This window comes from Arachis hypogaea, chromosome 13, assembly GCF_003086295.3.
Source record: "Arachis hypogaea cultivar Tifrunner chromosome 13, arahy.Tifrunner.gnm2.J5K5, whole genome shotgun sequence".
NCBI lineage: Eukaryota > Viridiplantae > Streptophyta > Magnoliopsida > Fabales > Fabaceae > Arachis > Arachis hypogaea.
In genome coordinates, this window is record NC_092048.1 from 100686719 (window position 1) to 100830897 (window position 144179).

Sequence of the window (144179 nt, forward strand, 5' to 3'; positions counted from 1 at the left end):
TCAAGTACTACACAGGATCCTCAAGGAGGAGCACTGGCCACCAGCATTCAGGTGAATTTGTTCTCTTTTACTCCTTTCCTGTTATTTTTCTATTTTCTGTCTGTTTATTTGTTCTCTTGTTCTAAGTTGCATGATCATTTGCATTTGATGTCTTTAAGATGTAAAATGTGCCATATATCTCTCACCTTGCTTAAATAAAAACTTTTACCTGAAAAGAACTGAGAGATGCATGAATTTCAAGTTTAAAATAAGATTAGTTTAATTAGTTTGATGTGGTGTCATTTGATTTTGTTTTCTGAATGTATGAAATAAATAGTGCATGTTTGAAGTTGAAATCTATGAATGTTGGCTCTTGAAAGAATAAGGAAAAAGGAAATTATTATTGATAATATGAAAAATCTGAAAATTGATTATTGAAGCAAGAAAAAGCAGCAAAAGGCAAAAGAAAAAGCATGTTGCAAAAGAAAAAAAATTATTATATGCATGCAAGAAAGAAAATAGTGAAAAAGAAAAAGAAAAAAATAAAAAGAAAAATCTATTACTGCCCAAAAATGCAGAAAAATGAGGGCAGATTGAAAAAGCCAATAAACCTTTAAACCAAAAGGCAAGGGTAAAAGGGCCCAAGGCTTTGAGCATCAGTGGTTAGGAGGGCCCAAATAAATAAAATCCTAGCCTAAGTGGCGATTACAAAAATTGTTGTCGGTAAGGAATTTCACAAAATATTTACGTTGCAAGTATAGCCCCAAACCAACAAACAATTCTCACATCAAACTAAATTTGTGGTTCTGTCATGAATAACAAACCCCAATGAAAATTAGTCAAAGTATTTGGACTCCGGGTTGTCTCCCTAGGATACAATGGATTGCTCAATTATTGGCTATAAAGGGGTAAGGGGGGGTTTGGTTCATAAGAGGGAAAGAAAAGTAAATTAAGCAAGTAAGTAAAGAAAGCAAGATAAAGAACTCTTGGCTAAGACTTAGGTAACTAAGATCACCATCCTTGTCAACAAACCAAATATTGATAATCATGAGAGGCCAACCTATTAAGTCTACTTCCCAAAAGCCTTGAGTACGTAACATCTACTCCTAAACTTGAAGTACATCAAATAGATTTGATCACATCAACCCTTAAATCCTAACCTACCTACCAATTAACTTAGTAGTGGGTTAGCGTCAATGGGTATCAAATTGATCACCAAGGGTTCTCAAATCGCCAAATCCATTATATCCAATGACTCAAGTTCACCCAATTCCCTTAGCTTAGACCAAGAGTTGATAAAACTACTCAAAAACTAAGGAGAACATTTCATCAAACATGTAGAGTGCAATAAAAGTAAACATCATAACTTACAAGAATAATAAAATCTACCAACTACTAATTGCAAGGAAAGTAAATTCACAACTCAATTCATCAATAAAGAAACATCAACATCAAATTGCATTAAATGTAAACCAAATCCAACATGAGTTCATTATCACAAAAGAGACATAAAAGAGAAATTAACATTACAACTAAGAGAATCAAGGTGTAGAAATGAGAAATTATAAAGGAAACAAGATAAGATCAAGAAATTAAACATAAATCTATGACAATTTAACCTAATCCTAACATAATTCTAGAGAGAAGAGGGAGCTTCTCTCTCTAGAAAACTAACTAAAGGCTCATGTTGGCTAAACTAATTGCTCCCCCTTTGCTTGGACATCAATTCTGCATGAAATACACTCAAAAACAAGTTGGATTTAGGCCTGGGAAGCTCAGAAATTGCCCCTAGCATTTTGCCTTTAAGTGGGCCATGTGAGAGTATCGGCACGTGCGCACCATGTGCGCGTGCGCGTCGATTGGCAAATTCTTCATCCGCGCGGACACATCATGTACGCGTGCGCGTCTCTATGCGAAACCACTTCTGCGCATGCGCGCCTTGTGCGCGTGCGCGCCCATTGATACATTCCCAATCTTTGTTTCTTCATGCATTCTCCTCTTTGTATGCTTTTCTCCTCATTCCTTCCATCCAATACTTGCCTTATGGACATGAAATCACTCAACAAATACATCAAGGCATCGAATGGAATTTAAGTGAATCAAAACCACCAATTTAAAGGCCTAAAAAGCATGTTTTTACACTTGAGCACAATTCAAGGGAGAATTACAAAATTATGCTATTTCATTGAATAAATGTGGGAAAAGGTGGTAAAATCCCCTAAAACAAGCACAAGATAAATCATGAAATCGTGGTTTATCAAATCTCCCTGCACTTAAACTAAGCATGTCCTCATGCTAAAATCAAGAAAGAAGCAAAGGGTATTAACATTTATTCAATGCAACTAACTAAATGCAATCTATCTACATGCAACCTATTTACATGATGCAATGGCTTAGTCAAAATAAATTAATCTCCAAGAATACACATGCAAGCACAAGGGCTAAGGCATTAGCAATCAAAGCAAACCACAATTGGATTGAATCATTGAAAAAGTTCACAAACTTGCATGCAAAGATGATCATGGGTGGAAACATGTAATTCAGCGATCGAACCATCGCCGGATGTAGATCCACTCTAGGCACTCAAGTGTATGGGGTTGATTCACTCAATTCTCCCCTAATCATGCTTTCCAGGATTTGTTTTTCATCTAACAATCAACAATTACTTCATGCATACATACAAATATCATGAGGACTTTTCCATAGGTTGTAATGGGGCTAGGGTCAAGTAGAATTCATATGGTCAAGTGAGCTTGAAATTCAAATCCTTGATTAACTTAAACTTTCCACCTAACCTATGACAACCTAAACAATTCTAAACAAACCTAGCTATCCATTCTTCACTTTTTCACATATTCATGCATTTCCTTTTGATTACCACACATATGCATTGAATTTATGGAACTTTTAAACTTTGGGACATTTTGTTCCCTTTTTGTTGCATTTTTTTTAGCTAAAATATATACAAGAACATCAATGCATATGGTTTACACATGATTAATACATGAGTATGTACCCAATTTCTAAAAATTTTCAACTAAAACACAAATACACTTTTATCTGTACCCAATGTACCCAACTTCCCAAAATCAAATGATAAACACTCTCACTAGCCTAAGCTAATCAAAGATCCAAATAAGGGACATTTATTGTTTTTCACTTAAGCTTGTAATGTGCTACAATTATGAAAAAATGGGTTAAGCATAGGCTCAAGATTGGTTAACAATGGAAGATAAAAAGTTAGCTATTTAGGTAAGTGAGCTATTTGAACAATGGCCTCAATCATATAAATGCATGTATACACAAAATAATGGACATAAAGAATCAAACAAATCAAAGATTACAATCTTAGGAAAAGAATAATGCACACAAGAATGAAAGTAAGTGGTTATATGATGTAACCACACAATAAAGCTCAATTCTCACATGCTTGTGTTCTTTGCTCAAAATATGATCCACAAAGTATATAATTCAAGCAAGTTCTGAAAAAATTTTTCAACCAATTGGGTGGTACCCTAAAAATGAATTTCTTGGAAAATTTCATCATATTGACTAAGCTTATTCTAATGCAATGTTGTGATTTAGAAAATTTTAAAAATTTTCCCTAGTTTACCCCTTTTTCAATCAAAGCACAATTCTTATAGAAAAAGGGTCAACTAGATTTTATCAATCCAAAACACTTTCCTAATCACAATCAAAGCCAAGATGCAAAACATATATATAGACATAATAAAAGTGTGTAACTACCAAAATAAGGGTATCCACAGTAGTAAATATGTACAATAATCCCAAAATGATCTAAAAGATAAAGTGCAAAATAAAATAAAATAGCAGAAAATAGAAATAGATGTCCGAAAGTTCACCACACAAATGCAAACAACGATCACGAACGGTGACCTCCCACACTTTAGAATCAAGCATCGTCCTCGATGCTACTGCTGAAGCTTGGGATGGGGGTCAACAATCGCGCTGGACTGTGGCTCAGGCTCAGGCTGTGGAACTGGGATCGGCTGTGGCTCTGGCTGTGGTACTGGCTCAGGCTGTGGTTGTGGAGTGTCCTGCTGAACCTCAGGAGGATGCTGAACCTCAATGGTGACCTGTGTCTCTGGAGGTGCATCCTGATGAGTCGGCTCCTTGTCATGATCCTTACCATGCTCCTCCTCCTGATCCTGCTCGTCGGAAGCGGGGGAGTCTGGGAGCGGAGGTAGCTCGATGCCCTGTGATATAAACACCTGGTCGATGCGGTCGAGACGTCACATGACACGACACTCGAGGTGCTCCATGAAGTGAAGTAGGTGCTGCACCAACAGGTAAGTAGGCTCAGGTGCTGGTGGTGGTGGTAAGGATGTTGCGGCTGCTGAAGTAGAGGGGGGTCCTGCTGCTGCTGCTGATGACGAGGGCTGAGCTGCCTCCTCCACTGCTCTGGCTCGGGAACGACGTTTGGGTGGGGGCTTCTCGTGCACCCACCCACCCCATGGAATGGTAACCTCCTTGTCGTCATCATCTGGGGGTGGTGGTGTCACATCATCATCCTCCCACGGAATATCAGCCATCTCGATCATGCTGTGACTAGTGTAGGAAAGGGTAGCAGGCTACAGATATGCGCGCGCCACATACTCTGCCTGATCAGCCGGGGTAAGTTTACCTCCTTCCCCTCCATCACACACCCAATCAGAACTAGCATGTCCATCGGAATCTCTGAGAAGTGAGTGGTGGGGAAGACATAGTGGGCAAAGATATGCTGCCAAGTCCTAGCCTCCTTCGACAGATATGTGAAACGCATCCCCTTGGGCTTCTTGTTCCCAGAGTCCATCACCGAGGGGCGTCAGGTGTGGCAATCACGCGCTTAAGCGCCTCATAGTCAAATGTCATGCAGTGGATAGCTACCTTTGCCTGCTTATAGGCGCATGTGTCATCAGGACGATGGTGGCAAAGCAGTGCATCCCCAATAGTAGCCTTAGTGATCATAATCTCTCTACCCCGCAGCTGAACTGAATCAAGAGTGGCCCGAAAGAAGTTACAATAAAACTCCCTCACCCATGAAGTGTTAATCCTCCCCAAATCTCTATCAACAAAGTCCAATCTCAACTCCAGAATGCGGGTGTTTATGGCACGTCTCACATCATTGGGAATGAACAGTTTCTTCTCAATGTTTAGATTCTTCTTCTGGAAATCAGAGAAGCGAAGCTCACAGTAGAGGTTTGGGAATTTGATAGGGTCAGTGGGTGGCAGCAGCTGATTTTCCTTATACTCTTCATTCAGGGGATTCTTAGCATAGTTTGCATAAGGTGAAGGGGTAGAGGTTTTAGAGCACTTTCTCTTTTTAGAAGTAGTAGCTATAGCTTTTCTTTTGTCTGACATCCTAAAAAACAGAGATGATACAATATAAGCAGATAGCCAAGCAGATAATAGGCACTCAAAGCAAAGCATATTCATGAAATGAATAAAGAAAAGAGATTTTTTGGAATGCAAGAAACAGAATTCAGAATTCAAATCAAGTTTCAAACCAAGAATTCAAACCACATTTGCACAATTCTCGTTTATTAAGCCTAGGAAACACCATATCCAAAAGAATGATCAAAAGAGTTAAGTTGGAAACCAAAAGAAGTTAGTTGGTTGAACAAGTTAGAGTTATAAATCAGTTGAAAATCAGTGATATGGTGGTTATCGGCTCAATTCAAAAGAGAATGTACAAAGTAGGGATGTAAGCACACTCACAATCATGAAATGCATCAAGTCATTGATGATGAAATATGACATTGCTAGGAACCAACTAATATGAAAACAAGTCATCCATCAATGTGACGATCACTAATGGTGTTGGTGATATCAAAACCTTGAGAATCAAATAAATCAAACAACAATTAACACCAATTCTAACAATGCATACAAGCCACAAGTACGAATAAGAATGGAAAACCTCATGATCCATGTAACTTAATGAGATTAGGTATTGATATAATGAATCAATAAGTCACATAGATTAAAAACTTTCAAACTTGTGTGTTTATGCAAAAGAGGCGGAAAATTTCAAGAGAGTTTCAAGTTATGGTCAATTTGCAAACTTACTCAACCATGCAATGCATATAAGAAAATTAGCATTGCAAGCAAGCAAAGAGTGTTAAAAGCATGACCAAAAACCTGTAAACATGCCCTTGAGGGTTTCCAAAACCATTTAGGCAACAAAATTCTATTTGACACAAAAATTATCAAATAGAAGTTTGTTACACCCATCAGAATAATGTCATTTCATGAAACATGGTTAGGAAAAATCCGGCAGCATTTCAGCAGCAAATTGGCTATTTTCCAAATTCAAACAGTCAAATCAATTTTATATGAAATCATTAAGAATTAAAAGCACAAAATTATATATGAGTTCATATGAATTGAACAAATAGCCAATAGTTCAACAGCAGACATCAGAAAACAAATTAAACCAAACTAGCATGCTACAAACAGGCAGCAGCATCAACAATTCAAATGAGCACAGAGCAATTCAGTGAAACAAAACAATTCCAAACAGCAGCAAAAAATTCAAACAAGCCTAAATCCACTACTCAGCCCAGATTTGCTAACCACCTAATTACATTAAACTAACTAAACTAATCTAACTATATAAGCTAAACAGAATAATCTAAACAAAATTAATCAAATGAAATTAAAATGAATGTGAAAAAGGGGAACCTGGAAGCAGGGGAGTTGGAACAGAGGGAGGAGGCAAAGTGGCCAGGGCAGGAACGGTGGCCTGGGAAGGTGACCTGGGGTGTTCGCCGGCGACAATGGAGTCGCGGCTGTTGAAGGCGGTGACAGAGTAGAGGCGAAGTGAGAGAGAACAGAGAGGATTGAGTGAGAGAGAGAGGGAGAAGAAGAGAGGTGAGGCGATGGCGGCAGTGACGGTTGCGGATGCTCACCGGCGGTGGTCGGATGCAGGGTGATTGAAGGTTGAAGGTTGGAAATCGAGGGAAAAGGAGGAAAGACGTTGGGGAAGAGAAAGGAGTTGGGATCGCGACTGCGCTAGGGCTTTCGTGTCCCTGGTTAAATGCAATTTTTGAATCCACGCGGGCGTGCACCATGCGCGTCCGCGTGGGTAGGAGAATCAGGGATTGGCGCGAAAGCGCCATATGTGCTTGCACGTAGATGGGAGAATTGGCAATGGGCGCGGACGCGTACGGTGCACATCCGCGCGGTTGAGCTGGGCCAGAGGCACATAGGGGGCCCAGAGTTGGCACAACTCTCGGGTCCTTTGGCCTGGGTGATGCTAAAACGCATCGACGCACGCGCGCAGTGTGCACGTTCGCGTGGATGGCTTGAGCTTATGAAAGAGATGCGGAGGCGCCAGGTGCGCCAACGCGTGGGTAAGGGAACATGAAGGGGTGCGGACGCGTACAGCGTACGTCCGCGTGGGTTGAGGCACAGAGTTGGCCCAAAAGTGGCACAACTATTTGGTCCTTGGCCCAGAAATCTTAAATGCGCAGCCGACGCGCGCGCGCACTATGCGCTTGCGCGTGGCTGGGGGGTTTTTTTTCTCGTGAGCATCAAAAAGAGCTCATAATCCTCCTAATCTCCTCTAAGACTCTAAAACCAGCTAAGATGTGAAATTAAACATATTTTGAAATATTGGGGATTTTTCAAACAAATTGAGGAAACTTGCAATCCAAGAAAAAACTCAAATTCAAAGAATCATCCCTTATTAAGGCATAAAATGTATAAATACCTTAGCAAGCAAAGAAAAACATACTAAGAAGTAAAGAATTATATACAATGGAACCCAATTCATTCATTCATTATATCTACAAGAGAATGGAAAGAGTTTACCATGGTGGGGTGTCTCCCACCAAGCACTTTTAGTTTAAGTCCTTAAGTTGGACATTTGGGAGGATTCTTGTCAAGGTGGCTTATGCTTGTATCCATCCTTGAACCTCCAAGAGTGCTTGTCCTTCAATTGGTTGTCAGAAGTTCCAACCAACTTTACCAAGCTTTGGTTAGGTTCTCTCCAAGATATGAGCTCCCAAAATTGACTTCCGAAGTGTGATCCAGGATCCCATATCTTATCTTCGCACCCATCTTCTAGTTGATTGCCTTGACTCTGTCCGGGTGACAAGAAAGCAGAATTCTCATGAAGTACCAAACTATTCTTCTGGACCCATTTAATTGAGCATTACACCAATCCATGCTCTTCAATTTCGAGCTTCCAACCATAATGAGTCTAGATTTAGAACGCCAACCACTAAACATCCTCCTCTTTTGCTTAATTCCACAAAGCGCCCTAAGTTGGCCATCCGTCTCAAGCAAACTATACACAAGTGGGACAATAAAGCTGAGAGTTAGAAGTTTTACCCACTCAAGCAAAGGATTAGATGGTGAACTAGGTGGAGGAATTCCCAAAGATCTTGATAAAGCACGCTCCACTCCCGTCCATCCTCTTCTAGAGGCTTCCACCACTTGGCAAGGTTTTTCAAGTTTCTCCTCTTGCCAAGCTTCCTCAAGTTCACATTCTTCTTCACTAATTTCTTCTATCTCTTCCCCGTCACTCTCATCATAGATAGGAGGTCTAGTGAAGTCTACCTCATCATCAAGTCTAAGCATTTTGGGGAAGGACTCTTCAAACTCGAAAGGATCATATGTTGATGTGGAATCATCATAGATAGGAAGACTTGTTGCTTGGAGCACTTCTTCCAGTTCTTCACTCACAATAGGTCTTGGAGGTTTCATGTCCTCCTCAACCTTGCATTCTAGTCCACTGGGAGAAGGTTCAACAAGGTCGTCAAGGGGATTGATCAATGTGGGCAAAAAACCACTAGTGATGGAGTCCACTTCTTGATCAATTTCCTTCAACTCTCTGTTTACTTTCGCAACGTTACTCTCCTCTTTAACATATCTTCCATAATCCATGGAGGACAGTTCTTCAGCTTGAGATTCCTTTATGTGCTCAACATATCCCAAACATCCACCCACTACTTCCTTTTGTTCGCTAATTTCTACCTTCTCCTCTTGTTGCACTTCTTGCTTCAACTCTTCTTCCTCATCATGGAACTTCAAGTTCACTCCCTCACTAGGCTCCTTGATTATTTCTCCACATTCAACAATGGGGGTACTTAGGGTACATGAGCTTAGGTGGGATGTTAGGTGACTCACGGCTTTTACTATGCCAGCCATCCTTGCTCTTAGCTCCTTAAACTTAGTTTCATCCTCTTCTTGTAGCCTTAAGATACAAGATTCAAGGTTTCTCAGTTCTAGCATGAATGTTTCATCGGGAGGTGGTGGTAGAAAATAGGGTTCATTGTTTGAGGGGAGATTGTTGATGTTGGAAGGTGGTTCATATTGGTAGAATTCTTGAGGTAGTGTGTGTGGAATTTGTGGTTCTTGGAAGTATTGGTATTGGGATGGTAGTTGTTCTAGATATGGTTCATATGGTGGTTGGTATGATGATAAACCCCATTTGTAGGGTTTATCTTATGCCTCATTTAAGGGATTTTATCACCTTTTACCCATATTTATTCAATGAAATAGCATGGTTTTGTAAATTCTCCTTTAATTGTGCTTAAGAGTGAACACATGCTTTTTAAGACTTAGAATAGCTAAATTTAATTCACCTTGATTCCATTAGATGCCTTGATATGTTTGTTAAGTGATTTCAGGTTTAGGAGGCAAAGATTGGATCAAGGGAATGAAGAAAAAGCATGTATAAATGGAGAACTCATGAAGAAATGAAGGAATCACAAAAGCTCTCAAGCCGACCTCTTCGCACTTAATCGACCATAACTTGAGCTATAGAGATCCAAATGATGCGGTTCTAGTTGCGTTAGAAAGCTAACATCCGGGGCTTTGAAACAATATAAGATTTGCCATAGTTGCTATACGTATGGTGATGCGTACGCATACTATACGCGAACACGTCGTTGCTGCCATATGATCCACTAAAAGCAATACGTGGCCAGCAAATTCTAAAGCCTTGTGGGCCCAATCCAACTCATTTCTGATGTTATTTGACCCAAGGATTGAAGGGGGATGAGACATCTAGTCATTAGTTTAGTTTTATTTGAGTTTTATCATGCTTTAGTAAGTTCTCTAGAGAGAGAAGCTCTCCCTTCTCTCTAGAATTAGGAGTAGGTTAGATCTAGATTAGGAATTCTTAGATCTAGGTTAATTTCATGCTTTGATTTACTTTTCCTTTTGCAATTCTTCTTCTTCTACCTTTTCTCTCTCTAGTTTAGCATTTAATTCATGTAATTCTCTACTTTTATGTTGATGCACTTTTATTCTTCTATTTCTCTTTCAATGCAATTTATGATTCATGTTCCTTTATTGTTGATTTGATTTGTTGTTGTTTAATTCCTTGCAATTGAGTAGTGTAGATTTACTTTCCTAGCTATTTTACTATGTTTTCCTTTTATTCCTTCCAAGTGTTTGATGAAATGCTTGGTTGGATTTTAGTGTAGATTTACATTCCTTGCAACTTTACTATGCTTTTCTTTTATGCCTTCTAAGTGTTTGATAAAATACTTAGTTGGATTTTAGAGTAGATTTTAGTGCTCTTGGCTTGGGAAGGTAACTTAGGAACTCTTGAGTTGCTAATGTTCAAGTGATTGACGATTGGGAGCCATTAAATCTAGATCTCACTAATTGATTTTCTGGAGATCTAGGACTTATGGACTTGGATTGATATAGCTCATTTTACTTTCCTCTACTATTAGTTAGGGGTTGACTTAGTGGGATTGATCCTTGCCAATTCTCATGTTATGGTTAGTGATTAGGATAGAGATCCTTGACCTCCAACCCTTGCCAAGACCTTTTTAGCTATTAGTTTACTTCCTTATCATTTATATTTCATGTCTCTTATCCCAAAAACCCCAAAACACACCTCATAACCAATAACAAGATACTTTGTTACAATTCCTAGGGAGAACGACCCGAGGTTTCAATACTTCGATTTATAAATTTAGGGGTTTGTACTTGTGACAAACAAATTTTTGTAGGAAAAGATTATTGTTGGTTTAGAAATTATACTTTACAACGAGACATCATTAGTGAAATCCTAAACCGTCAAGAATCCAATCATCAAAATGGCGCCGTTGCCAGGGATTTGCAATGGTGTTATGTTATTGGTTATTGCATATATGTAAATAGTGTGAATATGTTTGCTTTTGTTAGTTCTTGCTAGTTTTAGGATTTGGTTTTCTTTATTTCTTATTTGATTTTATTTTCATTTTCTCTTGCTATCATGAATTTTCACTTTGGCTATGAGTTTGGTTCTCACTATGTTGTAAGAAATGAGGACTATAATGAGAATGTGTATCAAGGATGGGATAACCAAAGGTGGGAGGAGCCATATGCATATGATTAATCTTCATGGCAACAACCTCCACCAATGCACTATGAAGAAGAGCCATTCTATGATTCATACCAACCCAATAGCTATGGTGAATCTCCTTGTGACTTTCAAGAACCACCACCATATGCCTATGAGTCATATCCTTAACATGAACCTCAACCACACTCACAAGCCTATTTTCACCAAACACCTCCATATGACTCTAATCCATATCCATCCTACCAACCACCTTTTGAACCATATGAGCCATACATGGAATCACCATTCCAAGATTACTACTCCCAAGAACCACCTCACTATACACCACCACCTTGCCAAGAAGAACCACCTTCCTATTATGAACCTATTCTCCAAGACATTGAACCCTCCTATCCACCCCAATCCTCAATGGATGAAATCCTTGGCCTTATACTTCAAGGGCAAGGAGAAATGCAAATGGAGACACTAGAATTTGTGGCTACCTTGACCAAAGTGGTAAGCATTTTAGCCTCCCAACGCTTGAGCACTCAAAGCATTCCCATGGTTACATGTGGAGAATCAATTGAAAAGCATAGCATGAAGGAGAGATTGGAAACTCCGGTGGAGAATGAGGGATGTTATTTTGTATTAGAGCAATTGGAGGAACCTATGATCATTGAAGAAAAGGAAGAAGTGGTTGAAGATTTAGGAGATGCGAAACCGCCTTGGGAACCTAGAGTTGAAGAGAACCCCTCCAAGAAGATTGAATTTGATGTTGAGGAGGAGAGTGCACAACCTCCAAAAAAATTTTTGAATGAAGACTTGGAAGGAATGAAGCAAAAATTGAGTCCCCTTGGAGATGAAGATCATGCATCCAACCTTCTTGGTGGTGATTCCTTTGAATTTGAAGAACCTTCTCCCAATGAGATGGAAAGCAATGTGGAAGTAAATTTTTCTCAACCTCCCATTTATGATTTGAGTGATGGAGAAGAGTTAGATGAAATTGATGAACAAAGGATTGAAGTTGAAGAAGTTTGTGAAGAGGTGGAGGCAATCAAGGAAGAACAGAAGGGAGTAAAGCTTGCAAAGACATTGGAGATACCTCTCCCCAAGCCATCACCATCCATTCTTTCATTCAAGTGGGTAAATTCCTTATACTTAAGCTTTATTATTCCCCTTGAATATGGTTTGTTTGAGACGGATGGTCAACTTAGACATATTTGTGGCTTTAAGAGCAAAAGGGAGATGGCTAGTGGTTAGAAATATCATTCTAGGTGCATGATGGCTACACGTTCAAAGCTTAATTGCAACGGTTGGGGTAGAACTAGATTGCTTGGGTCTAGGATGTTGTTTGGTTCCAAAACTATGGCACCCACATGGATCAATGGGAATCAACTTCAAGACGGTGTGAAAATAAAGTGTGGGATCCCGGATTACAAGAAGAGGATCAACTTTGGGAGCCCCAAGCTTGTAAAGAACTCCATCAACACTTGATGCAACAAATAACAAATCTTGGGGCACAATGGAGAACCAAGCATTGGTGGGAGTTTCAAGATGAATTCAAGCACAAGCCACCTTGAGAGGAGCTCCCCATAAGTCCAACTTAAGGACAATAAAGAAAAGTGCTAGGTGGGAGACACCCCACCATGGTAAAATCTTTTCTTTTTCTCTTTTGTATATATTGGTAAAAGTAGTTTAATTTCATGTTTTGTTTTGTTTGTTGAGTATAATTGGTAGTTTAGTATGTTAAATAAGGTTTTATGGTGTTTTGGTAGCTGTTTGGAGGTTTGGAATGCTTGGATTGGTGCAAAAACATAGGAAAATTTTTTTTGAAAAACAGAGCACCATCCACGCGAACGCGCACTGCACGTGTACGCGTGTATCAAGCATTTTTGACCATCCACGCACACGCGCCATGTGCGCGAACGCGTGGATTGCAAAATATCATTCCTCCATACATTGACCCGAGAGTTGTGCGAACGTTAAGCGCATTGTGCCTTTCGCACAAACCAACTCACGCGTGCGCGCACATGACGCATATGCGTCACTCTCGAAATAAGCCATCGACGCGTACGCGCTATGTACGCGTACGCGTCGTGTCCATTGCACCACCATCCACGCGCGCGCCATCTGAGCGTAAGCGTGGATGTCCTTCCTTCAACACATCTCTTTTTTTCTCATCTTTCCATTTCTTTCCTTCTCCTTTCTTCTTCCCTTCTTCTACCCCTCATCCAACACTCCCAAACACCATTGATGACCATTTATTTTGGTTAACTAATTAGTTAGTTAGTTAGTTGATTAGTTAGTTTTAGTTAGTTTTCATTTCATTTTCTCTTTTTCATTGTAAATGTTGGATTGTTATTCTTATTTACCATTAATTGCTGCTGAGTATTAAAAATGGATGTTATCTCAACATCATTATGTTTATCAACTTTGTTGGATTCTATTGTTGAGGTTATATTTTTCTACTTGGTTTTGAGTTTTTCATGCTTACCTTTTAAGAATACCAAGTGATGAGAATTGCCTTTGAGCTTGTAACTCTTCTTGAATTGCATGATTTGGCCACCATGTGATTTGAACCTTATTCTTTGATTAGGCAAACTCTTGATATTGGATGTTTAGCATTTACTTCAATGCATTGTGTTCCATGATCATATGCATCCATATGCTTTTAGCTTGAATGCTTTCATGCTTCTTTAATGCTTGTTTTACCTTACAAGTTTACTTAAAGCATCTCAAGCACACTAGGATGAGTGGTGTGCATGCTTCTTTTGTGACATAAGTTTTTTATGCTAATGTGTGTTCTAAAAGGGTGCAATTTAGAATTCACACACTTATTTGTAATTAATGTCACATTTATTCACTCACTCAATTCTAGTGAATTACCTCGCTCCAACAATGTATGCTTCCTTGCTTTTGTGTTTTCTTATCTTATGGTGTTCTTTTCTATTTTTCATGATTGATGCACCACACGTAAAAATGGAAGCAGAAGAAAGAACACGCAACAACCAGTTGATCTACCAGCTGAAGGTAGCAATCCGGAAAGTCGCCATACCCCCTTACTCATCTTTGAGTACACCGAGGACAGTGCAAACTTTTAAGTGTGGGGAGGTCATCCGACCGATCGGCGATTTTGGGTGAAAAGTTTCTAATTTCAACACTTTTGCATTTCATTTTAGGTTTTTAGGAATTTTACTTGCATTTTCTTATTTTTCATATATATACATAATAAGCTTAGTCAAAATAATGAGATTTTTCAACATTTCTATCTATAGGACATCTTAATTTGAGTAAAAAATTTTTATAGAACTTGCTTGAATTATATATATTGTGGATCATGTTTTGAGCTAAGAACACAATCAAGTGAGATTTGAGCCTAATGGTGTGGTTACATTATATAGCCACTTATTTTTCCTTCTTGTGTGCATTATTCTCTTTCTATGATTGTAATCTTTGATTTGTTTGATTCTCTATGTCCATTATTTTGTGTATTCATGCATTTATATGATTGAGGCCATCATTTCATTTAGCTCACTTACCCAAATAGCCTTACCTTTTATCTTCCATTGTTAGCCACTTTGAACCTATGATTAATCCATTTGTTCTTAATTTTAGCACATTACAAGCCTTAAAGAGGAAAACAATAAATGTCCTTTATTTGGATCTTTGATCAGCTTAGGCTAGTGAGTGTGTGTAACATTCAAGTGTGGGAAAACTTGGGACATTGGGTGAATAAAAGGGTAGTTTTGTATTTTTTTTATAAATATTAGAAATTGGGTATATGCTCATGTGTTAATTAAAATGTAAAACCTTATGCATTGATGTTTTTGTATATATTGCAAAGCAAAAAGAAAAAAATGAGAAAGACAAAAGAAAAAGAAAAAAAATGAGAAGAGTATGGAAAAGAAAAGAAAAGAAAAAAAATAGAAAAAATAGAAAAAGAAAGAAATAAAAAGGGGAAAAAATGCCCCAAAGCAAAGTAAAGCTCAATAAGAATCAATGCATAAGTGTGGTGAAATGAAAAGAAAATGCATCAGTATGTTAAAAAGTGAAAAATGGGTAGTTAGATTAGTTTTGAATCGTATAGGATGTCATAGGCTAAGTGGAAAGTCTAAGCTTATCAAAGATTCAAATTTCAAGTCCACTTGACCAAATATGCATCCTTACCTTGACTCTAGCCCCATTACAACCTAAAGAAAAGACCTCATGATATTTGTATGCATGCATTGAATAAATGTAGATTATTAGAAGAAAACCAAATCTTGGAAAGCATGATTAGGGGAGAATTGAGTGAATCAACCCTAAACACTTGAGCGTATAGAGTGCAAACACATTCGGTGAGGGTTTGATGCTCAATTATATGTTTCCACCTATGATCAATTCTACATGCAAGTTTGTAAAAATATTTAATAACTCAATTGAATTGTGGTTTGGCTTGGTTGATTGGTACTGTTGGCCCTTGTGCTTATATATATATATTCTTGAAAATTGATTTATTTTGACCAAGCAATTGCATTCATGTAGATAGTTGCATATAGTTTAGGTTGCATTTAGATTAGTTCACATTGAATAAATGTTGATACCCTTTGTCCTTTCTTGGTTTAAGCATGAGGACATGCTTGGTTTAAGTGTGGGAAGGTTTATAAACCTCATTTGTAGGTCTTATCTTATGCCTCATTTAAGAGATTTTATCACCTTTTACCCACATTTATTCAATAAAATAGCAAGGTTTTGTAAATTCTCCTTTTAATTGTGCTTAAGAGTGAACACATGCTTTTTGGGACTTAGAATAGCTAAATTTAATTCATCTTGATTCCATTAGATGCCTTGATATGTTTGTTAAGTGATTTCAGATTTAAGAGGCAAAGATTAGATCAAGGGAATGAAGAAAAAGCGTGTATAAATGGAGAACTCATGAAGAAATGAAGGAATCGCAAAAGCTGTCAAGCCAACCTCTACGCACTTAATCGACCTTAACTTGAGCTACAGAGGTCCAAATGATGCGGTTCCAGCTGCGTTAGAAAGATAACATCCGGGGCTTCAAAACGATATAAGATTTGCTATAGTTACTATACGTATGGTGACGCATACGTGCACTGTATGAACATATGTTGCTGCCATATGATCCACTTAAAGCAATACGTGGCCAGCAAATTCTGAAGCCTTGTGGGCCCAATCCAGCTCATTTCTAATGCTATTTGACCCAAGGATTGAAGGGGGATGAGACATCTAGTCATTAGTTTAGTTTTATTTGAGTTTTATCATGCTATTTGAGTTTTATTTGAGTTTTATCATGCTTTAGAATTAGGAGTAGGTTAGATCTAGATTACGAATTCTTAGATCTAGGTTAATTTCATGCTTTGATTTACTTTTTCTTTTGCAATTCTTCTTCTTCTACCTTTCCTCTCTCTAGTTTAGCATTTAATTCATGTAATTCTCTACTTTTATGTTGATGCACTTTTATTCTTCTATTTCTCTTTCAATGCAATTTATGATTCATGTTTCTTTATTGTTGATTTGATTTGTTGTTGTTTAATTCCTTGCAACTGAGTAGTGTAGATTTACTTTCCTAGCTATTTTACTATGTTTTCCTTTTATTCCTTCCAAGTGTTTGATGAAATGCTTGGTTGGATTTTAGTGTAGATTTACATTCCTTGCAACTTTACTATGCTTTTCTTTTATGCCTTCTAAGTGTTTGATAAAATACTTAGTTGGATTTTAGAGTAGATTTTAGTGCTCTTGGCTTGGGAAGGTAACTTAGGAACTCTTGAGTTGCTAATGTCCAAGTGATTGACGATTGGGAGCCATTAAATCTAGATCTCACTAATTGATTTTCTGGAGAACTAGGACTTATGGACTTGGATTGATATAGCTCATTTTACTTTCCTCTACTATTAGTTAGGGGTTGACTTAGTGGGATTGATCCTTGCCAATTCTCATGTTATGGTTAGTGATTAGGATAGAGATCCTTGACCTCCAACCCTTGCCAAGACCTTTTTAGCTATTAGTTTACTTCCTTGTCATTTATATTTCATGTCTCTTATCCCAAAAACCCCAAAACACACCTCATAACCAATAACAAGATACTTTGTTACAATTCCTAGGGAGAACGACCCGAGGTTTCAATACTTCGGTTTATAAATTTAGGGGTTTGTACTTGTGACAAACAAATTTTTGTAGGAAAAGATTATTGTTGGTTTAGAAATTATACTTTACAACGAGACATCATTAGTGAAATCCTAAACCGTCAAGAATCCAATCATCAAAATGGCGCCGTTGCCAGGGATTTGCAATGGTGTTATGTTTTTGGTTATTGCATATATGTAAATAGTGTGAATATGTTTGCTTTTGTTAGTTCTTGCTAGTTTTAGGATTTGGTTTTCTTTATTTCTTATTTGATTTTATTTTCATTTTCTCTTGCTATCATGAATTTTCACTTTGGCTATGAGTTTGGTTCTCACTATGTTGTAAGAAATGAGGACTATAATGAGAATGTGTATCAAGGATGGGATAACCAAAGGTGGGAGGAGCCATATGCATATGATTAATCTTCATGGCAATAACCTCCACCAATGCACTCTGAAGAAGAGCCATTCTATGATTCATACCAACCCAATGGCTTTGGTGAATCTCCTTGTAACTTTCAAGAACCACCACCATATGCCTATGAGTCATATCCTTAACATGAACCTCAACTACACTCACAAGCCTATTTTCACCAAACACCTCCATATGACCCTAATCCATATCCATCCTACCAACCACCTTTTGAACCATATGAGCCATACATGGAATCACCATTCCAAGATTACTACTCCCAAGAACCACCTCACTATACACCACCACCTTGCCAAGAAGAACCACCTTCCTATTATGAACCTATTCTCTAAGACATTGAACCCTCCTATCCACCCCAATCCTCAATGGATGAAATCCTTGGCCTTATACTTCAAGGGCAAGGAGAAATGCAAATGGAGACACTAGAATTTGTGGCTACCTTGACCAAAGTGGTAAGCATTTTAGCCTCCCAACGCTTGAGCACTCAAAGCATTCCCATGGTTACATGTGGAGAATCAATTGAAAAACATAGCATGAAGGAGAGATTGGAAACTCCGGTGGAGAATGAGGGATGTTATTTTGTATTAGAGCAATTGGAGGAACCTATGATCATTGAAGAAAAGGAAGAAGTGGTTGAAGATTTAGGAGATGCGAAACCGCCTTGGGAACCTAGAGTTGAAGAGAACCCCTCCAAGAAGATTGAATTTGATGTTGAGAAGGAGAGTGCACAACCTCCAAAAAAATTTTTGAATAAAGACTTGGAAGGAATGAAGCAAAAATTGAGTCCCCTTGGAGATGAAGATCATGCATCCAACCTTTTTGGTGGTGAATCCTTTGAATTTGAAGAACCTTCTCCCAATGAGATGGAAAGCAATGTGGAAGTAGATTTTTCTCAACCTCCCATTTATGATTTGAGTGATGGAGAAGAGTTAGATGAAATTGATGAACAAAGGATTGAAGTTGAAGAAGTTTGTGAAGAGGTGGAGGCAATCAAGGAAGAACATAAGGGAGTAAAGCTTGCAAAGACATTGGAGATACCTCTCCCCAAGCCATCACCATCCATTCTTTCATTCAAGTGGGTAAATTCCTTATACTTAAGCTTTATTATTCCCCTTGAATATGGTTTGTTTGAGACGGATGGTCAATGATGAGATATTTTGTTGAGAAACGAATCTCTCACAAAACATCACAAAAACTAACCGGCAAGTGTACCGGGTCGTATCAAGTAATAAAAACTCACGGGAGTGAGGTCGATCCCACAGGGATTGAAGGATTGAGCAATTTTAGTTTAGTGGTTGATTTAGTCAAGCGAATCAAGATTTGGTTGATGATTGTGTGAATTGCAGAATATAATTTGCATTGAAGTAAAGAGAACAAGAAATAAATTGCTGAAACTTAAAGAACAAGAAATTAAATGGCAGAAACTTAAAGTGCAAGAAATGTAAATTGCGGAATCTTAAAGTGCAAGGAATATAAATTGCTTGAAATGTAAAGGGAATTGGGGAATGGATTTGCAGAATTTAAACAAGGAAAAACTAAATTGCATCAAACAGAAGAGGGAAAGAGAATTGGGATTGAACCGGATCTTGAAGCAGTAAAGTAAATGAACAGAAAAAGCGATAAACATGGAATTGAAATGAGAAATTCAGATCTCAGGACCCAGAGACTAGAAAACCAAGTCTAGATCTCAATGCCTTCCTAGATCCAACAAGAACAATAGCAAGGAAATTGTAAATTGCAAAGAAAAGAGATGATGAACAATGAACCGAAAATGAAATTCAATTAACAATAAAGAAACAGAGAGATCCAAGATTGAGATTGAAATAGAATTTCTTCAATTCTCCAATCCAAGATCCAAGACAAAAGTAAAATGAAATTGAAAGCAATGAAAACAAGAAATTAAAGTTCACTCAAGTTCAAAAGCTCTCCGAAAACTATTATGAAAATTCTAAAAGGAAAAACTCTCTTAATAACTTGAATTCTATCCTATTTATACACTTTCCAAAATGATCTTCAAGCCTTGAGTTGGGCCTTTGTTCTTGGTGGAATTGGGTTGAAAGAGGCCTTGGTTGATTGCTCTTGAAGATTGAAGAAGAACCGAAGTGAACCAATTGAACCGGTTTTGAAGTTAGCCAAAGCTGGACTTAACGTTAGGGCCAAAGTTAGGGGTCTAACTTTGACCCCAACTTTTCATAGCAGCAAGCCACATCCTTCTGGTTTGGACGTTGGTGCCAACGTTAGGGGTCTAACTTTGACCCTAACGTTGGCAATGCTTAGTGCTAGTGGCGCCAACGTTAGCCTCCAAGTTAGGGGGCTAACGTTGGCGCAAACGTTGGCCTTCCTCCTTTGTAATTTAAGTGCCAACGTTAGCCTCCAAGTTAGGGGGCTAACGTTGGCGCAAACGTTGGTGCCCAGGGGAGAAACTTCTCAAGTTCCAACGTTAGCCTCCAAGTTAGGGGGCTAACGTTGGAGCCAACGTTGGCCACTTCCTTTCAATGTCATGTGCCAACGTTAGCCTCCAAGTTAGGGGGCTAACGTTGGCTCAAACGTGGGGAGCCCAGGGAGTGATTTTCATGCCCAACGTTAGCCTCCAAGTTAGGGGGCTAACGTTGGGGCTAACTTCATGCATCCCGGTTCAATTTCACTTATTCCATTGTCCTCTCTTCACTCCTAGCCATTCCTCTTTGCTTCAACCTTTCTCCAAGCTTTCTTCACCTATCATTGATCAACCAAACTAATCAAAGCTATGCTCAAAATCATGAGATATTCAATCTTTCATAATATGCAACAAATATAGCACAAAACCTCATGAAATGGCATGAATTCATATATGGTTGGTTCAATCAAGGGAAACATGAAAATCTACTCAATTGGCTTGCTTGTAGCTCAAGAAAGTGCATAATTCTAATGAAAACTAAAGAAAAAGACTAGCTAAGATAGGCTAGGATGACTTGTCATCACAACACCAAACTTAAAGCTTGCTTGTCCCCAAGCAAGAAATGAATTATTAAGAAGAAAGAATGAAATGGAAGAGGAAGTTCATGCTAGCAGAGTGTTATTGATAGTTCATGGGGTTTTATGTGGATATGCAAATACTCACTTCTTATTGACTCCTAGGCCTAGAAAGTCTCCTTCAAGCTTCAAGTGACATACTGCTATAACCTCTCATTATTCCTTTATCCTTGGCTATTACTTTATTCAAAAGCTTTATTTGAGTGTCATGTGTAGCAAGTTCATTTTCTTTTCTTTATACTTGACACATTATTCACCATAGACACTTGGCTCACATTCCTTCTTAAAACATTGATGCCCAGCACCTCTTTGGGCTACTAAATGCCTTGTAGTTAGGTTGCTCTTGATAGTGGACTTTCAGCTGATGATCCCGGGTTAGTTAACCCAAGTCACCAAGTGTTGATGCACTCCAAAGAGCTTAATAATCCAAGCAGATCCTAGTACAAAGACATCACAGGCATGTATTTTAAGGTTCAAGCTATTGGTGTCCAGCTTTGTTTCTTTTTGTTTTTCTTTTGTTTTGCCACTTTTTGGCTCTCTTTGTTCTTTCCTTCTTTTTGTTTTTCTTTCTAACCAAGGAATTTAATTCAATTGAGATTCCTAGACAGTAGGCCACTCTTTACTTAGAAGGAGATATCCTAGCTCTTTATTCACTAAAAGTGAGCTATTATACAATCACACACATACCACCACTTACTTTTATTCCACTTCTATCTAACAGAGACCATTTCACTTCACATTCAAACTGTTCCTTTATTGAATTTAAAGATGCAGGGGACAATACATACTTCTTGTTAAGTGAAAATGAACACACAAGCCAACATAAAAACCAGCCTACTTATTAAAAAAACAAAAACATAATTGATGCATACTACACTAACAGTTTCTGTTAAAATGGGCATATTCACACTTCCAATTTAGAGCAATTCAATACTGATGGAGTTAAGTGACAATACAACCTCTTGGTGGCTTCTTCTTCTTTCATCTCAGCTAATGGTGAGTAGTCCTCCCAGAAGAGTGATTGAATTTCTGCAGTGTTAATGGAAGTTGCTTGTTTCTCAAGCCCTTAGATGATTTGTTAGTGTGCAAGACTTTCTTGTAGGCGTTTGAACTTACTTTGGTGTGTGAACACCAAACTTAGTGTTCGGCTATATGCTCTATCAAAACATTTTAAGCATGTGAAACAAAATCCTTTATGATATTGGTTAAGTGTGCTTGAAGACACACCAAACTTAGCATATGTTTCAAAATAGTGCATGCAATAAATGGACACGTTTATGAAAAGAGAAAAGAATTCATGCATCAAGTGATCATAATTTATTGAATGTAAAATGACAAGAATCTTAAAGCATGGGTTGCCTCCCATGGAGCGCTCTTTTATTGTCACTAGCTTGACATTGAAGCTTTCTTTTATGGTGGTTGGTGCTTGTAAGGCCTCAATTTGTCTCCCCTGACCGTGATCCTCTTCTTTGTTCTCTGGTGTTCAATTTCAGCATGTTCTACTGATAGTATGTTGCTGACAGTGTAGTAATCCTCGGTTTGTTGATTTGTCTCCAGCTGTTGATATACCAGTTGCACTTTGTCACCTTTAGAAAGCCCCTCTGTTGGAATCTTTCTATTCTTCCAACCCCTTTTTGTTTTGTTTCTGCGCTTCATCTTTCCTTTTGTTGATCTTTCTTTTCTGGTTGTAGGCTTTCCTTGGGAACCTCCCTTCTCAGTGGCCAGTATTCTAACATCTTTTTGGGCTTTTTCATCAGTTTGCACATTCCTTAGCATTGGGATGTTGCTGTGACTTTCCTGGGCACTCTTTATATAGTCTTTCTTCTCCTTGCTGAATTGTGCCTCTGGTAATACCTTCAGAGTGATGCTCTGGTCGTGCATCCTGAGAGTTAATTCCCCTTCCTCTACGTCTATGATAGCTCTAGCAGTGGCCAAAAATGGCCTTCCCAGTATAACAGAGTCACCATCATCATCGTTTGATTCTAGAACCACAAAGTCAGCAGGGTATATAAAACTGTCCACCTTGACCAAGAGATTTTCAATTACACCCCTGGGGTATACCATTGACTTGTCTACCAACTCCAGAGACATTTGCACTGGTTTGACCTCTTCTATATGCAGCTTTTTCATCAAGGAGGATGATATTAAGTTAATACTTGCTCCGAGATCACACATTGCTTTAGTGATTGTCAATTTCCCAATGGTGCAAGGCAACAAGAAGCTCCCTGGGTCCTCAAGCTTGGGAGGAAGCCCCTTTTGAATCAAGGCTCTGCATTCCTCAGTGAGTAATATGGTTTCCCTTTCAAGCCAACTTCTTTTCTTGTTGATAAGATCCTTCAGAAACTTGGAATATAGAGGCATTTGCTCAAGTGCTTCAGCCAAGGGAATGTTGATTTCCAGCTTCTTAAAAATCTCAAGGAATTTGTGGAACTGCTTGTCTTTCATCTCTTTGTTGAACCTCTGAGGGTAAGGCATTGGAGGTGTGATGCTTTTTCCTACTTGCTGCTGCCCCTGAGCTACCTCCCTTGAGCTATGTGGCTGGTTGTTCTTCTCTTTGAGTTTCTCAGTGTCTTTGTTTGGCATCACATCTTGCTCCTTAGCCTCATCTGCCTTTGTTTGATTCTCATCCTCTGTTGGTTCTTTGATGTTCTCTGCTTGCTTCCTTGTAGTGTCATTGTTGCTTATCAATGTTCTCCCACTCCTCAATTGTATTGCCTTGCATTCTTCCTTGGGATTTGGAATTGTGTCACTGGACAGTGAGTTTGAAGATCTCTCAACAGATACTTGCTTGGAGATTTGCCCCATCTGTCTCTCTAGGCTCTTTATAGAGGCTTCCTGATTCTTGGCTACCATTTCTTGGTGTTTCAACATTTTGTCTATCATGGCTTCCAAGTGGGTGATTCTTTGTGCTTCAGGTGATACTTGAGGTGGGTTATGCGATGTGGGTGGTGGATGGTAGGCATTTTGGTTGGTAGATTGGTTATTAGATTGGTATTGGTTGATGTTGGGGTAGTTGTTTTGAGGTTTTCTGAAGGGGTTTTGGTTAGTCTGCTGCTGGTTGTGATTTTGGTTGTTTCTTGGATTGTGTTGGTTTGAGTTCCTCTGCCATGGTTGTTGGTTTTGGGTATGGTTATCTCCCCATCTGAGGTTTGGGTGGTTCTTCCAGGATGGATTGTATGTATCACCATACACTTCATTTGGTCCTTGGTTGTGCATATACTGAACTTGCTCTTGTTGTTGTTCTTCTTGAGTTTCTTCACTCTGTCCCCATGTGGTTGATGGTTGGCTAGTGTTGACTGCTGCAACTTGGAGACTATCAATCCTCTTGGCCATTTACTCAAATTGTTGTTGAATTTGCTGATGCATCATCTTGTTTTGAGCTAGGATTGAATCCACTCCTTCTAGTTCCATTACTCCTCTTCTTTGTGATGGTTGGCGGCTTCTTTGATGAGCAAAGAAATATTGGTTGTTGGCCACCATATCCACAAGATTCTGAGCCTCTTCAGCAGTTTTCATTAGTTGTAGTGAACCTCCAGCAGAATGATCTAATGCCTCCTGAGATTTTAATGTCAGGCCTTCATAGAAATTTTGCAACACGTCCCATTCATTGAACATCTCTAGAGGACACTTTCTGATTAAGGCTTTGTACCTCTTCCATGCTTCATACAAGGATTCGGCATCTAATTGTGTGAATGTCTGCACCTCGGTTTTCAGCCTGATGACTCTTTGGGGTGGATAGAATTTGGCTAGAAATTTAGTCACCAAGTCATCCCAACTAGTGATACTTCCTTGGGGAAAAGTTTCAAGCCATTGTGCAGCCTTATCCCTTAATTAGAATGGGAACAATAGAAGCTTGTAAGTTTCAGGATTCACGCCATTGGATTTGACAGTGTCACAGATCCTTAAGAAGGTAGATAGATGTTGATTTGGATCCTCCAATGGTCCTCCCCCAAATGAGCAATTGTTCTGGACCAATGTGATGAGTTGTGGCTTCAGTTCAAAGTTATTTGCATTGACATTAGGGGTGAGAATGCTACTTCCACAATGTCTAGCATTTGCAAAGGTATAGGAAGCCAATACTCTCCTCTGTTGTGGTTGATTATTGACTCCTCCTTCTGGATTAGATGTATCTCCTTCCATCTCGTGGAATTCTTCGTCTGATTCCTCTTCTCCAACAATACTTTTCCCTCTTTCAGCTCTTCTTAACCTCTTGAGAGTTCTTTCGTCTTGTTCATGAAAATTGGGTATGGCTCTTCTTGTACCTGACATACAAGCAGAACATAAGAGCACACAAACCAGTTACACTTCAATCTTCTGCTAGAATGAAGTTTTAGTTAGCTTAAGCAAAAATTCAAAGAGTTAGTGGGTTAGTCAAAAATAAAGAAAAAGTGCTTGATCTAGACCACCACCTCACTTAATCATTGTCAATCTAATCAATCCCCGGCAACGGCGCCAAAAACTTGATGAGATATTTTGTTGAGAAACGAATCTCTCACAAAACATAACAAAACTAACCGGCAAGTGTACCGGGTCGTATCAAGTAATAAAAACTCACGGGAGTGAGGTCGATCCCACAGGGATTGAAGGATTGAGAAATTTTAGTTTAGTGGTTGATTTAGTCAAGCGAATCAAGATTTGGTTGATGATTGTGTGACTTACAGAATATAATTTGCATTGAAGTAAAGAGAACAAGAAATAAATTGCTGAAACTTAAAGAACAAGAAATTAAATGGCAGAAACTTAAAGTGCAAGAAATGTAAATTGCGGAATCTTAAAGTGCAAGGAATATAAATTGCTTGAAATGTAAAGGGAATTGGGGAATGGATTTGCAGAATTTAAACAAGGAAAAACTAAATTGCATCAAACAGAAGAGGGAAAGGGAATTGGGATTGAACCGGATCTTGAAGCAGTAAAGTAAATGAACAGAAAAAGCGATAAACATGGAATTGAAATGAGAAATTCAGATCTCAGGACCCAGAGACTAGAAAACCAAGTCTAGATCTCAATGCCTTCCTAGATCCAACAAGAACAATAGCAAGGAAATTGTAAATTGCAAAGAAAAGAGATGATGAACAATGAACCGAAAATGAAATTCAATTAACAGTAAAGAAACAGAGAGATCCAAGATTGAGATTGAAACAGAATTTCTTCAATTCTCCAATCCAAGATCCAAGACAAAAGTAAAATGAAATTGAAAGCAATGAAAACAAGAAATTAAAGTTCACTCAAGTTCAAAAGCTCTCCGAAAACTATTATGAAAATTCTAAAAGGAAAAACTCTCTTAATAACTTGAATTCTATCCTATTTATACACTTTCCAAAATGATCTTCAAGCCTTGAGTTGGGCCTTTGTTCTTGGTGGAATTGGGTTGAAAGAGGCCTTGGTTGATTGCTCTTGAAGATTGAAGAAGAACCGAAGTGAACCAATTGAACCGGTTTTGAAGTTAGCCAAAGCTGGACTTAACGTTAGGGCCAAAGTTAGGGGTCTAACTTTGACCCCAACTTTTCATAGCAGCAAGCCACATCCTTCTGGTTTGGACGTTGGTGCCAACGTTAGGGGTCTAACTTTGACCCTAACGTTGGCAATGCTTAGTGCTAGTGGCGCCAACGTTAGCCTCCAAGTTAGGGGGCTAATGTTGGCGCAAACGTTGGCCTTCCTCCTTTGTAATTTAAGTGCCAACGTTAGCCTCCAAGTTAGGGGGCTAACGTTGGCGCAAACGTTGGTGCCCAGGGGAGAAACTTCTCAAGTTCCAACGTTAGCCTCCAAGTTAGGGGGCTAACGTTGGAGCCAACGTTGGCCACTTCCTTTCAATGTCATGTGCCAATGTTAGCCTCCAAGTTAGGGGGCTAACGTTGGCTCAAACGTGGGGAGCCCAGGGAGTGATTTTCATGCCCAACGTTAGCCTCCAAGTTAGGGGGCTAACGTTGGGGCTAACTTCATGCATCCCGGTTCAATTTCACTTATTCCATTGTCCTCTCTTCACTCCTAGCCATTCCTCTTTGCTTCAACCTTTCTCCAAGCTTTCTTCACCTATCATTGATCAACCAAACTAATCAAAGCTATGCTCAAAATCATGAGATATTCAATCTTTCATAATATGCAACAAATATAGCACAAAACCTCATGAAATGGCATGAATTCATATATGGTTGGTTCAATCAAGGGAAACATGAAAATCTACTCAATTGGCTTGCTTGTAGCTCAAGAAAGTGCATAATTCTAATGAAAACTAAAGGAAAAGACTAGCTAAGATAGGCTAGGATGACTTGTCATCAGTCAACTTAGACATATTTGTGGCTTTAAGAGCAAAAGGGAGATGGCTAGTGGTTAGAAATATCATTCTAGGTGCATGATGGCTACACGTTCAAAGCTTAATTGCAACGGTTGGGGTAGAACTAGATTGCTTGGGTCTAGGATGTTGTTTGGTTCCAAAACTATGGCACCCACATGGATCAATGGGAATCAACTTCAAGACGGTGTGAAAATAAAGTGTGGGATCCCGGATTACAAGAAGAGGATCAACTTTGGGAGCCCCAAGCTTGTGAAGAACTCCATCAACACTTGGTGCAACAAATAACAAATCTTGGGGCACAAAGGAGAACCAAGCATTGGTGGGAGTTTCAAGATGAATTCAAGCACAAGCCACCTTGAGAGGAGCTCCCCATAAGTCCAACTTAAGGACAATAAAGAAAAGTGCTAGGTGGGAGACACCCCACCATGGTAAAATCTTTTCTTTTTCTCTTTTGTATATATTGGTAAAAGTAGTTTAATTTCATGTTTTGTTTTGTTTGTTGAGTATAATTGGTAGTTTAGTATGTTAAATAAGGTTTTATGGTGTTTTGGTAGCTGTTTGGAGGTTTGGAATGCTTGGATTGGTGCAAAAACATAGGAAAACTTTTTTTGAAAAACAGAGCACCATCCACGCGTACGCGCACTGCACGTCTACGCGTGCATCAAGTATTTTCGACCATCCATGCACACGCGCCATGTGCGCGAACGCGTGGATTGCAAAATATCATTCCTCCATACATTGACCCGAGAGTTGTGCGAACGTTGAGCGCATTGTGCCTTTCGCACAAACCAACTCGCGCGTGCGCGCACATGACGCATATGCATCACTCTCGAAATAAGCCATTGACGCGCACGCGCTATGTACGCGTACGCGTCGTGTCCATTGCACCACCATCCACGCGCGCGCCATCCGAGCGTAAGCGTGGATGTCCTTCCTTCAACACATCTCTTTTTTTCTCATCTTTCCATTTCTTTCCTTCTCCTTTCTTCTTCCCTTCTTCTACCCCTCATCCAACACTCCCAAACACCATTGATGACCATTTATTTTGGTTAACTAATTAGTTAGTTAGTTAGTTGATTAGTTAGTTTTAGTTAGTTTTCATTTCATTTTCTCTTTTTCATTGTAAATGTTGGATTGTTATTCTTATTTACCATTAATTGCTACTGAGTATTAAAAATGGATGTTATCTCAACATCATTATGTTTATCAACTTTGTTGGATTCTATTGTTGAGGTTATATTTTTCTACTTGGTTTTGAGTTTTTCATGCTTACCTTTTAAGAATACCAAGTGATGAGAATTGCCTTTGAGCTTGTAACTCTTCTTGAATTGCATGATTTGGCCACCATGTGATTTGAACCTTATTCTTTGATTAGGCAAACTCTTGATATTGGATGTTGAGCATTTACTTCAATGCATTGTGTTCCATGATCATATGCATCCATATGCTTTTAGCTTGAATGCTTTCATGCTTCTTTAATGCTTGTTTTACCTTACAAGTTTACTTAAAGCATCTCAAGCACACTAGGATGAGTGGTGTGCATGCTTCTTTTGTGACATAAGTTTTTTATGCTAATGTGTGTTCTAAAAGGGTGCAATTTAGAATTCACACACTTATTTGTAATTAATGTCACATTTATTCACTCACTCAATTCTAGTGAATTACCTCGCTCCAACAATGTATGCTTCCTTGCTTTTGTGTTTTCTTATCTTATGGTGTTCTTTTCTATTTTTCATGATTGATGCACCACACGTAAAAATGGAAGCAGAAGAAAGAACACGCAGCAACCAGTTGATCTACCAGCTGAAGGTAGCAATCCGGAAAGTCGCCATACCCCCTTACTCATCTTTGAGTACACCGAGGACAGTGCAAACTTTTAAGTGTGGGGAGGTCATCCGACCGATCGGCGATTTTGGGTGAAAAGTTTCTAATTTCAACACTTTTGCATTTCATTTTAGGTTTTTAGGAATTTTACTTGCATTTTCTTATTTTTCATATATCTACATAATAAGCTTAGTCAAAATAATGAGATTTTTCAAGATTTCTATCTATAGGACACCTTAATTTGAGTAAAAAATTTTTATAGAACTTGCTTGAATTATATATATTGTGGATCTTGTTTTGAGCTAAGAACACAATCAAGTGAGATTTGAGCCTAATGGTGTGGTTACATTATATAGCCACTTATTTTTCCTTCTTGTGTGCATTATTCTCTTTCTATGATTGTAATCTTTGATTTGTTTGATTCTCTATGTCCATAATTTTGTGTATTCATGCATTTACATGATTGAGGCCATCATTTCATTTAGCTCACTTACCCAAATAGCCTTACCTTTTATCTTCCATTGTTAGCCACTTTGAACCTATGATTAATCCATTTGTTCTTAATTTTAGCACATTACAAGCCTTAAAGAGGAAAACAATAAATGTCCTTTATTTGGATCTTTGATCAGCTTAGGCTAGTGAGTGTGTGTAACATTCAAGTGTGGGAAAACTTGGGACATTGGGTGAATAAAAGGGTAGTTTTGTATTTTTGTTATAAATATTAGAAATTGGGTATATGCTCATGTGTTAATTAAAATGTAAAACCTTATGCATTGATGTTTTTGTATATATTGCAAAGCAAAAAGAAAAAAATGAGAAAGACAAAAGAAAAAGAAAAAAAATGAGAAGAGTATGAAAAAGAAAAGAAAAGAAAAAAAATAGAAAAAATAGAAAAAGAAAGAAATAAAAAGGGGAAAAAATGCCCCAAAGCAAAGTAAAGCTCAATAAGAATCAATGCATAAGTGTGGTGAAATGAAAAGAAAATGCATGAGTATGTTAAAAAGTGAAAAATGGGTAGTTAGATTAGTTTTGAATCGTATAGGATGTCATAGGCTAAGTGGAAAGTCTAAGCTTATCAAAGATTCAAATTTCAAGTCCACTTGACCAAATATGCATCTTTACCTTGACTCTAGCCCCATTACAACCTAAAGAAAAGACCTCATGATATTTGTATGCATGCATTGAATAAATGTAGATTATTAGAAGAAAACCAAATCTTGGAAAGCATGATTAGGGGAGAATTGAGTGAATCAACCCTAAACACTTGAGCGTATAGAGTGCAAACACATCCGGTGAGGGTTTGATGCTCAATTACATGTTTCCACCTATGATCATTTCTACATGCAAGTTTGTAAAAATATTTAATAACTCAATTGAATTGTGGTTTGGCTTGGTTGATTGGTACCGTTGGCCCTTGTGCTTATATATATATATTCTTGAAAATTGATTTATTTTGACCAAGCAATTGCATTCATGTAGATAGTTGCATATAGTTTAGGTTGCATTTAGATTAGTTCACATTCAATAAATGTTGATACCCTTTGTCCTTTCTTGGTTTAAGCATGAGGACATGCTTGGTTTAAGTGTGGGGAGGTTGATAAACCTCATTTGTAGGGCTTATCTTATGCCTCATTTAAGATATTTTATCACCTTTTACCCACATTTATTCAATAAAATAACAAGGTTTTGTAAATTCTCCTTTTAATTGTGCTTAAGAGTGAACACATGCTTTTTGGGACTTAGAATAGCTAAATTTAATTCACCTTGATTCCATTAGATGCCTTGATATGTTTGTTAAGTGATTTCATATTTAAGAGGCAAAGATTAGATCAAGGGAATGAAGAAAAAGCGTGTATAAATGGAGAACTCATGAAGAAATGAAGGAATCGCAAAAGCTGTCAAGCCAACCTCTACGCACTTAATCGACCTTAACTTGAGCTACAGAGGTCCAAATGATGCGGTTCCAGCTGCGTTAGAAAGATAACATCCGGGGCTTCAAAACGATATAATATTTTCCATAGTTACTATACGTATGGTGACGCATACGTGCACTGTATGCACACATGTTGTTGCTGCCATATGATCCACTTAAAGCAATACGTGGCCAGCAAATTCTAAAGCCTTGTGGGCCCAATCCAGCTCATTTCTAATGCTATTTGACCCAAGGATTGAAGGGGGATGAGACATCTAGTCATTAGTTTAGTTTTATTTGAGTTTTATCATGCTATTTGAGTTTTATTTGAGTTTTATCATGCTTTAGAATTAGGAGTAGGTTAGATCTAGATTACGAATTCTTAGATCTAGGTTAATTTCATGCTTTGATTTACTTTTCCTTTTGCAATTCTTCTTCTTCTACCTTTCCTCTCTCTAGTTTAGCATTTAATTCATGTAATTCTCTACTTTTATGTTGATGCACTTTTATTCTTCTATTTCTCTTTCAATGCAATTTATGATTCATGTTCCTTTATTGTTGATTTGATTCGTTGTTGTTTAATTCCTTGCAATTGAGTAGTGTAGATTTACTTTCCTTGCTATTTTACTATGTTTTCCTTTTATGTCTTCCAAGTGTTTGATAAAATGCTTGGTTGAATTTTACTGTAGATTTACATTCCTTGCAACTTTACTATGCTTTCCTTTTATGCCTTCTAAGTGTTTGATAAAATACTTAGTTGGATTTTAGAGTAGATTTTAGTGCTCTTGGCTTGGGAAGGTAACTTAGAAACTCTTGAGTTGCTAATGTCCAAGTGATTGACGATTGGGAGCCATTAACTCTAGATCTCACTAATTGATTTGGTGGAGAACTAGGACTTATGGACTTGGATTGATATAGCTCACTTTACTTTCCTCTACTATTAGTTAGGGGTTGACTTAGTGGGATTGATCCTTGCCAATTCTCATGTTGTGGTTAGTGATTAGGATAGAGATCTTTGACCACCAACCCTTGCCAAGACCTTTTTAGCTATTAGTTTACTTCCTTGTCATTTATATTTCATGTCTCTTATCCCAAAAATCCCAAAACACACCTCATAACCAATAACAAGATACTTTGTTGCAATTCCTAGGGAGAACGACCCGAGGTTTCAATACTTTGGTTTATAAATTTAGGGGTTTGTACTTGTGACAAACAAATTTTAGTATGAAAGGATTATTGTTGGTTTAGAAACTTTACTTTACACGAGACATCATTAGTGAAATCCTAAACTGTCAAGAATTCAATCATCATATGGTGTGTATGAGTTATGGTCATATGGAGTTGAATGGTGGTAAGAGACATGTGAGTATGGTGTATGGCTATATTGAGGAATGAGATCATATGCATATGACGATTGTGGTTGACAACCGCAATGAGGATCATCACACACATTGGATTGATACACATTAGGATCAGGATTATACCCATAAGAGTCCGGAGGAGGTTGTTGCCATGAAGGTTGTTCATAAGCTTGGCGTTCCTCCCATCCTTGATTTCCAAATTCTTGATGTATATCATCATTGGAGCTTCCATTTCCTACAACATAGTTTGAACTACACTCATAGCCAAAAGGATGAGAATTCATAGTGAAGGAGAAAATAAAAACAAAGATTAATAAGAAACAAAGAAAATAAAATCTTAAACTAGCAAAAACTAACAAACAAACCAAAATTTAAGATATTCACAATATATACAATAGCCAATAACATAGCACCATTCGATCCCTGGCAACGGCGCCATTAATTTGATTGCATGAATTATTGTCGGTAAGGAATTTCACAAAATATTTACGTTGCAAGTATAGCCCCAAACCAAAAAACAATTCTCACATCAAACTAAATTTGTGGTTCTGTCACGAATAACAAACCCCAATGAAAATTAACCGAAGTATTTGGACTCTGGGTCGTCTCCCTAGGATACAATGGATTGCTCAATTATTGGCTATAAAGGGATAAGGGGGGGTTTTGGTTCATAAGAGGGCAAGAAAAGTAAATTAAGCAAGTAAGTAAAGAAAGCAAGATAAAGAACTCTTGGCTAAGACTTAGGTAACTAAGATCACCATCCTTGTCAACAAACCAAATATTGATAATCATGAGAGGCCAGCCTATTAAATCTACTTCCCAAAAGCCTTGAGTACGTAACATCTACTCCTAAGCTTGAAGTACATCAAATAGATTTGATCACATCAACCCTTAAGTCCTAACATACCTACCAATTAACTTAGTAGCGGGTTAGCGTCAATGGGTATCAAATTGATCACCAAGGGTTCTCAAATCACCAAATCCATCATATCCAATGACTCAAGTTCACCCAATTCCCTTAGCTTAGACCAAGAGTTGATAAAACTACTCAAAAACTAAGGAGAACATTTCATCAAACATGTAGAGTGCAATAAAAGTAAACATCATAACTTGCAAGAATAATAAAATCTACCAACTACTAATTGCAAGGAAAGTAAATTCACAACTCAATTTATCAATAAAAGAAACATCAACATCAAATTGCATTAAATGTAAACCAAATCCAACATGAGTTCATCATCACAAAAGAGACATAAAAGAGAAATTAACATTACAACTAAGAGAATCAAGGTGTAGAAATGAGAAATTATAAAGGAAACAAGATGAGATCAAGATATTAAACATAAATCTCTGACAATTTAACCTAATCCTAACCTAATTCTAGAGAGAAGAGGGAGCTTCTCTCTCTAGAAAACTAACTAAAGGCTCATGTTGGCTAAACTAATTGCTCCCCCTTTTCTTGGACTTCAATTCTTCATGAAATACACTCAGAAACAAGTTGGATTTGGGCCTAGGAAGCTCAGAAATTGCCCCCAGCGTTATGCCTTTAAGTGGGCCATGTGAGAGTATCACCGCGTGCGCATTGATTGGCAAATTCTTCATCTGCGCGGACGCGTCATGTACGCGTGCGCGTCTCTATGCGAAACCACTTCTGCGCGTGCGCGCCTTGTACGCGTGCGCGCCCATTGATGCATTCCCAATCTTTGTTTCTTCATGCATTCTCCTCTTTGCATACTTTTCTCCTCATTCCTTCCATCCAATACTTGCCTTATGGACCTGAAATCACTCAACAAACACATCAAGGCATCGAATAGAATTTAACTGAATCAAAATCACTAATTTAAAGGCCTAAAAAGCATGTTTTTATACTTGAGCACAATTCAAGGGAGAATTATAAAATCATGCTATTTTATTGAATAAATGTGGGAAAAGGTGGTAAAATCCCCTAAAATAAACACAAGATAAATCACAAAATCAGGGTTTATCAAGTGGCTAAACCAAGCTGTCCCTAACCATGTGCTTGTGGCGTGAAGATGTCAAGTAAAAAGCTTGAGACTGAGCAGTTAAAGTCGTGGTCCAATTCAAAAGAGTGTGCTTAAGAACTCTAGACACCTCTTTCTGGGGACTCTAGCAAAGCTGAGTTATAATATGAAAAGGTTCACCCAGGTAAAGTATTTGTGGCATGAATGTATCCAGTGGTAATACTGGAAAATAGAGTGCTTAGGGTCACGACCAAGACTCAGAAAGCTGTGTTCAAGAATCAAAATAAGCTTAACTAGGAAAGTCAATAATATCATCTGGATTCTAAGTTCCTTAAGATGCCAACATCTCTGAGTTTTAGTGGATAGTGATATGCTAAAACTATTCAGAAGCAAAAAGCTACTAAGTCCCGCTCATCTGATTTTAACTAAGCTTCATTTGAAACTTAGAAATTTATTATATCTTAATTTTCTTTTTATCCTACTATGTTTTTAGTTTCTTGGGGACAAGCAATATTTTAAGTTTGGTGTTGTGATGAGCGAATATTTTTTATGCTTTTTGACATCATTTTCATATAGTTTTTAGTAGTTTTTATTTAGTTTTCATTAATTTTTTATAGGTTTTAGTGTTAAAATTACATTTTTAGATTCTACTATGAGTTTTTTGTGTTTTTGGACAATTTCAAGTATTTTCTGGTGGTAATTGAGGACCTGGAGTAGAAGTCTGATTCAGAGATAGAGAAAGCACTGCAGATGCTGTCCAGATCTGACCTGCCTACATTCAGAAGAGCTTTTCTAGAGCTACAAAATTTTAAATGGAGCTCTCTCAACGGCTATGGAAAGCTGACTTCCATAGCTTTCCATCAATATATAATAGTCCATACTTTGCTTCGGATTAGAAGGCACAAAACTGGCATCCAACGCCAGCTTCCTGCCCCCTTCCAGGCATCCAGCACCCAAAGAGCAGAGCGCAGCGTCTAAAGGCCCAGAGTGGACCCCCTAGCTGGTGTTCCACATCCAGAAAACCTCATAGCACGTAGATCTCATGAAATCTCAGCCCAAAACACTCACCAAGTGGGCCCTAGAAGTGAATTTTAGCACTAAAAAGACTGTTGTACCTTTACTAGTCATTAACTTAGTATTTAAGGGATTTTATTCATGTCATTCATAGAATTGACATCACTTTTCTCATTATACACGTTTAACATTGTGTTTTACCTCAGTATGAGTTTCTAAACCTCCTAGGTTGAGGGAAGGAGCCCTGCTGAGTCCTATGAATTAATAAAAGTACTATTTCTTCTTCTTCGATCCGTATTTGATCTATCTCTAAAATGTATATCCGATCTTCATCGTGATGAACAGAACGATCTAACAAATTAGCTCTATTCATCACACTAATATGAACGTGCCTGACAAACACCCGCGTCTACTTGGATTCGTGTGAGTACCTGGAAGAAAAGTACGAGCCAACAGCTATGTTTATACATCTCTCAGACAGTTAATCCACGACTTGAATGGGGACTTCTCGAGAGACCAATTTAGCCGATCTCTGGGGAGATCAATATCTCCGTGGTATAGGCTAGATCCAAGGAAGCAGCATTTTCTGATCTGAAAGATTCGACCTTATCTGTGGCGTTTTGAGTAGGATTGCCAAGAGGATGACTTGCTAGAGCTTCACCCTCCATTGGATTGAATGACCAAGGGCCATGGCATTCATTCTGTATCAGAGGAGATCAATGACCACGGGCAATGGCTTTGATCACTTACAGCCTACCATAGAAGAAGATCATTCGCAAGCAAAGAAGACAGTAGTACCAGAGTTAGTTCAGAAAGACAAAGCAACTCCGACTCTTAACTAAATTCCCGTTATATAATTCCTATTATTTTATCCAAGCATTTATGACATATAATCATTCAACATACAATCAATAGCCTTCTGATTTCACCTGACTAAGACCTGCAAGACAACTATAGCTTGCTTCAAGCCACAATCCTCGTGGGATCAACCCTGACTCGCTCAGGTATTACTTGGACGACCCAGTGCTCTTGCTAGTATTGCTGTTGTACGAAAGTGTGGGGTTTGCATACACGCGCACCAGGAGGATTGACCTCTTTACAGTCTCAAACCACCCTCTTTTCTTCGGTATGAAGTAAGTTCTTTTTAATAGATTTGGGTTTTTATTTGAGTCCTTCATCCATTCAGTTCCCAAAACACAAATGTCGTTAACCACTTCATCATACATTGGGTCTCCATTTGTTCTTTCTTTATAGCTAGGCTCAGAGAAGGATCGTGGCCTAATTTTGAGTACCCTTCTGATTGCATTTGGGCTAAAATCCACCTCTATTCCTCTTACATAGCTTTTGTAAGGAGGGTCTTCCTTGTTATCTCTCACAGCATTAGCATAATATTCTTGTACAAGTGTGAGACTTACAAAAGAAGGTTGATCACATAGGAGTTCCCATCTTCTTCTTTGAATCTCCTTTCTTATGGAAGGATATGTGTTTTTCTCAAGTTTAAAAGTAATTTCAAAAATTGCATCTTTGTGGACCATCCAGCCCTTAAATTAAAGCTCATGAAAATAGGATTTAAATTTCTTGCTATCAAACTGAGGTCGCTCCATTGGCTGTTTCCCTTTTCTTTTTCTTGAAGAGGATCTTGAAGCCATTTGAGTGTGAAGGAAGAATGGCTAACAACACCAAACTTAGACAGTGCTTGTCCTCAAGCACTAAAGGTTGATGATAAGAGATGAGCAACCAAGATATATGAGGAGGAAAATTATGATTCAAGGTAATGAAAGTTCAAGGTGATAAAGAATGTTGGATGTGGGATGGTATTGAAAAAAGAAAAGAGCTTATTTAATCATGAGGAATGGCACGGTTGCTTTAGTTGAGAAAGAATGGTGGATGGCATGTGTATTTATAGGTGAAAAGATAGTTGATGAGTCCATATTTGTTGGTGTATTTTTACTCAAATTGGATGGATTCTAGCACATGAAATCACACTTAAGCACCAAAATAGCATACTTTTGTGTTTGATCCCCAATTTGATCTTAAATGTGAAAACATGCAATTTTGTGCTTAAAATGAGCAATTCAATTCCACTTTTATTCCATTTGATGCCATGATATGTTTGCTGAGTGCTTTCAGGCCTTAGAGGTAAGAATGGATAGCCAAAAGTAGAAGAAAGCATGTACAAGAGAGAAAACATGAAGAAAACAAGGAAAAGCACACACAGCAAGGTGTACGTGTGCACAAGCAAGCATGCGTACGCACAAGATCGATTCAGCCAAGTGTGCGTGCGCACAAGCCAGCGTGCATACGCACAAGAGGAAATTTGCAGGTGTGCGTGCGCACAAGTACCCGTGCTTACGCACAGGAGCCCATTCAGCCAAGTGTGCGGACGCACACGTCTGTGCGTCTGCACAGGTCCCTGCACGTGATTTTGTTAATGAAACGCGTGTTGTGCATTTTCTGAGGGCTTTTGGCCCATTTTGAAAGGCTTGGATGCTGATTTTGGAGTGCTATATAAGGGGATTCAACATATATGAAGAGAGAAGCTTTCATTAGGTTAGATTAGGTAGAAAATGCATTAGGAGTCGGAGCAGGAGTAGAGTAGAAAATGCTCTCTTAGGGTTTAATTTCCATTTTCATTGTAGCATTTTATAGCAAGCTTTTCTTTGGATTTTTGCTTCTTTTATTGTAAGTACTCTTGATCTTCTCTTTAATTACATTGCTTTTGCCTTTATTTTCTTATGGTTCAAGCACTTTGTTTATAATTGCAATTTTGAGTTCTTGAAGTTTTGATTGATGAATTTAATGTGTCATGCTTTCTTTATGTTTGTTTGGATGTTTATTGTTGGTATTGTTGATAGTTGGTTATAGTTTGTTATTTTCCCTTGTAATTTTCTATGTTTTACTTTTATGCACACAAGGTGTTTGTGAAAATGCCAATTTTAGAATTTGAGTAGATTTTCCCACCTTGGCTTGTGGTTTGAGTTCCTAGGATACTAGAGTCATAATGTCCGACATTTAGTGGTAATTCTTGGGTAGTTAGTTGACTCTTGTTTCCATTGACACTAGCTTTTTATCAACTAGTTTGGTAAGTTAGCTAGGACTTATGGATTAAGGTCAATTATGCTTGCTTGACTTACTCCTCGATGGTTGGGGTTGACTAGGCGAGACTGACTCATCATAATTACCATAGTTGTGGTTATGGCGATGATAGGATTCCTTGGATCCTCATTTCCAAGCCAAGGCTCTTTATTGCATTTATAGCATTTTCACTAGTTTTGATCTTATTCCTTGTTGCTTGCATTACTTTCAATTTTGATCATTTCTTAGTTCTTTAATTTCTTAGTTCTTTTAATCTTTAGTTCTTTGATTACAAAACCCGTTTTGCCCCCCTAACAACCGAAAGAGGAATACTTCAATTGCGTCCTAGGGAGAACGACCCGAGATTGAAAAACTCTCGGTTTATATGTTTTGAATTGAAAATACTAAACTTTGATGTTGAGAGTTTGTCATTGATTTAGCTATACTTGCAACGAACATATTCTATTTTGAGAAATTCTAGATCGACAATAGCTCTCTCATCAAGTTTTTGGCGCCGTTCCCGGGGATGCAATTGAGTGCTATCTTTTGGTTGTTATAAATATGTTGATAGTGTAAATAGTTTACTTTTTGGTTATTTGATTGCTTTTTTTAATATTTAGGTTTTTTGTTTTTCTTGTTTATCCCTTTGTTTTTATTTTCTACTTTCTCTAGGAGATATCACCCTTGTTGCTTAGAGCTTGGTTGTGCATATTTTGTAGGGTATAATGACTTCAAATTGGGATTGCATCAAGGAGTGGGAGAAGAGATGGAGGGAGGAGGAATCTTCTCCATGCTACAATGAGCCAAATCCTTCTCCAAGCCATCCCCTATATGAATATCAAGCCCAAGGATATGAAGGATACCCTATCCATAACCTCCAACCACCAACCCTTCAAGTACCATATCATACACCTCCATGGAATCAAAATGTCTACACATCTTGCTACCAACATTATGAACCATCACCACCACACCCTTATACACCACCTCAATACCCTCATCCACATGACACACCTTCCAACTATACAACTTTTCTCCCAACTTTTGAACTTTCTTTTCCACCTCAATATGAAGTTTTCCAACCCTTGCCCCAAGAACAACAAGACCTTCAAGCATTCTTCCAAGAGCAAGAAGGGTTCCGAAGGACACAAAGGAAGTTCATTGCTACCATAGCCGAAGTGGTGAACCGCTTGACCCTACTACACTCAAGAACTCAAGACATCCCCCTTGAGAAAGGTGGAGGATCAAGTATGGAGTGTAGTAAGGAGAAGAACATAGAGCCTCAAGGGAAGGTAGAAGAGTTAGGACAAGAATTGCAACAAGAAGAGGAAGGTAGAACTTATGAAATGAAAGAGGTGAATGGAGAATTGAGGAAGTTTGATCAAGAAGTGGATTGCATCATCAATGATTTTTTATTACCTTGGTCAACCCCCTCAATGATCTTGAGGAGCCTTCCACTCTTGAGTTTGAGAGGGATATGGAAGAGCTTGAAAAGGCGGGTGAGGAAGAGGTGATCACCCAAGAAGTGGAAGCAATTGTGCAAGAGCTTAATAGGATAACTCCACACCAAGGACAAATTGAGTGGATAACAATTTCTTCCATGAGCTTTATAGGCCTGCTTCAATTTTCTCTCTTGGAAATGGATTATCAACTAAAGGTGCTTCTTGGAGTGTTACATGGTGAAAAATTGGGTGTTAGGTTCCAAAGAAATTCAAAGCATGAATGGTGTAAGGTCCAATTAGGAGGAGTCCAACATTCAAATATGTGCTTCAAAGGTTCTTGGAGAGGTTGTTCATCCAAGGGCACAAGTGAAAATCAACAAGAGGATGATAGAGAAACCAAAGTATTGGATCCGGGCATACATCTTTACAACCAACAATTTTGGATCCCAAATTCTTGCTTGAGGTTGCTTAGGAGCTTGATGTACTTCATGTGGGATCCCGGAGGATTGTTAAAGAGCGAGAATGGTTGGCAACTCAAGGATGGATGGAAGCACAAGCCTCCTTGATGTGAGCTACAACCAAAAGTCCAACTTGAAGACTTAAAACCAAAGTGCTAGGTGGGAGACACCCTACCATGGTAAAATCCTTTCAACCCTTCTTTCTTTTAGTTTTGTTTATTGAATTTTGTCTCTTTAATTAGCTTAGTTTGATTGCTTTCTAGGTTAAATTTAGTTGACTTTTATGTTTGATCATGTGTTTTTGATGAATGATGTGTTTTGGGCTTGAAAAAACTTTGATTGATATTATGGTTGGTGCCTTAGAGGCTTTAAAAATGTTGCAGAAACAGGGTTCTGTGCGTGCGCACAGCCTCGTGCGTACGCACACTTCCCTTGTTTCCACTACCTGTGCGAGTACACGGCGGTGTGCGTACGCACACACGTTGTAGCACGCTCTGTTTACAGCGCTCGCACCCTCTATGCACGCGCACCCCACCACGCTTTCATTCTGTGCGTGCGCACGAACTTCTATGCGTACGCACACATGGTCATTATTTTCAAAAAAAAAGTGCTTTGTGCGCGCTCAGACATCTTTAGACCCCTCTGCCAACAGCGCTCGCATGTCCTGTGCGCAGGAACACCCCCAGATTTTGCTGGTGTGCGTATGCACACTGATGGTAGGAATACCGTCGGTAAAGAATTTCACAAGATTTTTGCGTTGCATGTATAGCCCTCAACCGACAAATAATCCGCGAATCAAATTTCAAGGAATTGGTTGTCACAAGTTCAACCGCAATAAAAGTAACCGAAGTATCCAAACCTCGGGTCATCTCACAAGGAATGGGTAAACATGTGCTTTAACATTGGTTAGAACTCCGGGGTTGCGAATCTTGAGCAAGAATTTAAACCAAAAGACTCAATCAAACAAGAAATCTTGAGATGCAAGAAACTAATTCAAGTAGCTAAAGCAAGGTATGAGCAATTCCAAACTAATAAGAGAACAAGGAATGTAATTCTACTCTAAAACTAACAAGGAACTATAACTAGAATTACGCAAAAATTTTTGGTTTTCAAATATGAATAATAAAAGCAACTCTTGGCTAGGCATGGGAATTGAGATCACCATCCTTGTCTACATACCAAATATTGATAATTATGAGATACTAACCCATTAAGTCTACTTTCCAAAAGCTTTAAGTACGTAATGCCTACTCCTAAGCTTGAAGTACGTCAAATAGGTTTGATCACATCAACCCATAAGTCCCAACCTATCTACTAATTAGATTAGTAGTGAGTTAGTATTAATGGGTATCAAATTGATCACCAAGGGTTCTCAAATCACCAATTCAATGAGACCCAATGACTCAAGGTCACTCAATTCCCTTAGCCTAGGCCAAGAGTAAAGAAAACTACTCCATAATCAAAGGAAACATTTCATCAAACACATCGTAAGCATTACTAAAAGACATATTCAAAATGCAATAAAGTTGGAATTAACAAATACTCACTAATAATTATCAATGTAAAATCACTCAAACCAACACAATTAACCATGGAAATCATCAATGTAACATTAACAACTCAAGATCCACAAGATTCATGAAATGGATAGAAAATGACAATTGACAAGAAAACATAAATCTAACACAAGATCTAAACAAAATTATACTAAGAAATTCAAATTAAGTAATCAAAACTGGAAATCAACAAGATCCAATTCAGAATTCAACAAAGGAAGATCAAATCAAACTAGATCTAGAGAGGAATAAGGGTTTCTCTCTCTAGAAGAACAAAAACCAAAAACTAGCTAAAAATTGTGTCTAAGTGTGTATGAATGATCCCCCCTTTCCCCCTAGCATTCCTGGGTCTTTTCCATGCAGAACCAGCTTGAATTTGGGCCTCTAGAGCCTCAGAAATCGCCAGGCACAACTTCCTTTAATGAGGTCACGTGCATCTTGTCGCGCGTACGCGCCATACACGAGTACGCGCCGATTGAAATTCGCGATCCACGCGTGCGCGTCCAGTACGCGTGCGCGTCGATGGAGATTTTGCTAATTCACGCGGATGCGCCAATCTTCGCGCGCCATTTCTAGTTTTCTGCATCCACGCGTGTACGCGAGGTGCGCGTGCGCGCCCATGCTGAATTTCCCAAAATCCAAATCTTTATATTCCTTCCACTTGTGTATGCTTTCTTTCTCTCTTCTAGGCCATTCTTGCTCTATAAACTCTGAAATCACTCAACAAACACGTCATGGCATCGAATGGTAATAAAAGAGGATCAAAATATGGAAATTTTAAGGCAAAAGAAACATGTTTTCCATCATGAGACAATATTAGAAAGGGAACACAAAATCATGCAATTTTTGTGAATAAGTACAGAAATTATTGATAAAACCCCTCAAATTCTACACAATATAAACCACAAAATTGGGGTTTATCAAACCTCCCCACACTTAAACTAATCATGTCCTCATGCTAAAAATAAAAAAGACCAAAACCATGGAAGAAAGGGTTCATGAAGTGAAAATTACTTAAATGAATACATGCAACTAATGTAAAAGCATCTACCTACTTAGTCAAGGGTGAATCTGTTCTCCAAGAACACATATGAGCATATAGGGTGAAAATGACATGTAATCCATAATTCCCACCAAATTGAATATCAATATGAAGTGCATATAACTTGCTAGATGAACGCTTGTGAAAGCCGGGAACAAGGAGTTGAGCATCGAATCCTCACCGGAAGTGTATCCACTCTATTCGCTCAAGTGTATAGGGTTCGTCACTCAATCCTCTCCTAATCATGCTTTCCAAGATTTTTCTTTTATCTAATAATCAATAATTACTTAATGCATGCGTACAAGTATCATGAGGTCTTATTCATAGGTTGTAATGGGGCTAGGGTAAAGGTAGGGATGTATATGGTCAAGTGAGCTTAAAATTTGAATCCTTGATTAACCTAAGATCTCACTAAACACATAAAAAAACCTATACAATTCTAATACAATACCTAGCTACCCATGGGTTTCACTTTTTCACATACTCAAGCAGTTTTTTCCAATTCACATCCCATATGCATTATTATTACTGCTTTATTTTGGGGCATTTTTGTCCCCTTTTTATTGTTTTCTTTTTCTTGCATTCTTTTTCCTTCGTTCTCATATATACACACATTTTTTGTCCCCTTTTTTGGGGTTTCATGTACAAAAGTGTCAATGCATATGGTTCAATCGTTCAATACATCAGTATGTTCCCAATTCCCAGGATTTTCAATTCTAACTACAAAGACACACCTTTATATCTACCCAAATTCCCAAGTACACCCTCCCAATTGAGTGATACACACCCTCACTCACCTAAGCTAATCAAGGGTTCAAATCCAGGGACATTCATTATTTTTTACTTAGGGGTGTTGATGTGCTCCATTTAAGAACAAAAAGGGTTTATCATGGACTCAAAATTGGTTAGCAATGGTAGATAAAAGGGTTAAGGCCATTTGGGAAAAGTGACTATTGAAATGATGGCCTCAATCATGCAAATGCATTCATACACAAAGTAATAGATATATAGAATTAAACAAAGCAAGGATTACAATCATAGAGAGAGAATAATTCACACAAGAATGGGGAATAGTGGTTAGAAGATACAACCACACAATAAAGCTCAAAACTTACATGCTTGTGTTCTTAGCTCAATCACTATGTTCCAAAATACATTCTTTAAGCAAGTTTGTCGCAAAAATTTTTTACAAAATTGGTAGGTACCCCGAAAATACGGTTTCTTGGAGAAGAAGTCATTATTTTGACCAAGTAACTCTATAGGAACTAACTTATCATACAAAGGGTATTCACAAGCAAGACTAACTACACATGCAATGTACTAACTATTAAACAAAAGATAAATCCATGGGTGTTGAAAGAAAGAGATTTTTACCCAATGACCTCCCCACACTTAGAATTTAGCACGGTCATCCGTGCTACTAACAATGCGCAAAGGGCGGTCGGGACCGGAACCCTCACTATCCCCCTCATCAGAGCTCCCATCACTTGGGTTCGAGGTGGACGTGAATATTTCAGGTTCCTCCAGGCTAGGGGTAACACAACGCAAAAACTTCTTGATGTAAGTGTACCAGCGTTAGTTGCGCTGCTCATATCTATCAATCTTCCGGTGTAGATCTTTAATCTGTTGATGGTTGGATCTTTGTGGTGGTGGTGCTGATGAGGTGGAAGGAATAGTAGGCTGAGGGGCTATGTCAAGGCTTGGGATGTTCATAGGAAGTTGTAGGTATTTTTTGGTTGGGACAACATCGCCCTTGGCCGGAATCATAGCCTTTATGTCCATGGGTTCCCAAGGAACACTCGCAGCAGTGACTAAATCAGACACCAATGCTGGAAATGGCAAATTGCCCCTGGCGTGGACTTGATAAGAAGCGGAATATTCACCGGTCTCTCCGTGAGAACACACCAAACAAGCAAGGGGATATCCGCCATGAAGGACGACTTGTGGGTGATAGGTAGCACATAGTGGGATAGAATATGGGCCCAAGCTCTAGCTTCCACAGTGAGGGAACGTGCATCAATGCACTTGGGCCGCATCCGGAGTCGACCTTGGGTCCAAAATGTCTCTGGTTCAGCAATGACACGAAGAATCGAGTTCCAATCAAACCCAAACTCATTCCACTGACATAAGACCTCTTGGTAGCCATCCATTTCTCTTGGTACCGGTAGGACATTAAGCACTTGCTGAATAGCTTCTTCAGAAACCGGGACTTGCTTCCGGCGCACGTATACCAATTGAAGAGAGGAGAGATGGTAGTTAGTGTAGAACTCTACCACCCACGAAAGGTTGACCTCTCGTGGTTTTCTCAGAAGAAACTCCCGTCCTCGCCGCTCAATGCTGGGCAAGATACAATAAGCAACGTTGTCCGGCGGGGCAAGTAGATGCTCGGCACGATAGTTTCTCCCAACCATGGTGGGGAACACAAGTTCACAGAAGCGGTTGGAGAACCTTGAAGAATCTTTTGCTGGCTTGCTCTTCTCTTTTTCATCAATAGGAGCGGATGCCTTCGCCTTCTTAGATAGGGGTTTGGCTCCCAGTGTAGGGTGCGTCTTGGAGGTTGACTTTTGAGGTGTCCTCTTTGTGGCTGGTTTCCTTGGGATTTTCTCCTTGTCTTTCTTGGTGGCCATCCTAAAAAGGAAGGGAAAAGGGAAAAATATTAAACCCAAAGAATCATCTCAAAGAAAACAACATGCAAGTGAGAAGTAGTGCCCAAAAGAAACTGTGTATCAAAATAGCTATAGAGGCATGGGTCAAAACACTTAGCATGGGATGCAAGAGTGAGTAAAGCATGTAATGCAGCATGAGAGGAGTAATCTCAAGCATCCATAACAAAGAGCAAGTCACGTTTAATGAGTATCTAATTGGCAAGCATAAAGCAAAGTGGACTCAATGCACTTAGAAGAGAGCAAGTGAATGAGGAGAAAGCACCAAATTGAAGGTGTGTGACCAAAATAAACCAAAAATGGCATTCGTGCATTTCCTCGAACACTTGGCGTGAAGTTATCAAGCAATGAGCAAATATGAGATACTCAATCAAAAATAAAATATCAATCATCAACACAACATCACCTACTTACAAAGATAATGAAAGATAACAAGAAGATCTATCAAAGCAAATTAAAAACTCAAGTCCAACATCCATGGAAAGACAAGAAAAAGAAAAAGTAAACAAGCAAAAAGTAAGTGATGCCAGGGTATTTTGGCCAGTTTCACTGACCTTTTCTTAGTTAATAAGCAAGTTTTGGGTAGATAATCACTTACATCTTGATTCAAGCAAACATTGTGAATTTCATGTGATTTTATGAGAATTATGCATGAATTAAATGACAAATTGGATAATGCATGTCTCATAACTTAGATTAGAGCTTTGATACACTTTATTTGCTTGATTTCAGGACAAAGGAAGCAAGGAAGAGCCATATTAGCAGCCACGTTAATCTAATTAACGTGACCACTAACGTGGAATGGGAATAAACTTGCAATGTTAATGAGAAAAGTGATTGCCAATAACGCCTTCGAAACCATCATGGCCCACGTTAATTGCCACGTTAACTACATCAATGTGGTAGTTAACGTGTAGAGAAAGGGAGCTCCAGCGTTAGTGGTAAAAGTGAATACCACTAACACTCCAAATTGGCAATTAGCCACGTTAAGAGTCACGTTAACTCAGTTAACGTGAATTCTAACATGGAAAGGAAGACAAAGCCAACGTTAGTGACACTCACCTTTGTCACTAACATTGGACTAAGCCGAATTGGCTACGTTAAGAGTCACGTTAACTACATTAACGGGAACTCTAACGTGGAAGGAGCAAGGAATCGCCAACGTTAGTGACACTCACCTTTGTCACTAACGTTGGACCAAGCCACTATGAGCCACGTTAGTTGCCACGTTAATTGCATTAACGTGGAAGCTAACGAGGAGGAAAGAAATGATGAGCCAACATTAGTGACACTCACCTTTGTCACTAACGTTGGAGATGGCAATCACCACCACGTTAGTGGCGACGTTAAGTCAATTAACGTGAGGCACTAACGTGAGAAAGGGTGTTTGGAACGTTAGTGACAAAGGTAAGTGTCACTAACGCTCTCGAGGCTAAGGCATGCCCACGTTAAGAGCCACGTTAGTTATACAAACATGGACTCTAACGTGAGAAAAGGGGGGCTAAGAGCATCGTTATTGGCAAAGGTGAATGCAGTTTCAGTTGCGTTGGAAAGCTAACGTCCGGGGCTTCGATTTGATATATAATTTGCCATAGCTGCCTCGACTATAGGTGATGTGAACGCGTGAATGACGCGCCCGCATCGTATCTGCGAATTACAATCCGCGCGAACGCGTGGACGACACCTCCGCGTCACTTTCCCGCGACCTGAACGTAACAGAAATTACTGGGGGCGATTTCTATGCTGTTTTTGACCCAGTTTTTGGCCCAGAAGATACAGATTAGAAGTTATAAAGTGGGGGAATGCATCCATTCATCAAACAAGGTCACAATACACAATTTTAGGATTTAGATGTAGTTTTTAGAGAGAGAGGTTCTCTCCTCTCTCTTAGGATTTAGTTTTAGGATTAGGATTTTCTCTCACTTTCAGGATTGTTTCTTTTTATCAGGTTCAATTTTCCTTTTATTTTCCCAATTTAATTTATGAACTTTTCCATGTTACATTTGATATCTTTATTAGTACAAATTGAGGTATTTCAGTTTATGAATGTTTTATTCTATTTATGAATGCTTTTAATTTAATAGATATTTTCTTCCTTTTGGCTTTGGTTGAGTCATTGGAGACACTTGAGTTATCAAACTCATTGTTGATTGAAAATTGGAATTCTTCAAGAATTAATTCGGGTTCCAATAACTCTAACTTTTTCCAAGGAAAGACTAGGACTTGAGGAATCAGAATTAATTCATCCACTTAACTTACCTTCATAGTTAGAGGTTAACAAAGTGGGAGAAAAATCCAATTCTCATTACAATTGATAAGGATAGCCAGGATAGGACTTCCAGTTTTCATACCTTGCCAAGAGTCTATTTTATAGTTATTTATTTTATTCTTATTATCATTCAACATACTGCTTCCTTACTTTCAAAACCCCCAATTTACAAGACTCAACCAATAATAAGAACATACCTCCCTGCAATTCCTTGAGAAGACAACCCGAGGTTTAAATACTCGGTTATCAATTTTAAAGGGGTTTGTTACTTATGACAACCAAAACGTTTATAAGAAAGATTGATTGCTTGGTTTAGTAACTATACTTGCAACGAGAGTTTACTATAACTTCTAAACCATCAATCTTCAGTTCTTTCAAAATGGTGCCATTGCTGGGGAATTGCAAACGTGTTCCTTATTATTGGTTATTGTAAATATTTACTTTTAAATTGATTTTTTCGAAAAAAAAATTTCAGATTTTTATTTTAAAAATTTTTATCTTATCCTATCTTATTTTAAAAAAATCAATTTTCAATTTTCAATTTTAAAAATTCAATTTTCAAAATTTAAAATTCAAATTTTAAAATTTCAAATTTTAAACTTCAAATTTCAAATTTTCTTTTATTTTTGTTTTTAAATTTTTATTAACTTACCATGAGTTCTCACCCCTCTCACTTTGAGTTTGGTTCCAATGTTGTTGCAAGGAATGGAAATTATAACAGGAACATGCATCAAGGTCAAAACAATCAGAGATGGAAGGAGCCACGAGGATCTGATCAACCCTTTCGGCAACAACACCTTCCACAGTACCACAGACAAAGACCATTCCACGATGCATACCAAGATAGTAGTTATGGTGGACCCTTCCGTGACAACCAACATCCACCAAATTACTATAGTCAAGAGCCATTCCAAGGGGCATACCAAGATGATAGATATGATGGACCCCCATCATATGCCTATGAACCTTCTCAACACAACTTTGAACCACCACACTCACAAGCCAACTACCACCATTCACCTTCATATGATCCTAACCCACATCCACCATACCAACCACCTTATGAACCATATGAACCATATATAGAACCACCCCAATTCCAACCCAATTACTCCCAAGAATCACCACCTCTATATGCACCATATCCATATCTATCAATCCAAGAGCCTTATGGTCCTACTTATGATACCCAAGCGGAACAAGAATCAATGGATCGTCACAAGGAAACAGTGGATTAATTTCTTGCAACCCTTCACCAATTGAATCAAGCAATAAATCAATTAGCTTCCCGACGTTTGGACACTCAAGGAACCCCCATGGCTTCATATGGACAATCTAATGAAGAACGTAGCATGAAGGAGACATTAGAAACTCCAGTGGACAATACGGAGCATGACTTTATACTGGAACAAGTGGAGGAAGCTGTAATTATTGAAGAGGAAGAAGTGGTTGCAGACTTAGGAGATGCTGAACCTCCATGGGAAAGTCAGGTTATAGAACCTCCTTCCAAGGCAATTGAAATTAATGTTGAGGAGGGTGTACAACCTCCAAAGCATATCATAGTTGAAGACTTGGAAGAGGTTGGTCAGGAGATGGAGATTAAAGAAGAAGAGGCACAACCTCCCATGCCCTTGGTAAGTAATGAAGAAGAGATTGAATTGGAAGAAGCCACTAAGAGGAAGAGGTTGAAATTAAAGAAGTTTGCAAAGAGGTGGAAGTTGTCAAAGAGCACAAGGGAGTAGAGCTTGAAATCACCCTGCCAAAGTTATTAGAGACCCCTCCCCCTAAGTTGCCATCATCCTTCACAACATTCAAGTGGGTAAAATTCATATCCCTTAGCTTTCTGATTCCACTTGAATATGGGCTACTGGAGACGGATGGTCAACTTAGAGCTCTTTGTGCCATTAAGAGTAAGAGGAAGATGGTTAGTGGTAAGAATTGTCCTGCAAGGTTCATTATGTTTGGAAGCTTTAAGTTTAAACGCCAGGGTTGGTGTAGAGCTCAACTGAATGGGTCTAAGAAGTTGGTTGGCCGCCTTAGTGAGAATTCAGATTGCTTGCCACCCGGATGGAATCATGATGATCAACAAGAAGACGGGTGCAATAGCAAGGTTTGGGATCCTGGAATCTGTTCTGACATCCAACACCCCGAGAGACTAAAAATCTGTTTGAAGCTGCTCAAAGGCTTTACGTGCCTAGTTTGGGATCCCGGAGGCCATTGGAATTACAAACATTGGTGGAGATTTCTGGATGAGTTCAAGCACAAGCCACCATAACAGGGAGCTCACCAAATGTCCAACTTAAGGACTTTAACTAAAAGTGCTAGGTGGGAGACAACCCACCATGGTATGATCGTTCTTTTTTTATTTTTATTTAGTTTATTTGTTTTCGAGTTTTATTTTATTTTATTGTATTGAACTTGGAGTTTTGCATAACATTCATATTAGCATTGCATTCTACATTTTTCATGCATATAAAAAAAAAAACTTACGCGACGCGACCACCTCATTGACGCGTCCGCATCGCAGGTGATTGGAGAAAATAATAAAACGAATAGAGAGTCACGCAAGAGCATGGCTGGAGGCGTGCCCGTGGCACAAATCGCCCCACGCGACCGCGTTGCTGAAGCGTCCGCGTCGGGTGGGAACATTGGCCTCGCACGCGACCGCATCACTCACGCGGCCGCATGCCCTGGAATTCGACGTAAAAAGGGTGCATGGCCGAAAGTTGTGCTGGAGTAGGGCTGGACTCGTGCTAGAAGCCCAAGTCCTCCCACGCGAACGCGTCATATTGGAAGTAAGGCCACCCGCGCGATCGCGTCAACCACGCGACCGCGTCACCCAAAAATTTGGCGAAAAGAGTTTCGAACAAGGAGTTGTGCGAATGCGAGGCTGCACTCATGCCAATCACACAAATCAGGCCACGTAATCGCGTGACCCACGCGTCCGCATCACCTGACCTTATCGCGAACCACGCGACCGCATCACCGACGCGTCCGCATCGCCTGTGCCGCACAACTTATCCAGATCAGCGCCAATTATCTTATCCTTTCTTTTCTAATCCTATTTTCTTCTATCTTTTCTTCTTTCTCTCTCCTTTCTTACTTTCTTTTTCTTCATCTTTTTTTTCTTCTTATCTTTCATTTTATTTTACTTAATTTATTTGCATATTTCATTCATTGCATCTTAATTTTATGCATATTTTTATTTTCTTTTCTAAATTAATTATTTTTTCTTTGGTGTTAAATGTTCTTATTCAACTGTTGCATCCTTTCTTGAATTTCCTTTGGTGCTTAGTAACTTGTTTTACACTGTGGGATGATATTAATTATCTGCCAATGCCAATATTTTATGATACTTGCACTTCATTTGCATTGACATGAACTTATATTGATATTTTCATTACCACACTCCTCCCCTTTGTTGCAATTTTTGCACCACTGATATGCCATATGCTTCTATTATTTTCTCACGAACATGTTGAAGCTTCCATGTAAATGAGACCCTTATCATCTGGCATTAATACCCATATTTTATTTATTTTCTATCTTTTGGGTTACTTTTCTTCTTTTTCTTTTCTTTCAGGCTGGCCACCGAAGACGGAAAAAAGGAGAAACTTCTAAAAGGAGAGACAAACAAGTTCATCTGCACAATCCTTGAAGAAAAGCATCAGTTGGAACAACCCTTCCACCTGCACATCTCAGCATGCACCGAGGACGGTGCAATCTTTAAGTGTGGGGAGGTTTGGTGTGGCTGCTGGGATACCGATCTCCATGGGTTAGTTATTTTCTTCTCAACACCAATATTTTATTTAGTACATTGTTACATCTGCATGTTTCATTGCATGATTTTTTTGATTTTATGCATTTAGCTACTACTTGGTTGAGAAATAATAAGTTTCTTTTTAAGATCCTATTTTTTTGAAAAATTTCACTAATTTAAAATCAAAATTTTTGTGTTAAATTTGTTTGAAGTTGTATTTAGAACATAGTTTAAAAAGCTAAGAATACACAACCTGTGAGATTTTGAGCTTATTTATATGGTTACATTATTTAACCATAAATATTTTATTCTTGTGTGTTTTCTTCCCTATGATTGCAATCTTTGCTTTGTTCCATTCTATATGTCCATTATTTAGTGTATTTATATGCTTACATATGATTGAGGCCATTATTTAAATTACTCACTTATCCCAAATTAGCCTACCTTTTACATCACCTTTGTTAGCCCCTTGAGCTTTTAATCCCCTCATGTTCTATAAACCACATTACTAGCCTTAAGCAGAAAAACAAAATAAAAATCCCAAGTTGAATCCTTGGTTAGCTTAAGATAGATATTGTGTATAATTTAAGTATGGGAAATTTTATGGGAACATGGGATGATAAAATAAAATTAAAAAAAAAAGAAAATTAAATTGAATAAGTTATTTGAAAATTTGGGAAGCATACTCATGTGAAATCAAAATAATTAAATTACCATGTGCATTGAAAAAAAAATATATTAGGTAATTAAATAAGGGGATACAAAAAAAAAGAGAGAAGAAAATAAAAGAGAAGAAAAATAATATTACCCCAAATGCAAAATAAAAAAAGAATCAATGCACATGGGACAAAATTCAAAAAATAAGTTTGATACTTGAGCATGTAATACAAAAGTGGGAAAAATTTGGGTAGCTAGGTAAAGTATTTTAAAATTGTATAAAGTATGTATATGTTAGATGAGATCTTAGACTAATCAAGGATTCACTTTATAAAGCTCACTTGGCCATTCATATATCTTTACCTTTACCTCAGCCCCATTACAACCCTAAAAAGACCTCATGATGTTTGCATTGGAACATTAAATATTTGTTGATTGGTTAGATAAAGAACAAAGTTTTAGAAAGCATGACTAGAGAAGAGTAGAGTGATTAACCCTAGACACTTGAGAGTTAGAGTGATATACACTACCAGTAAGGGTTCAGTGCTTAATTCTATGTTCCCTGCTTTCATGAGCTATCTTCTTACAAGTTTATTTGCTTTTTATTGTATGATTTGAATTAGTGAAATCTGATTTATGTTTGTCTTGAAGAGCTTATTTACTTTTAACCAAGTAGGTAGAAACATCTTAGCATATAGTTGCATTCATATAGATAGGTTGCATTTCATACATTTTACCATTCCTCTTCACTCCTTTATAGCTTCTCTTGAGCTTAGCATGAGGACATGCTAATGTTTAAGTGTGGGGAGGTTGATAAACCACTATTTTATGGTTTATCTTGTGCTCATTTGAGTGTTTTTTATCAACTCTTTACCCACTTATTCATACTATTTGCATGGTTTTACAATTGTCTTCCTAATTATGTGCTTTGATTGAAAACATGCTTCTTCGGCCTTAATTTCCCTATGTTTAAATCCTCTCTTATTACCATTAGATGCCTCGATATGTGTGTTAAGTGATTTCAGAGATTATAGGGCAGGAATGACTCAGAGGATGGAAAGGAAGCATGCAAAAGTGGAAGGAATACAAGAAGTTGAAGAAATTACTAAGCTGTCCAGCCTAACCTCTTCGCACTCAAACGGCTATAACTTTAGCTATAGAGGTCCAAATGATGCAATTCTGGTTGCGTTAGAAAGCTAACGTCCAGGGCTTCGATTTGATATATAATGTGATATAGCTTCATCGACTTTAGGCGACGCGAACGCGTGAATGACGCACCCGCGTCGTATCTGCGAATTGCAATCCGCGCGAACGCGTGGACGACGCCTCCGCGTCACTTTCCCGCGACCTGAACGTAACAGAAATCGCTGGGGGCAATTTCTGGGCTGTTTTTGACCTAGTTTTCGACCCAGAAGACACAGATTAGAGGCTATAAAGTGGGAGAATGTATCCATTCATCAAACAAGCTCATAATACACAATTTTAGGATTTAGATGTAGTTTTTAGAGAGAGAGGTTCTCACCTCTCTCTTAGGATTTAGTTTTAGGATTAGGATTGTTTCTTACTTTCAGGATTGTTTCTTTTTATCAGGTTCAATTTTTCTTTTATTTTCCCAATTTAATTTATGAACTTTTCCATGTTACATTTGATATCTTTATTAGTACAAATTGAGGTATTTCAGTTTATGAATGTTTTATTCTATTTATGAATACTTTTAATTTAATTTAGATATTTTCTTCCTTTTGGCTTTGGTTGATTCACTGGAGACACTTGAGTTATCAAACTCCTTGTTGATTGAAAATTGGAATTCTTCAAGAATTAATTCGGGTTCCAATAACTCTAACTTTTCCCAAGGAAAGACTAGGACTTGAGGAATCAGAATTAATTCATCCACTTAACTTACCTTCATAGTTAGAGGTTAACAAAGTGGGAGAAAAATCCAATTCTCATTACAATTGATAAGGATAGCCAGGATAGGACTTCCAGTTTTCATACCTTGCCAAGAGTCTATTTTATAGTTATTTATTTTATTCTTATTATCATTCAACATACTGCTTCCTTACTTTCAAAACCCCCAATTTACAAGACTCATAACCAATAATAAGAACATACCTCCCTGCAATTCCTTGAGAAGATGACCCGAGGTTTAAATACTCGGTTATCAATTTTAAAGGGGTTTGTTACTTGTGACAACCAAAACGTGTGTAAGAAAGGTTGATTGCTTGGTTTAGTAACTATACTTGCAACGAGAGTTTACTATAACTTCTAAACCATCAATCTTCAGTTCTTTTAGAACGTTAGTGAAAAAGGTAATTGTCACTAATGTTCTCGAACCCACATTTTCACTTAACGTTAACGCCACTAACGTCCTAGCTAAAGTCCATGCCTACTTCACACTTTCTCTACAAGTAAAGCTGAGCCCACTGAAGATTCCAAACTGCTTCAACTCAAGATCCAAAGGCCCATATCCAAAGACTTGAAGAGCCAACTAGAAGATCAGAAGAGTGGTATATATAGGAGTAGTTTTGAACTAGGAAAGGGAGCTTGGAAGGTTTTTAGCATTGAGAACCACTCTTTGTAAAATTTTACTTTCTCTGCAACTTCTAGTGTTTACTTTCAGAATGTATTTTCCATCTTTGTTTTCCATTCCCAGAGCTATGAACAACTAAACCCCTTTCATTGGGTTAGGGAGCTCTGTTGTAATTTGATGGATCAATAATAGTTTTCATTTTTCTTCTTCTTTCTTTTCTCTTGATTTTACTAGAAAGCTTTTAATCTTCATCCAATTGGGTAGTTATCTTGGAAAAGAAGCTATTCATACTTGGATCTCTTCGGAACCTTGGAAGAGGAATGAAGAGATCATGCTAGAAATACTTTCTCATGTTGGACCAAATTGGGGTTTGGACAGATATGGTGACATATAATTCTCCCAATACTTTGATTTGGAAATATGATGAGCGGATAATTTATACGCTTTTTGGCATTGTTTTTACTTAGTTTTTAGTATGATTTGGTTGGTTTTTAGTATATTTTTATTATTTTTTAATTAAAAATCATATTTCTGGACTTTACTATGAGTTTGTGTATTTTTCTGTGATTTCAGGTATTTTCTGGCTAAAATTGAGGGAGCTGAGCAAAAATCTGATTCATGCTGAAAAAGGACTGCTGATGCTGTTGGATTCTGACCTCCCTGCACTCAAAGTGGATTTTCTGGAGCTACAGAATTTTAAATGGCGCGCTCTTAATTGCGTTGGAAAGTAGACATCTAGGGCTTTCCAGAAATATATAATAGTCCATACTTTGCTCAAGGATAGACGATGTAAACTGGCGTTCAACGCCAGTTCCATCTTGTAGTCTGGCGTCCAGCGCCAGAAACAAGTTACAAGTTGGAGTTCAACGCCAGAAACAGGTTACAAACTGGCGTTGAACGCCCAAAACAGCCCAGGCACGTGAGAAGCTTAAGTCTCAGCCCCAACACATACCAAGTGGGCCCCATAAGTGGATTTCTGCGCTATCTATCATAGTTTACTCATTTTCTGTAAACCTAGGTTACTAGTTTAATATGTAAACAACTTTTAGAGATTTATTTTGTACCTCATGACATTTTTAGATCTGAACTTTGTACTCTTTGACAGCATGAGTCTCTAAACTCCATTGTTGGGGGTGAGGAGCTCTGCAGCGTCTTGATGAATTAATGCAATTATCTCTGTTTTCCATTCAAACACGCTTGTTCCTATCTAAGATGTTCATTCGCGCTTCACTATGAAGAAGGTGATGATCCGTGACACTCATCACCTTCCTCAATCCATGAATATGTGCCTGACAACCACCTCCATTCTACATCAGATTGAATGAGTATCTCTTAGATTTCTTAATCAGAATCTTCGTGGTATAAGCTAGAATTGATGGCGGCATTCATGAGAATCCAGAAAGTCTAAACCTTGTCTGTGGTATTCCGAGTAGGATTCAAGGATTGAATGGTTGTGACGAGCTTCAAACTCACGATTGTTGGGTGTAGTGACAGACGCAAAAGAATCAAGGGATTCTATTCCGACATGATCGAGAACCAACAGATGATTAGCCGTGCTGTGACAGAGCATTTGGACCATTTTCACTGAGAGGACGGGAAGTAGCCATTGACAACGGTGACACCTTACATACAGCTTGCCATGGAAGGAGCCTTGCATGTGTGAAGAGGAGTACAAGAGAAAAACTGAAATAAAGAATACAAAGCATCTCCAAAACCCCAACATATTCTCCATCATTGCACAATAAGTATTTATATTTATGCCCTTTGACTCTTTACAATTGAAGTTGAAAAACACTGTTGTTGGCATCTTGACTAAGAATAATAAGATAACCATAGCTTGCTTCAAACTAACAATCTCCGTGGGATTCGACCCTTACTCACGTAAGGTATTACTTGGACGACCCAGTGCACTTGCTGGTTAGTGATACTAGTTGTGAAAAGTGTGATTCACAATTCGTGCACCAAGTTTTTGGTGCCGTTGCCGGGGATTGTTTGAGTTTGAACAACTGACGGTGAATCTTGTTGCTTAGATTAGGAAAAATTTTTCTTTTTGGTTTAGAGTCTTCTAATATTGTTTTTGGTTAAAATTTTAGAATCCTTATTTTTTTCTTTCAAAAAAAAAATTTTTTTTCGAAAATTATATTTTTATAATTGAATTTTTTTTCTTGTTTGATCTTTAGTTTTTCTTGTTTTGTGATTTTTCTTGTTTTTCTTGTGCCTTTTCAAAACTTTAGTTTTCAAAAAAATAATTTTTTCATTCTTAGTTATTTAAAAATACTTCTTCAAAACAAGTGTTACATTTATAACTCAGTTAGCTAGAGCGTTAGTCTGTGTTCTTGGCAATTGGGTCCGAATCTTTTATATTCTTTTCAAAATCTTCTTTTCAAAAATAATATTTCTATCAAATCTTGTGCCAAACTTTAAGTTTGGTGTTTTCTTGTTGATTTTTCTTTGTTTTTCGAAAATTTTATTTTGGTTTTCTAAAAATTTTAAGTTTGGTGTTCTTTCTTCATGTTCTTGTGTTCTTGTGAGTCTTCAAAGTGTTCTTGAGTTTTCCTTGTGTCTTGATCTTAAAATTTTTAAGTTTGGTGTTCCTTGGTGTTTTTCCTCCAAAATTTTCTAAAACAAGGAGCATTAGATCTAAAAATTTTAAATCTTGTTCTATCTTATTGTTTTTCTCCTTCCTCTTTAAATTCAAAAATATCTTTTCTCTCTATTTTAAAACAAATTTTCGAAATTTATTTTTAAAATTCAGATTTTTTTTATTTTTATTTATTTCAAAATTTAAAACTTTTTAAAAAAAATCATATCTTTTTCAAAACTTCCTAACCACTTTCTCTCTCCTCATTTTTTCGAAAATCTTCACGCATTTTTATTTATTTTATTTTAATTTATTTTATTTTTGAAATAAATAAATAATTAAATAAATAAAAATACTTCTTCTCTATTTCACATCATCTCCCTTTCTCCATCATGGATCTAAGTGGAAATGAACAGTCCAGAAGGACTCTGGGGTCATATGCTAACCCCTCTACTGCTTCATATAGGAGTAGTATCAGTATACCCTCCATTGGAGTCAGTAGCTTTGAGTTGAATCCTCAGCTCATTATCATGGTGCAGCAAAGTTGCTAGTATTCCGGTCTTCCACAGGAAGAACCTACAGAGTTTCTGGCACATTTTTTACAAATTGCTGACACAGTACATGATAAGGAAGTAGATCAGGATGTCTATAGATTATTACTGTTTCCATTTGCTGTAAAAGACCAAGCCAAGAGGTGGTTAAATAACCAACCTAAGGCTAGCATAAAGACATGGAAACAGCTGACAGAGAAATTCCTGAATCAATACTTTCCTCCAAAACGGATGACACAGCTAAGGCTGGACATCCAAGGCTTTAAACAAGGAGATAATGAACCTCTTTATGATGCCTGGGAGAGATACAGAGAGATGCTAAGAAAATGCCCCTCTGAGATGTTTTCAGAGTGGGTTCAGCTAGACATCTTCTATTATGGGCTTACAGAAAGAGCTCAGATGTCTCTAGACTACTCAGCTGGTGGATCTATCCACATGAGGAAGACAATTGAAGAAGCTCAAGAGCTCATTGATACAGTTGCTAGAAATCAGCATCTGTACTTAAGCAGCGAACCTTCCATGAAAGAAGAGGCTAAAACAGTGACTACTGAACTCAGTCCTGCTGAACAAGCTACTGAATTCAATCAGCAATTGGATTTTCTAACAAAACAGTTAGCCAAATTCAAGGAAATACTACAAGAGGCAAGGATGGCTAATATAAATATGGAAGAACAATTAAAGCAAACAAAGCAGCAGCTGTCAAAACAAATAACAGAAGAATGCCAAGCAGTTCAATTAAGAAGTGGAAAAATATTAAATACCCCACCTCAAGGCAGCGGGAAGCCAAGAAATGAGCAAACTACCCAAATTCTATCTGAGGACAGTAAGAGCCCAGAGAAAAATAATTCTGGCGCTAAAACGCCAGAAATTGGGTGGAAGGCTGGCGCTGAACGCCCAAACCATGCTCAGGACTGGCGTTCAACGCCAGAAACAAGCAAGGAACTGGCGTTGAACGCCCAAAGGAAGCACAGTTCTGGCGTTCAGACGCCAAGAACAGATGAGGAGTTGGCGTCTAACGCCACTCCAGCTTCCAACCCTGGCTTTCAAATGCCAGTGAGGGATCAGACACCTGCAAGTGCTGATAATAAATCCCTCAAGAAGGCTTCTTAACCTACCTCTGTAGAAAATAAACCTGCAGCAACTAAGGTTGAGGAATACAAAGCCAAGATGCCTTATCCTCAAAAACTCCGCAAAGAGGAGCAGGATAAGCAATTTGCCCGCTTTGCAGACTATCTCAGGACTCTTGAAATAAAGATTCCATTTGTAGAGGCACTTGAGCAAATACCCTCTTATGCCAAGTTCTTGAAAGATATCTTGAGCCATAAGAAGGATTGGAGAGAAACTGAAAGGGTTCTCCTCACTGAAGAATGCAGTGCAGTCATTCTGAAAAGCTTCCCAGAAAAGCTTAAAGATCCCGAGAGCTTTATGATACCATGCATATTAGAGGGTAACTGCACCAAGACAGCTCTATGTGATCTTGGGGCAAGCATCAACCTAATCCCTGCATCCACTATCAGAAAGCTTGGCTTGACTGAAGAGGTCAAACCAACCAGGATCTGTCTTCAACTTGCTGATGGCTCCATTAAATATCCATCAGGCATAATTCAGGACATGATTGTCAAGGTTGGGCCATTTGCCTTCTCTACTGACTTTGTAGTGCTGGAAATGGAGGATCACAAGAGTGCAACTCTCATTCTAGGAAGACCATTCCTAGCAACTGGACGAACCCTCATTGACGTCCAAAAAGGGGAGATAACCCTGAGAGTCAATGAGGATGAGTTTAAGTTGAATGTTGTCAAAGCTATGCAACATCCAGACACATCAGACGACTGCCTAGGCGTTGATATTATTGACTCCCTGGTGGAAGAGGTCCATATGACTGAGAGTCTCGAATCAGAGCTATAGGACATTTTTAAAGATGTTCAGCCTGATCTGGAGGAACCAGAGGAAATAAAAGAACCTCTGAAAACTCCTCAGGAAGAGGAGAAACCTCCTAAACCCGAGCTCAAACCACTACCACCATCCCTGAAATATGCATTTCTGAGAGAAGGTGACACTTTTCCTGTAATCATAAGCTCTGCTTTAGGGCCACAGGAAGAGAAAGCACTAATTCAGGTGCTAAGGACACACAAGACAGCTCTTGGGTGGTCCATAAGTGATCTTAAGGGCATTAGCCCAGCCAGATGCATGCACAAGATCCTATTAGAGGATGATGCTAAGCCAGTGGTTCAACAACAGAGGCGGCTAAATCCCGCCATGAAGGAAGTGGTGCAGAAAGAGGTCACTAAGTTACTAGAGGCTGGGATTATCTATCCGATTTCTGATAGCCCCTGGGTGAGCCCTGTCCATGTTGTCCCTAAGAAGGGAGGAATGACAGTGGTTCATAATGAAAAGAATGAACTGGTTCCTACAAGAACAGTTACAGGGTGGCGTATGTGTATTGACTACAGAAGGCTCAATACAGCCACTAGGAAGGATCATTTTCCTTTACCATTCATAGACCAGATGCTAGAGAGACTAGCAGGTCATGAATATTACTGCTTTTTGGATGGCTATTCCGATTACAACCAAATTGCAGTAGATCCTCAGGACCAAGAGAAAACAGCATTCACATGTCCTTCTGGAGTGTTTGCCTACAGAAGGATGCCTTTTGGTCTGTGTAATGCACCTGCAACCTTTCAGAGGTGCATGCTCTCTATCTTCTCTGATATGGTAGAGAAGTTTCTGGAAGTCTTCATGGATGACTTTTCAGTATTTGGAGACTCATTCAGCTCCTGCCTTAATGATGAGCGGATAATTTATACGCTTTTTGACATTGTTTTTAGTATATTTTTAGTAGAATCTAGTTACTTTTAGGGATGTTTTCATTAGTTTTTATGTTAAATTCACATTTCTGGACTTTACTATGAGTTTGTGTGTTTTTCTGTGATTTCAGGTATTTTTTGGCTGAAATTGAGGGACTTGAGCAAAAATCAGATTCAGAGGTTGAAGAAGGACTGCTGATGCTGTTGGATTCTGACCTCCCTATACTCAAAGTGGATTTTCTGGAGTTACAGAACTCGAAATGGCGCGCTTCCAATCTCGTTGGAAAGTAGACATCCAGGGCTTTCCAGAAATGTATAATAGTCCATACTTTGCTCAAGTTTAGACGCTGCAAACTGGCGTTCAACGCCAGCTCTCTGCCCAATTCTGGCGTCCAGCACCAGAAACAAGCTGCAAAGTGGAGTTCAACGCCCAAACTGGCACCAAAACTGGCGTTCAACTCCAGGAATGACCTCTACACGTGTAACACTCAAGCTCAGCCCAAGCACACACCAAGTAAGCCCCGGAAATAGATTTACGCATCAATTACTTACTTCTGTAAACCCTAGTAGCTAGTTTATTATAAATAGGACCTTTTACTATTGTATTAGACATCTTTGGATTATATTTTGATCTATTGATCATGTTTTGGGGGCTGGCCATCTCGGCCATGCCTGGACCTTTCACTTATGTAATTTTAACGGTAGAGTTTCTACACTCCATAGATTAAGGTGTAGAGCTCTGCTGTTCCTTAAAGATTAATGCAAAGTACTACTGTTTTCTATTCAATTCATCTTATTTCGCTTCTAAGATATTCATTTGCACTTCAACCTGAAGGTGATGAACGTGACAATCATCATCATTCCCTATGAACGCGTGCCTGACAACCACTTCCGTTCTACATTAGATTGAATGAGTATCTCTTAGATCTCTTAATCAGAATCTTCGTGGTGTAAGCTAGAATGATGGCGGCATTCAAGAGAATCCGGAAGGTCTAAACCTTGTCTGTGGTATTCCGAGTAGGATTCAATGATTGAATGACCGTGACGAGCTTCAAACTCGCGATTGCCGGGCGTAGTGACAGACACAAAAGGATAGTAAATCCTATTCCAGCATGATCGAGAACCGACAGATGAATAGCCGTGCCGTGACAGGGTGCGTTGACCATTTTCACTGAGAGGATAAGATGAAACCATTGACAAGGGTGATGCCTCCAGACGATTAGTCGTGCCGTGACAGGGCATTTGGATCATTTTCCCGAGAGACGACCGAAAGTAGCCATTGACAATGGTGATGTATCACATAAAGCCAGCCATGGAAAGGAGTAGGACTTATTGGATGAAGATAGCAGGAAAGCAGAGGTTCAGAGGAACGAAAGCATCTCTATTCGCTTATCTGAAATTCTCACCAATGAATTACATAAGTATTTCTATCCCTCTTTTATTATTTAATTTCGAAAACTCCATCACTATTTTATATCCGCCTGACTGAGATTTACAAGGTGACCATAGCTTGCTTCATACCAACAATCTCCGTGGGATTCGACCCTTACTCACGTAAGGTATTACTTGGACGACCCAGTGCACTTGCTGGTTAGTTGTGTGAAGTTGTGAACCATGGTATTGGCATCATATTTTTGGCGCCATTACCAGGGAAAGAAAGAGCGATGAATTTTACATAATTAAAGTGTAATCACAATTTCTGCGCACCAAGATTTTGGCGCCGTTGCTGGGGATTGTTCGAGTTTGGACAACTGACGGTTCATCTTGTTGCTCAGATTAGGTAATCTTCTTTTTGTTTTCTTTTCAAAAAGTTTTCAAAAAAATTTTTCAAAAATCTTTCAAAAATTTCTCCTTTGTTTTCGAAAAAAAAAAAAATTTTAAACAAAAATGTTTTCTTTTGTTCTCAAAGAAATTATTCAGAATTTTTAAGAATGAATTCTAGTGTTTCATGAAGCATGTTGAAGCCTGGCTGGCTGCAAAGCCATGTCTAAACTCTTTTGGACTGAGGCTTCCAAACCATCATCACAAGAGCAAGCTAGTTGTTGCCAATAAAATTTGCTGTTGTATGCATGAGAGGTATCTGCTGAAGCTTGGCTGGCCATTGGCCATGTCTAGTGTTTTGGACCGGAACTTTCATTGAAAGCTTGGCTGGCTAGTGAGCCATGTCTAATTCCTGGACTGAAGCTTTAGACTAAGAATGCAAGATTCCTGGAATTCATATTAAAAATTTTGGAATCCTTATTTTCCTTTTTCAATTAATTTTCGAAAAATCCAAAAAAAGTTAGAAAATCATAAAAATCAAAAATATTTTTCTGTTTCTTGTTTGAGTCATGTGTCATGTTATAAGTTTGGTGTCAATTGCATATGCATCCTGCATTTTTTTCGAAAATTCATGCATTCATAGTGTTCTTCATGATCTTCAAGTTATTCTTGGTAAGTCTTCTTGTTTGATCTTGATGTTTTCTTGTTTTGTGTTGTATGGTGTTTTTCATATGCATTTTTCGTTTGTTAGAGTCTACACATGAAAGATTTCTAAGCTTGGTGTCTTACATGTTTTCTTTGCATATAAAATTTTTTCAAAAATGTGTTCTTGATGTTCGTCATGACCTTCAAAGTGTTCTTGGTGTTCATCTTGACATTCATAGCATTCTTGCATGCATTCATTGTTTTGATCCAAAATTTTCATGCATTGCATCATTTTCATGTTTTTCATAAAAATTCAAAAAAAAAAAAATAAAAAAAAATATATCTTTCCTTTTTTTTTCTCCTCATCAAATTCGAAAATTTGAATTGACTTTTTCAAAATTTTTTAAAATCATATATCTTGGTGCAATCATGAAGCTGAATGCCAAATTATTTGGTATTGAAACTTGGGAAGATGAACCTCCCTTGTTCACCAATGAACTAAGTGATCTGGATCAACTGACATTACCTCAGAAGAGACAGGATCCTGGAAAGTTCATAATACCTTGTACCATAGGCACCATGATCTTTAAGGCTCTGTGTGACCTTGGTTCAGGAATAAACCTCATGCCCCTCTCTGTAATAGAGAAACTGGGAATCTATGGGGTGCAAGCTGCTAGAATCTCATTAGAGATGGCAGATAATTCAAGAAAACAGGCTTATGAACAAGTAGAGGACGTGTTAGTAAAGGTTGAGGGCCTTTACATCCCTGCTGATTTCATAGTCTTGGATACTGGAAAGGAAGAGGATGAATCCATCATCCTAGGAAGACCTTTCCTAGCCACAGCAAGAGCTGTGATTGATGTGGACAGAGGAGAATTGATCCTTCAATTAAATAAGGACAACCTTGTGTTTACAACTCAAAGATCTCTCTCTGCATCCATGGAGAGGAAGCAGAAAAAGCTTCTCTCAAAGCAGAGTCAACCAAAGCCCCCACAGTCAGACTCTAAGTTTGGTGTTGGGAGGCCACAACCAAACTCTAAGTTTGGTGTTGAACTCCCATATCCAAACTCTAAGTTTGGTGTTGGGGGAGTCTCAACAATGCTCTGAACATCTGTGAGGCTCCATGAGAGCCCACTGTCAAGCTATTGACATTAAAGAAGCACTTGTTGGGAGGCAACCCAATTTCTATTTATCTAACTATATTTTTCTTAGTTAAATGTGTTTATAGGTTCATGATCATGTGGAGTCACAAAATAAATATAAAAATTGAAAACGGAATCAAAAACAGCAGAAGAAAAATCACACCCTGGAGGAAGCATCTGCCTGGCATTCAACGCCAGAACAGAGCATGGTTCTGGCGCTGAACGCCCAAAATGGGCAGTATCTGGGCGCTAAACGCCAGAATTGCACCCTGGAGAAAAGCTGGCACTGAACGCCCAGAACAAGCATGGTTCTGGTGTTCAACGCCAGAAATGGGCAACAAATGGGTGTTGAACGCCCAAAATGGGCACCAACCTGGCGCTGAACGCCCAGAGTTGTGTGCAAAGGCATTTTACATGCCTAATTTGGTGCAAGGTTGTAAATCCTTGAACACCTCAGGATCTGTGGACCCTACAGGATCACTGATGCCAGGGCATCTTGGCCAGTTTCACTGACCTTTTCTTTACTGTTTTTAGGTTAGTTTCATGCATTTCTTTAGGAAATAAGCTAGTTTTGGGTAAATACTCACTTATGCCTTGACTCAAGCATACATTGTGCATTTCACATGATTTCATGAGGATTTTGCATAATTTTAGTGACAAATATTATGTTGCATTACTCATGACTTGGACTAGAGCTTTGATGCATTTTGTTGCTTGATTTCAGGACCAAAAAGAAGCAAGAAAAGGGGAGGTAACTTGCAAGATTAATGAGAAAAGTCATTGCCAATAACACTCTCAAAAAAGCCATCAATGCCCACGTTAGAGAGTCACGTTAACCAAGTTAACGTGAACTCTAACGTGGAGAAGAGAAGTTGAGCCAACGTTAGTGACACTCAACATTGTCACTAACATTGGCAATCACTCATAAGTGGCCACGTTAGAAGCCACGTTAACGTGGCCTCTAACGTTAAAGGGGGGAAGAGAAGCCAACGTTAGTGACACTCAACATTGTCACTAACGTTGGCCTATGGTGCAAGGTACCACGTTAACTCCCACGTTAACTTGGTTAACGTGGGAACTAACGAAGAGGATGAAGAGTTGTCGACAACGTTAGTGACACTCAACATTGTCACTAACGTTGAAGCAACCACACAACCCCCAAGAGTCACGTTAACTTCCACGTTAACTTGGTTAACGTGGAAGCTAACGATGAGAAATGAAGGATGAGCCAACGTTAGTGACACTCAACATTGTCACTAACGTTGGGATGGCTAAAAGATGGCCACGGTAGAAGCCACGTTAACCCAACGTGAGACATAGGGGCACATTGGAACGTTAGTGACAATGTTGAATGTCACTAACGTTCTCGAAGGATGGCAAAGGCCACGTTAGAAGCCACGTTAACCTAGTTAACGTGAGCTTTAACGTGAAGCAAGAAGGGGCACACTGGAACGTTAGTGACAATGTTGAGTGTCACTAATGTTCTCGAAGGTTGACAAGGCAACGTTAAAAGCCACGTTAACCTAGTTAACGTGGATTTTAACGTGAGGCAAAAGGGGTGCATTGGAACGTTAGTGACAATGTTAAGTGTCACTAACGTTCTCGAACTTAGACTTTCACTAAATGATTAACACTCCTATGCCCTGAGCTTAAGTCTCTGCCCACTCCGCACTTTCTCTCTACAAGTAAAGCCAAGCCCAAATAAAGAAAGGAACTGCTTCAAACTCAAGATCCAAAGGCGCAAGACTTGAAGAGTGAACTAGAAGCTGAGAAGAGTAGTATATATAGGAGTAGCTTTGAATTGTAAAGGAGTTCTGGAGGCTGAAGAACTACTCTCTGTATTTTACTTTCTTTGCAATTTCTAGTTTTATGATGTATTCTCCATCTTTGTTTTCATTTTCAAGAGCTATGAACAACTAAACCCCTTTCATTGGGTTAGGGAGCTCTGTTGTAATTTAATGGATCAATACTAATTTTCATTGTTCTTCTTCTATCTTTCCTCTTGATTTTACTTGAAAGCTTTCGATCTTCATCCAATTGAGTAGTTATCTTGGAAGAGAAGCTATTCAAACTTGGATCTCTTTTGAACCTTGGAAGAGGAATGAAGAGATCAAGCTCGAAATGCTTTCTCATGCTTGACCAAATTGGGTTTGGATGGGTATGTGACTGTAACCCTCTCAATACTTGGTTTGGGAAATGCATGTGGTATAATCAGTGACCATACGTCATCTCTTCTCATGAGCAACTGACCAAGGAATTGGCTATTGATCAAGATTTGAGAGATTGAATTGCAAGGAATTGCAATTCAATCACTTAAGATTGCCAAGGAGATCAATGAGTGCATTGATTGAGGAAGAGATGAAAATGAACTTGATCCGGAGAATTGCAACATCTCCTAAGCCCAATGAACTCCCCATCTCTAATCTTACCCATTCTCTTTAATTTCTGCGATTTACTTTTATGAGCAAATCCCCCATTCCCATTTATAATTCTGCAATTTATTTTCAGTCATTTACTTCCAGTCCTTTAATTCTAGCATTTACTTTTCTGTTATTTACATTCCCGCCATTTTATATCCTGCAACTCTCAACCCAATTTCTGGATTCGCTCAACTAGAACATTCTTCTAATTAAAGTTGCTTGATCAATCAATCCCTGTGGGATTCGACCTCACTCTATTGTGAGTTTTTACTTGACGACAACTTCGGTACACTTGCCGAAGGAAGATTTGTTGAGAGACAAGTTTTCCCCGCATCAATCACCTCAGGATCTGTGGACCCCACAGGATCCCCACCCACCTCACCCTCTCTCTCTCCATTCATGATCATCCCTTCTGTTTTCCATTCACCACTCACATCCATACACACATCCCTCTATCTCCTCCATATCTTCTTCTTCTTCATCTATTCTTTCTTCTCTTGCTCGAGGGCGAGCAATATTCTAAGTTTGCTGTGGTAAAAGCATAAGCTTTTTGTTTTTCCATTACCATTAATGGCACCTAAGGCCAGAGAAACCTCAAGAAAAAGGAAAGGGAAGACAAATGCTTCCACCTCTGAGCCATGGGAGATGGAAAGATTCATCTCACAAGCCCATCAATAAGAAAAGGATGGAGCAAACAAGAGAGCACATTCATGAATCTCAAACAGGCACATGAAGAAGCTCATCATCAAGAAATCCCTGAGATACATCAAGGGATGCACTTTCCTCCACAAAACTATTGGGAGTAAATCAACACCTCCCTAGGAGAATTGAGTTCCAATATGGGACAACTAAGGGTGGAACATCAAGAGCACTCCATCATCCTTCATGAAATAAGAGAAGATCAAAAAGCAATGAGGGAGGAGCAACAAAGACAAGGAAGAGACATAGAAGAGCTCAAGGACATCATTGGTTCCTTAAGGAGAAAACGCCACCATCACTAAGGTGGACTCATTCCTTGTTTTTTCATTCTCTATTTTTCGTTTTCTCTATGTTAAGTGCTTATATATGTTTGTGTCTTCATTACATGATCATTAGTAGTTAGTAACTATGTCTTAAAGTTATGAATGTCCTATGAATCCATCACCTCTCTTAAATAAAAAATGTTTTAATTCAAAATAACAAGAAGTACACGAGTTTCGAATTTATCCTTGAACTTAGTTTAATTATATTGATGTGGTGACACTGCTTCTTGTTTTCTGAATGTATGCTTGAACAGTGCATATGTCTTTTGAAGTTGTTGTTTAAGAATGTTAAATATGTTGGCTCTTGAAAGAATGATGACAAGGAGACATGTTATTTGATAATCTGAAAAATCATAAAAATGATTCTTGAAGCAAGAAAAAGCAGCAAAGAACAAAGCTTGCAGAAAAAAAAATAGGCGAAAAAAAATAGAAAAAAGAAAGAAAAAGCAAGTAAAAAAAGCCAAAAGCTCTTAAAACCAAGAGACAAGAGCAAAAAGCCAATAACCCTTAAAACCAAAAGGCAAGGGTAAATAAAAAGGATTCCAAGGCTTTGAGCATCAGTGGATAGGAGGGCCTAAAGGAATAAAATCCTGGCCTAAGCGGCTAAACCAAGCTGTCCCTAACCATGTGCTTGTGGCGTGAAGGTGTCAAGTAAAAACTTGAGACTGAGCGGTTAAAGTCAAGGTCCAAAGCAAAAGAAGAGTGTGCTTAAGAACCCTGGACACCTCTAATTGGGGAATTTAGCAAAGCTGAGTCACAATCTGAAAAGGTTCACCCAATTATGTGTCTGTGGCATTTATGTATCCGGTGGTAATACTGGAAAACAAAGTGCTTAGGGCCACGGCCTAGACTCATAAAGAAGCTGTGTTCAAGAATCATCATACTGAACTAGGAAAGTCAATAACACTATCTGAACTCTGAGTTCCTATAGATGCCAATCATTCTGAACCTCCACGGATAAAGTGAGATGCCAAAACTATTCAAGAGGCAAAAAGCTATAAGTCCCGCTCATATGATTGGAGCTATGTTTCATTGATAGTTTGGAATTTATAGTACATTCTCTTCTTTTTATCCTATTTGATTTTCATTTGCTTGGGGACAAGCAATAATTTAAGTTTGGTGTTGTGATGAGCGGATAATTTATACGCTTTTTGACATTGTTTTTAGTATATTTTTAGTAGAATCTAGTTACTTTTAGGGATGTTTTCATTAGTTTTTATGTTAAATTCACATTTCTGGACTTTACTATGAGTTTGTGTGTTTTTCTGTGATTTCAGGTATTTTCTGGCTGAAATTGAGGGACTTGAGCAAAAATCATATTCAGAGGTTGAAGAAGGACTGCTGATGCTGTTGGATTCTGATCTCCCTGCACTCAAAGCGGATTTTCTGGAGCTACAGAACTCTAAATGCCACGATTCCAATTGCGTTGGAAAGTAGACATCCAGGGCTTTCCAGCAATGTATAATAGTCCATACTTTGCCCAAGTTTAGATGACGCAAACTGGCGTTCAACGCCAGCTCTCTGCCCAATTCTGGCGTCCAGCGCCAGAAACAAGCTGCAAAGTGGAGTTCAACGCCCAAACTGGCACCAAAACTGGCGTTCAACTCCAGGAATGACCTCTACACGTGTAACACTCAAGCTCAGCCCAAGCACACACCAAGTGGGCCCCGGAAATAGATTTACGCATCAATTACTTACTTCTGTAAACTCTAGTAGCTAGTTTATTATAAATAGGACCTTTTACTATTGTATTAGACATCTTTGGATTATATTTTGATCTATTGATCACATTTTGGGGGCTGGCCATCTCGGTCATGCCTGGACCTTTCACTTATGTAATTTTAACGGTAGAGTTTCTACACTCCATAGATTAAGGTGTAGAGCTCTGCTGTTCCTCAAAGATTAATGCAAAGTACTACTGTTTTCTATTCAATTCATCTTATTTTGCTTCTAAGATATTCATTCGCACTTCAACCAGAAGGTGATGAACGTGACAATCATCATCATTCCCTATGAACGCGCGCCTGACAACCACTTCCGTTCTACATTAGATTGAATGAGTATCTCTTAGATCTCTTAATCAGAATCTTCGTGGTGTAAGCTAGAATGATGGCGGCATTCAAGAGAATCTGGAAGGTCTAAACCTTGTCTGTGGTATTCCGAGTAGGATTCAATGATTGAATGACCGTGACGAGCTTCAAACTCGCGATTGCCGGGCGTAGTGACAGACGCAAAAGGATAGTAATTCCTATTCCAGCATGATCGAGAACCGACAGATGAATAGCCGTGCCGTGACAAGGTGTGTTGACCATTTTCACTGAGAGGATAAGATGAAACCATTGACAAGGGTGATGCCTCCAGACGATTAGCCGTGCCGTGACAGGGCATTTGGATCATTTTCCCGAGAGAAGACCGAAAGTAGCCATTGACAATGGTGATGTATCACATAAAGCCAGCCATGGAAAGGAGTAAGATTGATTGGATGAAGATAGCAGGAAAGCAGAGGTTCAGAGGAACGAAAGCATCTCTATTCGCTTATCTGAAATTCTCACCAATGAATTACATAAGTATTTCTATCCCTCTTTTATTATTTAATTTTGAAAACTCCATCACTATTTTATATCCACCTGACTGAGATTTACAAGGTAACCATAGCTTGTTTCATACCAACAATCTCCGTGGGATTCGACCCTTACTCACGTAAGGTATTACTTGGACGACCCAGTGCACTTGCTGGTTAGTTGTGCAAAATTGTGAACCATGGTATTGGCATCATGTTTTTGGCGCCATTACCATGGAAAGAAAGAGCGATGAATTTTACATAATTAAAGTGTAATCACAATTTCTGCGCACTACTTAACCATTTAGCACTTGTTCTGAAAAGATGCCAAGAGACCAACCTAGTTTTAAACTGGAAAAAATGTCACTTTATGGTGACTGAAGGGATTTTCCTTGGGCATAAAATTTCAAACAAGGGAATAGAGGTGGATCAAGCTAAAGTTGAAGTAATTGAAAAATTACCATCACCTGCCAATGTTAAGGCAATCAGAAGCTTTCTGGGGCATGCAGGATTCTATAGGAGGTTTATAAAGGATTTTTCAAAAATTGTAAAACCTCTGAGCAATCTGCTAGCTGCTGACACGCCATTTGTGTTTGACACAAAGTGTCTGCAGGCGTTTGAGACCCTGAAAGCTAAGCTGGTCACAACACCAGTTATTTTTGCACCAGACTGGACATTACCATTCGAACTGATGTGTGATGCCAGTGACCATACCATTGGTGCAGTATTGGGACAGAGGCATAACAAGCTTCTGCATGTCATTTATTATGCTAGCAGTGTTTTAAATGATGCCCAGAAAAATTACACAACCACAGAAAAAGAATTACTTGCAGTGGTTTATGCCATTGACAAGTTTAGATCCTACTTAGTAGGATCAAAAGTGATTGTGTACACTGACCATGCTGCTCTTAAATATCTACTCACAAAGCAGGATTCAAAGCCTAGGCTCATAAGATGGGTGTTGCTTCTGCAAGAATTTGATATAGAAATAAGAGACAGAAAAGGGACAGAGAATCAAGTAGCTGATCACCTGTCCTGGATAGAACCAGTAGCAGGAGCATCCCTCCCTCCTACTGAGATCTCTGAAACCTTTCCAGATGAGCAATTGTTTGCTATTCAGGAAGCTCTGTGGTTTGAAGACATTGCAAACTATAAGACACAAAGTTCTCCTTCTGTAACCATGGAGAGGAAGCATGAAAAGCTTCTCTTACTGCAGAGTCAACCAAAGTCCCCACAGTCAAACTCTAAGTTTGGTGTTGGGAGGCCACAACCAAACTCTAAGTTTGGTGTTAGGAGGTCCCAACCTTGCTCTGATTATCTGTGAGGCTCCATGAGAGCTCACTGTCAGGCTATTGACATTAAAGAAGCGCTTGTTGGGAGGCAACCCAATGTTATTTAATTATATCTATTTATTTTCCATTGCTATTTTATGTTTTCTTTAGGTTGATGATCATGTGAAGTCACAAAAACAAATGGAAAATCAAAAATAGAATGAAAAACAGCATGAAAAATAGCACACCCCGGAGGAAGATCATTCTGGCGTTTAAACGCTAGAAACAAGCATCTGTCTGGCGTTTAACGCCAGAAACAAGCACCAAGCTGGCGTTTAACGCCAGAAACAAGCATCAGTCTGGCGTTAAACGCCAGAAATAGGCTACATTTGGGTGTTTAACGCCAGAAACAGGCAGCAGTCTAGCGTTAAACGCCAGGATTGCACAGTAAGGGCATTTTGTACGCCTAATTGGAGCAGGAATGCTAAATCCTTGACCCCACTGGATCTGTGGACCCCACAGGATCTCCACCTACCTCACCATTCAAATTCAAACCATTTCCCTCCCAAACCCACCCATTCACAAACTTCCATCTCCTCCATCTTCTCCACTTCTTTCTTCTTTTGCTCGAGGACGAGCAAACCTTTTAAGTTTGGTGTGGTAAAAGCATTGCTTTTGTTTTTCCATAATTCAGTGGTAGAGCAATTGATTGCAGATGAAAGAGCTATGAGGAAAGAGCAACAAAGGCAAGGAAGAGACATAGAGGAGCTCAAGAGCACCATTGGTTCTTCAAGAAGAGAAAGACGCCACCCTCATTAAGGTGGACCCATTCCATAATCTCCTTGTTTTTATTTTCCTGTTTTTTGTTTACTATGCTTCATGTTTAATTATGTTTGTGTCTTTACTATATGATCACTAGTATCTAAGTATCTATGTCTTAAAGATATGAATGTCCTATGAATCCATCACCTTTCTTAAATGAAAATTGTTTTCTGAAAAAGAAAAAGAAGTACATGAATTTTGAATTTTAAAATAGTTTAATTATTTTGATGTGGTGGCAATACTTTTTGTCTTCTGAATGAATACTTGAACAGTGCATATGTCTTTTGAATTTGTTGTTTATGAATGTTAAAATTGTTGGCTCTTGAAAGAATGATGAAAAAGGAGAAATGTTTTTTGATAATCTGAAAAATCATAAAAATGATTCTTGAAGCAAGAAAAAGCAGTGAAGAACAAAGCTTGCAGAAAAAAATGCGAAAAAAAAAGAGCAAGAAAAAGAAAAAGCAAGCAGAAAAAGCCAAAAGCTCTTTAAACCAAAAGGCAAGAGCAAAAAGCCAATAGCCCTTAAAACCAAAAGGCAAGGGTAATAAAAAGGATCCAAGGCTTTGAGCATCAGTGGATAGGAGGGCCTAAAGGAATAAAATCCTGGCCTTAGCGGCTAAACCAAGCTGTCCCTAACCATGTGCTTGTGGCGTGAAGGTGTCAAGTGAAAACTTGAGACTGAGTGGTTAAAGTCGAGGTCCAAAGCAAAAAAAAAAAAAGAGTGTGCTTAAGAACCCTGGACACCTCTAATTGGGGACTCTAGCAAAGCTGAGTCACAATCTGAAAAGGTTCACCCAGTTATGTGTCTGTGGCATTTATGTATCCGGTGGTAATACTGGAAAACAAAGTGCTTAGGGCCACGGCCAAGACTCATAAAGTAGCTGTGTTCAAGAATCAACATACTGAACTAGGAGAATCAATAACACTATCTAAATTCTGAGTTCCTATAGATGCCAATCATTATGAACTTCAAAGGATAAAGTGAGATGCCAAAACTGTTCAGAAGCAAAAAGCTAATAGCCCCGCTCATCTAATTAACACTGATCTTCATAGATGTTTTTGGAATTCATTGTATATTCTCTTCTTTTTATCCTACTTTGTTTTTAGTTGCTTGGGGACAAGCAACAATTTAAGTTTGGTATTGTGATGAGCGGATAATTTATACGCTTTTTGGCATTGTTTTTACTTAGTTTTTAGTATGATTTAGTTGGTTTTTAGTATATTTTTATTAGTTTTTAATTAAAAATCATATTTCTGGACTTTACTATGAGTTTGTGTGTTTTTCTGTGATTTCAAGTATTTTCTGGCTGAAATTGAGGGAGCTGAGCAAAAATCTGATTCAGGCTGAAAAAGGACTGCTGATGTTGTTGGATTCTGACCTCCCTGCACTCAAAGTGGATTTTCTTGAGTTACAGAACTCTAAATGGCACACTCTCAATTGCGTTGGAAAGTAGACATCCAGGGCTTTCTAGCAATATATAATACTCCATACTTTGCTCAAGGATAGATGACATAAACTGGCGTTCAACGCCAGTTCCATGTTGTAGTCTGGCGTCCAGCGCCAGAAACAAGTTACAAGTTGGAGTTCAACACCAGAAACAGGTTACAACTTGGCGTTGAACGTCCAAAACAGTCCAGGCACGTGAGAAGCTTAAGTCTCAGCCCCAGCACACACCAAGTGGGCCCCAGAAGTGGATTTCTGTGCTATCTATCATAGTTTACTCATTTTCTGTAAACCTAGGTTACTAGTTTAGTATTTAAACAACTTTTAGAGATTTATTTTGTACCTCATGACATTTTTAGATCTAAACTTTGTACTCTTTGACGGAATGAGTCTCTAAACTCCATTGTTGGGGGTGAGGAGCTCTGCAGCGTCTTGATGAATTAATGCAATTATCTCTGTTTTCCATTCAAACACGCTTGTTCCTATCTAAGATGTTCATTCGCGCTTCACTATGAAGAAGGTGATGATCCGTGACACTCATTACCTTCCTCAATCCATGAACATGTGCCTGACAACCACCTCCATTCTACATTAGATTGAATGAGTATCTCTTAGATTTCTTAATCAGAATCTTCGTGGTATAAGCTAGAATTGATGGCGGCATTCATGAGAATCCGGAAAGTCTAAACCTTGTCTGTGGTATTCCGAGTAGGATTCAAGGATTGAATGGCTATGACGAGCTTCAAACTCGCGATTGTTGGGCGTAGTGACAGACGCAAAAGAATCAAGGGATTCTATTCCGACATGATTGAGAACCAACAGATGATTAGCTGTGCTGTGAACAGAGCATTTGGACCATTTTCACTGAGAGGACGGGAAGTAGCCATTGACAACGGTGACACCTTACATACAGCTTACCATGGAAGGAGCCTTGCGTGTGTGAAGAGGAGTATAAAAGAAAAACTGAAATAAAGAAGACAAAGCATCTCCAAAACCCTAACATATTCTCCATCATTGCACAATAAGTATTTATATTTATGTCCTTTGACTCTTTACAATTGAAGTTGAAAAACACTGTTGTTGGCATCCTGACTAAGAATAATAAGATAACCATAGCTTGCTTCAAACCAACAATCTCTGTGGGATTCGACCCTTACTCACGTAAGGTATTACTTGGACGACCCAGTGCACTTGCTGGTTAGTGGTACTAGTTGTGAAAAGTGTGATTCACAATTCGTGCACCAAAATACATGTGGTATAATCAGTGACCATACTTCATCTCTTCTCATGAGCAATTAGACCAAGGAATTGGCTATTGATCAAGATTTGAGAGATTGAATTACCAAGGAATTGGAATTCAATCACATAAGATTGCCAAGGAGATCAATGAATGCATTGATTGAGGAAGAGATGAAAATGAAGTTGATCTAAAGAATGCAACATCTTCTGAGCCCAATGAATTCCCCATTTCTGATCTTACCCATTCTCTTTACTTTCTGCCATTTACTTTTATGTTCGTCTTCCCCATTTCCCATTTAAGATTCTGCAATTTATCTTCTGTCATTTATATTCAGTTCTTTATTTCCAGCATTTACAATTTCTGTAATTTACTTTCCCACCATTTAATTTTCTGCAACTCTCAAATCAACTTCTGCTTAGCTCAACTAGAATATTCCTACAATTAAAGTTGCTTGACCAATCAATCCCTGTGGGATTTGACCTCACTTTATTGTGAGTTGTTACTTGACGACAATTCGGTATACTTGGCGAGGGAAATTGTTGAGAGACAAGTTTCCGTGCATCAAGTTTATAGCGCCGTTGCCGGGGATTGATTTTGTATCAACAATGATTAAATTAGTGGATAACTAGATTGAGCATTTTTTTCTTTTGTTTGATTTAATTTCATTTGAGTGATTTACTTTCAGTAGTAGTTATTTTCTTTCCTTTACCCATTACCCGTTTGTAGTGTTCTCTTATTTGTTACAATTCAGTTCACTAATCCACTAACTATTTGATATATTGCATCACTCACACTAACAGCATTTCTGACAAGAATACTTTCTGCATTCATCTCCTTCTTGCTTGTGCCTTGTTGGTTGTATGAGAGGTAGAAGAAGTGGGGTTTCAACTTCCTTTGATTCTGAACCTGAGAGAACCTTCCTTAGACTAAGGAGGGAAGCAAGAGAAAAGAGAGTCGTTAGTGCTGAGGAAGAGGAGGAGTATTTTGAACCAGACATGGATAAGAATATGGAGAACCATCATGAAGAAGAAGCTCACAACCATGGAAGAGAAGGTCCAGTGCATCATGCCGGACAAGAGAGAAGGGTTCTGGGATCTTACATAAATCCAAACCCAGGAAACTGTGGAAGTAACATCCAAAAGCTAACCATACATGTCAATAATTTTGAACTAAAGCCACAGCTCATCACCCTCGTTCAGAACAACTGTTCATTCGGAGGAAGTGTCCAAGAAAACCCCAATCAACATCTCACCACATTCTTGAGGATAAGTGATACTATGAAGTCTAATGGTGTTCATCCTGACACTTACAGACTGCATCTGTTTCCCTTCTCACTCAAGGACAAAGCATCTAAATGGCTGGAATCCTTCCCGAAGGAGAGTTTAACAACCTGGGAAGATGTGGTGAACAAATTCTTGGCGAGATTCTATCCTCCTCAAAGGATCAACAGGTTGAGAGCTGAGGTACAAACCTTCAGGCAACAAGATGGTAAAACTCTCTATGAAGCATGGGAGAGGTTTAAGGACTTGACAAGAAGGTGCCCGCCAGATATGTTCAATGAATGGGTGCAGTTACACATTTTCTATGAAGGTCTTTCTTATGAATCAAAGAAGGTAGTAGACCACTCATCCGGGGGATCTCTGAACAAGAAGAAGACCATTGAAGAATCCATATATGTCATTGAGACTGTAGCTGAGAATGACTACTTTTATGCTTCTGAAAGAGGCAACACTAGAGGAGTGATGGAGCTGAACAACGTGGATGCACTGCTGGCCCAAAACAAGATGATCACCAAGCAGTTGGCTGACCTTACCAAGAAGATGGAGAGGAATCAAGTAGCAGCAATCACTACCTCATCAGCAGCTCAAGAAGGAGTGAGTACAGAGGCAGAAGGTGATCAGGAACAAGCCAACTATATTGGAAATTCACCTAGGCAAAACCATGATCCATACTCCAAAACTTACAATCCTGGTTGGAGGAACCACCCAAACTTTGGGTGGGGAAATCAACAAGATCAAGGCCAAGATCAGAGACACCACAACCCCAACAACAATGCAGCTTATCAACATTCCACACAGAGATCATATCAGCACCCACTGACAACACATCTCAACATCCATACCAAAGCCAAAATGGCCCTTCTCATCCCTCCAATCTCAACTCACCATCATCCGAAGATAGACTCTCAAGGATTGAGACCCTACTTGAAGGCATATGTAAGGAACTCCAAGAGAACAAGGTGTTCAAGGAGGAGGTGCGAGCTAATATCAAAAACCAGTGAGACACCATTAAGAGGCTAGAATTTCAAGTGGGATACCTCTCTGAGAGGATTCCCAAACCTACTGACAGCTTCCCAAGTGACACAGAGAAAAATCTGAGAGGTGAAGCAAAGAAAGTAAGATGGGAAGACTGCAAGATGGTCACTATAAGTGGTAAGGGGACTGAGAAAGAGCTGAACAAACCCTTCGAACACTCTGGAGATACTTCAGCAGAGAAGCAGGAAGAGGGTCACCAAGAAACCAAAATTTCACAGAAGGAGATGCTGAAACTCTATGCACCTTTTCCCCAAAGACTCAAGGGTGGTGTGGAAAAGAGAATATACTCAAAGTTCCTTGATATGTTTGCATCTCTCCATGTAAACATACCATTCATCAAGGCTCTCCAACAAATGCCCTCGTACATTAAGTATATGAAGGAGCTGCTGACCAGGAAAAGCTCACTCAAAGGAGGACAAACAATAGTGATGAATAAGGAGTGCAGTGCTCTCATTCAACTAGAGTTGCCTACAAAAAGGAAGGACCCAGGGAGTTTTCACATCCCCTGTGCCATAGGAGAAATAATGTTTGACAAAGTACTCTGTGACCTGGGAGCAAGCATCAACTTAATGCCTTTATCCCTTATGAAGAAACTGCAGATCAATGAGCTAATGCCCACAGACGTAGTCATCAGGCTGGCTGACAAAACTCAAAAATAAGCAGTAAGAGTGGTTGAAAACGTGTTGGTAAAGGTTGGAAACTACTTTCTTCCCACAGACTTTGTCATATTGGAAATGGAAGAGAGTCACCTTCACCCAATCATATTGGGAAGACCATTCCTAGCTACAGCCCGAGCGCTTATAGATGTGGAGCGAGGAGAGCTAATACTGAGGATACATGATAAACAACTTACTTTCAATGTCTTCAAACCCTCACAAGAAGCAGATCAAGAAAACAAAGAACCAAGGGAAGATCACAATAAAGCATTGGTGGAAGAAACAAGTACTGAAGCACAAACTGTACACCTGGGAATTCCTTTGGTTGCTGAGCAAAACAGTCAGGAGGTGTCACAGCTAAAAGAAAACCAAGAGGAGCCTAAACTACCAGAGTCATATGAGACCAACAACAACATTTCATTGGAAAAAGAGGCCACAAAGAGCAGGGCAACAGTAAAAGAAACAAAGAAGAAGGTACCAAGGAGGTGGAGGAACAAGAAGATCCCTACAGAGGGTTTCTCTCCAGGGGATAAAGTGATCTCAGCTTATTTCCCAATTATCCCATCTCATCTCCCCACCATCCCATCCCAGCTACCTAAAGTTTTCACCATCAACAGAATCCTCTCCTTAGAGCATGTGGAGATTCTTGATGAAGCCAATGGAGATAGATTTACTGTGAGGGGGGAAGATCTGAAGCATTACCAACCACCCTGACAAAGTCAGAATATCAAGCTAGTGACGCTAAAGAAGCGCTTCATGGGAGGTAACCCATGTTTTATATGCTTTTAAAGTAGTTAATAATGCAAGGCTCATGAATTCCAAATCAACTTTGACACATACTTGAATGAATCTTTTTATGCAACACATAGTGAAGAACAAGTTTGGTGTTCAAGGAACACTAAGAGAACATAAAAAATCATGTCACTCTTAGCACCTTGAACAAATTTTTTACACCACAGTGCCACAAACTAAGTTTGGTGTCACCAATGTTGCATACATGGACAGTTAATTAGTCAGTTGGTTTGTATTCATGAATAAGCACTTACCATTTAGAAACAAAAATTTTAAAAAGTAGTTATTCTTTCTTTTTCAATTTTGCCGCCACTATCCACAAATTTATTAATCACATTTCTTTTATTGTGTAGGAGAATTGATGGGACAATTGAAGGAGGAGGTTTCGGCCTTTTCAAAAGGAGGGGACTATACACATGTCTCAAAGGAGAAAGCATTGGGAAATGTTGCCATGCAACATTGGAAGAAGAACACGCTTGGAAACTGAACCAACCCCATCATAAAAGTGATGATCCTTGTGCCCATCCCATGCTAAACCCCATCCGTTCATCATAGGCCTACACATTCAATCCACACCTTTCATTTACTCACCACTTCTCTATATAAGAGGTCTTTATTCCATACTCCTTTCACATTCCAATTTTCATCCTTTACACTTCCCACTTTCGGCACCCAACTCCTTTTACCCCATCAAAGACACACTCCCCACCCTCACATATCAACTCCTACTCATGGCATCATCGAGCTCCAAGAGGCAAAAGAGGAAAGAACCGGTGGAGAGCATCCCTTTTGATGAAGGGAGATTCAAAACTGCATTCCATGAACTTGAATTTGAACAGATAAAGCTCAAAAAGATATTGCCTGAGTTAACATTCCAGTTCAACGAGGATAAGTGCCCACAGATTCGAGAGAAGATTGAACAAAGGGGTTGGCAAAAGCTCACGAACCCAGAAGCAAAGATAAATGCAAACCTCATCAAAGAGTTCTATACAAATGTGGTCAGAGAAGACAAAACCAAGGCCCCCACCTTCAGAGGTGGACTTCAGCCCCAATGCCATAATAAGGATTCTTCAGCTGAAATCGCCACTTTTTGATGAGCTCAGTTATCATGTAAGAATAAGTAATGGCCCCGACAATGATGAACTTGAAGAAATTGTGAACGATATGTGTGTTATAGGATCCGACTGGGAAAGGTATTCGGATAGGAGACCCTGGTTCATCAGGAGAAGAGACATCATCCCGGAAGCCAAGGGATGGTTTGAGCTCGTGAGGAGATCTATCCTCCTAGTCACGAACAATTCTGAGGTTAACACTACCCGAGCTACTATGGTACATTGCTTAATAAAGGGTGGAGGCATCAATGTGCATGAAATTATAGTTGAGGGAATTCAAGAGTCAGCCGAGAAGAATGATCCGGGTGCTAGACTTTAGTACCCCAGCACCATCCTTAGACTGTGTACGAAAGCTAAGGTAGTCTTCGAGGACAGAAATCCAAATTGGATAAACCCTGGGAGGTTAGTTACGCTACAGCGTATAACTTATGTGGCACCCGCCCAACAACAAACAAGGCCTCAAATAGGGAAAAGAACATCACAAGAAGGACCTCACCGAGAAGAATCTCATCAAGAAGAATACCAGCAAGAAGAGTACTATGATCCAACCAACATAAACTTGAATCACATTCACGGAGCCATTGAGGAGCTAGCAAGGAGTTATATGGAGGGACAAGAACAACAACTGCACATTCAAGCCCAAAGGATGGATCGTCAAGAAGAACTCCTTTCTAATTGGATGAATCAACAAGGGGAGTGGCAGAAACAGCAAATGAAACACTACTCCTAGCTCACTCAAGCCCTCAATCAAGTGACTGAAAGGCAAGAGCATCAAGACAAATGCCTTCAAGAACTCAACCAACGTCAGCTAGCTCAGACGAAGGCATTCAATGAGTTCAGCGTACTTATGAAGGATGGCAACTACATAGGGAAGAGTTCAACATAAACACTCAAGTCAAGTTGAACTATATGTCTGGGCATATACATAATTTGCACTCTGTAATCCCTAAGTTTGATGCAGTCCAAAAAGATCTAACAGAACAAGAGGAAAGGAAGGTGAAACAACAGAAGGAAACATTGAAAAAGAAGATGGAAGATACTGGCTTCTGGAAAAAGCTGATTGGAAAAAGCAAAGGAGGTGGGGGTTCAAGCACTCAAGAAAAACACAAAGAGGACAAACAAGAGGAAGAGCATGAGCACCCCCATGAGTAAAAGGTGGTAGATTTCTCTCATTGTCCCATCTTTTTCAAGTTTTAAATAAGGAATATCATGTATGAAATAGAACATGTTTCCATGGTAGTTTAGGATTTTAAATTCTGCCTTTAAGTTTTCATTGCTTAGGTCTATGCTTGCTAGTCTAATGTCACTATTGCATTCTCACCTTGCTTACTTGTATGCTTGTCCTTTAAGTCAAATAAAAAAGAGATGTTATGAAAGACCAAAGTGATGTTCAAATTGTGGAGTAAGTTCTAAAGCTTGTGGTGTAGTAATTACTTAGCTAAGTTGGTTCACCAACAAGGTAGGAAGGCAACTATCTGTCCTGAATCATATGCTTGAAACACACCCCATGAGACTAGATAAATAACAAGATCCTAATAAGAAAAGGGGAAAGAAAAAAAATGAAAGTTGAGAAATAAAGAAAAAGAGTAAGAAATAAGGCTAGGCACCAAGGGTTGAATCTTAAGGCATGTGTCTATGGTGCTCCTGTGCAAAGGATATACTTGGATGAATAAGCTCTCAGGGGTGCCTTATCACTTGGTAACTTGGGTTAACTAACCCGGGATTATCAGCTGAAAGTCCACTATCAAGAGTAACCCTTGCTACAGAGCACTTAGTAACCCAAAGAGGTGCTGGACACCAAGGTCTCAAGAATAAAAATAACAAACCATGAGCCTGTGGTGTGAATGTATGGGGGAAAGAAACTTGAGGGAGTAAGTCCTTAGGGGTGTCTTAACACCTAGCACCTTGAACCAACTTGTTCGGGAGTGCTGGCTGAAAGCTTATATTAAAGAGTCGCCCCCTTACAGAGCACCTAGTCTAAAGAACACAATCAAACCCTGAAAAGACAAAGGGATCAATAAATAAAAGTCTCATAGGGTGCAATCAAGTGAGTATTCCAAGGCATGGTAAAGAAAGCCAATGAAGGAATGAACCTAAGTTGCTATGCATGAAACCCCATAAGACCAAGGACATGACTTCCACAATAATGACTCATTTCTCTTGTCATTTCATTCATCATTCTCATGTTTCCGTACTTGCTTAGGGACAAGCAAGCTTTAAGTTTGGTGTTGTGATGCCAGAGCATTTTGGCCAGTTTCACTGACCTTTTCTTTACTGTTTTAGGGTAGTTTCATGCATTTTCTTAGTTAATAAGCAAGTTTTGGATAGATAATCACTTACATCTTGATTCAAGCAAACATTGTGAATTTCTTGTGATTTTATGAGAAGTATGCATGAATTGAATGACAAATTGGATAATGCATGTCTCATAACTTGGATTAGAGCTTTGATGCACTTTATTTGCTTGATTTCAGGACAAAGGAAGCAAGGAAGAGCCACATTAGTAGCCACGTTAATCTAATTAACGTGACCACTAACGTGGAATGGTGATAAACTTGCAACGTTAATGAGAAAAGTGATTGCCAATAACGCTTTCGAAACCATCATGGCCCACGTTAATTGCAACGTTAACTACATCAACGTGGTAGTTAACGTGGAGAGAAAGGGAGCTCCAGTGTTAGTGGTAAAAGTGAATACCACTAACGCTCCAAATTGGCAATTAGCCACGTTAAGAGTCACGTTAACTCAGTTAACGTGAACTCTAACATAGAAAGAAAGACAAAGCCAACGTTAGTGGCACTCACCTTTGTCACTAACGTTGGACTAAGCCCAATTGGCCACGTTAAGAGTCACGTTAACTACATTAACGTGAACTCTAACGTGGGAGGAGCAAGGAATCGCCAACGTTAGTGACACTCACCTTTGTCTCTAACGTTGGACCAAGCCACTATGAGCCACGTTAGTTGCCACGTTAATTGCATTAACGTGGAAGCTAACGAGGAGGAAAGAAATGATGAGCCAACGTTAGTGACACTCACCTTTGTCACTAACGTTGGAGATGGCAATCACGACCACGTTACTGGCCACGTTAAGTCAATTAACGTGAGGCACTAACGTGAGAAGGGGCATTTGGAACGTTAGTGACTGATAAACCACTATTTCATGGTTTATCTTGTGCTCAATTGAGTGATTTTTATCAACTCTTTACCCACTTATTCATACTATTTGCATGGTTTTACATTTGCCTTCCTAATTATGTGCTTTGATTGAAAACATGCTTCTCTGGCCTTAGGTTCATTATGTTTAATCCCCTCTTATTACCATTAGATGCCTTGATATTTGTGTTAAGTGATTTCAGAGTTTATAGGGTAGGAATGGCTTGGAGGATGGAAAGGAAGCATGCAAAAATGGAAGGAATACAAGAAGTTGGAGAAATTGCTAAGCTGTCCAGCCTGACCTCTTCGCACTCAAATGGCTATAACTTTAGCTACAGAGGTCCAAATGACGTGGTTCTAGTTGCGTTGGAAAGCTAATATCTGGGGCTTCGATTTTATATATAATATGCCCTAGTTACCTTGATGCTAGACGACGCGAACGCGTGCTCTATGCGGACGCGTCGTAGTTCCGAAAATCAGCGTCGCAGATTTCTTCTCCAGCGATTTCTGGGCTGTTTTCGACCCAGTTTTCGGCCCAGAAAACACAGATTAGAGGCTATAAAGTGGGAGAATCCATTCATTTATAACAACAAGCTTTCACATTCACAATTTTTAGTTTTAGATGTAGTTTTTAGAGAGAGAGGTTCTCTCCTCTCTCTTAGGATTTAGTTTTAGGATTTAGGATTATTTCTTTTTATCAGGTTCAATGTTCCTTCTAATTATTTTCTCAATTTAATTTATGAACTCTTCCATGTTACATATGATTCTCTTAATTAATGTTATTTGAGGTATTTCAGCTTTAAGATTGTTTTATTTTATTTATGTTACTGTTACTTTCCATCTAAAGGCATTTTTATTCAAGTAGATTTTCTCTCTTTTGGTCTTGGTTAAGTAATTGGTAACTCATGAGTTATCAAACTCATTGTTGATTGAAAATTGGAATTCTTCAAGAATTAATTCATGTTCCAATAACTCTAGCCTTTCCCAAGAAAAGACTAGGACCTGAGGAATCAAAATTAATTCATCCACTTAACTTACCTTCATAGTTAGAGGTTAACAAAGTGTGAGAAAAATCCAATTCACATCACAATTGATAAGGATAACTAGGATAGGACTTCCAGTTCTTATACCTTGCCAAGAGATTTTATTATTGTTAATTTATTTTACTTGTCATTTAAATTACTTGTTCCTTACTTTCAAAACCCCCAATTTACAGGACTCATAACCAATAATAAGAACATACTTCCCTGCAATTCCTTGAGAAGACGACCCGAGGTTTAAATACGCGGTTATGAATTTATTTAGGGGTTTGTTACTTGTGACAACCAAAACTTTTGTAAGAAAGGTTGACTGCTTGGTTTAGTAACTATACTTGCAACGAGAGTTTATTATAGCCTCTAAACCATCAATCTTCCAGCTCTTTCAAAATGGCGCTGTTGCTGGGGAATTGCAAACGTGTGCCTTATTATTGGTTATTGTAAATATTTGCTTTTTGCTTGTTTATTTGTTTTTATTTTTGTTTTTATTTTTTTGTTTTCTTTCATAAATTAAGAGGTTATTGGTTTTTATTTAGTTATTAAAAAAAATTTTCAAAAATTTTTTCAAAAATTTAGTTATCTTATCTTATTTCAAAAATCAAATTTCAAAATTCAAATTTCAAAATTAAAATTTCAAAAATTCAAATTTAAAATTTCAAAATTTAATTTTCAAATTCAAAATTTAAATAACCTTTTAATTTAAAATTTGTTTTTATTTTCGTTTTTAATTTTTATTTACTATTATGAGTTCTCAACCCTCTCGCTTTGAGTTTGGTTCCAATGCTGTTGCAAGGAATGAAAATTATAACAGGAACATGCATCAAGGTCAAAACAATCAGAGATGGAAGGAGCCACGAGGATCTGATCAACCCTTTAGGCAACAACACCCTCCAAGATACCATAGACCACGACCGTTCCACAATGCATGTCAAACCAACAGTTATGGTGGACCCTTCCGTGACAACCAACACCCACCTAACTGCTATAGTCAAGAGCCATTCCGAGGTGCATACCAAGACGATAGATATGGTGGACCCCCATCATATACCTATGATCCACCTACTCAACATCATTTTGGACCACCATACTCACAAGCCCCTTACCACCAAACACCCTAATATGATCCTAACCCTCATCCACCATACCAACCACCTTATAAACCATGTGAACCATATATAGAACCACCCCATTTCCAACCCAATTACTCCCAAGAACCACCACCTCCATATGCACCATATCCATATCCATCAATCCAAGAGCCTTATGGTCCTACTTATGATACCCAAGCGGAACAAGAATCAACGGATCGTCTCAAGAAAACAGTGGAAAAATTTCTTGCAACCCTTTACCAATTGAATCAAGCGACAAATCAATTAGCTTCCCGACGTTCGGACACTCAAGGAACCCCCATGGCTTCATGTGGACAATCTAATGAAGAACGTAGTATGAAGGAGACATTAGAAACTCCGGTGGATAGCAATGAGCATGAATTTGTACTGGAACAAGTGGAGGAAGCCAGAATTATTGAAGAAGAAGAAGTGGTTGAAGACTTAGGAGATGCTGAACCTCCTTGAAAAAGTCAAGACATAGATCCTCCTTCAAAGACGTTTAAAATTGATGTTGAAGAGGGTGTACAACCTCCAAGACATATCATGGTTGAAGACTTTGAAGAGGTTGATCAAGAGATGGATTCAATCATTGATGAATTCTTATCCGCAATTGAATCCTCTTCCATTGAACTTGACATGGAGATGGAAGAAGAAAAAGCACAACCTCCCACACTCATGGTAAACAATGAAGAAGAGATTGACTTGGAAGACAACTACAAAGAGGAAGAAGTTAAAATTGAAGAAGCTTGCAAAGAGGTGGAAGCTGTTAAGGAAGAGCCCAGGGGAATGGAGCTTGAAATCACCTTGCCGAAGTTATTGGAGATCCCTCCCCCTAAGTTGCCAACATCCTTCACAACATTCAAGTGGGTAAAATTCATATCCCTTAGCTTTTTAATTCCACCTGAATATGGGCTACTGGAGACGGATGGTCAACTTAGAGCTCTTTGTGGCATAAAGAGTAAAAGGAATATAGTTAGTGGTTGGAGTTGTCAAGCAAGGTTCAACATGGTTGTGTGCTCAAAGTTTAAATGCAAAGGTTGGTGTAAAGCTCAACTGAATGGGTTTAGGAAGCTGTTTGGATGTCTTAGTGAGAATTCAGATTGCTTATCACCCGGTTGGAACAAAGATGTTCAACAAGAAGACGGGTGCAAAAGCAAGGTTTGGGATCCTGGAATCTGTTCTGACATCCAACACCCCGGGAGCCTAAGAATCTGTTTGAAGCTGCTCAAAGGCTTTATGTGCCTAGTTTGGGACCCCGGAGGCTATTGGAATTTCAAACACTGGTGGAGATTCCTGGATGAATACAAGCATAAGCCACCATAACAGGAGGACTCCCCAAATGTCCAACTTAAGGACTTTAACTAAAAGTGCTAGGTGGGAGACAATCCACCAAGGTATGATCGTTCTTTTTTCAATTTTATTTCGTTTTGTTTGTTTTTATTTTATTTTATTTTATTTTCATTGAACCTGGAATTATTTATTGCATTTACATTAGCATTGCATTCTGCATACTGCATACAAAAAAAAATCTCACACGCGACGCGACAGCGCTGCTGACGCGTCCGCGTCACCAATGCGTTTGGAAGAAAAGAAACGTGAACAGAGAGTCACGCGAAAGCGTGGCTGGAGGCGTGCCTTTAGCACAGATTGATCCACGCGACCGCGTCGATGACGCGTCCGCGTCATGTGGGAAAAATGCCTCCCACGCATCCGTGTCACCCACGCGAACGCGTGGCCCTGTGAAATCGACGTAAACGGGTGTTTGGCAGTAAGTTGGGCTGGAATGGGGCTGGATCCATGCTAGAAGCACAAGCCCTACCACGCGAACGCGTGCCCCATGCGTTCGCGTCATTTTTAAAAGAAAGACCATTCACGCGATCGAGTCAACCACGCAACCGCGTCACCCAAAAATTTGGCAAAAAGAATTTCGAACAGAGAGTTGTGCGAACGCCAGGCTGCACTCGCGCCAATTGCACAAATCAAGCCACGCGATCGCGTGACCCACGCGTCCGCGTCACCTGACCTTATCGCGCACCACGCGACCGCGTCAGCCACGCGTCCGCGTCGCTTGCGCCGCACAGCTTATCCAGATCAGCCAAATATCTTATCTTTTCTTCCCCAATCCTAATTTTTCTTCTTCCTTTCTTACTTTCTTTTCTTCATCTTTTTAACTTCTCATCCTTTTTCACTTTCATTTTATTTTATTTAATTTATTTACATACTTTCATTCATTGCATATTTTTACTTTTCTTTTCTAAATTTTTTATTTTTCCATTGGTGTCACTTGTTCATATTCAACTGTTGTCTCTTTTCTGGTATTATTTTGGTGCTCAGTGACTTGTTTTACACTGTTGGATAATATTATTTAAGTCAATACTAATCTTTTATGATATTTGTATTAATTTTGTATTGACATTAATTTATATTATCTTGCACTCTCTTCCCCATTGTTACAAATTTTGTACCACTGGTATGCCATGGCTTCTATTGTTTTCTCACGTACATGTTGAAGCTTCCATGTATATGAGACCTTTATCAATTGGCATTAACTCATCCATACTTCATTTATTTTCTTATCTTTACTTCTGGGTTACTTTTCTTCCCTTTTTCTTTCAGGATGGCCACCCGAAAGGGAACCGGAAGACGTTTACATAGAGAGACAAACAAGTTCATTTGCACAATTCTTGAAGAAAAGCATCAGTTGGAACAACCCGTCCACCTGCACATCTCAGCATGCACCGAGGACGGTGTAATCTTTAAGTGTGGGGAGGTCGATATCGATCTCCATGGGTTAGTTATTTTCTTCTCAACACCAATATTTTATTTAGTACATTGTTACATTTGCATGTTTCATTGCATGATTTTTTTTATTTTATGCATTTAGCTACTGCTTGGTTGAGAAATAATAAGTTTCTTTTTAAGATCCTATTTTTTGAAAAATTTCACTAATTTAAAATCAAAATTTTTGTGTTAAATTTGTTTGAAGTTGTATTTGGAACATAGTTTAAAAAGCTAAGAACACACAACTTGTGAGATTTTGAGCTTATTTATATGGTTACATTATTTAACCATAAATATTTTATTCTTGTGTGTTTTCTTCCCTATGATTGCAATCTTTGCTTTGTTCCATTCTATATGTCCATTATTTAGTGTATTTATATGCTTACATAGGATTGAGGCCATTGTTTAAATTGCTCACTTATCCCAAATTAGCCTACCTTTTACATCACCTTTGTTAGCCCCTTGAGCTTTTAATCCCCTCTTGTTCTATAACCACATCACTAACCTTAAGCAGAAAAACAAATTACTTATCCCAAATTGAATATTTGGTTAGCTTAAGTTAGAGATTGTGCATCAACTAAGTGTGGGAAAATTGTGGGAATATGGGTTAATAAGGGAATGTATCATGTTTTTAATTTATTTGAATTTTGGGAATTTGGGAACCTACTCATGTAAGACCAGAAAAAATTAAAAATCCATGTGCATTGATAAGCTATATTTGCTTTTATGATTAAAAAAAAATCCAAAAAAAAATATTCAATAAATATTTAAATAAATAAAGGGGACAAAATTACCCCAATATTAAGTTAATGAAAGATCAATGCACATGTGATGAATTAAAAAAAAAAAAGAAAAGTTGATACATGAGTATGTGATGCAAAAGTGGGAATTTTGGGTAGCTAGGCATGAATTAGAATTATATAGAGTATATGTTTGTTAGGTGAAAGTTTAGGTTAATTAAAGATTCAATTTATAGCTCACTTAGCCATATATATATCCTCACCCTTACCTTAGCCCCATTACAACCTTGAAAAGACCTCATGATGTTTGCATTGGTACATTAAATTTTTGTTGATTGGTTAGATGAAGAACAAAGTTTAGAAAGCATGACTAGAGAAGAGTAGAGTAATTAATCCTAGACACTTGAGAGTTAGAGTGATATACACTACCAGTGAGGGTTCAGTGCTTAATTCTATGTTCCCTGCTTTCATGAGCTATCTTCTTACAAGTTTACTTGCTTTTTATTGTATGATTTGAATTAGTGAAATCTGATTTATGTTTGTCTTGAAGAGCTTATTTACTTTTAACTAAGTAGGTAGAAACATTTTACATGTAGTTGCATTCATACAGATAGGTTGCATTTCATACATTCTATCATTCCTCTTCACTTCTTTATAGCTTCTCTTGAGCTTAGCATGAGGACATGCTAATGTTTAAGTGTGGGGAGGTTGATAAACCACTATTTCATGGTTTATCTTGTGCTCAATTGAGTGATTTTTATCAACTCTTTACCCACTTATTCATACTATTTGCATAGTTTTACATTTGCCTTCCTAATTATGTGCTTTGATTGAAAACATGCTTCTCTGGCCTTAAGTTCCTTATGTTTAATCCTCTCTTATTACCATTATATGCCTTGATATGTGTGTTAAGTGATTTCAGAGTTTATAGGGCAGGAATGACTTGGAGGATGGAAAGGAAGCATGCAAAAATGGAAGGAATACAAGAAGTTGGAGAAATTGCTAAGTTGTCCAGCCTGACCTCTTCGCACTCAAACGGCTATAACTTTAGCTACAGAGGTCCAAATGACACAGTTTCAGTTGCGTTGGAAAGCTAACATCTGGGGCGTCGATTTGATATATAATATGCTATAGTTACTCTGATGCTAGGCGATGCGAATGCATGCTCCATGCGGACGCATCGCAGTTCCGAAAATCAGCGTGGCAGATTTCTTCTCCAGTGATTTCTGGGCTGTTTTCGACCCAGTTTTCGGTCCAGAAAACACAGATTAGAGGCTATAAAGTGGGGGAATCCATTCATTCATAACAACAAGCTTTCACATTCACAATTTTTAGTTTTAGATGTAGTTTTTAGAGAGAGAGGTTCTCTCCTCTCTCTTAGGATTTAGTTTTAGGATTTAAGATTATTTCTTTTTATCAGGTTCAATGTTCCTTCTAATTATTTTCTAAATTTAATTTATGAACTCTTCCATGTTATATATGATTCTCTTAATTAATGTTATTTGAGGTATTTCAGCTTTAAGATTGTTTTATTTTATTTATGTTACTGTTACTTCCCATCTAAAGGCATTTTTATTCAAGTAGATTTTCTCCCTTTTGGTCTTGGTTAAGTAATTGGTAACTCATGAGTTATCAAATTCATTGTAGATTGAAAATTGGAATTCTTCAAGAATTAATTCAAGTTCCAATAACTCTAGCCTTTCCCAAGAAAAGACTAGGACCTGAGGAATCAAAATTAATTCATCCACTTAACTTTCCTTCATAGTTAGAGGTTAACAAAGTAGGAGAAAAATTCAATTTTCATCACAATTGATAAGGATAACTAGGATAGGACTTCCAGTTCTTATACCTTGCTAAGAGATTTTATTATTGTTAATTTATTTTACTTGTCATTTAAATTGCCTGTTCCTTACTTTCAAAACCCCCAATTTACAAGACTCATAACCAATAATAAGAACATACTTTCCTGCAATTCCTTGAGAAGACGACCCGAGGTTTAAATACTCGGTTTAAATAAGGAAAATCATGTATGAAATAGAACATGTTTCCATGGTAGTTTAGGATTTTAAATTCTGCCTTTAAGTTTTCATTGCTTAGGTCTATGCTTGCTAGTCTATGCTTAGGTCTATGCTTACTTGTATGCTTGTCCTTTAAGTCAAATAAAAAAGAGATGTTATGAAAGACCAGAGTGATGTTCAAATTATGGAGTAAGTTCTTAAGTTTGTGGTGTAGTAATTACTTAGCTAAGTTGGTTCACCAACAAGGTAGGAAGGCAACTATCTGTCCTGAATCATATGCTTGAAACACACCCCATGAGACTAGCTAAATAATAAGATCCTAATAAGAAAAGGGGAAAGAAAGAAATGAAAGTTGAGAAATAAAGAAAAAGAGTAAGAAATAAGGCTAGGCACCAAGGGTTGAATCTTAAGGCATGTGTCTGTGGTGCTCTTGTGCAAAGGATATACTTGGATGAATAAGCTCTCAGGGGTGCCTTATCACTTGGTAACTTGGGTTAACTAACCTGGGATTATCAGCTGAAAGTCCACTATCAAGAGTAACCCTTGCTACAGAGCACTTAGTAACCCAAAGAGGTGCTGGACACCAAGGTCTCAAGAATAAAAATAACAAACCATGTGCCTGTGGTGTGAATGTATGGGGGAAAGAGACTTGAGGGAGTAAGTCCTTAGGGGTGTCTTAACACCTAGCACCTTGAACCAACTGGTTCGGGAGTGCTGGCTGAAAGCTTATATTAAAGAGTTGCCCCCTTACAGAGCACCTAGTCTAAAGAACACAATCAAACCCTGAAAAGACAAAGGGATCAATAAATAAAAGTCTCATAGGGTGCAATCAAGTGAGTATTCCAAGGCATGGTAAAGGTTTGAAAGCCAATGAAGGAATGAACCTAAGTTGCTATGCATGAAACCCCATAAAACCAAGGACATGACTTCCACAATAATGACTCATTTCTCTTGTCATTTTATTCATCATTCTCATGTTTCCGTACTTGCTTAGGGACAATCAAGCTTTAAGTTTGGTGTTGTGATGCCAGGGCATTTTGGCCAGTTTCACTGACCTTTTCTTTACTGTTTTAGGGTAGTTTCATGCATTTTCTTAGTTAATAAGCAAGTTTTGGGTAGATAATCACTTACATCTTGATTCATGCAAACATTGTGAATTTCATGTGATTTTATGAGAATTATGCATGAATTGAATGACAAATTGGATAATGCATGTCTCATAACTTGGATTAGAGCTTTGATGCACTTTATTTGCTTGATTTCAGGACAAAAGAAGCAAGGAAGAGCCAAATTAGCAGCCACGTTAATCTAATTAACGTGACCACTAACGTGGAATGGGAATAAACTTGCAACGTTAATGAGAAAAGTGATTGCCAATAACGCCTTCAAAACCATCATGACCCACGTTAATTGCCACGTTACCTACATCAACGTGGTAGTTAACGTGGAGAGAAAGGGAGCTTCAGCGTTAGTGGTAAAAGTGAATACCACTAACTCTCTAAATTGGCAATTAGCCATGTTAAGAGTCACGTTAACTCAGTTAACGTGAACTCTAACATAGAAAGAAAGACAAAGCCAACGTTAGTGACACTCACCTTTGTCACTAACGTTGGACTAAGCCCAATTGGCCACGTTAAGAGTCACGTTAACTACATTAACGTGAACTCTAACGTGGGAGGAGCAAGGAATCGCCAACGTTAGTGACACTCACCTTTGTCACTAACGTTGGACCAAGCCACTATGAGCCACGTTAGTTGCCACGTTAATTTCATTAACGTGGAAGCTAACGAGGAGGAAATAAATGATGAGCCAACGTTAGTGACACTCACCTTTGTCACTAACGTTGGAGATGGCAATCACCACTACGTTAGTGGCCACGTTAAGTCAATTAACGTGAGGCACTAACGTGAGAAGGGGCGTTTGGAACGTTAGTGACTGATAAACCACTATTTCATGGTTTATCTTGTGCTCAATTGAGTGATTTTTATCAACTCTTTACCCACTTATTCATACTATTTGCATGGTTTTACATTTGCCTTCCTAATTATGTGCTTTGATTGAAAACATGCTTCTCTGGCCTTATGTTCGTTATGTTTAATCCTCTCTTATTACCATTAGATGCCTTGATATTTGTGTTAAGTGATTTCAGAGTTTATAGGGCAGGAATGGCTTGGAGGATGGAAAGGAAGCATGCAAAAATGGAAGGAATACAAGAAGTTGGAGAAATTGCTAAGCTGTCCAACCTGACCTCTTCGCACTCAAACGGCTATAACTTTAGCTACAGAGGTCCAAATGATGCGGTTCTAGTTGTGATGGAAAGCTAACGTTCGGGGCTTCACCTTTATGTATAATATGCCATAGTTATCTGACGCTAGGTGATGCAAACGCATGCTCCATGCAGACGCGTCGCAGTTCTGAAAATCAGCATGGCAGATTTCTTCTCCAGCGATTTCTGGGCTGTTTTCGACCCAGTTTTTGGCCCAGAAAACACAGATTAGAGGCTATAAAGTGGGGGAATCTATTCATTCATAAAAACAAGCTTTCACATTCACAATTTTTAGTTTTAGATGTAGTTTTTAGAGAGAGATGTTCTCTCCTCTCTCTTAGGATTTAGTTTTAGGATTTAGGATTATTTCTTTTTATCAAGTTCAATGTTCCTTCTAATTATTTTCTCAATTTAATTTATCAGCTCTTCCATGTTATATATGATTCTCTTAATTAATGTTATTTGAGGTATTTCAGCTTTAAGATTATTTTATTTTATTTATGTTACTGTTACTTCCCATCTAAAGGCATTTTTATTCAAGTAGATTTTCTCCCTTTTGGTCTTGGTTAAGTAATTGGTAACTCATGAATTATCAAATTCATTGTTGATTGAAAATTAGAATTCTTCAAGAATTAATTCAAGTTCCAATAACTCTAGCCTTTCCCAAGAAAAGACTAGGACCTGAGGAATCAAAATTAATTCATCCACTTAACTTTCCTTCATAGTTAGAGGTTAACAAAGTAGGAGAAAAATTCAATTCTCATCACAATTGATAAGAATAACTAGGATAGGACTTCCAGTTCTTATACCTTGCCAAGAGATTTTATTATTGTTAATTTATTTTACTTGTCATTTAAATTACCTGTTCCTTACTTTCAAAACCCCCAATTTACATGACTCATAACCAATAATAAGAACATACTTCCCTGCAATTCCTTGAGAAGACGACCCGAGATTTAAATACGCGGTTATCAATTTATTTAGGGGTTTGTTACTTGTGACAACCAAAACTTTTGTAAGAAAAGTTGATTGCTTGGTTTAGTAACTATACTTGCAACGAGAGTTTACTATAACCTCTAAACCATCAATCTTCCAGCTCTTTCAGTGACAAAGGTAAGTGTCACTAACGCTCTCGAGGCTAAGGCATGCCCACGTTAAGAGCCACGTTAGTTATACTAACGTGGACTCAAACGTGAGAAAAGGGGGGCTAAGAGCAACGTTATTGGCAAAGGTGAACGCCAATAACACCTGCGATGGACCAAGAGGCAACGTTAGTGGTCACGTTAGTGCCACTAACGTTGAAGTTAACGTGAACCTTCTTGGGCTAGGAACGTTAGTGAAAAAGGTGATTGTCACTAACATTCTCGAACCCACATTTTCACTTAACGTTAACGCCACTAACGTCCTAGCTAAAGTCCATGCCTACTTCACACTTTCTCTGCAAGTAAAGCTGAGCTCACTGAAGATTCCAAACTACTTCAACTCAAGATCCAAAGGCCCATATCCAAAGACTTGAAGAGCCAACTAGAAGATCAGAAGAGAAGTATATATAGGAGTAGTTTTGAACTAGGAAAGGGAGCTTGGAGGGTTTTTGGCATTGAGAACCACTCTTTGTAAAATTTTACTTTCTCTGTAACTTCTAGTTTTTACTTTCAGAATGTATTTTCCATCTTTGTTTTCCATTCCCAGAGCTATGAACAACTAAACCCCTTTCATTGGGTTAGGGAGCTCTGTTGTAATTTGATGGATCAATAATAGTTTTCATTATTCTTCTTCTTTCTTTTCTCTTGATTTTACTAGAAAGCTTTCAATCTTCATCCAATTAGGTAGTTATCTTGGAAAAGAAGCAATTCATACTTGGATCTCTTCGAAACCTTGGAAGAGGAATGAAGAGATCATGCTAGAAATGCTTTCTCATGTTGGACCAAATTGGGGTTTGGACGGATATGGTGACATATAATTCTCCTAATACTTTGATTTGGAAATACATGTGGTATAATCAGTGACCATACTTCATCTCTTCTCATGAGCAATTAGACCAAGGAATTGGCTATTGATTAAGATTTGAGAGATTGAATTACCAAGGAATTGGAATTCAATCACTTAAGATTGCCAAGGAGATCAATGAATGCATTGATTGAGGAAGAGATGAAAATGAACTTGATCCGGAGAATGCAACATCTCCTGAGCCCAATGAATTCTCCATTTTTGATCTTACCCCTTCTCTTTACTTTCTGCCATTTACTTTTACGTTCGTCTTCCCCATTTCCCATTTAAGATTCTGCAATTTATCTTCTGTCATTTATATTCAGTTCTTTATTTCCAGCATTTACAATTTCTGCTATTTACTTTCCCGTCATTTAATTTTCTGCAACTCTCAAATCAACTTCTGCTTAGCTCAACTAGAACATTCCTCCAATTAAAGTTGCTTGACCAATCAATCCCTGTGGGATTCGACCTTACTCTATTGTGAGTTTTTACTTGACGACAATTCGGTATACTTGCCAAGGAAAAATTGTTGTGAGACAAGTTTTCGTGCATCAGCAAGTAGTATAATCATGCAACGAAAAGAAAAATGAGAGAATCAACAAAAAGAAACATGTAAGTAGAAGAAGAGATTATGAAAAGAGAGCAAGAGATTAAATGTAGAAGAAGTAGAACCTTGAGAGGGGTAAAAGAACAAGGTGGAGTTTTCTTTTGTGAAAAATGATAAAGAGAGAGGAAATGTAGTGCCACCGTAGGTGGTGGCGGTCGCCGGTGAGTGGTCAAAGACGATGGTGGTGGAAGAGAGAAGAAGAAGAGAGAAGAGGTGATGGAAGAAAGAAGAAAAAGAAGTAGGAAAGAGATGAGGAAAAGAAAAGAAGCAGGGCGCGCCAGTTTTAAAACTGGGTCGCGCGATCGATGCGCGCTCGCAGTGCGCTTGTGCATCGATGAGGGTTTAGCGAGGGATACGTACGTGTCCAGGGCGCGGACGCACGAAAGCAGTTGTTCCCCTGGCATAGAGTTGGCACGAAGTAGGCCTAACTCTCTGATTTTTTGTACCAGAGTTGGCATGCAGCACAGGCGACGCAGACGCCCACTGTACGCAGACGCATGCCTGATGAAGTTGGCGACTGACGTGGACGCGTCAAGTACCCTTGCGCATCAGGTCGCGGGCACAGAGTAGGCACAAGTTTGGCACAACTCTATGGTTTTTGTACCAGAGAGTTCAGAATGCAAATCCGACGCGCGCGCATACAGTGCGCTTGCGCGTCGATGGTGAAATTGCAAGGGGCGTGCATGCGTCACGCACGCTTGCACGTGGATGCCTGGCATGAAGTGGGCACAAAGTGGGCATAACTATCGGGTTTTTGTACCAGGAGTGTGAGATGCACCACCGGCGCGGGCGCGCAAAGTACGCTCACGCGCGGATGCCCCTCCCCCCCCCCATTTTTTTTAACAACATAGAAAAAAGTATTCTAATACATTCTTAGCAGGTATCTGAGCTGGATAGTTAAGAAAACACTCATAAATTCATGCACTATTCAAAGCAAAGCATTTTCTCTAACTTCAATAATTCATCTATACCAAGAGTGATGAAATCTATATGAACATCCTAGTTATCCAACAAGATCAACAAAACTAGCATTCCTAAGCAATCAACAACATCAAGAAATCACAAAATTCAAAAAAATCTAAAGCTAGAAGCAAGAAGGTATACACAAGGAAGATCTTACCACGGTGGGGTGCCTCCCACCAAGCACTTTTCTTTAACGTCCTTAAGTTGGATGGTCATTCGCTTAAGCTTCCTCTACGTTTGGTACATCCTCAAGTAGGAGCACTTCCACTTCTCTTGGTGACTTGTAGTCATGGTACTTCTTCACTATATGTCCATTCACTTTGAAAGTTGTGTCGCTTTGAGGGTCAAACAATTCCACCACCCCATAGGGCTTTATCCCTTTCACCTTGAAGGGTCCTTCCCATCTAGAACGGAGCTTGCCAGGCATGAATTGAAGCCTCGAGTTGTAGAGGAGAACCTCATCACCTTCTTAAAAATTCTTCCTTCGGATGTGATGATCATGAAAGGCTTTAGTCCTTTCCTTGTAGATCCGGACATTCTCATACGCCTCCATTCTCAAACATTCAAGCTCCTCTAGTTACAATTTTCTAGCCACACCCGCCTTGGTGAAATCCATGTTACACTGCTTTACTGCCCAATAGGCTTGATAAACCACTATTTTATGGTTTATCTTGTGTTTAATTGAGTGGTTTCATCAAGTCTTTACCCACTTATTCATATGATTTGCATGATTTTACAATCCCTTCCTAGCTTTGTTCTATGGTTGAAAACTTGCTTCCTAGAGATCTTTAATTTGTATATTTTAATTCTCCTTTATACCATTCGATGCCGTGATCAGTGTGTTAAGTGTTTCAAGCTTTATAGGGAAGGAATAGCTTAGATAATAGAGAGAAAGCTTGCAAAAATGGAAGAAACACAAGAAACTAAGGAAATAACCAGTGAGCATCGATGCGCACGCATGGCTCACGCGAGCGCACGCATGGCTCATGCGGGCGCGCGATATGGAGAAATTTGCAGCGATGCGTGCACGTGCCTGACACGTACGCGTGACATGCGCGATCTGCAGAATTAACAGAAAATGCTGGGGGCAATTTCGGGCCGAGTTTTGACCCAGTTTTTGGCCCAAAAACATATACTAGAGCCAGGGAACGTGCAGAGACTCAACAGACATTCTGATTAGCATAGTTTTAGTTTTTAGATCTGAATCTAGAGAGAAAATTAATCTTCCTCTAGGTTTTCTTTACATTCATAGTTTCACAGTTTATTGCTTTTGATTTTGGATATTGAAGAGTCATCATCTCCATTGAAGATACTATTCTAGTTTGTTCCCTTACTCTTTTATTTATTCCATATTCTTAATTCTTGTTTAGAGTTACAATTGGATTATTTTCATGGATTGTTAATGCAAAGGATTACTTTTATTTTTAATTAAATTACAGTTATTGTCTATCATGTCTTTCTTTTATTCCCTTTTTAATTCTATGCAAGGAAGTTTCATGTCAATGGAGTAGATTCCCTACTTGACATGGGGGTTGATTAAGAAGAGACACTTGAGTTGGAATGCTCAAGTGATTAGTTAAATTGGAAGTTGTTGGCTAATTCTGTATTTACTAATGCTAGACCTTCCCAAGGGAGAGGACTAGGATTTGTGAATAAGAGTTAGCTCAATCACTTGACTTTTCTTTATTTAGTAAGGGTTAAATAAGTGAAAATAACAACCTCTTTATACTACACTTGAGAAAATTCCAACAAGGATAGAACTTCCAATTAATCATTCCCCAGTCAAGGCTTTTTATTTAGAATATTATTAATCTCTTTTAATTTTCACTGCTTTAATTTACAATTATTTATTTGCCCATTGCCCAAACTCAAAATCTCTTGGAAAACTTCTGATTAATAAATTAGCACCCTTTCTAGCAACTCGTTGGGAGACGACCTGGGACTCATACTCCTAGTATTTTTATTTTAAACTTTTGTGACAACCTTTCTAAATTGATGAGGTGGATTTTTGCTGATTAAGAGCTATACTCGCAACGCTGTTCTTATATTATAATTTCTTAATTGGTCAAACTTACGCCACGCATCAATTTTTGGCGCCGTTGTCAGGGAGTTGCAATTGCGTGCTAAATTATTAATTAGTGCACATATTTTTATTTTATTTGCGTATTTTATTTTATTTTATTACCATGAGCTATATGTTTCTTTCATTGAATGACGTGTTCGTTGCCTGATCCGAGCTTAGCCGCATTTGATCTTGAAATTGAAAGAACTCTTTCACGTATTAGGCGAGCTCGGTACAGGTTAGCCTCAGAGGGTGGTAAAGTGATTGTTATCAATTCACCAGTCTCATCTGAAGGCGAATTTGAACCGCCATCTGAGGAGGAAACAAGCTCCTTTACTACTGATTCAGTTGATTCACGTGCAGATAACATGGCCACACCTAGGAGGATTACTCTCCAGGAAGTTGGAGCCCCAGATTTTACACTGCAACCGTATCAAGTGCATCATCCAACTCTGGCTGCAGATTTTGAACTGAAGACTGCACTAATTAACTTGATGCCCAAATTTCATGGCTTACCTGCTCAGGAGCATATCAAGCACCTCAGAGATTTCCAGATAGCCTGTTCTACTGTTAAGCGTCATGGTGCAAATGAAACTTCTATTCTGTTAACTGCCTTCCCGTTTTCTCTTGAGGGAAAGGCAAGGGAGTGGTACTACTCCCAACTTGAAGCAACTGTCACCAACTGGGATACGCTCAGGAGAGAATTCCTGGAAAAATACTTTCCAGCTGAAGTTATAGATAGATTGAGAAAAGAGACTTCCTGCATCATTTAGGGTGAATGAGAAACTCTTTATGAGTACTGGAAGCGCTTCAAGAATCTTTTGGATGCATGCCCGAACCATATGATTGACAAGTTGGTATTGATCAGCTACTTCACTCAAGGCATGAAGCCTCGGGATAAAACTACACTAGATGGTGCTAGTAATGGTTCTCTGAAAAAGTACAAGACCGCAGATGAAGCATGGCAACTGATCAGCGATCTAGCCGAGTGCACTCGGAATCACAGGCACAGGAACGGCCACTCAAAGACTGTTGTAGAGGTTTCCTCTAGCAGTGAGACTACTGCCGTTACATAAGCTATATGTGAAATGACCAACCTACTAAAGCAGATGCAGTTAAGTCAACAACAATAACAACAACAGTCTCCCCCACCACAACAAAGCCAACAGCTAGTCCCTCAAAGAGTATGTGGAATATGCGCTGATTATAGTCATTATACTGATGAATGCCCGCAGCTCCAGCAAGAAGATAACACCGTAGTAGCTACTTATAACTTCTATGACCGCCCGAATTAAGGATACAATCAACAAGGTGGCAACTACAACCAAGGTGGGAACTATAACCAAGGGTGGCAGGACAACGCTTACCAGGGTTGGAGAGATAATTCCAACCATGGTTGGAGAGACAACTATAACAGAGGAGGCAGAGACAACTAGGGAAACCAGAGGTGGAATAACAACAACAGACAGCAGAATCAGAACTAGCCTTACAGAGCACCTCACCTACGGCAGTCCCAAGGACCCCAGCACAACCAACAGCAAGCCCCTCAGATCACTTATCCGCCTTCCTCATCAAATGACGAGATGCTTCATTCTCTTGCACAGGGACAACAAGACATGCAGACTACACTGAACTCTACTTTAAATGGTTTAAATGCCACTTAACAATCTCTCGTCTCCCGGATAGATTCACTACCTGCTTCCACCAACCAACCTTCAAGCTCCAGTGGAATTCCTTCTTAACCCTTACCTAATCCCAAGGGTGACATCAATGCCATCACTTTGAGGTCCAGAACCACACTGCAAGAGAAGAACCAGGAGGAGCCAAGCTCACAAGAACACGCCCAAGATGAAGACTTAGTTGAAGTGGAAGATGCTGAAGAGGAAGAGGAAGTACAAGACAAGGCTGAAGAAGAAGTAGCTCAGCCAAGGAATGGAGCACCAAAGGACGCAGAAGCAGCAAGTGGCGCCATTCCTATTCCATTTTCACACCTTGCAAGGAAGCCCAGGAAGCAAATGGAACTTGATCCCAAAATGGTAGAAATTTTCGAAAAGGTTGAGGTAACCGTTCCCTATTTGATGTTATTCAACAAGTACCTAAATATGCAAAGTTTCTAAAAGATTTATGCATACATAAAGATAAAATTAATGAATTAGAAACTATTCCTTTAGGTAGTTCTATATCTGTTTTAATGGGAGGTATACCTGAAAAATGTAGTGACCCAGGTCCATGTATGGTTAACTGTACCATTGGGGTGTAATATTTTCTGACTGCATGTGTGATTTAGGAGCGTGTTAGTATAATGCCATTGTCTATATATGATGCTTTGAGGCTCCCTCCCTTAAAAAGGTCGGTAGCTCGTTTTGTGTTAGCAGATAAAAGCATTATTACAGTGGTTGGAATTGCTGAAGATGTATTAGTGAGCATTAAGGGGCTCACATTTCCCATTGACTTCTATATCTTGGAAATGCCCCCTAATGACTTAGGAAGACCATCATCAATCCTGCTTGGAAGACCATTCCTAAAGACTTCAAAGTTCAAGCTGGATGCATTCTCAGGAACTTACTCCTTTGAGATAGATGGCAGAGCAGTGAGTTTCAGTTTAAATGAAGTTATGAAGCACCCTCCAGAAGATCATTCCATCTTCCAGTGTGACATCATTGATAAAACTGTAGCTGAAGTTCACCAAGAAGAAATAGAAGAGAAGCACATGGAGCAAGGTCCAAGTGGGGGGATACCCTCTGAACACAATGAGGACACTTTGCCATTATCATTAGCTCAAGATAATCCAGAGCCTAGCCATGAGCAGAAATTGGAATTAAAACCCCTTCCACCCCACCTCAAGTATGCTTACCTTGAAGATAATCAGAAGTTCCCAGTTATTATTGCAAGGGAACTCACTTTCCAACAGGAGGAGCAACTGCTTAGTGTGCTGAGGAGACACAAGAAAGCAATTGGGTGGTGCTTGGTGGATATAGTAGGCATCAGTCCTCAGGTTTGTAAGCACAGGATATTCTTAGAAGATGGATCAAAGCATGTCCGTCAACCCCAAAGAAGATTAAATCCCACCATCTTAGAAGTCGTCAAGAAAGAAGTAACCAGGCTACTTGAAGCAGATATTATCTACCCCATCTCAGATAGTGAATGGGTCAGTCCAGTACAAGTGGTGCCCAAGAAGTCTGGAGGCACAACAGTAAAGAATGAGCATGGAGAGCTCCTAACAACTAGAGTGCAGAATTCATGGAGAGTTTGCATTGATTGCAGGCGTCTCAACCAAGCTACTCGCAAGGATCACTACCCCTTGCCATTTATTGATCAAATGCTTGATTGCCTGTCAGGTAAATCCCATTACTGCTTTTTAGATGGTTATACAGGCTATTTCCAAATTCATATAGCTCCTGAAGATCAGGAGAAGACTACTTTTACATGTCCTTTTGGAACGTATGCATACAAAAGGATGCCTTTTGGCTTATATAATGCACCGGCTACTTTCCAAAGATGCATGATGAGTATCTTTTCAGATCTTATTGAGAACTGTATGGAAGTTTTTATGGATGATTTCAGCGTATATGGTGATTCCTTTAACCTTTTCTTGGATAGTTTAGCTAGAGTATTAGACAGGTGTGTTAGTTTAAACCTTGTTTTAAATTTTGAAAAATGTCAGTTTATGGTAAAACAAGGTATTGTACTAGGACATGTTGTTTCTGATACTGGTATTTCTGTAGATCCAGCAAAGGTAGATGTCATTTCTAGTTTACCTTACCCCTCCTCTGTGAGGGAAGTCCGTTTGTTCCTTGGTCATACAGGTTTTTACAGGAGATTTATTAAGGACTTCAATAAGGTAGCATTGCCTTTATCCAGACTACTGCAGAAAGATGTTGAGTTCGAGTTCAGTGAGGATTGCATGCAAGCATTTGATAAGCTGAAGATCGTCCTGACTCAAGCTCCAATTGTGAGAGGACCAGACTGGAGCCAGCCTTTTGAGATTATGTGTGATGCCTCCAACCATGCGGTAGGAGCGGCGCTGGCTCAGCGTGAAGGTAAGGATCCTTTTGTAATTGCTTATGCGTCTAAGACCTTAGACGCTGCTCAGTCTAATTACACCACCACTGAAAAAGAGCTTCTAGCTATTGTTTTTGCTCTAGATAAATTCTGAGCCTATTTACTTGGTACTAAGGCGGTAGTGTACTCAGACCATATAGATCTAAAGTATTTATTAGCTAAAAAAGATTCTAAACCAAGGCTATACGTTGGATACTGCTGCTGCAAGAATTTGATTTAGAAATTAAGGATAGGAGTGGTAACCAAAATTTAGTGGCAGACCACTTGAGTCGCCTTGAGCACATTAAGGATGACTCCACTCCAATCAAAGATGCTTTTACATTTGATAGCTTGCATGCAGTATCTGAAGTAGTTCCTTGGTATGCACCTGTAGCTAACTATCTAGTTAGCCATACTTTCCCTCCTATTTTTGCTAAGCATCAAAGGGACAAGTTAAAGAGCGAGTCTAAATATTATATATGGGATGACCCATACTTATGGAGGTGTGGTTCTGACCAGGTAATTAGAAGGTGTATGCCCCAATCAGAATTCCAGTCCATTTTAGAGGCCTGCCACTCTTCTGAGAGTGGAGGACATTTTGGCCCTCAAAGAACAGCTAGAAAAATTTTAGATTGTAGATTCTGGTGGCCTACTCTTTTTAAAGATGTTGCTGCTTTTTGTAAATCTTGTTTCCCATGCCAAAGGTTTGGTAATATATCCAAGAGGGATGAGATGCCTCAACAGATTATACTTTTCAGTGAAATTTTTGATGTTTGGGGCATTGACTTCATGGGTCCATTTCCAATCTCTAGTGGTTACCTTTATATACTGTTAGCTGTAGATTATATTTCTAAATGGGTGGAAGCAATTCCTACTCGTACTAATGATACTAACACTATTGTTTCCTTTGTTAGAAACCATATTATATGTCGTTTTGGATCACCACGAGCAATCGTGAGTGATCAAGGCACTCACTTTTGTAACAGAAGACTAGCAGGATTACTGAAGAAGCATGGGATAGTTCACAAAATAGCAACAGCATACCATCCCCAAATGAATGAGCAAGCAGAGATATCTAATAGAGAAATAAAGGGTATTCTGGAGAAGATAGTAAAGCCTCATAGGAAGGACTGGAGTTCCAGGCTACAAGATGCGCTCTGGGCATATCAAACAGCATACAAGACACCTATTAGGATGAGCCCCTTCCGCTTAGTGTACGGAAAGGCTTGCCACCTCCCAGTAGAGGTGGAACACAAGGCTTTCTGGGCTGTGAGGGAATGCAACATGAATTTTGAACAAGCTGGTGCTGAAAGGAAGCTGTAACTAGCAGAACTGGAGATTCTTCGACTCGAAGCTTATGATAACTCCAGATTATACAAAGAGAAGATGAAGGTTGTGCATGACAAACATATCAAGAGAAGAGAGTTCAGACCAGGAGATCTGGTTCTCCTTTACAACTCTAGGCTGAGACTCATGCCAGGCAAGCTGAGATCCAGATGGAAAAGTCCCTACAGGGTGGAGAAAGCAGAGCCATATGGCGTCTTCCACCTGCGTCATCCTTTGAGATCCAACTGCATCAAGGTCAATGGACATCGCCTAAAGCTCTATCATAGTGAGAAGATGAAGGAACACAAAGAACTAGAGGTCTTCCTCTTGGAGGACCCACCAACAGAAGCAAAATGAGCTTGAAGACCGTCCAAATTAAGGACGTAAAAGTAAGGTGCTAGGTGGGAGACAACCCAACATGGTATGATCGTTCAGTTTCAGTCTTAGTTTTGTTTTATTTTATTCTACTTTATTTTTCTTAGTGACTCTTCTCATATTCTCTGCATATAGTCTATATTTGCATTTGCATTCTGCATAAAAAAAAAGGCACGCGACGCGCGAGCGTCGCTGACGCGGACGCGTCATGTGTGCATACGAAGCAAAGAAGAAAAGAAATAGAGAGTTACGTGGGAGCATGGCTGGTGGCGTGCCTTTGGCACAAGCACGCCGATGCGAACGCGTCCCTGACGCGTCCATGTCACTTGCGAAATCAGCCCTCCACGCGTGTGCGTCACCCACGCGCATGCGTGACCCTGCAAAAATCAACGTAAAAGGGTGTAAGGCCAGAAAGTCATGATGGTGTGGGGCTGGAATTGTGCTGGAAGCACAAGCCCTATCACGCGTACGCGTCCCTCACGCGTCCGCATCATTTTTCCAAATCAGGCCATTCACGCGTGCGCGTCCCGCGCACGTGTCACCCCAAATTTTGGCAATATGCGTATTAAAACAGAGAGTTGTGTGTGCGCGAGGCTGCTCTCGTGCCAATAGCACAATTTAGGTCACGCCGCATCCCTGACGCGTCCACGTCACTTGAATATAGCGCGACACACACGAACGCATGATGCACGCGTCCGCGTCGCCCGCGCCGCACAGTTTATCCAGATCAATGCCGGAATTCCTATCTTTTCTTCCATAATCCTAATTCTTTCTTCCTCCTTCTTAATTCTTTTTTCTTCCTTCTTTCTTCTTTACTCCTTCTTACTTTTTCCTCTCTTCTTTTCCTCTTCATCTTCTTCATCAAGGTTCTTTTCTTTTTTTCCTTTTTACTTTTCCATTATTACTTTTATTTATGTTTTTTTCTTCTTCTTTCTTTTTCTTTTTACATTCATTATCTATGTTTTCTTTGTCTTTATTTTTCTTTTTTACATTCTTTTAATTGTTGTTAGAAATTTATTTGGGTGATTATTTTCTTCTATATTTTGCTTGTGGATTATTAAAGGAATTGTTTGACAATTAATATTAATTCTTAGGGATGCTTGTATGTTCAAATTTAATACTTTCAATAACATATTTACCATGCATGCTAAGTGTTTTTAAAAAAGCCCGTATGGCATCGTGCATTTTTTTTAATTATCCTATTCTTCTACTCTAATGTTTGTTTTTTTCACAAAACCCCTTTTCATATATTATTGATTGAATATAATTGTCAATATAAACAGATTATTAGTTTGAAACACTTGATAATCAAATTGGGCAATTAATGCTTGATCTATGCTACTCATGCCTTTGCCAGCATGCCAATAAACATCTTGCATCTACTTGCCATAATATGCACTTGCTATATTTTCATTGATGAACTTTTCACATGTAGTCGCGACCATGTGTTAACGACATCCTTCTTTACCGTGCAATGATTATCACTTGTACCATCCTCTTCCTTGCTCAAATCCTTAGCTTTACATGTTACTTTCTTCTTCCTTTTTCAGGATGGCCACCAAGAAGGGTAAAGAGAAAGCTACTCCCAAACCACCGGCAAAGAAAGGAACAAAAAGAGCACTAGCTGTGGAACCTTCCTCAACAACAGTAAAACCCTCAACAAAGTGAATCAAGAGGATCATCAAGGTCGATGAAAAAGGGAAAACCTTTCCAGCAAAGGACACTGTGCGGTTCACTAAACGCTACTGTGAGCAGATGTTCCCATCCTGGCTGAGCGGAACTATAACAATGAGTACGTACTCATCCTCTTGACCCTCATTGTTGAATTTGTTGAGCCCAAAATTGAGCAAAGACAATGGGGATTCCTACGGAGACAGCCACAACAGGTTAACCTTTCATGGGTAGTTGAATTCTACTCAAATTTTTACATGCCAACCATGCAGTTTGTCTATGTCCGTCAGAAGCAAGTCCCTATAACTGAAGAGGCTATTCAGCGAGCTTTAGATCTTTCCCCTGCACCAGAAGCATTAGACGCATACCAAAAAGCCCCTTTCAAGCGCCAGACATACCAATTTGATGGGACGCCGTTCTCAGAGTTATAGCACAACCTGACAGTAGATGGATCTATGGATACCATCAATCCCGACCTAAGGGAATATTGGCTTCAGCACTCACCTTGGAGGCTCGAGTATGGGCATAGATCATGTCCCATTATGTCTTTTTGAGCACTCACGAGTCCTCCTTCACTGCAGATATGGCTGTTCTCCTCTAGTGTATCCTTACAGACCAGCCTCTCAACTTACAAAGACACATCCGAAATCCAATGGGACACGTACAAATTACGGGCAACCTACCTTTTCCCGCCTTGGTTTCAGATCTAGTCTCAGCAGCTGGAGTTTCCTATAGAGCTGGGGACACCAAGGCCATGATTCCACGGGATGATCAGTACGTCCCTAACGGGAAGTACATCAGACCTCCAGCAGCCACTATCAATCGGACCACAGAACCGGCAGAAGATATTCATTCTCATTCTACATCACAAGCACCTTCAACAAATCAACTGCTCCTTCAGATACTGGAGAGGTTGGACCGGCTTGACCGGCATGCAAAGCGAATGGAGTGCCATAACAAGTGCCAATTTACATACCTCAAGGAGCTGATTGTTGGCAACCACCCACCTGAAGAAGACCCAGACACTTCGGACTCCACTTCATCTACTAGCACAGAGAGCCATAACAATCCCAACTGTGGAGATGCTGTTACCAGCCCCCCCCTTTGTTCTTGACTGATGGCACCAAGGACGGTGCCAAGCTTTAATTGTGGGGAGGTCGGTCAGTACCTAACTTTCGGAGGTAACTGCTCTTTCTTAACACCAATAAATTAGTTATTTTTCTTTTGTTAGAATAGTATAAATTGCATAGTAATAAGTATTTGCATGTATGTTCTATTTAGTTGAAAAATAATAAATTTCTTTTCAAGACTCTATTTTGAAAAATTTCACTAATTCAAATTAAAATTTTGTGTTAAACTTGTTTAAAGACTGTAAATTGTGGAACATGGTTTAAAGCTAGAACACACAACCTGTGAGACTTGAGCTTAATTACGTGGTTACATTATTTAACCATAATATTTTATTCTTGTGTGTTTTCTTCTCTATGATTGTAATTTTTATTTTGTTCCATCCTATATGTCCAATGTTTAATGTGTAATATGCATGCATATGATTGAGGCCATTGTTTTATTAGCTCACTTATCCCAAATAGCCTATCCTTTTATATCACCTTTGTTAGCCACTTTGAGCCTTTTTATCCCCTTGTTTTATATTTTACCACATCACTAGCCTTAAGTGGAAAAACAATTAAATACCCCAAATTGAATCTTTGGTTAGCTTAAGACAGAGATTGTGTGTCAATTAAGTGTGGGAAAATTGTGGGAACATGGGTTAATAGGGAATGTGTCATGATAAAATATTGGGAACTTGGGTACCTACTCATGTAAGACTAGAATAAAAATCCATGTGCATTGATAAGTTATGTTTAATTTTCTCTATTCCAAAAAAAATTCCAAAAATATTCAATAAATAAGTAAATAAATAAGGGGACAAAATTACCCCAATGCTAAGTTAAGTTAATGAAAAGATGAATGCATACGTGATAAAATTAAAAGAAGGGTTGATGCATGAGTATGAAATGCAAAAGTGGGAATTTTGGGTAGCTAGGCATGAATTTAAAAGTATATAGAGTATGTATAGCTGAAAGCTTAGGTTGATCAAGGATTCAATTTATAGCTCACTTAGCCATATATATACCCTCACCTTTACCTTGGCCCCATTACAACCTTGAAAAGACTCATGATGTTTGCATTGGTAGATTAAATATTTGTTGATTGGTTAGGTGAAGAACAAAGTTTAGAAAGCATAACTAGAGAAGAGAAGAGTGATTACCCTATACACTTGAGTGATTGGAGTGCACATATACTATCAGTGAGGGTTCAATGCTTGATTCTATGTTTACTGCTTTCATGAGTTGTCTTCTTACAAGTTTACTTGTTTTTACTATGTGAATTTAATTAGTTATATTCGATTTATATTTGTCTTGAAGAACTTATTTACTTTTAACCATGTAGGCAAAATCATTTTAGCATATAGTTATATTCATAGGTTGCATTGCATTGCATGAGTCTTACTTTCCCTTATTTAGTCTTTTAATCTCCTTGAGCTAAGCATGAGGACATGCTAAAGTTTAAGTGTGGGGAGGTTGATAAACCACTATTTTATGGTTTATCTTGTGTTTAATTGAGTGGTTTCATCAAGTCTTTACCCACTTATTCATATGAATTGCATGATTTTACAATCCCTTCCTAGCTTTATTCTATGGTTGAAAACTTACTTCCTAGAGATCTTTAATTTGTATATTTTAATTCTCCTTTATACCATTCGATGCCGTGATCCGTGTGTTAAGTGTTTCAGGCTTTATAGGGCAGGAATGGCTTAGGGAATGGTGATGTCAGGGCATTTTGGCCAGTTTCACTGACCTTTTCTTTACTATTTTAGGGTAGTTTCATGCATTTTCTTAGGAAATAAGCAAGTTTTGGGTAGAATTTCACTTACATCCTGATTTAAGCATACATTGAGCACTTTACATGATTTCGTGAGAATTTTGCATGAATTAGATGACAAATTGGATGATGTATGTCTCATGATGTGGATTAGAACTTTGATGTACTTTATTGCTTGATTTCAGGACAAAGGAAGCAAGAAAGAGCCACGTTAGCAGCCACGTTAGTCTAACTAACGTGACCACCAACGTGGAATGGGAGCTAGCTTGCAACGTTAATGAGAAAAATAATCGCCAATAATGTCCTCGAAAGCCATGATAGCCCACGTTAAGAGTCACGTTAACTAAGTTAACGTGAACTCTAACGTGGAAGAAAGAAATAAGGCCAACATTAGTGACACTCACCTTTGTCACTAACGTTGGACCAAGCTCATAAGTGGCCACGTTAAGAGCCACGTTAACTCAGTTAATGTAGACTCTAACTTTGGGAAGCAAAAGAGAAGCCAACGTTAGTGACACTCACCTTTGTCACTAACGTTGGCCAAGCTATAATGAGCCAAGTTAGTTGCCACGTTAACGTGGAAGCTAACGTGGAGAAAGCAAGTGATCGCCAACGTTAGTGACACTTACCTTTGTCACCAACGTTGGGATGTACCACCACAAGCCACTATGAGCCACGTTAACTTCCACGTTAATTTAGTTAACGTGGAAGCTAACGTTGAGGATAGGATGATGAGCCAACGTTAGTGACACTCACCTTTGTCACTAACGTTGGAGATGGCTCTCATTACCACGTTAGAAGCACGTTAACTTAGTTAACGTGGACTCTAACGTGGGAAGTAGGGGCACCTTGGAACGTTAGTGACAACGGTAAGTGTCACTAACATTCTCGAAGAATTGGCAAGCCTACGTTAAGAGCCACGTTAACTAAGTTAACGTGAACTCTAATGTAGGTAGGGAGGACTCTCAATGTTATTGGAAAAGGTGAGTCCCAATAACGTGTGCGAAGGACCAAGAGGCAACGTTAGTGGTCAAGTTGGTGCCACTAACGTTAAAGTTAATGTGGATCATCCCTGGGTGAGGAACGTTAGTGAAAATGGTGATTGTCACTAACGTTCTCGAACCCACACTCTCACTTAACGTTAACGTCCTGAGCTAAAGACCCTTCCTACTTCACACTTTCTCTCTGCAAGTAAAGCTAAGCCCACTGCAGAAGATAACTGCTTCAAACTCAAGATCCAAAGGCCCATATCCAAGACTTGAAGAATCAACTAGAAGATCAGAGGAGTAGTATATATAGGGGTAGTTTTGAATTAGAAAGGAGCTTTTTGGGGGATTGGAAATTGAGAATTACTCTGCACTTCTAGTTTACTTTTCATAATGTATTTTCCATCTTTGTTTTCCATTTCAAGAGCTATGAACAACTAAACCCCTTTCATTGGGTTAGGGAGCTCTGTTGTAATTTGATGGATCAATACTAATTTTCATTACTCTTCTTCTATCTTTTGTCTTGATTTTACTAGAAAGCTTTCAATCTTCATCCAATTGGATAGTTATCTTGGAAAAAAAGCTATTCATACTTGGATCTCTTCTAAACCTTGGAAGAAGAATGAAGAGATCATGCTAGAAATGCTTTCTCATGTTGGACCAAATTGGGTTGGGTTGGGTATGGTGACTATAATCCTACCAACACTTGATTTGGGAATGCATGTGGTATAATCAGTGACCATATTTCATCTCTTCTCATGAGCAATTGACCAAGGAATTGGCTATTGATCAAGATTTGAGAGATTGAATTACCAAGGAATTGGAATTCGATCACTTAAGATTGCCAAGGAGATCAATGAATGCATTGATTGAGGAAGAGATGAAAATGAACTTGATCCGGAGAATGCAACATCTCCTAAGCCCAATGAATCCCCATTTCTGATCTTACCCATTCTCTTTAATTTCTGCAATTTACTTTGATGAGCATCTTCTCCATTTCCATTTACAATTCTGCAATTTACTTTCCGTCATTTACTTTTAGCTCTTTACTTCCAGCATTTACATTTTCTGCTATTTACTTTCCCGCCATTTAATTTCCTGCAACTCTCAAACCAAATTCTGCTTTGCTCAACTAGAACATTCCTCTAATTAAAGTTGCTTGACCAATCAATCCCTGTGGGATTCGACCTCACTCTATTGTGAGTTTTTACTTGACGACAATTCGGTATACTTGCTGAAGGAAAATTGTTGAGAGACATGTTTCCGTGTTATCAAGTTTATGGCGCCGTTGCCGGGGATTGATTTTGTATCAACAATGATTAGATTGGTGGATAAATAGATTGAGCATTTTTTTTTGTTTGATTTAAATTTCTATTTGAGTAATTTACTTTCAGTTTTAGTTATTTTCTTCCCTTTCTTCGTTATTTACAATTCAGTTCACTAACCCACTAACTGTTTGATATATTGTATCACTCACACTAACAGCAATTTTAACAATAGTACTTTCTGCATCTATTTCCTTGCTTGTGCCTTGTTGGTTGTATGACAGGGAGAAGAAGTGGGGCTTCAACTTCCTTCGATTCTGAACCTGAGAGGACCTTCCTTAGATTAAGCAGGGAAGCAAGAGGAAAGAGAGTAGTTGCTGCTGAGGAAGAGGAGGAGTACTTTGAACCAGACATGGATGAAAATATGGAGAACCATCATGAAGAAGAGGCTCACAACCATGGCAGAGAAGGTCCAGCGCATCAGGCTGGACAAGAGAGAAGAGTTCTGGGTTCTTACATCAACCCAAACCCAGGAAACAATAGAAGCAGCATCCAAAGGCCAACCATACATTCCAACAACTTTGAACTAAAGCCACAGCTCATCACCCTTGTTCAGAACAACTGTTCATTCGGAGGAGGCATCCAAGAAAACCCCAATCAACATCTAACCACCTTCATGAGGATATGCGATACTGTGAAGTCCAATGGTGTTCATCCTAACACCTATAGACTACTTCTGTTTCCCTTCTCACTCAAGGACAAGGCATCCAAATGGCTAGAGTCCTTCCCAAAGGAGAGTTTAGCAACCTGGGAAGATATGGTGAATAAATTCTTGGCAAGATTCTATCCTCCTCAACGGATCAATAGGCTGAGAGCTGAGGTGCAAACATTCAGGTAGCAGGATGGTGAGACTCTATATGAAGCATGGGAGAGGTTTAAGGACCTGACAAGAAGGTGTCCACCAGATATGTTCAATGAATGGGTGCAACTACACATTTTCTATGAAGGCCTCTCTTATGAATCAAAGAAGGCAGTAGACCATTCATCCGGAGGATCTCTGAACAAGAAGAAGACCATTGAAGAAGCCATAGATGTCATTGAAACTGTAGCGGAGAATGACTACTTCTATGCTTCTGAAAGAGGCAACACTAGAGGAGTGATAGAGCTAAATAATGTGGATGCACTGCTGGCCCAAAACAATCTTATTACCAAGCAGCTGGTTGAACTCACCAAGAAGATGGAGAGGAACCAAGTGGCAGCAATCACCACCTCATCAGCAACCCAAGAGGGAGTGAATGCTGAGGCAGAAGAGGAGCAAGAACAAGCCAACTACATTGGAAACTCACCCAGGCAGACCCATGATCCATACTCCAAAACCTACAACCCTGGTTGGAGGAATCACCCAAACTTTGGGTGGGGAAATCAACAAGATCAAAGCCAAGATCAGAGACGTCACAACCCCAACAACCATGCAGCTCACCAATATTACACACAGAGATCATATCAGCACCACCATAACAACACCTCTCCACATCCATACCAAAACCAAAATGACCCAACTCACCCATCCACTCTTAACTCACCATCATCTGAAGAAAGACTCTCCAAAATTGAGACTCTGCTTGAGGACATATGCAAAGAGATTCAAGATAATAAGGTATTCAAAGAGGAGGTGTGAGCTAGTATCAAGAACCAGGGAGACACCATCAAGAGGCTGGAATTTCAAGTGGGATACTTATCTAAAAAGATTCCCAAACCTACTGATAGCTTCCCAAGTGACACAGAGAAAAATTTGAGAGGTGAAGCAAAGAAAGTCAGATGGGAAGATTGCAAGATGGTTACTATAAGTAATAAGGAGACTGAGGAAAAGCAAAACAAGCCATTAGAACAACTTGGAGAGACATTAGCAGAGAAACAGGAAAAGGATCACCAAGAACCCAAAATTTCACAAAAAGAGCTGACACAGAAGGAGCTACTAAAACTCTATGCACCGTTTCCCCAATTACTCAATGGTGCTATAGAGAAGAAAATATACTCAAGGTTTCTTGACCTGTTTGCATCCCTCCATGTAAACATACCATGCATCAAGGCCCTCCAACAAATGCCCTCATAAATTAAGTATATGAAGGAGCTACTGACCAGGAAAAGCTCACTCAAGGGAGGACAAACAATAGTGATGAATAAGGAGTGCAGTGCTCTCATTCAACCAGAGTTGCCTACAAAGAGGAAGGACCCAGGGAGTTTCTACATCTCCTGTGCCATAGGAGAAACAATGTTTGATAAAGGACTTTGCGATCTGGGAGCAAGCATCAACTTAATGCCTTTATCACTTATAAAAAGGCTACAGATCAATGAGATAATACCCACAGATGTAGTTATCAGGCTGGCTGACAAAACTAAAAAACAAGCAGTAGGAGTGGTTGACAATGTGCTAGTGAAGGTTGGAAAATACTTCCTGCCCACAGACTTTGACATCTTGGACATGGAAGAGAGTCACCTGCACCCAATCATATTGGGAAGACCATTCTTAGCTACAACCAGAGCACTCATAGATGTGGAGCGAGGGGAGCTAATTTTGAGGATCCATGATGAACAACTCAGCTTCAATGTCTTCAAACTCTCACAAGAAACAGATCATAATGAGATACTGAGGAAGGAGACAAGTACTAAAGCACAACCAACACCTCTGGAAAACCACTTGGTTGAAGAACAAGGCAATTAGCAGCTGTCACAGCTCAAGGAAAATAAGGAGGAACCTAAACCACCAGAGTCATATGAGACCAGTAACAAAATTCCCTTAGAAGAAGAGGTCACAAAGAGCAAGGCAACATCAAAAGGGACAAAGAAGAAGGCACCAAGGGGGTGGAGGAACAAGAAGATCCCTACAGAGGACTTCTCTCCATGGGATAAAGTAATCTCAGCTTACTTTCCAGCTATTCCCCCCGATCTCCCCACCATCCCATCTCAGCTACCTAAGGTCTTTACCATCAACAGAGTTCTCTCTCTAGAACATGTAGAGATCCTTGATGAAGCCAATGGGTATATGTCTACTGCAAGAGGGGAAGATCTGAAGCATTACCAACCGCCATGACAAAGGCAAAACGTCAAGCTAGTGACGCTAAAGAATGCTTCATGGGAGGCAACCCATGTTTTACATGCTTTTAAAAGTAGTTAATAATGCAAGGTTCAGGGATTTCAAATCAACTTGACATGGACTTGAATGAATACTTGTGTGCAACATATAGTGAAGAACAAGTTTGGTGTTCAAGGCACACTAAGAGAACATCAATGTAACCCATATCATGTCACTCTTAGGGGCCTTGAACAAATCTTTTACACCACACGACACCAAACTAAGTTTGGTGTTGCCAATGTTGCACCCATGGATGTTGAGTTAGTTAGTTGGTTTGCTCTATTGAATGGCACTTAGTTAGTTAAAACAAAAACTTTAAAAAGTAGTTATTCTTTTAATTTTGCCGCCACTTTCCACACATTTTTTTTAATCACAATTCTTTTATTTTGTAGGAGAGAAGAAAAGGGTATTGAAGTGGATTGAGTGGACAATTAAATGAGGAGGGTTCGGCCACTTCATGAAGGGAGAATACACACATGTCTCAAGGGGAAATGCATTGGGAAATGTGCCATGCAACATTGAAAGAATGAGACCCCTTGAAGACCAAACCAATCTTCCTCATAAAGATGATCCGTGTGCTCATCCCCTGCAGAACTCCATCCGTTCATCATACACCAACCCTATCAATCCACACTTTTCATCCACACACCACTTCCCTATAGAAGTGATTCGCACTAAGTACACCCTTAACATTCCAATTTCACTCCCCACACTTCTCGTTATCGAAACCAAACACTCTTCCCCTTCATCACACCTTGTCCTAACCAACCGAATTCCTCATCTATCCGTACCTTCCACCCTCTTCACACATCAACTCAAACTCATGGCATCATCAAGCTCCAAGAGGCAAAAGAGGAAGGAACCAGTGGAGAGCATTCCTTTCGATGAGAAGAGATTCAAAACTGCATTCCATGAACTCGAATTTGAACGGATAAAGCTCAAGAAGATACTGCCTGAGTTAACGTTCCAAATTGACGAGGATGAGTGCCCACAGATTCGAGAGAAGATTGAACAAAGGGGTTGGCAAAGGCTTACGAACCCGGAGGGGAAGATAAATGTAAACCTCATCAAAGAGTTCTATGCAAACGTGGTCAGAGAAGACAAAACCAAGGCCCCTACCTTCAAAAGTTACGTAAGAGGGAGAGAGGTGGATTTCAGCCCCAATGCTATAACAAGGACTCTTCAGTTGAAATCACCACATTTTGATGAGCTCGGTTATCAAGCAAGAGTAAGTAGGAGCCCTGATGATGATGAACTCGAACAAATTGTGAATGACATATGTGTTATAGGAGCTGACTGGGAAAGGTATGTGGATAAGAGGCCCAGGTTCATCAAGAGAAGAGACCTCATCCCTGAAGCCAAGGGATGGTTTGAACTCGTGAGGAGATCTATCCTCCCAGCAGCAAACAACTCCGAGGTCAATGTCACTCGAGCTACTATGGTACATTGCTTAGTACAAGGTGGAGATATCAATGTGCACGAACTTATAGCTGAGGGGATTCAAGAGTCAGCTGAGAAGATTGATTCGGGTGCCAGGCTTTGGTACCCCAGCACCATCCTCAGACTATGCACGAAGGCCAAGGTTGTCCTCAAGGATAGCAACCCAGATTGATTAAATCCTGGGAGGCTAATTACGTTTTAGCGTCTAACTCATGTGACACCAGCCCAACAACAAAGAAGACCTCACATAGGAAAGCCAAAACCAAAAGGAGGAGCTCACCAAGAAGAGTCTCATCAGGAAGAACACCAACAAAGAGAATATTATGACCCAACCAACATAAACCTGAATCACATTCATGGAGCCATTGAGGAACTAGCAAGGAGTTATATGGAGGGACAAGAACAACAACTGCATGTTCAAGCTCATAGGATGGATCGTCAAGAAGAGCTCCTTTCTAATTGGATGAATCAACAAGGGGAGTGGCAGAAACAACAAATGGAACATTATTCCCAGCTTACTCAAGCCATCAATCAAGTGTCTGAAAGGCAAGAGCGTCAAGATAAGCACCTTCAAGAACTCAACCAACGCCAGCTAGCTCAGACGAAGGCATTCAATAAGTTCAGTGTACTTAATGAAGGACGGCAACTACATAGGGAGGAGTTCAACATAAACACTCAAGCCAAGTTGAACTACATGTCTAGTCATATGTATAATCTACACTATGCCATCCCTACATATGATGAGGTCCAAAAAGATTTTGTGGAACAAGAAAGGAAGGTAAAACAGCAGAAGAAAACACTGAAAAAGAAGATGGAAGATGCTGGTTTTTGGAAGAAGTTGACTGGAAAAGGCAAGGGAAGTGGGAGTACAAGCACTTAAGAGAAACACAAAGAGGACAAGCAAGAGGAAGAGCAAGGGCAACCCTATGAGTAAAAGGTGGTGGAGTACCCTCTTTGTTCCATCTTTTTTTTTCAAGCATTAAATAAGGAAAATCATGTATGAAATAGGACATGCTTCCATGATAGTTTAGGATTTTCAATTTTGTTTTTAGTATTCTACTTGCCTAGGTTTATGACTACTAGTCAAGTTGCCTGTTTTCAATTCCATCCTGCTTATTGTGTTGCTTGTCTCCTTTAGAATCAAATAAAAAGAGAATGTTTGTTATCAAAGACCAGAGTGGAGTTCATATTGTGGATTAAGTTCCTTAGTGTGTGATGTGGTCATAAGTTAGCTAAGTTGGTTCACCAATAAGGGTGGGAAGACAACTATCTGTCCTGAATCATATGCTTGAAACACACCCCATGAGACTAGTTAAATAACAAGATCCTAATAAGAAAAAAGGGAAAAGAATAATAAGAGTTGAAAAAGTTAATAAAGAATAAGGCTAGGCACCAAGGGTTTGAAACTTGAGAGATGTGTCTGTGGTGCTCCTATACCAAGGATCTGCTTGGATGAATAAGTTCGTAGGAGTGCTTCATCACTTGGTAACTTGGATTAACTAACCCGGAATTATCAGCTGAAAGTCCACTATCAAGAGCAACCTTGCTACAAAACATTTAGTAACCCAAAGAGGTGCTGGACACCAAGGTCTCAAAAAAGGAAATAAACAAACTATGTGCCTGTGGTGTGTATGTATGGGGGAAAGAGACTTGAGGGAGTAAGTCCTTAGGGGTGTCTTAACACCTAGCACCTTGAACCAATTGGTTCGGGAATGCTGGCTGAAAGCTTATCTTAAAGAGTCGCCCCCTAACGTGGGTGAGGAACGTTAGTGAAAAAGCTTATCCTAATAAGAGTCGCCCCCTACAAGGAAAATGGGCACCGAATTGGTTCCACCAAGGCTCGAAATTGAAGCCTCATTCCACAACAAAGGACGCTTAGTGAAATTTGTTAACTGAGTGCTAGTTTCATAAATTGCGGGGCCAAGGTGGCCTCACCATGATTCGAAGCTGGAGTCACTCATTCCTTCACAATGGAGCGCTAAGTTGGAATAGGCAATAGAGCGCTATGGAGGCTGCACCCAAAAGCTTGGCACGCAACAAAATTAAGGAACCTGGGCCAAGAATTTGAGCGCTCCGTTGGTGAAGTTAACTGAACGCTTCCCTGGGAGCTGCACCATGGCATAATTTTAATTGAAAACCATATTGGATCCAATTCTTCACCAATTTGAAGAGTCCACTCCAAATTCTATAGATCGAAAATAGAAAGTGTATAAATAGGACTTAATTTGATTTAGGGAGGACCCTTCTTTCATTTTTTTTAGTTTTACCTTTTAGCTCAATTTTAGTTTTCACTTTAGCTTTCATTTTTGAATTTGGGAATTAGGATTGAGATCTGAGTTCTCTTTCTTTTTGTTTTACTTCTGCATTTCTTAATTTCTGTTTAAAATTTTGGATTGAGATTGAAGAAGTTCTGTTTCAATTCTTGATCTGGAATTTAACTTTGTTCTTCTTCTGCATTATTCTAATTTCAATTATTGTTTTCATTTCTCTTCTTCTGCAATTTTTGCTTTTTCTATTTTGGATCTTGAATTGAGATTAAAGAGCTTTATTGATTCAATTCTGAGAATCATCTTCCACTCTTCTTCTCAATTGATCTAAGGATTGGGTTTTAATCTTTTCTGCTGTTTTAAAATTTCACTTTCTTCTGCAATTTATTTTCTGTTTGATCAAGGGCGTAATTGAGATTTAGATCCTTGTTCTAATCTCATTGCTCCTCTTGGATCTTTAATTTCTCTTTTAGATTTTGCAATTGAGCTAAGTTTACTTTCCGTTTTGTTCTTCAAGCAATTTTACTTTTCTGTGTAGATCTTCAGCAACTTAGTTCATCTTCTACTTCTCTACTTAATCTCTCTTTACATTCTCTTTGTTAAATTCTAAATCCCAGCTCACACATCCCTTTACAATTCAAGCAATTTACACTTTTTGCACTCTAAGCTTAGCTATTTACATTTCTTACAATCTAAGCTTCAGTCATTTACGTTACTTGCTCTTTAAGATTCAGCTCTTTTACTTTCTTGCAATTTAAGTTTCATGCAATTTACTCTTCTTCACTTTTTTTTTGTCAATTTTCCCTCTCCTTTTTATTTTTATGCAATTTAGCTTCTGCTATTCAAATTTCACTCAAATCATCAATTGTTTTCTTGACTAAATTCATCACCTAACTAAAATTGCTCAATCCATCAATCCTTGTGGGATCGACCTCACTCATGTGAGTAATTACTACTTGATGCGACCCGGTACACTTGCCGGTGAGTTTAGGTATTGGAATTCGATTTCAACCCATCAAGTTTTTTGCGCTCTTGCCGGGGATTGATATAGATTGACAATGATTAAGTAAGGTGGTGGTCTAGATTAAGCACTTTTTCTTTTTATTTTTTACTAAGGATATTAGTTGTTTGAATTTTTGCTTAAGCTAACACTAACTTCACTCTATCAGTAGAGTGAATTGCTTTTGTTTTCTGGTTCTGTGTTTATTTTTCGTGCTATTGTATGTCAGAGGCAAGGAGAGAGATTCCTACCTTTTGTGACCAAGACAAAAGGACTCTTAGAAGACTAAGAAGAGAAGTAAGAGGGAAAGGAATTGTTGTATAAGAAGAGCCTTTTGAAGAAGAATTTTAAGAAATGGAGGAACATTCAACAAATCCAACAAATCCAACAGTGGGAGTGATAAACCCATATTTTATGATGTATTTTGTGCTTAGTTTGAGTGATTTATTCAATCCTTCACCCACTTATTCATGTTAATTGCATGGTTTTACTTTCCCTTCCCTATTATGTGATGTATGTGAAAAACATGTTTCCTATGCTTTAAAATTAATTATTTTAATTACCTTTATTTCCATTCGATGCCGTGATTAGTGTGTTGAGTAGTTTCAGATCTTCTAAGGCAGGAATGACTCAAAGGATGGAAAGGAAACATACAAAAATGGAAGGAAAGCGCAAAATGGAGTCCTTGAAAAAACTGGTATCCACGCGATCGCATGGACGATGCGATCGCGTGCCAAGCGCGAATCAGCAGCGACGCGGCCGCATGACTGACGCGGCCGCATGACTGACGCGGCCGCATGACTGACGCGACCGCGTGGCAAGGAAAAGCTCCGAATGAAGCAACCGCGTGACCCACGCGGACGCGTGACAGAGGCTGCACACCAGAGATTACAGAAAACGCTCATAGCAAATTCTGAAGCCCTTTTTGGCCCAAATCCAAGTCCAGAAGGCATAGACCAGAGGTTATGAAGTGAAGGAATGCATCCATTCAAAGAGAGCTCGCCAATTTCCACTTCTCATGTTTTAGATCTAGTTTTGAGAGAGGTTCTCTCCTCTCTCTCTCTCTCTTAGGATTAGGATTTAGGACTTCTCTTAGTTTTAGGAGTAACTCTCAATCCCAGATTCTTTATTTTTATTTATTCTTCTAATTTAGTTTATGAACTCTTCATGTTAGATTACAATTTCACTTATTAATATTATTTGAGGTATTTCAATTCATGATTGGTTTCTTTAATTTATGTTATTGTTGCTTTATATCTGAAGGCATTTTTATTCCAGCAATTTTACTTTTTCCTCTTTTGGTTTTGGTTAAGAAAGCAGTAACTCAGGAGTTATCTTATCTCAACATAATTGATAACTGTTATCTTTGCTAATTGAATTGAACTTCAATAATCCCAAACTTTTCTTAGGAAATAAATAGGATTCGAAGATCAAGCTAATTAGTCCCTTGACTTTCCTTTTCTTTAGTAAAGGTTGACTAAGTGGAATTAAGATTCGACTTTCATTGTTGTTGATAAGAATAACTAAGCCTGGACTTCCAATTTCTCATACCTTGCCAAAAGTTTGCTTTACAGTATTTGTTTATTTATTTTAATTGCTATTTAAATCAATTGTCATATTTGTCCCTCATTCTTAAAACCCCCAATTCTACAATCTCCGTAACCAATAATAAGAACATACTTCCCTGCAGTTCCTTGAGAAGACGACCCGAGGTTTAAATACTTCGGTTATCAATTTTTAAGGGGTTTGTTACTTGTGACAACCAAAACGTTTGTACGAAGGGATCTCTGTCGGTTTAGAGACTATATCTACAACGCGAATGTTTTTATGAAATTCTTTACTGGCGAAAATCCCAACGTCAAAATGGCGCCGTTGCCGGGGAACTTCTAACGTGTGCCTTATTATTGGTTATTGTACATATTTTTCTTTTACTTGTTTATTTATTTTTGTTTTTTCATTTTAATTTTATTTGCTACTATGAACTCTCACCCCTCTCGCTTTGAGTTTGATTCTAACTTTGTTGAAGGAAATAGAAGTTACAGCAGGAATATGCATCAAGGTCAGACCAATCAAGGATGGATGGAGCCAAGAGGATCTAGTCAACCCTATAGGCAACAACACCCTCCAAGATATCATGGACAACGACCATTCTACAATGCATACCCAGCTGATAGATATGGTGGACAATCTTGTAACTACCAACAAGCCCCACCCCGTGCCTATAGACCATCCTCTCAACATAACCTCGAACCACCACACTCACAAGCTTCTCTTCACCATTCGCCACCGTATGATCCTTTCCTACCCCAGTTCCAACCCAATCACTCCCAAGCACCACCACTTCCCTATGTCTCATGCCCAAATCCATCACCCCGAGAATCAGAGGTTCGCCTCAAGGCAAAAGTAAATAAACTTCAAGCAACTATTCGACAACTGGAGCAAGCAGTAATTCAATTAGTTTCTAGATGCGCGAACATTCAAGGACCAACCACAGCCCCATGTGGACAATCTAATGAAGAGCGTAGCATGAAGGAGATATTAGAAACTCCAGTGGACAAAACAGAGCAGGAATTCATACTCGAACAAGTAGAAGAAGCTATCATTGTACAAGAAGAAGAGTTGGTAGAAGATCTAGGAGACGCTGAACCTCCATGGGAATCCAGAGCTGAGGAGAACTCCGTCAAGGACCTTACAGTTAATGCTAAGGAGGATATTGCACAATCCCCAAGGCAAGTCGTTTATGAAGAACTAGACGGAATAACCTAGGACACAAATTCCCTTGATAATGATAGTCGCAAGTCAAGCTCTCTTAGTAATGAACTTGCATTCGCAAGTGAATTCTCTGAGATCGAAGAATCTTCCCCAAATGAATACGAATATGATGCAGAGGTAGATTTCTCTCAACCTCCCATCTATGACTCAAGTGATGAGGAAGACATAGAAAACTTTGACTAAGACTTAGATGCATTTGAAGAACCTTACAAGGAAGTGGAGGAATTCACAGAAGAACACAAGGGAGTAGAACTCACAGAACCATTGGAATCACCTACCCCAAGGCCATTACCGCCTAATACAAGCTTCAAGTAGGTACAATTCTTAACCTTTAACTTTACTTATTCACTTGAATATGGTTTACTTGAAACAGATGGCCAGCTTAGAGCTCTATGCGACTTTAAGAGTAAGAGGAAAATGGCTCGTGCTCAGAGCTGGTGTACAAGGTTCAATAAAGTTCCACGCTTCAACTTGAAGTGCACGGATTGGTATCAAGCTCAATTGAATGGATCTCAGAAAATGTTTGGTCACTATGGTGAGAATCTACTTTCTAAATCACCCGAATGGAAAAATATAGATCAAGACGGAGGCGAATTTAGATCCAAGGCTTGGGATCCTGGAATCTATTCTGACATTCGTCACCCCGGAAGCCTGAAAATCTGTTTGAAGCTACTCAGAAGCTTTACATGCCTAGTTTGGGACCCCGGAGGCTATTGGCATTCCAAGCACTGGTGGAGATTTCGGGATGAATTTAAACACAAGCCACCATAACAGGAAGCTCTTCAAATGTCCAACTTAAGGACTTTAACTAAAAGTGCTAGGTGGGAGACAACCCACCGTGGTATGATCGTTCCTTTTGCAATTTTAATTTTATTTAGTTTTGTTTGTTTTTTTATTTTATTATATTGAACCTGGAATCATGCACAGTATTCACATCAAGCACTGCATTCTGCATATTGCATTCCGCATTCTGCATATAAAAAAAAGAGGGTGCGCGACGCGACCGCATCACTCATGCGATCGCGTCATCCACGCGGTCGCGTGACCTGGAGATCGGCGTCAACATCCAACGTCCAAAAAGTTAGGCTGGAATCGTGCGGCTGTTGTGCGTCTAGCACAAAAATGGCCCACGCGATCGCATGCCCCATGCGATCGCGTCACATGCACACAACCAATCCCACGCGACCGCGTGAGTGACGCGATCGCGTCGCATGGATTGCACAATTCCCAATAGGAGACAGAGAGTTGCGTTGGAACGACACTGGATTCGTGCGTTTAGCACAATTTCCAGCGACGCGATCGCATGCCCATGCGATCGCGTCATCCCTTCTTTTACCCCCTCCATGCGATCGCGCGCCCCACGCGATCGCGTCAACCCCATTTTCACCGCAACCACGCGACCACGTGCCCCACGCGGCCGCGTGGATTCAAAAATATAACCCCTCAGTCACACAAAACCCTACATTCGCGCACCCCCCCCCACTTCCTCTTCTCCCTCTCTTCTTCCCCAACCCTCAACCACCACTACCCAGCCACCACCACATCACCACCCAGACGCCGCTGCCACCCAGACGCTGCCGCCACCTACCCCCTCCCTCCTTCCCCCTTCTTTCTTCCTCTTTCTTCTTTCTCCCTCCTCCTCCGCCACTGCTCCCCTCCGCGCCACCACCCATCGCCGCCAACTGTCCCAACCACGCCACCTCCCACCACCACCCGCAACCCCCAACCCTCTCCCCTACTTCCCCATTACCCTTCCCAAAGCCCTTACCCCCCCCTAACAGCAGCAACCGCCGTGCCCACCGCCGCCAGCCGCCGCGCCGGACGTCACCAACACCACCCCAGCCACCTCTGGACCCCAACCTCCTTCTTTCGCCTTCCAGGTTCCGCAACACGCAATCCCTTTTATCCGTTCGTAGTTTATTCTTATTTTTCCATTTTTGTTCATGTTAGGATAGTTAGATATGCATGTTGTAGTGGATTTTAGGTTGTTAGGTAGTCTAGGATGTGGTTAGTGGATTTAGGTCTGTTTATTTGCACTGTTCTTGTTTCTGTTTTATCAAATTTGAGAATCTGTTGCTGCTGTGATCTTGTTCATATGCTCTACTTTCATGCATTTGCTGCTCTTTACATTGAACTTTCATGTTTATATTCTGTATATGTAATTGCAAGCTTTAATTTGGATTCATATGAACTGCTTGTTTGCTATTTATTTCCCGAGAAAGTCCTATTTTAGCCGGAATGCTGCCCAAATTTCTGTGAAATATTTCTGTTCATGTCTTGGTTTTGGCATTTTCAACTGTGCTTTCCTACAATTTCACCAAACCAATTCATGAATACTTAGGTATGCATTCTTATTTTCTTTGATCTCCTGGTTCATAAACTGCAATTTTGATGTTTGATTCCTATTTTTGCTTTTTTTATCTCTATTTTAATCATCATCAAACTGTTTTACTTGTTTAAATATGAGTTACCTATAGCTTCTACCTGTGATTACTTGTTACTTGGTCTATTTTCATTATGCCTCTTACTTTAACCCATTTTTCACTAACTCACTAATTTTAACTCTAACCAACCTAACCTTTTCAAACTTCTTTTCTTGCTTTTCTTTCACTTTCTTTTAACATTCTAACCCAGGCATGATGTTAATTTTTTCCATTTAACTTGCATTCAATTACATTTTGGATTGTGATTTCTTCTTTTCAGACTTTTCACTCATATACAATCCTAAATGCACATTCTACTTAACTCATATTCATTATCCTATTGCTCCTTTGCCACTTTATGTTTTCTTTGACTATTTGCCTATTTGCTTTCCTATTTTTATTATATCCTGGTTTTCTGTTTTTCAAGATGTTTGATTCCCAGAGACGGGGCAAAGGCAAGGCCACTACTGGCAAAAGGAAACGAGGTGAAGCCTCCGTGTCTATCATCGACCTCATGCATGACGCCTCCTTGCAGGAGAAAGCCTTTACCCCGCAGGAGAAGGCCGACCAGCTACTTCCTGCCACTGACCCAGTAAAGTTTGCAAACCGATACTGTGAACTGAAGTATCCGGTGTTTGCAAACTCTAGGAACCTATACCTAGAGCGTACTTTGAAGATCCCAGAAGAACTCCAGCAATACACCTCTGATCAGATCAAACAACGAGGCTGGTTCTTTCTGGAGAGACCTCTGACTGAGGTTAATGCATCTTGGGTTAGGGAATTCTACTGCAACTACTTCAAAACTTCCCTAGATGCAGTAAACCTCAGAGGGAAGCAGATATTGGTTACTGAGGAGGCAATAGAAGAGGTTCTGAGACTTCTACCTAAGACTGATTAGATAGATGGCTATCAGAAAGCTGAGGAGGATATGCGCTTCATGAAGTTTGACTGGGATGCAGTCAAGGCCCGGATTGCCCTTGACCCGTCCGTTCCTTGGATCATGGGTCAGAACACCACCATGCCCAAAGGGATCAAGCGGATTTACCTGAACGATGAGGCTCGGTTATGGCATCAGATCTTCAGCAACTACATTATGCCGAGTACTCACGAGACTGAGATATTAGCCGCTATAATCACCCTCCTTTGGTGTGTGATGGAGGGCAAGGACCTATACCTACCACGCTTTATCCGGCACTACATGGCCAGGGTCCACGTCCACAGCACTCTCCCCTTTCCCTATCTGGTTACACAGCTGGGCCATCGAGCTGACGTGCCATGGGAGGATGCTGATGAGAGGCCACCTGCTGCAGAGTGCAAGAAGCTTATCCCACACAGCAGGAACTTCCTGGCCTTAGGCTACAGACCCCCATTCCTGACTGCCACTGCTGATGATACGGCTACACCATCTGCTAGTCCCTCTTCCTCCACTGCTGCACCATCTACCCCTGCCACCACCACTGCACCTCCACCTGCCACAGAGCCTGTCTATCATCTGGTGCACCGCTTGTTTTGACGACTTGACCAGATGGAGCGTCGCAACAAGCGACGCTATAAGCACCCGAAGCTGATGATACGATCCGGCGACATCCCCTCCGAGCCTGACACACCTTTTGAGGCATCTGACGAGGAGGCGGATGCGCCCGAGGCAGAGACCCATCCCCAGGGAGAGGAGGAGCAGGCAGACACCCAGCAGGCAGCACCCCAGCAGATCCAGGCTGTAGATCCTGAGATCCCCATTCAGACAGTCCCCCCTCTCCAGCAGCCGAACATTCAGCCAGCCACCACAAAGACACTAGCTACCATCCCTTCTAGTGATGACACCCCTTCACACCCTGCGTGAGTGAGCATCAGGGACGATGCTTCATTTTAAGTATGGGGAGGTCGCCATCTCTGGCGTATTATCTTGGTGAACCACTACAGACTCTTTTTCTTTTATTCTGGATATTTTTCTGTATTTTTCTCTTTATTTTTATTTTTTATTTTCTGAGTACTTATACATTGCTTTTATGTATTTTTACTCTATTTCTGCATCTTGCACTTTAGTTCATATCTTAGTTATTTAGTTTAGTTTGCAATTCTAACTTATTAGTGGATTATTTAGTATAGTTTACCCTTTTTATCATAAGATAGCTTAGTTTAAATTGAAAATATAAAAAGGAAGTAAGCTAGGAACTTGAACATAACAAATTTAAATCCATAAACATTGTATATATAGCATTACATCATGTAGTTAAGTTAACAACACTTCATCAAGGAGAAACACTAGAACTTTAAAGCCATTCAATATAATTTTTACATTGAGAATAATGAAAATTTTTAACTAAACCTGCATGACATACATAAGTGATAAATAATTTTTGAGCTAGAGAACACATAGCCTGTGAGTTTTGAGCTTAATTGTATGGTTACATTTAAACCATAATTTTTATTCCTGTGTGTTCCGTCCTTCTTTTATATTCTGGTATTCTTTACTTTGTTTTAATCTATATGTCCAATTATAGAATATAGAATATAGATACCAAAAGAATGATTGAGGCCATTATTTGATTTTAGCTCACTTATCCCAAAAATAACCTACCTTTCACATCATCCTTGTTAGCCCCCTTGAGCTTTTAAACCCCTTTTATTCTATTTAGCCACACTACTAGGCTTAAGCAGAAAAATAAAATAAAATTCCAAGTTGAATCCTTGGTTAGCTTAAGATAGAAAATTATGAATAGTTTAAAATGTGGGAAACCTATTGGGAACATGGATGATAAAAACAAGAGGTAGAAAAATTGAAAAGGATAAAAATAACTCAAATAAGAAATTTTGGGAAGCATGCTCATGAGAAATCAAAGTGATTAAATTACCATGTGCATTTAAAAAAAAGTTATTTTTCAGTATTTAATAAAGGGGATACAAAAAGAATTCCCCAAATGCAAAATAAAAGCAATGCACATGGGATTAAAAAAATAAAAAATAAAAAATAAAAAATTGAAACATGAGCATGTAACATCAAGTGGGAAAATATGAGAAAATAGGTAAAGAAGTTTTGTTTTACTAAGTATGTATGTTACGTGAGATCTTAGTCTAATTAAGGATTCACTTATTAGCTCACTTAGCCTTATACATATATCCTTACCTTTACCTTTGCCCCATTACAACCTTAATTAAAGACCTCATGATTTTTGGTATGACTGTATTCTATAATTGTTGATTGGTTAGATAAAGAACAAAGTTATAGAAAGGAAGAATAAAAAGAGGAATAGAGTGATTAACCCAATAAACATTGAGTGACTAGAGAGTAAACACAAATCCAGTGAGGGTTCAATAGCTCATTAACATTTATCTCTGTTTGAATTATCTAATTGTCTTGCAAGTTCATAAAATGCTTTTTCTCCCATCTCAACTGTAAAAGTGCTTATTGATTATCTAAGGCTTGGCTATATATATATATATATATATATATATATATATATATATATATATATATATATATGACTCCTTGAGAATGTAAATTAATTTAACTACCTGTAAGCTTTATATATGAGTGAATAAATTAGAATTGCATGATGCATCATTCATTTAGGTAGTTGCATTTAGATTAGATTGCATTGCATGACATTCCATCACTTTAACCTTACTTATTACCTTGGAATTAGCATGAGGACATGCTATTGTTTAAGTGTGGGGAGGTTGATAAACCCATATTTTATGATGTATTTTGTGCTTAGTTTGAGTGATTTATTCAATCCTTCACCCACTTATTCATGTTAATTGCATGGTTTTACTTTCCCTTCCCTATTATGTGATGTATGTGAAAAACATGTTTCCTATGTGATGCACATGGAAACTTGTCTCTCAACAATTTTTTGTGTGCATCAAGTTTATGGTGCCGTTGCCGGGGATTGATTTTGTATCAACAATGATTAAATTGGAGGATAACTAGATTGAGCATTTTTTTTTTCTTTTGTTTGATTTAAGTTCATTTGAGTAATTTACTTTCTGTTCAGTTATTTTCTTCCCTTCCCACTACCTATTTTCTTAGTTGTTTACGATTCAGTCCACTAACCCACTAACTGTTTGATATATTGCATCACTCACACTAACAGCATTTCTAACAAGAATAGTCTCTGCATCTAGTTCCTTGCTTGTGCCTTGTTGGTTGTATGACAAGGAGAAGAAGCGGGGCTTCAACTTCATTTGATTCTGAACCTGAGAGGACCTTCCTTAGATTAAGGAGGGAAGCAAGAGGAAAGAGAGTAGTTGGTGCTGAGGAAGAGGAAGAGTATTTTGAACCAAACATGGATGAAAACATGGAGAACCATCATGAAGAAGAGGCTCACAACCATGGTAGAGAGGGTCTAGCAAATCATGCTGGGCAAGAGAGAAGAGTTCTGGGTTCTTACATCAACCCAAACCCAGGAAACTGTGGGAGTAGCATCCAAAGGCCAACTATACATGCCAACAACTTTGAACTAAAGCCACAGCTCATCACCCTTATTCAGAACAACTATTCATTCGGAGGGAGTGTCCAAGAAGACCCCAATCAACATCTAACTACCTTCCTGAGGATATGTGATACTATGAAGTCTAATGGTGTTCATCCTGACACCTATAGACTACTTCTGTTCCCTTTCTCACTCAAGAACAAGGCATCTAAATGGCTAGAATCCTTTCCAAAGGAGAGTTTAGCAACCTGGGAAGATGTGGTAAACAAATTCTTGGCAAGATTCTATCCTCCTCAACGGATTAACAGGCTGAGAGCTGAGGTGCAAATATTCAGGCAGCAGGATGGTGAGACTCTATATGAAGCATGGGAGAGGTTTAAGGACCTGACAAGAAGGTGTCCACCAGATATGTTCAATGAATGGGTGCAACTACATATTTTCTATGAAGGCCTTTCTTATGAATCAAAGAAGGTAGTAGACCATTCATCCGGGGGATCTCTTAACAAGAAGAAGACCATTTAAGAAGCCATAGATGTCATTGAAACTGTAGCTGAGAATGACTACTTCTATGCTTCTAAAAGAGGAAACACTAGAGGAGTGATGGAGCTGAACAATGTAGATGCAATGCTGGCCCAAAATAAGCTTATTACCAAGCAGCTGGATGACCTCACCAAGAAGATGGAGAGGAACCAAGTGGCAGCGATCACCACCTCATCAGCAACCCAAGAGGGAGTGAAGAACACCAGAGGAGGAGCAAGAACAAGCCAATTACATTGGAAACTCACCCAGGCAAACCCATGATCCATACTCCAAAACCTACAACCCTGGATGGAGGAATCACCCAAACTTTGGGTGGGGAAATCAACAAGATCAAAACCAAGATCAGAGACGTCACAACCCCAACAACCATGCAGCTCACCAACATTCCACACAAAGATCATATCAACACCACCCTAACAACACCTCTCCACATCCATACCAAAACCAGAATAACCCAACTCACCCCTCCACTCTCAACTCACCCTCATCTGAAGATAGACTCTCCAAAATTGAGACTATGCTTGAGGGCATATGCAAAGAGATTCAAGATAATAAGGTATTCAAAGAGGAGGTGCGAGCTAGCATCAAAAACCAGGGAGACACCATCAAGAGGCTGGAATTTCAAGTGGGATACTTATCTGAAAAGATTCCCAAACCTAATGATAGCTTCCCAAGTGACACAGAGAAAAATCCGAGAGGTGAGGCAAAGAAAGTCAGATGGGAAGATTGCAAGATGGTTACTACAAGTAATAAGGAGACTAAGGAAAAGCAAAATAAGCCATTAGAACAACTAGGAGAGACATCAGCAGAGAAACAGGAAAAAGATTGCCAAGAACCCAAAACTTTACAAAAGGAGCTGACACAGAAGGAGCTGCTGAAACTCTATGCACCTTTTCCCCAATTACTCAATGGTGCTGTAGAGAAGAGAATATACTCAAGGTTTCTTGACCTGTTTGCATCCCTCCATGTAAACATACCATTCATCAAGGCCCTCCAACAAATGCCCTCATACATCAAGTATATGAAGGAGCTGCTGACCAGGAAAAGCTCACTCAAGGGAGGACAAACAATAGTGATGAATAAAGAATACAGTGCTCTCATTTAACCAGAGTTGCCTATAAAAAGGAAGGACCTAGGGAGTTTTCACATTCCCTGTGCAATAGGAGAAACACGGTTTGATAGAGCACTCTGCGATTTGGGAGCAAGCATCAACTTAATGCCTTTATCCCTTATGAAGAGGCTGCAGATCAATGAGATAATGCCCACAGATGTAGTCATCAGGCTGGCTGACAAAACTCAAAAACAAGCAATAGGAGTGGTGGAAAACGTGTTAATAAAGGTTTGGAAATACTTTCTTCCCACAGACTTTGTCATCTTAGACATGGAAGAGAGTCACACTCACCCAATCATATTGGGAAGACCATTCCTAGCTACAGCCAGAGCACTCATAGATGTGGAGCGAGGGGAGCTAAATTTGAGGATCCATGATGAATAGCTCAGCTTCAATGTCTTCAAACTCTCACAAGAAACAGATCAAGAGAACAAAGAACCAAGCAAAGATCATAATGAGATACCAAGGGAAGAAGCAAGCACTGAAGCACAAACAACACCTCTGGGAAACCCCTTAGTTGATGAACAAGGAACTCAGCAGCTGTCACAGCTTAAGAAAAATCAGGAGGAACCTAAACCACCAGAGTCATGTGAGACCAACAACAAAATTTCCTTAGAAGAGGAGGTCACAAAGAGTAAGGCATCATCAAAAGGGACAAAGAAGAAGGCACCAAGGAGGTGGAGGAACAAGAAGATCCCTACAGAGGACTTTTCTCCGGGGGATGAAGTGATCTCAGCCTACTTTCCAGATATTCCACCTCATCTCCCCACTATCCCATCTCAGTTACCTAAGGTCTTCACCATTAACAGAGTTCTTTCCTTAGAACATGTGGAGATCCTTGATGAAGCCAATGGATATAGGTCTACTGCAAGAGGGGAAGATCTGAAGCATTACCAACCACCCTGATAAAGGCAAAACGTCAAGCTAGTGACGCTAAAGAAGCGCTTCATGGGAGGCAACCCATGTTTTATATGTTTTTAGATTACTTAATAATGCAAGGTTCATGAATTTCAAATCAACTTGATATGCATTTGTATGAGTCATTGTGTGCAACATATAGTGAAGAACAAGTTTGGTGTTCAAGGCACACTAAGAGAAAATCAATGTAACCCATATCATGTCACTCTTAGAGGCCTTGAATAATTCTTTTACATCACACGGCACCAAACTAAGTTTGGTGTTGCAAATGTTGTACACATGGATGTTGAGCTAGTCAGTTGGTTTTCACTAATGAATGACACTTAGTTAGTTAAAACAAAAACTTTAAAAAGTAGTTATTCTTTAAATTTTGCCGTCACTTCCTACAAGTGTGTTTTTAATCATTTTTTATTTTGTAGGATCATTGATGGGGCATTGAAGGGTTCGGATAACACAAAAGGAAGAATATTTTGCACGTGTCTCAAGGGAGAATGCATTGGAAATGGTTGCCATGCAATATTGGAAGAATAACAAACTTGGAAACTAAACCAACCCCATCATAAAGTTGGCAATCCTTGTGCTTATTCCACACAAAACCCCAACCGTCCATCAAACAACCACCACGGCAATCCACACCTTTCATTCCCTCCTCACTTCCCTATATAAGTGAGTCCTAGTCCGTACTTCCCCTTCACACCCAAAGTGCCATTTCTCACTCTTCACACCTTCTGCATCCAAATTCCTTCATCACACCTTGTCCTAACCAACCGAATTCCTCATCTATCCGTACCTTCCACCCTCTTCACACATAAAACTCAAACTCATGGCATCATCAAGCTCCAAAAGGAAAAAGAGGAAGGAACCAGTAGAGAGCATTTCTTTCGATGAGAAGAGATTCAAAACTGCGTTCCATGAACTCGAATTTGAACGAATAAAGCTCAAGAAGATACTGCATGAGTTAACGTTCCAAATTGACGAGGATGAGTGCGCACAGATTCGAGAGAAGATTGAACAAAGGGGTTGGCAAAGGCTTACGAACCCGGAGGGGAAGATAAATGCAAACCTCATCAAAGAGTTCTATGCAAACGTGGTCAGAGAAGACAAAACCAAGGCCCCCACCTTCAAAAGTTACGTAAGAGGGAGAGAGGTGGATTTCAGCCCCAATGCTATAACAAGGACTCTTCAGTTGAAATCACCACATTTTGATGAGCTCGGTTATCAAGCAAGAGTAAGTAGGAGCCCTGATGATGATGGGAGGTGGGAGCTCAAGCACAACAAGTAGACACAACGAAGACGAGCCAGAGAGAGAGCATGGGCAATCCCATGAGTAAAAGGTGGTGGAGTTCCCTATCTGTTCCATCTTTTTCAAGCTTTAAATAAGGAAAATCATGTATGAAATAGAACATGTTCCATGGTAGTTTAGAAATTTTCAATTCTGTCTTTAAGCTTTTCATTGCTTAGGTCTATGATTACTAGTCAAGTTGCCTGTTTTCAATTACATCCTGCTTATTGTGTTGTTTGTCTCTTTTTTTTTGAATCAAATAAAAAAGAGAATGTTTGTTATCAAAGACCAGAGGGTATTTCATATTGTGGAGTAAATTCCTTAGTTTGTGATGTGATCATAAGTTAGCTAAGTTGGTTCACCAACAAGGGTGGGAAGATAACTATCTGGCCTGAATCATATGCTTGAAACACACCCCATGAGACTAGCTAAATAACAAGATCCTAATAAGAAAAAGGGGAAAAGAACAATAAGAGTTGAAAAAGAAAGAAAAGTTAATAAAGAATAAGGCTAGGCACCAAGGGTTTGAAACTTGAGAGATGTGTTTGTGGTGCTCCTGTACCAAGGATCTGCTTGGATGAATAAGTTCATAGGAGTGCTTCATCACTTGGTAACTTGGGTTAACTAACCCGGGATTATCAACTGAAAATCCACTATCAAGAGCAACCTTGCTACAGAACATTTAGTACCCAAAGAGGTGCTGGACACCAAGGTCTCAAGAAAGAAAATAAACAAACTATGTGCCTGTGGTATGTATGTATAGGGGAAAGAGACTTGAGGGAGTAAGTCCTTAGGGGTGTCTCAACACCTAGCACCTTGAACCAACTGGTTCGGGAGTGCTGGCTGAAAGCTTATCTTAAAGAGTCGCCCCCTCACAGAGCACCTAGTCTAAGAACACAAACAAGCCCTGAAATAACAAAAAGGATCAATGAATAAAAGTCTCATGGGATGCAATCAAGTGAGTGTTCTAGGACATGATAAAAGTTTGAAAGCCAGTGAAGGAATGAACCTAAATTGCTATGCATGAAACCAACATAAAACCAAAGGACATAACTTCCACAATAATGACTCATTTCTCTTGGCATTCCATTCATCATTCTCTTGTTCCAGTACTTGCTTAGGGACAAGCAAGCTTTAAGTTTGGTGTTGTCGCCATAAACTTGATACACACAGAAACTTGTCTCTCAACAATTTTCCTTCGGCAAGTGTACCGAATTGTCGTCAAGTAAAAACTCACAATAGAGTGAGGTCGAATCCCACAGGGATTGATTGGTCAAGCAACTTTAATTAGAGGAATGTTCTAGTTGAGCGAAGCAGAATTTGGTTTGAGTGTTGCAGGAAATTAAATAGCGAGAAAGTAAATAGCAGAAAATGTAAATGCCGAAAGTAAAGAGCTAAATGTAAATGGCGGAAGGTAAATTGCAGAATTTAAATGGGAATGGGGAAGATGCTCATAAAAGTAAATTGCAGAAATTAAAGAGAATGGGTAAGATCAGAGATGGGGATTCATTGGGCTTAGGAGATGTTGCATTCTCCGGATCAAGTTCATTTTCATCTCTTCCTCAATCAATGCATTCATTGATCTCCTTGGCAATCTTAAGTGATCAAATTCCAATTCCTTGGCAATTCAATCTCTCAAATCTTGATCAATAGCTAATTCCTTGGTCAATTGCTCATGAAAAGAGATGAAGTATGGTCACTGATTATACCACATGTATTCCCAAATCAAGTGTTAGTAGGATTATAGTCACTATATCCAACCAAACCCAATTTGGTCCAACATGAGAAAGCATTTCTAGCATGATCTCTTCATTCCTCTTCCAAGGTTCAGAAGAAATCCAAGTATGAATAGCTTCTTTTCCAAGATAACTACCCAATTGGTTGAAGATTGAAAGCTTTCTAGTAAAATCAAGAGAAAAGATAGAAGAAGAGTAATGAAAACTAGTATTGATCCATCAAATTACAACAGAGCTCCCTAACCCAATGAAAGGGGTTTAGTTGTTCATAACTCTGGAAATAGAAAACAAAGATGGAGAATACATCATGAAAATTAGAACTAGAAGTGCAGAGAAAGTAAATTATACAGAGAGTAGTTCCCAATTTTCAATCCCCCAAAAAGCTCTTTTCCTAATTCAAAACTACCCCTATATATACTACTCTTCTGATCTTCTAGTTGGTTCTTCAAGTCTTGGATATGGGCCTTTGGATCTTGAGTTTGAAGCAGTTATCTTCTGCAGTGGGCTTAGCTTTACTTACAGAGAGAAAGTGTGAAGTAGGCAGGGTGTTTAGCTCAGGACGTTAGTGGCGTTAACATTAAGTGAGAGTGTGGGTTCGAGAACGTTTGTGACAATCACCTTTTTCACTAACGTTCCTCACCCAGGGATGGTCCACGTTAACTTCAACGTTAGTGGCACTAACGTGACCACTAACGTTGCCTCTTGGTCCTTCACACACGTTATTGGGACTCACCTTTCCCAATAACGTTGAGAGTCTTCCCTTCCCCCTACGTTAGAGTCCACGTTAACTAGGTTAACGTGGCTCTTAACGTAAGCTTGCCAATCCTTCGAGAACGTTAGTGACACTTACCTTTGTCACTAACGTTCCAATGTGCCCCTACTTCCCACGTTAGAGTCCACGTTAACTAGGTTAACGTGGCTTCTAACGTAGCAATGATAGCCATTTCCAACGTTAGTGACAAAGGTGAGTGTCACTAACGTTGGCTCATCATTCCCTTATCTACGTTAGCTTTCACGTTAACTAAGTTAACATGGGAGTTAACGTTGCTCACATTGGCTTATTCCAACGTTAGTGACAAAAGTGAGTGTCACTAACGTTGGCGATTCTTGCTCCCTCCACGTTAGCTTCCACGTTAACTAAGTTAACGTGGGAGTTAACGTGGCTCATTGTGGCTTAGCTCAACGTTAGTGACAAAGGTAAGTGTCACTAACGTTGGCTTCTCTTTTGCTTCTCAACGTTAGAGTCCACATTAACTGAGTTAACGTGGCCAATTGTGAGCTTGGTCCAACGTTAGTGACAAAGGTAAGTGTCACTAACGTTGGCTTCATTTCTTTCTTCCACGTTAGAGTTCACGTTAACTTAGTTAACGTGACTCTTAACGTGGGCTATTATGGCTTCGAGGGCGTTATTGGCGATTACTTTTCTCATTAACTTTGCAAGTTAGCTCCCATTCCACGTTAGAGGTCACGTTAGTTAGACTAACGTGGCTACTAACGTGGTTCTCCCTTGCTTCCTTTGTCTTAAAATCAAGCAATAAAGTGCATCAAAGCTCTAGTCCCAGTCATGGGAAATGCATCATCCAATTTGTCATTAAATTCATGCAAAATCCTCATGAAATCATGTAAAGTGCACAATGTATACTTGAATCAAGATGTAAGTGAAATTCTACCCAAAACTTGCTTATTCCCTAAGAAAATGCATGAAACTACCCTAAAAACAATAAAGAAAAGGTCAGTGAAACTGGCCAAAATGCCCTGGCATCACAATGCTTTAAAATTAATTATTTTAATTACCTTTATTTCCATTCGATGCCGTGATTAGTGTGTTGAGTAGTTTCAGATCTTCTAAGGCAGGAATGACTCAAAGGATGGAAAGGAAACATACAAAAATGGAAGGAAAGCGCAAAATGGAGTCCTTAAAGAAACTGGTATCCACGCGATCGCATAGACGACGCGATCGCGTGCCAAGTGCGAATCAGCAGCGACACATCCGCATGACTGACGTGACCGCCTGGCAAGGAAAAGCTCCGAATGACGCAACCACGTGACCCACGCGGACGCGTGACAGAGGCTGCACACCAGAAATTGTAGAAAATGCTCATAGCAAATTCTGAAGCCCTTTTTGGCCCAAATCCAAGTTCAGAAGGCATAGACCAGAGGTTATGAAGTGAAGGAATGCATCCATTCAAAGAGAGCTCGCCAATTTCCACTTCTCATATTTTAGATCTAGTTTTGAGAGAGGTTCTCTCCTCTCTCTCTCTCTCTTAGGATTAGGATTTAGGACTTCTCTTAGTTTTAGGAGTAACTCTCAATCCCAGGTTCTTTATTTTTATTTATTCTTCCAATTTAGTTTATGAACTCTTCATATTAGATTACAATTTCACTTATTAATGTTATTTGAGGTATTTCAATTCATGATTGGTTTCTTTAATTTATGTTATTGTTGCTTTACATCTGAAGGCATTTTTATTCCAACAATTTTACTTTTTCCTCTTTTGGTTTTGGTTAAGAAAGCAGTAACTCAGGAGTTATCTTATCTCAACATAATTGATAACTGTTATCTTTGCTAATTGAATTGAACTTCAATAATTCCAACCTTTTCTTAGGAAATAAATAGGATTCGAAGATCAAGCTAATTAGTCCCTTGACTTTCCTTTGCTTTAATAAAGGTTGACTAAGTGGAATTAAGATTCGACTTTCATTGTTGTTGATAAGAATAACTAAGCCTGGACCTCCAATTTCTCATACCTTACCAAAAGTTTGCTTTACAATATTTGTTTATTTATTTTAATTGCTATTTAAATCAATTGTCATATTTGTCCCTCATTCTTAAAACCCCCAATTCTACAATCTCCATAACCAATAATAAGAACATACTTCCCTGCAGTTCCTTGAGAAGACGACCCGAGGTTTCAATACTTTGGTTATCAATTTTTAAGGGGTTTGTTACTTGTGACAACCAAAACGTTTGTATGAAGGGATCTCTGTCGGTTTAGAGACTATATCTACAACGCGAATGTTTTTATGAAATTCTTTTCTGGCAAAAATCCCAACGTCAGGGAGTGGCCAACAATAATAGTCAGCCCCAGAGGAGAGTTTTGGCTTCATATACATTTGCTAATCCAAGGCATTGTGGGAGTAGCATCCTTACCCCAAATGTCAATGCAAACAACTTTGAATTGGAGGCCCAACTCATCACCTTAGTACAAAAAATTGCTCATATTGAGGAAGCCCTCTGGAAGATCTAAACCAACACTTATCCACCTTTCTGAGGATTTGTAACACAGTGAAGTCCAATGGTGTGCATCCAGACATATACAAACTGTTGCTTTTTCCATTCTCATTGAGGGACAAGGCTGCTCAATGGCTTGAAGCCTTCCCACAAAGAAGCATCACTAGCTGGGAGGATCTAGTAAATAAGTGTCTAGCCAAGTTTTACCCACCACAAAGGATCATCAGACTCAAGACAAAAGTCCAAACCTTCACACAAATAGATGCAGAATCTCTCTATGAGGCATGGGAGAGATACAAGGCCCTGATTAGAAAATATCCCCCTGAAATGTTCAATGAATGGGACATCCTTCAAAACTTCTATGAAGGATTAACTCTGAAAGCTCAAGAAGCACTAGACCATTCAGCAGGAGGCTCATTGCAATTAATGAAGATAGCAGAGGAAGCCCAAAACCTCATTGATATGGTGGCAAATAATGAATACTTCTTTGCTCATCAAAGGCAACGCCAACCAGCTCAAAGAAAGGGAGTACTGGAGTTGGAAGGAGTGGACACTATCCTAGCTCAACTCAAGGTGATGCAGCAGCAAATCCAACAATAATTTGAGCAGATGGCTAAGAAGATTGATAGCCTCCAAGTTGCAGCAGTGAATACAAGCCAACCACCACCCACATGGGGGGCAAAATGAAGAAAACCAAGAAGATCAACAGCAGGAACAAATTTAATATGTGCACAACCAAGGGGCAGGCCAAAATGAGGTTTATGGTGACACCTACAATCCATCCTGGAAGAACTATCCAAATCTCAGATGGGGAGATAACCACAATCAAAATCAGTAGCCATGGCAAAGAAATTCAAACCAAAACAACTCAAGAAACAAGCAGAATCACAACCAGCAAAACACTAATGCCAATCCATATAGAAAACCCCAAAATAACTACCCAAATTCCAGCTACTATCCACCAAATAACCCAACCACTAACCAAAACACCTATCATTCACCCTCTACACCCCACAACCAACCACTAACATCATAAGATACTCAAAGAATCTCAAACCTGGAGATACTAATGGAGAAGATGATGAAACATCAGGAACTAACAAGCAAGAATCATGAGGCTTCAATGAGAAACTTAGAGAGGCAAATTGGACAACTGTCCAAGCAAGCAATGATTGAAAGGCCAATAAGCTCACTCCCAAGTGATACCATTCCAAATCCTAAAGAAGAATGCAAATCCATCCAACTGAGGAATGAAAAAACCTTGGTGAGTAACACTCAAGCCAATAAGAAGCCGAAGGATAATGACAAAGCCATCAGCAAGCATGATGAAGCCAGCAACAAGGAAGAAGCTGTACTTAACAAGAAAGATCAAGAAAAGCCTAAAAAGAAAGATGAGCAGTCACAAGAATCAAGGAAAGAGAAGCAAGTAATGGAGGAACCCTCTCAAGGATAGAAGCAGTTGGAGAAGGCTTTCACACCTCCCATGCCATATCCTCAAAGGTTCAACAAGGAAACCAAGGATCAACACTTCTCCAAGTTCCTTGAAGTCTTCAAGAAGCTAGAGATTAATATCCCCCTAGCTGAAGCATTAGAGCAGATGCCTCTATATGCGAAATTCTTGAAAGAGCTGATCAACAAAAAGAGAAGTTAGCATGAGAAGGAAACCATTATGCTCACTGAAGAATGCAATACTGTGATCCAAATGGGTATTCCACCAAAGCTCAAAGATCCAGGAAGCTTTGTGGTTTCATGCACATAGGCAAGATGACATTAGAGAAAGCTCTCTGTGATCTAGGTGCTAGCATCAACTTGATGCCCCTCTCAATGATGAGAAAACTTGCCATAGAAGAAATCAAACCTACCAGGATGTCTTTGGTGATGGCTGATAGATCAATCAAGACACCCAATGGAGTTGTGGAAAATCTATTAGTGAAGGTTGGAGAGTTCATCTTTCCTGCAGACTTTGTGATCTTGGACACAGAGGAGGAAGGAAACAACTCAATTATCCTGGGAAGACCATTTCTAGCTACAGCAAGAGCTATTATCGATGTAGAAAAGGGAGAAATGATCTTCAGGGTGCACAATAAGCAAATGATCATCAATGTTTTCAAATCAATGCAACATCCTCCTGAGCAAGAGAACTACATGAAATTGGATATGATAGAAGGTTTGATAGAAGAAATGTTAGAAGTCAATTTCCATTAGCAATAGCAAGAAGAAGTGGAGGAGGAGTTACTAGAAGATGACAACCAGGAGGAACAAGTAGAGGAAGTGTTAGAGATCTCCATTGAAGACAAGGAAAAGGAGAAGCCAAAATAAGAGATAAAACCTCTTCCCCCTCATCTCAAATACGTGTTTCTTGGAGAAGCAGAGGACCTGCCAGTGATCATAAACTCCTCCTCGAACATGGAAGAAGAAACAAAGTTGATTGAAGTGTTAAAAGCTCACAAGACAGCCTTGGGTTGGACAATTGAGGATATCAAAGGCATCAGCCCTGTAATTTGTGTGCATAAAATTTTATTGGAGGAAGATTCAAAACCTATGGTTCAACACCCAAAGAAGTCTTAACCCAACCATGAAGGAGGTGGTTCAAAAAAAAGTGATGAAGCTATGGAATGATGGGATAATCTTTCCAATCTCTGACAGCTCATGGGTGAGTCCGGTTCAAGTTGTACCAAAAAAGGGAGGAATGACAGTCATCACCAATGAGAAGAATGAGTTGATCCCACCAGAACAGTGACTGGATGGAGGATGTGCATAGATTATAGAAGATTGAATGATGCTACAAGGAAAGATCACTTCCCTCTCCCATTCATTGACCAGATGCTGGAAAGATTGGCTGGCCATGCCTATTATTACTTCTTGGATGGGTACTCTGGGTACAATCAAATAGTGGTGGATCCCAAAGATCAAGAAAAGACTTCCTTCACCTGTCCATTTGGAGTTTTCGCCTATAGGAGGATGCCATTTGGGCTATGCAATGCCCCAGCCACTTTTCAAAGGTGTATGCTTTCCATTTTCTCTGATATGGTGGAAAAATTTTTAGAAGTCTTCATGGATGATTTTTCTGTCTTTGGCAATTCATTTAACACTTGCTTGCATCATTTAACTCTTGTTTTGAAAAGATGCCGAGAAATTAACCTGGTATTGAATATGGAGAAATTCCATTTCATGGTTCCTGAAGGGATAGTTCTTGGGCATAAAGTGTCAAGAAAAGGTATAGAAGTTGATAAAGCTAAAATAGAAATCATTGAAAAGCTTTCTATACCTGTTAATGTGAAAGCAGTAAGGAGTTTTCTTGGGCATGCTGGCTTTTACAGGAGGTTCATCAAAGATTTTTCAAAAATAGCAAAACCATTGAGCAATTTGCTGATGATTGATAGCCCTTTCATTTTTTATGATAGTTTCAAGCATGCCTTTGAAACTTTAAAGAGAAAACTCATTACAGCACCAATTATCACACCCCCTGATTGGAAACTACCTTTTGAACTTATGTGTGATGTAAGTGACTTTGCAATTGGTGCTGTGTTGGGGCAAAAGAAAGATAAGCTGCACCATGTCATATATTATGCTAGTAAGGTGTTAAATAAAACACAGAAAAATTATACCACTACTGAGAAAGAGCTTTTGGCAATTGTATATGCATTTGATAAGTTTAGACAATACTTAATTGGTTCAAAGGTTATAGTATATACTGACCATACTGCTCTCAAGTATCTAATGTCTAAACAGGATTGAAAGCCAAGGCTTATTAGGTGGGTGCTGCTGCTACAAGAATTCGACATTGAAGTGAGAGATAGGAAGGGGAGTGAGCATCAAGTAGCAGATCATTTATCAAGAGTGCCACAAGAAGTCAATCAAGATATACCACAGCAAGTGAATGAAAAATTCCCTGATGAGCACCTTTTCCAAGTTCAACAAGCACCTTGGTTTGCTGACATAGCAAACTATAAAGTGGAAAGGAAGATACCTCAAGAATTTTTTAAGCAACAAGTGAAAAAGCTGCTCAATGAAGCAAGGAAGTTGTGGGATGAACCTTTCTTATTCAAGAGATACTCTGATGGAATGATTAGGAGGTGTGTCCCTTAAAATAAAATGAAAGATATATTTTGGCATTGTCATGGTTCAGCCTATGATGGACACTTTGGACCAGAGAGAATAGCTGCTAAAATACTGCATAGTGGATTTTATTGGCCAACCATCTTCAAGGATGCCAGAGAGTTTGTTCACCAATGTAATGAATGCCAAAGAGCTGGAGGGTTGACAAGAAGGAATGAGATGCCTCAAAATTTCATTCTTGAAGTGGAACTATTTGATCTTTGGGGCATTGATTTCATGGGGCCTTTTCCTCCTTTTTACTCTTTCAAATACATTTTGGTAGCAGTGGAGTATGTCTCAAAGTGGGTGGAAGCAATAGCCACAACCACATGTGATGCACAAATTATTTTTCAATTCCTGAAGAAGCACATTTTCACTAGATATGGAGTGCCTAAGGGACTTGTCAGTGATGGTGGTGGTCAGTTTTGCAACAAGCAGATGGAAAAACTCCTTCACAAATATGGAGTGATTCATAAAGTAGCCACACCATACCACCCTCAGACTAATGGCCAGACTGAGCTTGCAAATAGGGAGTTGAAGAGGATTTTAGAGAAAACTGTGGGAGCCACTAGAAAAGATTGGGCCAGAAAGCTAGAAGATGCACTCTGGGTATACAGGACATCATTTAAAACTCCTATTGGAAAATCCCCTTTTCAGCTGCTATATTGCAAATCTTGTCACCTCCCTGTAGAACTTGAGCATAAAGCTTTCTGGGCCACTAAACTCCTCAACCTTGATTCTCAGGCAGCAGGGGAGAAGAGACTACTGCAACTAAATGAATTGGATGAGTTTAGACTAGAAGCTTATGAAAATGCTAAGATATACAAGGAAAAGGCTAAGAGATGGCATGACAAGAAGATCTCAAAGAAGGAGTTCAAACCAGGACAGCAAGTACTCCTATATAACTCTAGGCTCAAAGTTTTTCCTGGCAAGCTCAAATCCAAATGCACTAGTCTTTACTTCGTGACAAAGGTTCTCCCTTATGGAAGCCTTGAATTGTTAGACGAAGCAACCAAAAGCCATTTCACAACAAATGGGCACAGGGCAAAGCCTTACTTGGGAGGTCAATGGGACAAAGAAAAAGAGGTTCAGAACCTGAGCTGAGCAAGAATGAAAAATGTCAAGCTAATGACAATAAAGAAGTGCTTGTTGGGAGGCAACCCAACCTGAGGTAGTTTTCTTTTCATAGCTATTTCAATAGAAAGGCTGAGTGGTTTTATCTGTATTGCAAGGAGCTAAGTTTGGTGTTGCACACCAAAAAAATTTAAGGAAGAGTGAAGGATGCTAATTTTGGTGTTCCACGAAATTCTCATTTAAAAATACATTCTCACCGTCTGCATAAAGGGTTGCTAGCTCCAAGCAATCAGATAAACCATTGAACCATTGTCTGTCTTCTAGTTTTTAGTTTTATAACCTTCAGCAAAGACAAAAGGGTTTCACATATGGTTAATTTGATGCATGAGAAACATTGGCAAGGGACTAAGTTTGGTGTTCACACACCAAAGTAAGTTCAAAAGCCACAATCAATTCATGCATGCTAACCATTTGCTCAAGGGCTTGAGAAACAAGCAACTTCTGAGGATTATCCAGGAAGACACTCAACCCTTGAAGAAGGTCTGCATCATCACAAAAAAAAAAGGGGATGCAACAGAAGGAAAGATGAGAGACAGTCCCAACAGGTTGTATTGACACTTAATCCTTGTTGCTTTGAAGTATTTTAATTTGGAAATTCCTATATGTCTTGCTGAAGTGTTTAATTAGGTGTAAGTGGAGATGTTTGCTAAGAATGCTAGCCTGCATATTATACTTGTCATAACTCATTAGCTTGAATTCTGTTTTGTTTCCCTTCTGTATAAATAAAAGAAAAATGTCTGATATAGAAAGTGAATGTCTAATGTTGTAGAAATTAGAATGATAATTCAGTGGTGGTGCTTGTTTGATTTAATGGTTAGCTCAAATAACAAAAGCTGCATAATAACATGTCCCTTGAAGTGTGAATTATTTTGCTGCTATAAAGTCTGTCATCAATGAATATCCTTTGAGAATAAAGCCAAATAAGAAAGAAAAAGAAAAAGAAAAGCCAAGAATGGGCAAAGAAACAAACAATAAGGCTAAACACCAATAGCTTGGACCCTAGGACATATGCCTGTGGTGTTTTTGTACTAGGATATGCTTGGACAAGTAAGTTCTGATGAGTATTTCAAAACTTGGCCACTTGGATCAACTGATCTGGGATTGCCAACCAAAAGTCCACTATCAAGAGCAACATAGTTACAGAGCATTTAGTAATCCAAAGAGATGCTGGGCATCAATGTTCCTAGGAAGAAATTCTGAGCCATGTGTCTGTGGTGAAAAAATGTTGAGCAAAATTTAGCCAAAAGGGTTGCTGCAACATTTTCCACCAAGCCTTCATTAATAAATAAGCTTCCTAAGCAAAGTAAAGAAATGAAAAGCGAGCAAGGGATCAAGCAAAAGTAAGGAATTATAACAGCAACTCTAGTGAATCTTTAAGGAAACATTTCTTATCTTTCAGCAAGTAATAGATGAGCTACATTTGTCTGCATAATGAACCAAGTTCAATTATCTGCTAAATAAGGACATGCATACTTCTCTGTTTCATTTCATTTCCTCTTATATTTAGTGCTTGCTTGGGGACAAGCAAGGTTTAAGTTTGGTGTTGTGATGACAAATCATCTTATGCTA

General features: G+C 39.2%; 1 non-coding gene across 1 annotated transcript; it reads right to left on the bottom strand.

Moving 5' to 3' along the window:
• Positions 1-128865: 128865 nt before the first annotated feature.
• On the bottom strand, positions 128866-128972 carry LOC112739348 (small nucleolar RNA R71). Its single transcript, XR_003170284.1, has one exon. It is a non-coding gene; the product is annotated as a small nucleolar RNA R71 (small nucleolar RNA).
• Between the last annotated feature and the right edge of the window lie 15207 nt (positions 128973-144179).